We start from the raw sequence: 103,015 nt of genomic DNA, 5'->3' as shown, positions 1-103,015 counted from the left end.
GTGCTGGGGATCAAACACAGGACCTGTGTTTGTGCATGCTAGGAAAGCGCTTTACCACTAGCTATACTCACAGCCTCCTCCTTAATTTTACCCATGCCACAAATCACAGTCACATGTCCCCAGCCACCCTAGGTCACAAACTGAGAAGGCAAAAGGCAGGGTCCTGAAGCCTTACCTCAGAAACTGCCTAGTCCATGCCCCCAGCCCCATCATTCCTGGTACCAACACCAATTGCCCACAGGCTGTCTCCCAAAGAGATGTGTTGGAGTCCTAACCCATGGTAACTGTGTCTATGACCTTTTTTGGAAAATGGGGTCTTTGCAGATATAATCCAATTACAATGAGCTGACTAGATTAGGTCCACTCTAACCCACTATGTCTAGCATCCTTATAAAAAAAGGGGCAGGCTAGTGGGTAGCTCATGGTAGAGCACTTGCCTAGCTTACACAAGGCCCTGGATTTGATCCCCAGCATAGGAAAAAAAAAAAAAAAAAAAAAAAAAAAAAAAGGAGGGGATGCCATATGAAGACAGCCATTCAAAAAAAAAAAAAAAAAAAAAAACACCATGTGGTAGCGGAGGCAGACACAGACGAGTCTACAAGCCAAGGAACACCAAAGGGTTACGGGCCACACCAGAAGCTAAGAAAGGAATGGAACAGATTCTCTCCTCCAGCCTTCAGAGACAGCATGGCCCTGCCAACACCTTCATTCTGGATTTCTAGCCTCCAGAACTGAGAGCAAGTTACTCTGTTTGCAGTCACCCAGTGTTATGGCAGGCCCAGGAAACGAATCTCCTGGCTCTGTTTATTTAGCAAATGAATACACTGATCCTTTCCCTTCACCCCCTCCACCCTTTATGAGGGAAAGGGGAGATAGGCCTACCCCTCACACTGGAAGGGCTCAGGGCCAGAGCACACACATCCCCTAACCTACCCTTCTTCTATTCCCACCTGCCCCACTGTGACCTGTATAGTGAGGGACCCACATGCCCATATGTGGATAGCCCAAGCCAAGGTCCATGCTCTTTCCAACTCCCCAGCCTTTGGCCCTATAAGACAGTTCTTCCTCTGGGCTGGGGACATAGTTAAGCAATGGAGTGTCCCTGGGTTCAATTTCCAATACCCCCTCCCCCACAAAAATAAAACAAGTTAACAGTCCTAATTATTAAGAATCATAAAGTTGGATGAGCTAGGGTGGAAATCAATGGTAGAGCACTTGACTAGCATGCACAAAGCCCTTGGTTTGATCCTTAACACCACAAAATAAATAAAAATAAAGCAAAAATCACAAAGTTGTAAAAACAGTCTCCTCCTTTTCAAAAATCATGTTCATTTCCTCTCCACAAACCAGGCCTATCCACAAAACCTTGAAACAACAATGTAACCCATGAAGCTAGCTTTGACTCCTCAGAGCAGTGGATAAATATCATAATTTTTCTGCCAGAATACTGAGGTGAATGACCTTGAAGTCCTGTTTATTCATAAATGTCCTTATCCAGTGATAACATTAACTTTTCTATTAACCAAAGTTCCTCCTAAAAAGGGAACAATTTCAGAGGGAAAAAAAAGGGGGGGAAATATGACAAAAATATGCACAGCCATGCACAGTGTTATACCGCTGTAATCCCAAAAATTTGGGAGGTGGCTAAAGCAGGAAGATCACATTTGAGGTCAGGCTGGGCAACTTAGTAAGACCACGTCTCAAAATCAAAAATAAAAAGGGTTGGAGAAGTAGCTCAGTGACAGAGCATACAGCATTTGCCTAGCACGCAGGCAAGTGCATTACAAGTTCACTGATCCCCAGCATTACAAAAATAAAGATCTGCATGATTTGACTTGTTTTGTTTGTTTGTTTTGGTGGAGCTGGGGATCAACCCAGGGCTTCCTGCAGGCTACTACTGAGACACAGCCAGTCTCTTCTTTTATAATTGAAAATAAAAGAAAAAGTAGTGCTATTATTGTTTGGTAGCAGGACAGCAGTATTATGTTCATCAATATTTGTATTTGCATTGTAGGAATCTTGTAATGGTGATACCCCGTCTCCACAGGATGCCAGCTTCAAGACTTGTCCTGCCAGAAATCTGACTTTTCACAGACTAGCAAATGGCCAGGAACTTCTCACAGCCTGTTCAGGGTTTCCATGATAATCTGAAGACATTCTTTATTATTATTATTATTATTATTATTATTATTATTATTATTAAAGTTTTAGTTGTAGTTGGACACAATACCTTTTTTTATTTATTTATTTTTATGTGGTGCTGAGGATTGAACCCAGGGCGCCTCACACGTGGTACGCAAGTATTCTACTGCAGAGCCATAACCCAGGCTCCCCAGAGCCTCACACGTGGTACGCAAGTATTCTACTGCAGAGCCATAACCCAGGCTCCCCAGGCTCCATGGTTCTTTTTAACCATGACACAAAACTTAGAAGTTACAGAAGGCTGATGCATTTAAACACTAATTTTGATTTCTCAATCAAAAGACCAGTGACAAAGGGGTTATAAAATTTTGATCTAGGATCTGGGGATATATATAGCTCAGTTGGTGGACTGCTTGCCTCGAATGCATAAGGCCCTGGGTTCAGTCCCCAACACCACCAAAAATAAAAAATTTGATCTAGGGGCTCAAAGTATATAGTACAGTAGTAGAACACATGTTAGCATGTGAAAGGCATGGGGCTGCATCCCAAGCACAAAAATAAATTAAAATTAAGATTCTAGATAGCTAGCTATATTGGCATATGTATCAAGGCAAGAAAAAATTTTGTTAAAGTGAAGCAGACCAGGTACTCCCACCCAAAATATTCTTGCAATATTTTGCTTCTCTTCTTATCAGAAAGATTTTACAAAGGGTGTTAACAGCTTCTTCTGTCTTGTAAATGCCCAGTTTGGAGACAAAACTTGTGAAACCTCTGTCTAGCCTAAGAATGTGGGACAAAGAGTAATTGTTATGTACCTACCCACTGACATGTAACCATCCCACTGAGTATAAACCTAAAAGAATTTCCAGACTCAGGGACCAGAGATTTTTAAGCATTAGCACCCTCTGCACCACTGAAGCTACATAAACCTGCTTCCTGAAAATTCCTCAGGTATTCGGCCTCATCTTTCCTATACCGAAAGCACAAAAAGTTTATGTTCCCCCTCCTGCCAGCAATTGAACCCAGTGGTGCTTAACCACTGAGCCACATCCCCAGCCCTTTTCGTTTTTTATTTTGAGACAGAGTCTTGATAAGTTGTTTAGAGCCTCACTAAGTTGCTGAGGGGGGCTCTGAACTTGTGATCAATCCTTCTGCCTCAGCCTTCTGAGTCACTGGGATTACAGGCTTACATCACCACGCCCAGCCACAAAAAGTTATTCTAAAGTCATAAAAAGATGGACACAAATGAGAATAGTATTTTACAGGAAAAAAAAAACAGAAACGACTTATAAAAATGTAAATTATCTAGCAACAAAGGTGTAGCTCAGCAGTATAGTACATGTTTAGCATGTGAGATACCCTGGGTTCAATCCACAGCTTAAAGAGAGACAGAGAGAGCAAAACAGACAGACAGACACAGAGAGAGTAAGGAAGAAAAAAGAAAAATATTATTCAGCACCCATGAGAATTAAAGAAACTTAAATTAGACACCATTTCTGCCTTTTGAATTATGCAAAAAAAAAAAAGGTTTGCTAAAATAGTCTTGGCAAGCATTTTTTTTTTAAAGAGAGAGTGATAGAGGGAGAGAGAGAGAGAATTTTTAATATTTATTTTTTAGTTATCGGCGGACACAACATTGTGGTTTGTATGTGGTGCTGAGGATCGAACCCGGGCCCACGCATGCCAGACGAGCGCGCTACCGCTTGAGCCACATCCCCAGCCCAAGCATTTGAGATAATATTAAAACAACTGTAAATCTTTAAATGACAATTTAATAATATTGCACATACCAAAATTATCAGTGTTATGGATTTTTTAACATGGACAGACTTACAAAAGTACCAAAGATAACCACACATACATGTGTGTGAGCAAACACACACATAAAAAAATAAAAACCAAAAGTTGATCATGATGGAACATGCCTTGTAATCCCAGCTACAAAGGCTGAGGCAGGAGGACCACAAGTTCAATGCTGCCCTGGGTCAACTGACATGACCTGACTCAAAATAAAAAAACAGGGCTGGGGATATAGCTCAGTTGGTAGAGTACTTGCCTCACATGCACAAAACCCTGGGTTTAATCCCCAGCACTATAAAAATAAAAATTTTAAAATTTTAAAAAAAGGATTTTAAAAATATAATTTTTTAAAATGTAAAAAAAAAAAAAAAAAGCTGGAGATGTAACTTAGTAGTACAGCACTTCCCTAGCATGCTTGAGGTCCTGGGTTTAATTTCTAGCACAGTTAAAAAAAATGCACAATTTTTATTGCACCATCATTAAAATAGTGAAAACACTAAAAGAAAACAAAGGTCTATCAGCAGGAGTGGTTAAATGTCCTAAGATACATTGATGAGTAGAAATAAATTTTCAAAGTAGTTTTTTAAAAAAAAATTTTTAGATATACATGGCAGTATAGTGTATTTTGACATCTCATACATATATGGAGTACAACTTCCCATTCTTGTGGTTGTACATCATGTGGAGTTACACTGGTATATTCATACATGAACCTAGGAAAGTTATGATTCATTCTACTGTCTTTCCTATTCCCATTCCCACTCCCTTCCCTTCATTCTCATTTGTCTAATCCAATGAACTTCTATTCGTCCCTCCTTCCACTCCCCCCCCCCTCACTTATTGTGTGTTAGCATCCACATATCAGAGAGAACATTTACCTTTGGCTTTTTAGGACTGGCTTATTTCACTTGGCTTGATAGTTTCCAGTTCCATCCACTTACCAGCAAATGCCATAATTTCATTCTTTATGGCTGAGTAATATTCTATCGTGTATATGTACCACATTTTCTTTATCCATTCATCTGTTGAAGGGTACCTAGTTTGGTTCCATAGCTTAGCTATTGTGAATTGAGCAGCTAGAAACATTGATGTGGGGGGGGCTGGGGTTGTGGCTCAGTGGTAGAATAGTCTCCTCGCACATGTGAGACTCTGGGTTCGATCCTCAGCACCACATAAAAATAAATAAGTGAAATAAAGGTAATTGTGTCCAACTAAAAAAATAAATATTAAAAAAAAAACATTGATGTGGCTACATCACTGTAGTATGGCCAAAGCAGTTTGCATTTAATGCATATTTAAATATACAAACACAGTATGTTTGTATATTACATAAATAAATTCCAAAAAACTTAATATTTATTTTGAGACATTCTCACTAAATTGCTGAGGCTGGCCTTGAATTTATAATCTTCCTGTCTCAGCATCCCAAGTGGCTGGGATTACAGATGTGTGATACTGCCCCCAGCTGCTTTATACATTTTTTGCGGGAGAAAGGGCGCTGGGGATGAAACCCAGAGCCTCATGTTTGCTGGGCAAGCACTCTACCCACATCCTCAGCCTATGCTTTTATATTCATATGTTCTATCTGAACATCTTTTTTAATATTATCATGTTATGCTAATAAGTTTTAAATTCTAAAGCCAGAATTTGTAGCTTAAAGAGGTACTTTCTGAAGTACCAAGCTGAGAGGTTCTAGCTAAGTTGCCCAGGCTTAGTGTTAAATCTACAGTACCACATACCTCAAGCTCTTGATCCTCAGGCCTCAGCCTCCTGAGTGGCCTGGCCCAAGGCCTTTGACAGAGCTATTGGGGAATGGCCAAGTGGGATCCTGAAGAATGGAATCTTCCTCAGATTCAACTGCTGGGGACACACCTTACTGCAGGAAGCTGAAAGCTTAGAAAGACAATTCGCAGTCTGGGTGTTTTAGTGAGACCCTATCTCAAAAATTTTAAAAAGGAGTTGGGCACAGTGGCACACACCTGTAATCCCAGCAGCTTGGGAGGCTGAGACAGGAGGATGGCAAGTTCAAAGATAGCCTCAGCCTCAACGAGGCACTAAGAAACTCAGTGAGACCCTGTATTTAAATAAAATACAAAATAGGGCTGGGATGGGGCTCACTGCCCGAGTGCCCCTGAGTTCAATTCCCAGTACCCCCCCAAAAAAAAATTTTTTAAAGGGCTAGGGGTATAGCTCAGTGGTGTACCCTGGGTTAAATCTACAGAACCACATACACATAGAAAATGCCTCAGACTTCACTCCTGAGAAGCCTCTACTTACTAAGGAAGCCAGACTGGGATGGAGGTTACCATCAATCATTGTGACTAATACCTGTCATGAATAGCCTACAAAAGAATTATAACAAATTTCCAATAAATTACAAAAATTAAACAGTGTCTTTTCTATTTGACTTCAGCTCCTAGAGTTGCATCTACTGTGATTTGAAAATAAAATTCAACTGGGCTAGGGTTGTGGCTCAGTGGCAGAGAGCTTGCCTGGCATGTGTGAAGCACTGGGTTTAATCCTCAGCATCACATAGAAAAATAAATAAAATAAAGTTATCTACAACTAAAAATATATATTTTTTAAAAAGCCAATTAACCCTAATATACTCACTAGATTAGCCAAAATGACCACTGACAACACAAAATGCTGCAGAGAACACAGAGCAAAAGGAACTGTCATTCGTTGGTGGGGATTTTTTTTTTTTTTTGTGCCAAGGATTGAACCCAGGTGTGCTTAACCATTAAAACCATATCCCCGAGCTGGGGATGTGGCTCAAGCGGTAGCGCGCTCGCCTGGCATGCGTGCGGCCCGGATTCGATCCTCAGTACCACATACAAACAAAGATGTTGTGTCCGCCGAAAACTAAAAAATAAATATTGGAATTCTCTCTCTCTCTCTCTCTCTCTCTCTCTCCCTCCCTCCCTCCCTCTCTCTCTCTCTCTCTCTTTAAAAAAAAAAAAAACATATCCCAATTCTTTTAAATATTTTATTTAGAGACAGAGTCTTGCTAAGTTGCTTCAGGGCCTTACTAAGTTGCTGAGGCTGGCTTTGAACTAGGACTACAGGTGAGAACTACTGTGCCTGACACAATTGGTGATTTCTCTTTTGGAGGGGTTCCAGGGATTGAACTAAGGGACACTCAATCACTAAGCCACATCCCCAACTCTATTTTGTATTTTATTAGAGACAGGGTCTCACTGAGTTACTTATTGCCTTGCTTTTTGCAGAGGATGGTTTTGAAACTGTGATCATCCTGCCTCGGCCTCCCAAATTGCTGGATTAGAGATGTGCACCACCAATACCGGCAATTGGCAATTTCTTAACCAAACATACTCTGACCATAAATCTATCAACTGTATTCCTTTTTACTCAAAGGAGTTAAAAACTTATAGTAACACAAAAATCTACACATATTTATAGTAGTTTTACTTTTGAAGGGGAGGGGCAGAAACATAAATATTAAACCCAGGGGTGATCTATCATTAAGTCACATTCACTACCATTTTTGTGTTTTATTTTGAGACAGGGTCTTACTAAGTTGCTTAGAGTCTCGCTAAATTGCTGAGGCTGGCTTCAAATCTGTGAACCTCCTGTCTCAGTCTCCCAAATCACTGGGATTACAGGCATGGGTCATTGTGTCTTGCCCTTTTTAAAATTTTATTTTGAGACAGGGTTTCACCAAATTCCCTAGGTTGGTCTTGAACTGGTGCTTTTCCTGCCACAGCTTCTACAGTTGCTGGGATTATAGGTGTGTGCCACCATACCTGGATCCTCCCTACTTCTTTTATTTCACTCTTTGGTGTGTAAGTATGGTGCTGGGGATTGAACCCAGAGCCTTGTGCATATTAAGCAAGTGCTCCACCACTGAGCCCCATCCCCAGCCCCATCCCTCATTCTTTTAAGCAGAAGACCTTAGTCCTTCTAGGCCTACCTTACTTTGAACACTGAAGCCCAGAAGGGTTAAATGATTTGCTCAAAGTCACTGGTCATTTAGCGTTCAGGAGTAGGATCCTTCAGGCACTGTGTTCTCATGCACTCTACACTGCTTCAAGTAAGCTCTAGTGGCCATTCTCTTAACATTAATACAATCACATAAACCTCCTTGGATCTGATACAGATCTCTTGAGTTCAGCTTCGGAAATAAAGAGTTTGGGTTTTGGATGATGTAGATGTATTTGTTCTTGGTACTTCATTGTCTTGTGGCTCAAAAAGCTGACACTTGGGACCTGGTCCAGGCTGAGTTTCCTAAACTTCCCCCATCAAGATTTCATGTCTTTTGAGCCAAATGCCAAATCACAAGATATGAGCAAAGTTGAAGGGGCTTGAAGGCAAGCAGACCTGGGTTCAAATCCAGCTTTACATAGATGAAAATACATTTCCCACTCATCTTTTTTTAAATATTTTTTAGTTGTACATGAACACAATATCTTTATTTATTTATTTTTATGTGGTGTTGAGGATCGAACCCAGTGCCTCACATGTGTGAGGCAAGTGCTCCACCACTGAGCTACAGCCCCAGCTCTCCCACTCATCTTGAGGAGCCTCAAGAGGATGGTATTTTGATTATGAGCACTGAATCAGATATTACACATAATGTGCTGGTACATAAATGTTAATTCTCTTCTTCCTTCCATATAGGATCTGAGGGACCTTCACAACTGAGTCCTTGGTGAGGTCAGTCAAACACATTTGCTTGAATTAGGTTTCTGGGGATGAACTTCTACATCATTCTGCTAAACAGAGTTCACCATGCTTCATGCACACATGTGGCGGCTCTTCTCTCTGTGACCCGGCACATTACCATCCCTCCTGTACAGCTGGAACACCACTCAGAGATAAAAACAGAAAACCACTCTGCAGAGTCCTGTCAGCTGAACACTCAGAAGCCACAGGGCTGCCTTCACAGGACTCACAGGCTACATGGGAAAGGCTTCCCAGTGGCACCAGAACTGTAATTACAACATGGAAGAAGAGCCAGTTGTGGTGGTACTCACCTATAATCCCAGCCACTCTGGAGGCTGAGGCAGGAAGGTCCCAAGTTCAAGGCCAGCCTGGGTAACTTAGCAAGACCCTGTCTCAAAATAAAAATATAAAAAGGGTGGGGATGTGACTTGGTGCTAGAGCACCCCTGGGTTCAATCTCCAGTATGGGGAAGGAGGAAGAAAAAAAGGATAGAAGAGGAGGAAAAAGAAGGATGAGGAAAATTTGGGATGGGAAATGGTACTACAACAAGGTTTTCCACAGTAAAGCAAAAGCTGACAGTAACCACGGGTTACCAAACATATGAAGAGGTCATCTTTCCTCAAGAAATTCCAAAAGGCAAACATTCAAAAGATTTATTTTGTTGTTACATCGTGAATACAAACTTTATTTATTTCCAAATTGCCTTTTACTACTTAAATATGTTCATTGATGTCATATTTTTTTTATCTGTAAAAATTATTTGGGGATCTAAAATTGTATGGATTGCATAATTTTTCTTATTAAAATAACAAAAATTTTGAACCCAGAGGTGCTTAACCACTGAGCCAAATCCCCCAGTCCTTTTTATTTTTTTTATTTTGAGACAGGGTCTTGCTAAATTGCTTAGGGCCTGACTAAGCTGCTGAGGCAGGCTTTGAATTTGTGATCCTCTGCCTCATCCACCCAAGATGCTGGGATTACAGGCATGCACCACTGCACCCAGCAAGACAACAATTTTTTTAATTCCTTTTTTTTTTCTTTCTTTCCTATTTTTTTGGAGGGGTGTGCATTTGGTGAACAGAGGGATTTGTTGTTATATATTCATACATGCACACAATATAACAATATAAAAATAACACTTAAAAAAAACCTTTCTAGGAGTGATGGGAATTGAACCCAGGGCTTCATTGCATGTGCTCTACCACTGAGCTACCTCCCAGCCTTTTTTTCCACAGCAGTAGTGGGGGTTGAACCCAGGGGTGCACTGAGCTACATCCCCAACACTTTTTATTTTTCTATGAGACAGGGTCTTACCTTAGTTGCCAGGCTGGAATTTCACCTCCTGACTCAGCCTCCTGAGTAGCTGGTTATAGGCATGTGCCATCATGCCTGGCTGCCAATTTTCTTTCTTTTTTTTTTTTCTTTTTTGGTACCAGGGATTGAACCCAGAGGTCCATAACCACTGAGCCACATCCCTAGCCCTCTCATTTTTTATTTTCAGACAGGGTCTTGCTAAATTGCTTAGGCCCTCACAAAATTGCTAAGGTAACTTGAAACAGGGTTTCTAGAAGAAAGGAGGATCCAGGTATGGTGGCACACACCTATAATCCCAGCAACTGTAGAGGCTGTGGCAGGAAGAGCACCAGTTCAAGACCAGCCTGGGGAATTTGGTGAAACCCTGTCTCAAAACAGGCCTCAAACTTGAAACCCTTCTGCCTCAGCTTCCCAAGCCACTGGGATTACAAGAATTACCAAGCCTAGCTTCTGCCAATTTGTTTTTGATTTAATAACTTTGAACTTGGTTCCAGGGTTAAAAGGTCAATATAGCAGGCTTGAAACCACACAATCAAAGGCACTTAATTTGTATCAGTTATCCGACTAACATTCCTCCTACTGTTTATGGAGGAGCACACCGGTTAATCCCTGCAACTCTGGTGACTTGAGGCAGGAGGATGGCAAGTTGGAGGCCAGAGTGGCCAACTCTGTCTCAAAATAAAAAATATAAAGGGCTGGTTTAATGGTAGAGTACCTCAGGGTTCAATACCCAGTACCAAAAACAAATGAATATATATATATATATATATATATATATATATATATATATATATATATTTATGTGTATATATATATTTATTTATGTGTATATATATTCCACCACATATTGGAAAAGACAAATAAGAATACCAAGGTCAACGGAAATCTAGGCCTGTTCATAACTCTGTGTCAACTGTCCACTAATCTACAGAACTTCCAACTGACCAATTACTCAGAGCTCTTCCTTACCCTCACCCCAAATCTCTTTCCCCTGCAGGGTTCACGGCAACACTCAGCTGTGTTCACATGCCCTAAGAAATAGGGGGTAAGAATTACGGGGAGGACCTGGGTATGCGACTCAATGGTAGAGAGTTCGCCTGGCACATGTGAGGCCCTGGGTTAGAGCCTCAGCTCCATATAAAAATAAATAAAATAAAGGTACTGGGTCCAACTAAACTAAAAAATAAAATAATAATTAAAAAAAAAGAATTAGGGGGAATATAAAAGGTTAGGGAAAGCTTGTGGGCGGTGAGAGGGGACTGACATTGCTGATAAAGTGATCAGGGGAACCTCCTCCATGGGTAACATTTGGGCCGATTCCCCAGGAAGCGGTCCACGGGCAATTTGGGGAGAAGCGTCCAGATGAAGGCGTTCAGTTAATGGGGTTGTCCCTAGCTCTGTATGTTTGTTTCATAGCTGCACAACGGCGTCCAGGAAAAAGAAAACAAAGGATGAGAAATTATGCAAGAAAAAAGTATCAAAAAATTTTTAAAAAATTATGCAATAACAGAATAAAGCTTTAGCGGTATCCGGCTTTACCTTAACTTGTGGACACACCCCTCCAGGGCCAGCTCGGGAACCGCATTGCCCATCTGAGGAAAGACGTTCTAGGTATTGGAATCACATCGAGTATAGACTTCCCCGTCGCAGACTCCGCTCTTTAGGCAAGGATCCTGCCCGCAACACGTGCTCACGCCCTCACCAAGCATAGGTGCCTCCACTAACAGTTCCCAAAGCCTGCGACGCCCATCCCTTAAACAAACACAAGTGGGCGTCCTATGCTCTCTTCTTTCCTCTGGGCCCCGCCCTAGAGAGAGGTTCTCTTGGCCCTGCCCCTAATCTGATCAGTCAAGAGTGGTCCCGCCCCTAGACCTAAGACCCCGCCCCCTCTTTATGATTGGCCTGAATCGGAGACCTCATTTTCTAATTGGTGGTAGTGTGCGCATGGCTAGATGACCCGGAAGTAATTCCAGAGACGGCGGGCCGCGTGGATTCATCTTTGGGTCTGGGTTGCTGCGGCTGCCGGGATGACCAAAATAAAGGCAGACCCCGATGGACCCGAGACTCCGGCGGAAGCGTGCTGCGGAGAGCGCACTTACCATGAGCTGCTGGTCAATCTGAACCCTATCGCGCAGCCTCTGGCTTCTCGCAGACTCACGCGGAAGCTCTATAAATGCATCAAGAAAGGTATAGTCGGCGCCGGCGTGACCCGGGTAGGGGGCGCGGGCGGCGGGACGCGGCATTCAACTGATTCTTCTGTCGTTGCAGCGGTGAAGCAGAAGCAAATTCGGCGCGGGGTTAAGGAGGTTCAGAAGTTTGTCAACAAAGGCGAGAAAGGGTAAGAACCCTCCTTCAGCCCAATTTTGCATATCTAATTGAATGCCTGCTACTACTGATAGCAGGTATTCGGTATAGGTAGGGTTAACTCTGACCCAGCCACATAAACAGTCAAGCAATAAATGAACTCCCTTCAACACGGATACCGAGCCATCACTTGAAAGGTCATAGTGAATTCCAGAAGGAAGTCAGAGCTCTTAGGACCCCTGGCTTCATTCATTAATTAGACTGAGTCTACTGGTTTTCAAGTACTGTGTTGTGGAAAGACAATGACATGGGTCATAAAATCACACACAAAAATAATTACAAGTTGGGATAATAGTTATTGAGGAAAATGCAAGCTGCAATTAGAATGACTTCATTATCCTACTTATTTCTTTTCTGGCGTTTATCAGAATCTGAAGCACACTTATATTTTTATTCCCTGTATTTCCCACTCAGGCCAGACAGTACCTTGAGAACAGGGCCTTTTACTGGTTTATGTAAATAAGTCTCTGGTTCACTGTAGGTGCTCAAAAGATAATGTTGGTTTCCATGGTAGAGCACTTGCCTTAGCATTTGTGAGACCCTGGATTTGATCCCCAGCACTGCAAAGAGAATGTGTGTGATGGGATTTGATGCTCACTGGAGAATCTGACCTAGTTGTTCATGTGGGGATGCATGAGGGAAAGCTTCCCTGAGCAGGCCCATTTGTGCTGAGATCTAACACAGGATTGATTTGGGGAAGCAGGGTCCTGACAGCTGAAAGTGTGGATCCCAGGGCAAGAGTGTAGTGCTGAACCTCCTCATGGTGCCTTGTGAGTTATGTAAGTTTACTTTTTTTTCTTAGAACTTTGGGTGGCCATTTAAGGTTAAAGGCAGGAAGGGAAAAAACTATGTTTACACCTTAAGGTTTTTCTAGCAATTGAAGAAAGGATTAAGAGGCAAGATATGGGAAAATCCAGTAGGCGACAACTGTTGTCCAGAAGTGATGGGGGAAGATAGGTTTGAGAGCACATTCAGATAGGGAGACTAAAGAGGTATGGATGGTTTCATTCCCAGCCAAATGGATAGAGGGCTCATTTTCTGAGGTTGTAAACAGTGGAGGACCAGGTTTGTGTGAAAAGATCATAAGTTTGGTTTTAGGCAACTTTTTGAGATGCCTCGGAGACACACTGCCCTCCATCCCCAGCTTAACTGCCCAACAGGGATATGGCTATATGTGTTTGGAGCATGGAAGAAAGAAGGCCAAGCTGGAGGGAATAGATATGGGAGTGAGTAGTGCACTTGACACAAGGGCAGTGGATTGAGTCATCCAGGGAGAAGATACTGAGAGAAGGCAGCCACAGACCAGGCTATGAGGAACACCAACAGTTAAAGGCTGCTTAAAGAAGAGCCTGGAACTAGTGCAGTAATTCATGCCTATAATCCCAGCAGCTCATGAGGCTGAGGCAGGAGGATTGCAAGTTCAAAGCAAACCTCAGCAACTTAGCAAGACCTTGTCTCTTAGAAAAAAAAAAAAATTAAAATGGCTGGGGATATGACTCTGTGGTTACACAACCCTGGGTTCAATCCCTGGTACTAAAAAAAAGCCAAGCCTGCAGCTGGGCAGGGTAGGGCTGAGGCAAGAAGATTCCAAGTTTGAGGCCAGCTTCAGCAACTTAGCAAGATCCCATTCCAAAAATAAAATTAAAAAGGCTAGAGATGTATCTCAGAAGTAAAGTGCCCCTGGGTTTGATACCCAGTACCAATAATAATAAGAAGAGACTGCAGAACATACAATGCAGGAGGCAAAAAGGAAACTAGAGGTGTGGAAGCAGAACTTTTTTTTTTTTTTTTTTTTTTTTTGGTGGTGGTGCTAGGGATTAAACCCAAGGCCTTATGCATACAAGGCAAGCACTTGACCAACTGAGCTATATCCCCAGCCCTGTAAGCAGGATTTTGTTTTTTGTTGTTTTTTTAATACTTATTTAGTTGTAGATGAACACACAGTATCTATTCATTTTTATGTGGTGCTGAGGATTGAACCCAGTCCCTCACACATGTGAGGCAAGCACTTTACCACTGAGCTATATCCCCAGCCCTGGAAGCAGGACTTTGAATCAAGGGTTCCTACATCTGCCTGTCACTCACCCTTGGGAGAATACTCTTCCTTCTGTGTCTTCAGGCTTTCTCAGGCCCTTGCCCCAAGCCCTAATACCTTGGTAGCTAGAACCATAGTAGAGCATTCTCTGGCAAACTTTTCCCTTTTGGGACAGAGCTCGTGCTTCTTAGCCTGTCTTTAAAGGACTATAAGTGGGACCCCTGCTGATCTCTTCAGCTTTGTTTTCTACTGTCTTCCCTATCCCAAGATTACAAAGACATCTCAGGCTCCCCACAACCAGCCTCTATATATCTGGTATTGGTCTGATTCCCTCAGTCTTACACTTTCCACACCTCCTACCCCTCCACTGGCTACGTGACATTATTCAGCTGTCCATTCAAGTGTCTCTTGCTAGCCTCAGAATTGAATTCTTATTCTTTGGCATTTCTGCAGTACTTCATCTATCCCAGCACTGTACTATTTATCATACTTGGTGGCATTTACATGCTTTCAAGAAGTAGAGTTCACTTCCCCATATGAATGCCTCTGTCCAACAACTTTGCACTCCCTTCAGAATTTAGCAGGCCCACATCAGTAACTGTAGATTCCTTGGGGGTGGCACATCTTATTCACCTCTCTATTCCCAAGGCCTAGCCAGATGTGGAACTTAGGACTGAAAGAAAGAAGGGAGCAAGTTAGAAATGATGGTTCTCTCATTTCAGGATCATGGTTTTGGCAGGAGATACGTTACCAATTGAGGTGTACTGCCATCTCCCAGTTATGTGTGAAGACCGGAATCTGCCCTATGTCTATATCCCCTCTAAGACGGTAAGGAGCATCACCACACACACACACCTTGGACAGCCCTGGGGAGGGGTTCCAGAATGCAGTCTGCAGCAGCAGGCCGAATGGGAAAGAACTCATATCCTTAAGCATTACGACAGGTTTTGGTGCCTTCTTGGTCCGTTGCTTCTTAGTTGTGGGACAGATAAGTTACATTTCTACACTTGTTTTTTTGAGACAGGACCACCTTACATTATATACGCTGACCCAGAACTCCTGGGCTCAAGCAATCCTCCTGCTTCAGCCTCCCATGTAGCTGAGACTATAGATGTGTGCCACCATGCCTGGAGGGTTTCCTCTGTCCATGAGAATGAAAACAGATGTACATGAAAGTGCTCATAAACTTTTAAGATGCTGCATCCATGTTAGTTATGTTAGGTGGATTCATGCTCAGAGTAGGTGTTTTTGGAACCTGTATCTATCCTTGTCCTTCCATAGCAGGATGAGGTATAGGGCATAGGATGTGGGAGGTGGCAGAGACTTAGCACAGGCCCCACCCTGCCTATGAGGACAGCACCTGCAAGGCTGGAGCCCTTTTACAGTAGCCATGTGGGAATGTAGGCCCAGTATTGCTGGACCAGGGCTTGAAAGTTTGCTTGGGATTAAATGATGGCAGCCAATTCAAAGAAAATGTTTGTTTCACCAGTACTAGGGATTGAACCCAAGGCCTGATGCATGCTAGGCAAGTACTCCACCACTGGGCTATACCCTCAGTCCTTTATTTATTTTATGGTAGTGGGAATTAAGACCAGGGACACTATCACTGAGCTACATCCTCAGCCATTTATTTTTTAAGGCAGGATCTCAGTAAGTCACCCAGGCTGACCTCGATCTTGCAATCCTCCTGCCTCAGCCTAAACCTCAAGAGTAGCTGGATTACAGGTGTGCACCACCACTGCACCTGGCTGGAAATGTTTTTAAAAACAATGTGTACTCAGTAGAACAGAGCTGTGGGCCAGATTAGGCTAGTTGGTCATATAGTTGTGACTCTGGCATAGGGGTTATATAGGCTTTTTTCCAAACCACCTCACTTTTCCTCTTCTTTAAAGGACTTGGGTGCAGCTGCTGGCTCCAAGCGCCCCACCTGTGTGATAATGGTCAAGCCCCACGAGGAATACCAAGAAGCCTATGATGAATGCTTGGAGGAAGTGCAGGCCCTGCCACCTCCCTTGTGAAGGACTTGGACAGCAGCCTAGTCACCTGTTCCAGAAGCTGTTGAACTGGTACCAGGATGATTGCCCATCCTCATAGCATCTTCCAATTCCATGAGGATTCTTCCCAGCTAGCTCCAACAGCTGTTTGTTGAAGGTAGAGCCAGCATCTTTCAGTTCCACTTCCTGTTGAGCTTCAATGAAGAGAGTTCCAAGAATATGGAGTGGGAGAAGTAAATGCTAAGACTAAAATGTGATGAGTCTGTGGGTGGTTTTTTTTTTTTTTTTTTTTTTTTTAAAAGCATCAGCAGCTGGTGTAGCCAAGGAGTTGGCAGGCAGGAAAGAGTGGAAGCATCCCTTCTCACCAGAGAACCCAAAGAATGTTCAGTGCTAATGCTTGGTCACTCAGGGCCCATGCTTGGGTTTAAGCTAAGAAATGATTTTTTGGAGGGTGAGGGGTAGTAAGGGAGATTGAACTCAGCAGTGCTTTATCATTGAACCATATCCTGAGCCCCTTTATTGACATAGGGTCTAAGTTGCTGAAGCTGATCTCAAACTTGTAATCCTTTGCCTAAGACTCCTGAGTAGTTGAGAAGCTGAGATTACAAGCATGCACCACAGTGCCCAGCTTGAGAACTGATTTTCCTGTGTACTCCAGAACTTTCAACTCTCATTTTCAGGAGAAGTGTAGGCTTTGAGATGAGGCAACAGGGCCTGCAGCCACTACATAAGAGACAGTCCCATTCCTCTTTTCTTCCAGGAGCTTTAAAAACCATTGTGGACCCTGGGCACTGTGATGTATACCTGTAATCCCAGCAACTCAGGAGGCTGAGACAAGAGGATCAAAAGTTCAGTTCCAGCCTCAGCAACTTAGTAGGGAAAAAAAAGAAACGTGGAAAACTTACTGGGAAAAAACTCAAAACAGTAAATTTTTTTTCCTTATACTAGGGATTAAACCCGGGAACAGTCTACCACTAAGTCACATCCCCAGTCCTTTTTATTTTTTGAGACAGGGTCTTGCTAAGTTGCTGAGGCTGGCCTAGAACTTGGAATCCTCCTGCCTCAGCCTTCCAAGTCACTGGATTACAGACATGCCCCACAGCACCTGGCTAGTAGATTTAATATAGGAATATGAAGCTAAATACAAACCCAGGCCTTTCTCCTTAACATAATGGCCTTTGCAAACACTGTATACCTGAGGTCCCTCCCTGCCTTATAAACTCCCTCACCACAGGATTTAGTACCCATAGCAACCAGTCTTCAGCCTCCCTGGGGTAATCTGCAAAGAGTTTATGCTTGGGTCAAGAGCTGTTGAAAATCTTAAATCCTTTCATCTTAAATCCTCTTACAGTGATTTCTAATAAGATTTTATACACATATATATAAAAGCACCTTGCCCAGGGTTGCACATCTCCCACATTTTCCCCCCAGGCAGACTTTCCAGATGATCTGGCTAACCATGGTTCTGTTAGCAGCCACCAGGCCATGCCAGTATGTATGGTGCAGCGGGCACATAATTGTCAGTGAAGCTCCAGGCTGGCTAGAAGTAAGGAGAAGAGCTGTGAATATATTTGCTCAAAGTTATAAAACAACAGCATTCAGTTCTAACTTGGACTACTTACAACGGGGAATGGATATACAGTTGAGGCTATACAGTGGGAGGAGCTGGCCACAGCTGGATCTAGGCTGAGAGGCAGAGGTGGATACAGCCTTCACATGGCAGTAAAAGCCATGGCTGAGGATGGGGTGGAAGATTGTTGCTGATGTCAAGACCTTTGCTACTCTGTCAGTTGCTAAGTGGGGCAAATGTAAACAGCAAGAGTACAGAGGCCAGCATTTCCCTTTCCTTATAGCCAAGGAGGTAGCTGCCCAGTCTAGCTCTTAACCTCTTTTCTTGGCCTCTGCCAAAAGCTTGGACAGGCTCCACCCTATGGTAGTGTTCCTCAGCCAGTTCCTCTGAAATGAATTCCAATCCACTAAAGCCACTCATCCATCCACCCCTAGACAGACTGAGGCTCATGGGAGAAAACCCCTTCCAACAAAGTTCCTTCCAGGCAGCAATCAGAATATGATGCGTTTCCCGTCTGCTGGGTTCTGCTCCATGGGACAATAAGGACATTTCAGCCTGCAAAGGGAGAACCAAGACCATCTCAGGGGTGGCCAGCAGAGCAGCCTGGTCAAGATAGAATTAGGCGGGGGGACTTACTTTCCTCCATTAATGAGCTTGTTTAGTGCGTCTCGGGAAATGACATGGCCACAGATGAGCTTGATGGGAGGGTTGGAATCTGATGTCTGCTGGCGGAGGATGGGGCAAGCAAACACCGAGTGGTACCAGCACTTCATGCCTAGTTCAATCTCAATCTGGAGAGGGTGACAAAGGATTGAGTTCCATTTTCTGTCCTGGCTGTATTCCCTGGTGCCTGCCTTGTGCTAACGCCTCCCCCTACCAGGCCTCACCGGCAACTCATCCTTGTGACTCCAGACCCCAGTGCACTGCCTCTGCTCAATCACAGCTTTGATGTTCATCAGCACGGGCAGCGCCACACAGCCAGAGGCAAAGCTGCAGAACAAAGAGCAGGGGCTGGAGTAGCTCAGACCACAGAGACCTGGATGACAGACAAAAGGACTGGTGCAGCATGTCTTTGGCAAGGGACTTGAGACAGGATTAAAAAGTAGCGAGAGATGAAATCAGTCCTTGAAAATCCCTCAGTGGCTCATAAAATGCTATATATGTAGACAGGTATGTCTAACTCTAGAGAGTCATTCTAATGTACCCCAAAGTTTGAGAACCTATAAGAAAGACAAAGAGAAGCTCCAGAGCAGATATCTGCTCATCCAAACCAATGAAAAATGGTATGCTGGTCATGGTGGTGCACACCTGTAATCCCAGCAACTCGGGAGGCTGAGACAGGAGGATCAAAAGTTGGAGGCCAGCCTGGGCAACTTAGCGAGATCCTGTCTCAAAATAAAAAATAAAAATGACTGGGGATGAAGCTCAGTGGTAGAGCACCCCTGAGTTCAATCCCCAGTAAACACACACTAAAAAAATTCCATGGTGTGACTTGGAGGACAGTGGTCAATTTGGAAGGGCCCCAGCCCATTTACAGGGTCTATCCTACTGTCTTGTCACAGTATACTAGTAGGATAGTGGCTATAATCTAGGATACTGAAAAATGAGAAAGGGGGATTCAGTTCTCAAAAATCATCGCATGGGTGATAGGGAGCTCACTGGTTGGGAACTTGGATGATGAATTCTAGAAATGCATAGGGTAGTGTTGTACAGCACAGAGCCTGTCAAAAGGCCAGTGGTGTTCTTGCCAGGAAATAATAATCCAAATCCATGGTAACAAAGTAGATGAAATTGGAGTCAGTCTTCCACATTGGGGAACAGTATAAAACTCCATAACCAGTCTAAATAAAATGCAATGTGAAGCTGGGGCAGTAGGGTACACACCTGTAATCCCAGCTACTCAGGAGGCTAAGGCAGGAGGATCACAAGCTGGAGTTAGCCTCAGCAACTTAGTGAGACCCTATCTCAAAATTTAAATCTTAAAAGGACTAGGGATTTATTCAGCTCAGTGGTAAAGCACCCCTGAGTTCAATCCTCAGTGAAAAAAAAAAAATTTTTTTTTTTTTTAATTAAAATAAAAAGAGCTGGGGCTGGGATTGTGGCTCAGCGGTAGAGAGCTCGCCTAGCACAGGCGGGACCCGGGTTCCATCCTCAGCACCACATAAAAATAAAAAGGCATTGTGTTGTGTCCATCTACACCTAAAATATTAATAAATAAATAAATAAAAATAAAATAAAAAGAGCTGAGTAGAAAACCCCTAGGTTGAATCCCCAGTACTGCAAAAAAAAAAAAAAAAAAAAAAAAAAAAAACAATGTGACAGCTGTCCACTGTGGTGGAGTATAGCTCTGGGGTCAGTCCAAGTGTCCTTTATTCTGTGAGGCATGCTAATTCCATGGTGAACTGCCACTTCCTCATCTGTAAAATGAGGATAACAGTACCTCCAATTCCCAGAGTTATTGTGAAGCTGGGATAGAAGGATATTACTGTGACGGAGACTTCTAAGCAACAGCTCTAAATTCACATTACTCCACCACACAAGTCTCCCCTGAGGGAAGTGGCTATTTGAGAGAAGAAACAAAAAGGTCACAGGGCTGCACAAAGGCATGGATTTGTCTTCATTGGGAGGGTCTTGCCATAATCTAGGAGAGATGTGCAGGCAAGGCAGGGCCCTCTATTTTAACTATAAAAACGGGGAATTTCTGCCTCAAAGGATGATTCGGTGAAAACACCAAGAAGCATCCCAGTAGGTGGCAGTGCCTTGGCAAAATCATGTTTCCCTCTAAGCCCTCCCCCTTATGCTGCCCTCCCAGGCTGGGTCATACCTGACACTGAGTGGGGACTCCACAGAGAGCCCCAGCAGGGAACAAGCATCCCGGGTAAAGGTCTCACAGATCTCTGCCCAGTGGCTGCTGTCCAGGAGGTGGCAGTAGGGCGACTTCTCCAAACCCAGCCGCAGGTACACAAGGCTGCCCATCATCACCTGAATCTCTACAAGGCAACCAAGCAGCAGTTCAGAGGATGCAGGGGCTCCAGATCCATCCTGGGGGGGAGGGCAGCAGGACTGAGAAGCACAATTCTGTGAGCTCCACTGAACACTGCAGCTCCCTGGCCCCTTGACAGACTGAGCAGGAACTGAAACACCCTCAGGCAGCTCCCTGGCCCCTTGACAGACTGAGCAGGAACTGAAACACCCTCAGGCAAAACTGATTCTAAAACCAGCTGGAAGGGGAGGTCTGGGCTACTGCCATAAATCAAGAACAGGTGTTGCCAACATGGAATCAGGAGGAAGTCCCTTTCCAATCCTCTTTCCATCCTTCTGTTTGCATCAAAAGCAAGTCTCCACTTAGCACAAAATGTCTCCACTCACCAACTCTAATCTCCCTTTTTAACAAAAGCAGATCCCATGTTTGACACTGTCAGGAGGCAGCAGTATCTAACAAAAATTTAAAATCATTGCTTGTGGGCTGGGGATGTACTCAGTGGTAGAGTGCTTGCCTAGCATGTGTGTGACCCTGGGTTCATCCCTGGTGGAGGAGTATGGGTCATTCAAAGGCAAGACTCAAAGGACAGGCTTGGAAATGCAAATATGAAGGAAGGGGACTCAGGAAGAACATGCCAGAGAAGATGCTCAGGTGAGTCTTATTAAACAGGGCCCTTCTAGGTAGGTAGAAACATATGAGGCAGAGGAAGCAGCATGAGGGCATGGCATGCTCTGGGTATAGGTATGGCACACAGCAGGCACTGGAGACTTGATGTGTCTGAGATGACAGTATAAAGATTTCGCAGATGTGGATGAAGAAGAGCACTGAGTGTGGAGCTTACCTCAGAGGCAATAAGGGGTCAAAGAGAGTTTTTCAGGTTGGGGAGAGGCATCTGGGTGTCAGAACCCAATGTGGGCACAGGGACTGGCAAACTGACACATCAGCTGGACCCCAGCAGCACCACCCTCAGTGCCTGGGCACATACCCCGCTGGTGGAGTCGAGCAAAAGGCTGAAAGTGCCGGGCATAACTGAGGGCCTCCAGCTGCTTCTCAGGGCCGCCTGCAAGGAGACGGATGAAGTGCAGTCGGTGCAGCTTGAACTCCAGGGAACTGTTGAGCTCCAGCAGGCGCTGCCTATGAGAAACGGCCCATCTGGGAAGAAAGGAGCCATGTTGGTGAGGGCTAAAAAGCGGGCTCTGGCACAGCCAGAATCTGAGAGAAGGGATCCAAAAGAGTGTGAGGCCCTTGAGACAGGGCTGGAAGCATGTCAAGCACATCTGGGTGAAATGAAGACCACAGACAAGTTCTGCCCCTGAGAGGCTATGACGAGTGCTACTAGCCCACCCATGGTCCTCCTTACTCAAGTGCAGGCCCCAGGTCTTGTTCGTGCAGAGCTTCCAGGATTCGATTCAACTCCAAGAAGGGCTGCTTGAAATCCAAGTCCACATTCAGTGTTGATTCCTGTGGGGGAGAAAGAGAGATCTCACCACTGGAAGACAGAGTTTCCAAAAGTCTGTTAGACACATAATAAAACTTGATCTGCCAAAAACAGACTGAAGTGAGGCAGAGTTTGCAAGGCGAGCCATGGTCTCCTGCCAGCCACATAGGTCCCTCTTATTCCCATTTCATTTCTAAGGAGGTCGAGTGCCACGGCTGACCTCCCAGAGTGCAGAGTGCAGACCACAAACTATATCCCACCATTGGGGTACTGAGAACAGTCCTCAGGCCTGACATTGATGAGCTTGGTGAGAAAATTCCTTTTCAATCCTCCTAATTACATTAAGGCAAAGACTCCTTTTCTTCCATTGCCAATGTGTCTTTAATGCCTAACAAGTGCTACTTTATCATTTCACTAATCCCCTTTTTAATAAGGGGATATCAGGCTTCAACTTAGCAACCTGGCTACTGTAGAAATCAGTAACTTTGCTTTTTATCATATATCTTTTTAGAGCAACCTTCTATTTTATGGAAGGGAAATGATTTCTAAAATACATGTATTTAAACAATGGCAGGGATTTAACAGGAAGAAAATGATCAGATAAAAAGCAGAATGAGTAGGTACCCTCAGCACCTTCCCAGCCCACCTGATTCCTGGCACAGTCATTACCTGGCACAGCTCCTCAGCAACACTGAGCATGCCCTGCTGGTACAAGTGCTCCACAATGGCCAGCTGCAGAATCTGCTGCTGCTTCTCCCGTGAGTCCCATACCGCGTCGGAGACTACACCACATATCTCAGAGTCAAAGTTCTGACAAGGAGAGATAGGGCCCAATAACTTCAGTGCCCACAATTGCTCTCCTGCCAAGCTCCAGGATATTCCCACCCCTAGTCCTCGGGCTGCCCACATGCTCACCCTGTCAATGGCTTTGCCCACTCGGGACACGCTGCTGTGAATGTCCTTATGGTCTGAAGCCAGTTTCTGGACAGTGTCTTTGATCTTCCGGCAGCACTGGGACATCACCAGGGAGAGGGTAGCTGAGAGAGGGGTCCCTTGGAGTGCTTCAGAGAAACAGTGGAGCAAGTCAGGACACAGAGGATCCATTTCTGCTTCCTCTATTCTAAATGCGGGCCTGGTAATAAAGTGCTTGCCTAGCATGCATGAGGCCTGGATTTGCTCCCCAGCACCACCAAAAAAAAAAAAAAAAAAGTAGCTGAGGAAGTAGTTCATTGCTAAATGCCGGCCTGGCAGCCTGAACTCCACAGTGAAATATCTAGCTTCTATTTCAGATCCTGCCACTTTTTAACTTGGAACTGGTCAAGTGGGAGAAGCCAATTTATCCCTTGTGCTTTCATTCCTTCATCTATAAAAACTATAGATTGCTATAAATTGAAGACAATTTGGCATTTACTGTGAGTTAACTGTTTTAGCTCATGTACTGCATTCATACACAGAATTATATGTTTGTCAAGTTAAACACTGACCCACTCTATACCAGTAATTCCACTTCCAAGAGAAATAAAAGTGATGGCCACCCAAAATCTTATATGTGAATAAGAAATAACCCAAATGTTTATCAACTAATGGATAAATAAAATGTGGCCTATCCATACAATCAATATTATTTAGCCATAAAAAGGAATAAAGCTAGGCATGGTGGTAGTCCCTGCTACTTGAGAGGCGGGAGGATCACGGGAGTCTACAAGTTTGAGACCAGCCTGAGCAACACAGCAAGATCCTGTATCAAAAAGAAATAATGTCCTGGTACATGCTACAACATGGAAGAATCTTGAAAACATTATGTTATTGAAAGAAGTCAGAAACAAAAGGCCACATATTGTATGAATCTATATATATGAAGTGTCCAGAATAGGTAGATCTATACAGACAAAGTAGATAAGCAATTGCCAGGGTGTTAGTGGGAGGAATGGACAGACTATTAATGGGTTGGGTATCTTTTGGGGGTGATAAAAATGTTCTAAAATTAGATAGTAGTAATGATTGTTCAACTTTGTAAATATTCTAAAAAAACACTGAATTGTATACTCAAAAAGAGTGAGCTTAATGATATATGAATTGTAGCTCAAAAGAGAGATAGGTTGGGGATGTAGCTCAGTGGTAAAGTGCTTGCCTAACATGCACGAGGTCTTGGGTTTGATCACTAGCACCATGAGAAAAAGAATAAAGGGCTGGGGATGTGGCTCAAGTGGTAGCGCGCTCGCCTGGCATGCGTGCGGCCCGGGTTCGATCCTCAGCACCACATACAAAGATGTTGTGTCCGCCGATAACTAAAAAATAAAAATATTAAAAAGAAAATCTCTCCCTCTCTCTCTCTCTCACTCTCTCTAAAAAAAAAAAAAAAGAATAAAGAGCCGGGTACGATGGCACATGCCTGTAATCCCAGTGGCATGGGAGGCTGAAATAGGAGGATCGCAAGTTCAAAGCCAGCCTCAACCTCAGTGAGGCACTAAACAACTTAGTGAGACCCTGTCTCTAAATAAAATATGCAAAAGAGCTGGGGGTGTGGATCAGTGGTTGAGCACCCCTGAGTTCAATCCCTGGTACCCAAATTAAAAAGAAAGAAAGAAGGGGACCAAAAAAAAAAATAAACACAACAGAATAATTTCAGGTAAATTAATAATTTTGGTTGGGCTTTTTGAAAGAGCTCAGAGAATGCCATTACACCCATTTGAAGAGGCCTAGGGGTATATGTATCAATGTCCTAATCATCCTTCCCGGACCACGTCACCAAGACCAAGTAGCCCTAGATCTCCCCCATCCACAGGAAGTCTGGTATGGGGATCTCTCAGGGGTGGACACCCACCTGCATTGGCCAGCTCAGCCCGCAGCTGGCCCACATAGTGTAGCAGCTCCTCCAGGCTCTGCTCACAGTGCTGCCCATAGGTCAGGAACTTCTGCAGGACTTTGTCCAGCTCTCTCTCCACACATGCACATTGCTCCATGACAGCCTCTGCCTGAGGAATGTCAACTGGGTCAAGCCCGAAATGGACCAGGGTGACACAGTAGGGGAGCTCCCAGACCATTTATTCAGATCCCTCTCACCATTCCCATATCATATATCAATATTCAGAAATCCCCTACATTGCTAGGTATGGTGGCACATGCTTTGTTACAAAACATGAACCAAAAACAAAGTATTAAAAAAAAAAACCTTGATCCTGTCCTTATATAAGTCTGGTATCCTCCCACAGGTACCTGGGTGGATGGATGGGAAGCTGTGGACCAAATCTGTTTTGTTAAGCAGGGGATTCCTTTTTTTTTTTTTTTTTTTGGTACTAGGGATTGTACCAGGAGCACTTTACTACTAAGCTATATCCCAGTCCTTTATTATTTTTTATTTTGAGAGAGGGTCTCACTAAGTTGCTCAGGGCCCCACTAAGTTGCTGAGGCTCGCCTTGAACTTGTGATCCTCCTGCCTCAGTATTCTGAGTCACAGATATTACAGGTGTGTACCTCCATACCCAGTTTGTTCAGTTTTTAGTTTGGTTTTACTTTTTTGATACTAGGGTTCATAACCACTGAACTACATCCCAGATCTTTTTATTTTTATTTTGAGACAGAGTCTCACTAAGGTTCTGAGTGTCTCCCTAAATTGGTGAGTTTGGCCTGGAACTTGTGCTCTTCCTGCCTCAGCCTCCTGAGTAACTGGGATTACAGGGAATGCACCACCACATCCAGCTCATTTCCCTTTTAAATCAGGACACAGAGCAGGTCTCACACAATCCTTAGTAGGCTATACAGTCTAACTAGAAACCCATACACTGCACAGGGTCATATCTCATGTATTTCTTATATTCCTTATTGCCACCTCTTACAGTTTGTGAAATTGGTTATCCATATACTACAGTGATACAAACCATCAAGGCAATCCTTGAATGGATAATATTTGGAAATATAGCTTAGAGAATAACTGCCAACCATGTTGGTCTGATGGGCCTGGCCTTTCCCTCTAGTGTCAGCCAACCCCCACTGCTAGCTCATGGATAGGCACCTTGTGCCCAACCAACCAGAACCCTCATTCTCACAGCCCGACGCCCTGATACATGTTGCTTCCCCCTGGTCTGCTCTCTGGCCCATCTTTCTCCAGTTTGTCAGATGTCACAGGAAGCTAGCCCCCTTCTTAAACCCTTCTCACTCTAGGTCACTGTTCCCCACCATTTTAGAGCAGGCTTTGACACTGAACACACAATCTTCAAAATGTTGGTAACAGAATTAATTTCCCTCCTCATATATCTATAGGACTTGAAATGAGGGGACTGTTTACACATCTCTCTAAAATGGTCAAATCTAGCCAGTTGTCATTCTCTTAAGGAGTACAGGTGCACACCTGTAATCCCAGCAACTTGGGAGGTAAGGCAGGAGGATGGCAAGTTCAAGGCCAGCTTGGGCAACTTAGTGAGACCCCCATCTCAAAATAAAACATAAAGAGGACTGGGGGTGGGCTGGGGATGTGGCTCAAGTGGTAGCGCGCTTGCCTGGCATGCGTGCGGCCCGGGTTCGATCCTCAGCACTGCATACAAACAGGGATGTTGTGTCCGCCGAAAACTAGAAAATAAATATAAAAAATTCTCTCTCTCTCAAAAAAAAAAAAAAAAAAAGAGAGGACTCGGGGTATATTTCAGTAGTGGAGTCCCCCTGGGTTCAACCACCAGTACCCACCCCACCACAGACACACCAAAAAGAGGTACAGAGTAACATCATAAAGAAAATCCTATGTCCAAGATGAACATCAGAATCTTCCCACTTTCACCAGACTCTTCCCCATTTCCAGCAAAACCACCAGTCCTGGCCTCATCACCTCAGTCCCATTCTATAACCCTATCTCCCTAGACACAGGGAACAAGTAACAAGGAAATGGCACCTGGGGCCTTGGGATATGTTTAACCTTCTCTCCTTATAGCTGATGCTATCAAACACACTAAAATTTGTAACCATGGTGTCCAGAAGAAATGCCACCCCACCCCAAAGAAATACACTATAACTGGATATGTGCCAGTGTGGGCAAAAGGTAACATAGACTCCCATATAAAATGAAATGAAAATTTTATTGCTATTATTAATAGCTAACATTTCATAAGAGCTTATTATGTACCAGGCATTGCTGTAATGACTTCACATGCATTAACTCATTCATTTAATTCTCACAAAAACACTATGAGGTATGTACAGTTATTAGACCCACTTTGCAGATGAGAATATGAGACACAGAAAGATTAAATAAGTTGCCCAAGGTCACACCATCTGGGAAGCGGAGGAGTGGGAAATGAAGCCAGGCGGTCTGGCTCTAGGCTCCAGAGCCCGTCCCTGAAATACTTCATATTACAAGTATGGCCAGAACCAGCTTAACAGGTCACTATTTTACTAGGAAAGGAAAGCAGCAAATACTTGTGGTTGGAATCAATGTATAGTAATCATTAATGATAACAAGAAACAGAAAGTTAACCACAGAGCCTGTGAGAACCATCTTCTGGGGAAGATGGCAAGACAAAAGAATGTTTGCCAAGTGTCTGGGAACCAGAGTCCCAATTTACCAAAAATAAACATGTCTCAAAAAGGTCAGGACCTTACCAAGGTCAAAAGGTCTGGTCCTGTTGGATATCGAGTGACATGAGGACCATGAAAACCCAAAGCAGCATCTTGAGACTTCATTAAAAAGTTGACGAAGGAGTCAGGGATGGTGGCACAATTTATAATCCAAAGGATTCACGAGGCTGATGCAGGAGGATCACCAGCAACATCAGTCTTGAAAACTTAGTAAGACCCTGTCTTAAAATAAAAAACAAGGCCAAGGCAGGAGGATCACAAGTTCAAGGCCAGCCTCAGCAACTTAGCAAGACTCTTATCTCAAAATAAAATAAAAAAGGACTGGGGATGTGGCTCAGTGGCTAGGCACCCCCAGGTTCAAGCCCCAGGCATGGGGAAGGAGTGTTGAGGAAGGAGATGGGCATAGGCTTTTCATCCCAGCATTGTTTGTTGTAGCAAAGACTAGGAGAAAAACCTAGGGGCCTCATCACTAGAAGAATCAGTAAGTAAGTAAAAAAGTGGGGGTGCACCTATGGAAATCTGTGTGGCACTTAGAAACTGTATTCTAGATATATCCACAGCCACATCAGGAAGATCCCAAAGCATGGTCATGAGGTACGGGAAATAAAATGAAGTCCAGGTGTTTTAAATAAAAACTTAAAACATATGCATACAACTAAGGCAAATAAAAGATATACACCAAATAAAAGGATAAACAGTGTCACGCAGTATCTGTAGGGGATTGGATTTTCCTAGAATACTATGGGTGCTCAAGTTCCTAATACAAAATGGCATAATTGGGCTGGAGTCATGGCTCAGTGGTAGAGCACTTGCCTAGCATGTGTGAGGCACTGGGTTCAAAATAAATAAATAAAATAAAGGTATTGTGTCCACCTACAACCAAAAAAAAAAAAAAAAATTTTTTTTTTTAAATGGCACAGGAGGGGCTGGGGTTGTGGCTCAGCGGTAGAGCACTTGCCTTGCATATGCAGGACCCTGGGTTTGCTCCTCAGCACCACATAAAAATAAACAAATAAAATAAAGGTATTGTGTCCAACTATAACTAAAAAATAAATATTTTTTAAAAAATGGCATAGGGGCTGGAGTTGTAGCTCAGCAGTAGAGTGCTTGCCTCGTATGTGTGAGGCACTGTATTTGATTCCCAGCACCACATATAGATAAGCAAATAAAAGTCCATCAAGGACTAAAAAATAAAGAAATAATGATGTAATATTTGACATTACCTACACATTCTCCCCTATGCCCTGAGCATGCTAAACACATACTCTACCACCGAGTTACATCCCCAGCAGCCCCTTTCCTATACTTTAAATCATCTCTAGACTACTTATAATACCTAATACAATGTAAATGCTATAAAAATAATTGTTACACTGTAGGAAATAATGGCAAGAAAAAACAGACTATACATCTTCAGTGCAGACACAATCTTTTTTCTGCATATTTCTGATCCGTGATCTCTTGAATCCACAGATGAGAACCCATGGATGTGGAGGGCTGACTATACACCAAACACATCAGAGTGGCTTCCTATAGTGGGGAGAAAGGGAGGGATGGAGATAATAAGGGGATACATACATAAATGCAAACAAGAAAAAGGCCCTTCCAGGTGTGGTGGAGCATGACTGTAATCCCAGCAACTTTAGAGGCTGAAGCAGGCCAGTCTGGGCAACTTAGTGAGTTGGGTTTTTTTTGTTTTGTTTTGTTTTTAAGAAAAGGCTAGGAATGTAGTTTAGCAGCAGAACACTTGCCTAGCATGTGCAAGGCCCTGGGTTCAATCCCCTATACAAGAAGAGAAAAAAGGAAAGGGACCTGCATGGACCAATTAAATATACTGTGAACTGAAATGTGTTATTAACTCAATAAAAAAAAATTTTTGAAAAGAGGTGCTGGAGTGTTCCTCAGTATTAGAGTACTTGCCTAGCATGTGCAAGGCCCTGGGTTGGATCCCCTGTACAGTAATCAATCAATCAATCAATCAATCAATCAAATTCAATTCAATTAAAAATAAAAGAGTCAGGAAACCAGGACTCCCTGCAGGTATTCAATCCAAAGAGCCCAAGAGGCTAATTCAGTCCATTTGGAACAAACCATGCTGCTTAAATCAATCCATCATCTTCACCAAACACAAGAATGTGTGTATTTGTCTTTGACAAACTGCATGATTAATATAAATGCCAATGCCTGGAATTTCACATCCACTGATCCTAAGCCTCCCTCCCCAAGACCTCAGTGTATAGAAATTATCCACCAGGGTGATCGTTCCAAAACACACATCTGATCCTGTCACCCCTTTGCTCAATACTGCCATGGCTTGATACACAAGCCCTTTGCAATTATGTATTCACTTCCTTTGCACAAGCTGTTCCTATTCTAGAGAATCTTATGTATTTCTTTTTTGCATGGAGAATATGAGCTAATTATCAGCTCCCCATGAAACCCTCAATGACCTCTCCCTACCTCCTTTTCTACTTCACAAGCCTGTCCAGGGGCATCTGCACCACACACATCTGAGTCTCTACTGTGACACAGTAACTATCTGTTCATACATCTATCTCCCTGCACTGGACTATGAGCTCTCAAAGACTAACATTAGTCCCATCTTCTCCCTTCCTTCAGTGCCCAGTCCATGGCCTGGTTCATGAATGAGTGCTCAGTAAGTACTTGCTGATTAAATGGTGCATCTGCCAGACATGGTAGTTCTTACCTATAATCCCAGAGACTCAGAAGGCTGAGGCAGAGGATCACAAGTTCAAGGCTAGCCTCAGCAATTTAATGAGGCCCTGAGCAACTGGGCTCAGTGGCGAAGTATCCCTGGATTCAATCCCCAGTACCAAAATAATTAATTAAAATAAATAGTGCATCCATTCCCTAATCTTTGACCTAGAGAGCTTGAGCTCAAACCTGTAGGTATGAACAGAAAGACACATGAGGGAAGTATTAAATCTTCACTTAGACAGGCATGGGAGTTTTGCCCCTAGTTTTAAGCATCCCAAAACAAGAGGGCTCCTGGGGAGGGAAGAAGGGAAATTTGTGCCAATCATAGACTAGTCCCTTTTGCCTTTTATCTCCATTGCCTCCATTGACCTAATTATTGTACTTTTACAGTCGCCATCCTTATATCTTTTCCACCTTACATAACATTCCTCTGCTCAAAACCAATAGATTTTTCCACTGTACATGGAATAAAATCCTCTCCCTCTATTTGGCCTACAAGATTCTACATGAACAATCCCACACCCCACCCAACTACCTTTCCAACTTCATCAACCCACTACTCTTCCCCTCACATGCTTCATTCTAGCCACATTAGCCTTCTGTTTTGTTGTTGTTGTTGTTGTTTCACTACATCCAATTTATTTCTGCCTCAGGGCCTTTGTACTGATTCTTCCCTCAGCCTGGATCACTTTCCCATCTCTTCCCACGGCTGGCTCTTTTTTATTCAGATCTCAACACAAATGCCATCTTTTCTGAAAGGCTTTCCTAGACCACAGTATATAATGCTGACCCCTCTGCCTCAACCTCACACCAGTCACCCTATTATATGGCCCTGTTCCTTTTCTTCATTGCACATCGCTATCTGAAGTTTCAAATCTCTCTTCTCACTGACCAAAACTGGAAGGAGGAAAAAGCCCACCATTTTGCCTAAGCAGCAAGACCCTACTGAGATTACATCTGCATTAACGTGCAAATAACTGGCAAACTCCCATTTATCCTTCAAAAGACCCGGTTCAAATGCCCTGCCGGGGGACCCCTCCTCCCGCAGCTGTTTACCTCCGACCCAGGGGGTCGCACTAGGATGGGACCCAGCGACTCCACCCCTTGAGGAAGCTCTACGAGGATGGGGAGTCCTATGATTCTGTGGGACTCCAGCTCCCGGGCCGGGGCCAAAGACTGCAAAGAGAACAAGCCAGAGGATGAATTGGCCTCCCTGGCCCTGAGCCTGGGAGGCCGTCCGTCCTGCGCTCGCCCCGCCGCCGCACCCCTCGCCGCCCCCCACGCCTCCGCCAGCGGCCCTGGGCCCGCACCTCCGGGCCCGCAAGCCCCAGGGCACTCACCTAGTCCTGCAGCCGGGGCCCGGCTTCCGGCGCCGCTGTCATCGGAACCGGAAATCGCGACGGTTGCACCCAGTGTCTGGACTCGCCCATGCGCGGTTTCGCAGGGGGGGGGGATGGCCGGCTAATTCGCCTGCGGCAGGTCTTCTCTTCCCTCCCGCGCCGAAAGTGGAGGCGCCCACAGGAGCCGACAGCTAGTCGCAGACCCTGTGTCGCGCCCTGGCAACCCGCTCCCAGACTCCTAGTTCCTCGGACAAGGCCCCAACCTCCCAGATAGCCGGAAGGAATCAGACCGAACCACTGACTCGCCCGCGGGGGTGTGCGGGGCTGGCGGCCCACAGGGTAGAGGTGCACCTTGGTTCCTGCGCTGCGGGATTCGGCTCAGAAGCCCCAAACCGCGCAAAAAAAAATGCCTGCCTCCTTTCTGTCACCTGTAATTCAAAGTAAATAGAGCGCTGGGGGTGTGGCATGGGCAAGGCCTGCAGTTCCGCCCCCAGAACCACAAGTAGTAGTAGTACTAGTAATAATAATAATAATAATAATAATTACAATAATAATAATAAAATATCTCTAAACAGCACTATGTATGTAAGGGATCCAGCAGTCAGGCTTTTTTCGTCGTGCTTTTTTTTGTGTGTGTGATAACAAGTAATGTTTAAAAGAAAACTCCTTGCTGGTTTGTTGTTTTGGTAGTGGAATCTGAACCCAGGGGCACCCTACCACAGAGCTACATCCCCCTTAGCTTAGGCCTAAATTGCTGAGATTGGCTAGGAACTAGCAATCCTCCTGCCTCAGCCTCCTGAGTTGCTGGGATTACAGACAGGCACTACCACACCAGGCTTCTATTTTTTATTTTGAGGGAGGGTCTGCTGAGTAGTCCAGGCTGGCCTCTGACTTTTCATCCGCCTTTTTCAGCCTTCTGAGTAACTGCTGTACTCCTAGACCCTAAACCCATACTTAATCTGCCCACAGGATAGTCGATTTGAGAATGGAATTATGCGGACAGGAAAGATGGTACAGCATGTGCCCTCCTGCCCTCCATGGGTTGCCCTTCTTACAGTAAGGGTGACACATCTGTCCTAAGCAGGAAGGGTGTATCTGAAAGGAAAAAGAAGATGGTGACTCCAAACCCAGGCCAGAACTGAATTTACCAGGCCCTCTTCTTCTGAAGGGAAGGGCTAGAGAACTCCCACCCTCTCCTCAGACCTCAAAGACTTAAACAAAAAATAGCCCCACAATAAAGTTTCAATCGCTGTTTTCCTGGGTCTCTGTTTCCCTGATTTACTGCTCCCTTTTATGGTTGATTTCACTCCAGGTCATTCGGGCTGCAACCCTTCACACCTCCTCTTCTTCCCTGCCCCCACCCCTTGCACAATCTTGTTTTGATTTGTTTTCTTAATAAAGCACATCACTTGCACAATCTGGCTTTGTTTTCTTTACAACCTTCACTTGAAATTATGTTTACTTGTTGATCTATCTTCCGGCCCTTAACCCTGCCTCCCCTACATTTTAAGATTAAAAGCTCCATTGGGACCTGGACTTTGTGTTCATCATTGCTAGAAACCAGTAGGTGCATAAAGATGCTGGGAGGAAGCGGATATTCTCATATGAAAGAAGAAACCCTAGCTCAAAAACCTTCAGAAGCACGGCAGGTGAGGAGCCAGTCAGTTCAGAGAGGGACCCTATGCCTTTGGGGGCGTCAGATGGAGCATCTTGGAGGTGCCTGGCGGTGCACTCACTCGGATCCTGGGTGGTCCTGGCCCCACACGCGGAAGAGGCGGGGGCGAAGAGTTGAATGAACCGTGCTTGGGGCCAAGGAAGCCAGGAGGCCTCTAAGCTGAGCAGGAGCTGACAGGACCTCACAGGCTTTGGAGACCGCCCCAGGGCTTCCCTACTTCCTCTCTGGAGCCCTGGCCGCCTTCCCTACAGAGCAGGCACTGTGGGCAAAGTTGGGAAGAACCTTGAAAACACCGCTCACATCAAGCGGTTTAACCTTTGCTGTCTTGTCTTCCCCAATATGTGATTTTCCTTGTGTTCAGACTTGTTAATTTCACTGTGCACCAACTTTTACTGCAAAGTTGATTTTATCATTCTTTCCTAGTTGGGGTTGTATATATTTGGTTTTTGTTGAGGGGATGGGGTTGCTTCCAAACAAGTTGCTTCATTAGCTCCTCTCCATTAATTCAGCAAAGTTTGTTGAACTTTCTGCCAATTTCCTAGGATTTGATTTTTAAAATTTAACTCCTAAAATAATAACCCAAAGTCTATTTTATCTCAAAAGGGATGCTGCGAAGTATGATCCCCATGCACAATTTTGTAGTTAACCCAGGGCTCCCTATTAAATATTCCTTCCTTACTCTCTCCTTTGCAATCTCTTTATCATATTTTTTTTCTACAAAATGGAATCTATTTCTGGTTCCTCATCCTATTTATTTTTATACCAATATCCTATTGTTTTTCTTGCTACTTTGTTCTGATACCATATATTAGATAGGTGGGCTTAAGCATCTCTCACAAAAAGAAAAAAAAAATTATTGACAAAGCAGTTCAGTAGTTACCAGGGGTTGGAGGTAGGGGAGAAATTGACCAGAAAGGAGCAGAAAGGAGAATTTTGAGGGGTGATGTAATAATTATATGTCTTGATTATATGGTTGTTTATACAACTCTGCATTTGTCAAAACTCTCCAAACTGTACCCTAAAAAGGAAGAATTTTCCTGTGTGCAAATTATACCTTAGTAGGTTGGGGGTGTAACTCAGTGGCAAAGTACTTGCCTAGCATGTGTGAGGTCCTGGGTTCATTCCCCAGCACAGGAGGGGGAGTATAGAGGGGTGTAGAACATGCACACTTGGAAATGCAGCTTTCTTTGCACTTAGTCCTAGAAGGCAGAGATAGAAAAAGATGGGATCTCCTATGGCTGGTGGAGGTGGGGCAGTGGTGGGCGATGCAGCCACTGCCTTTGGCTCCACTATGAAATCCAGGAATAACCAAGCCCAACCAAGGGGAGCCATAGCTGCCTTTCTGGCCTCCCCAGCCAGACTCAAGACCCACCTAAGTCCTCACCTCTTCCTTCCACCCTCCAGGTGGCTCCAAAACAGTGCCTTGTCTTCTCTCCCTGATCTGTCCCTCCTTGCAAGTCCTAAATTCAAGCCAGAACCACCTACCTAGTTTGCAGGGCACAGAGCAAAATGAAAATGTGAGGCCTTTTGTTCAAACATTCTTAAGAAGTTCAAGATGGGGGCTGGGGATGTGGCTCAGGCGGTAGCGCGCTCGCCTGGCATGCGTGCGGCCCGGGTTCGATCCTCAGCACCACATACCAACAAAGATGTTGTGTCCACCAAAAACTAAAAAATAAATCTCTCTCTCTCTCTCTCTCTCTCTCTCTCTCTCTCTCTCTCTCTAAAAAAAAATAAGTATTTATTTATTTTTTTTTTTAGTTCTCGGCGGACACAACATCTTTGTTGGTATGTGGTGCTGAGGATCAAACCCACGCCCCGCGCATGCCAGGCCAGCGCGCTACCGCTTGAGCCACATCCCCAGCCCTAAATAAATATTTAAAAAAGTTCTCTCTCTCTCTCTCTCTCTCTCTCTCTCTCTCTCCTCTCTCACTCTCTCTTTAAAAAAAAAAAAAAAAGAAGTTCAAGATGGCAACAGCAGAGCATAACACCAAGTGTAGGGGCCCTGGGTGCTGCACAGGTCTTACACACAGAAAACTGGTCCTGGTTTTAGCCCTTTCCTTTGACTGCTCAGGGAATCCTGCACCAGCTTACCAGACTGACCAGGATCTGCTTTGCTTCCCATTCTCCTTGTTCCCCTCCTAAAATTCCACACAAGACCCTCTCTGGAACCTGCCCCAAACTTCCATATATCCTATGTCATCGCCTACAGAGGCCTGCACCCTCTTTGCAGAAAGGTTCCCTAAAATCTACATCCCTCCAGTCTCAGAGAAATGTATTTTTCATGCTCCCTTTTTCCATGTTTGGCTCACTTGTTTGATGACAGTGGAGGCCCCTGTTGTCCTCTGTCAGTGTATCTGAGCTCTTTTGAATTCTCCTCTGTCTTCTTCATCTCCTGTCTGGACCTGGTCACTATCTGGAACGACCTTCAACAGTATGGACACACACTGTCTCCCTCCTCTACACACAAATGTCAAAAGGGCAGGGAACTTTGTTAGTATGGCTTACTCACCTGAGAATGACATCTGGCCCAGAGGGAGGCCCTCAAACACCCCTATAGAATGAATAGTAACTAGCTCTGGAACTCCATGCTTGACATAGACTTGGCACAGAACAGATATCCACAATTAGCTCAGAGTTAGAGCCTTCCCTATCTTCCCCACTCTCTTACCTCAAAGCCTTCCTACTCAGGGGAGGGCTCTGGTCACCCTGCTTCTACATCTCTCCAAGTGCCTTTTGGGGCTGGAACCAGAGTGGGCTTGGCAGGGGGAATGGAAGACACTGATCTGCTCTGGCAATACCCTCAGCTCATTGGAGACAGAGAAAAACCAAGAAATATAGCAGCTTGCAAAGAGCTGATGGAGAGACATATGGACGTGTAAGTCCTGCAGAGGAGGTGGGTAGTCCAGGAAGGACTTCCTTGAGAAAGCAAGACCTGAGCACTTCCTGCCTTCTGTGTGCAATGATGGACACCAGGAGGCAGCCCAGGAAGACAGCTGATTCTCTGCCTCCCTGGCCAGGTCCAGGACTTATTCAAACCCTCACTTCTTTCTCCCACCCTCCAGGTAGCTCCAAAATGGTGCCCTGCCTCCCCTCCCTGTGTCTGTCCCTCCTTGCAAGTCTTTCAGTCCAGGATCACCTGCAGAATGAGGTAGAATGTCCAGAGGGCTAAGTCAAACTGTGGAGTTCACTGAGGTTGGAAGGGGCATTGCTATCAGTGATCCTGGAGACCAGAGTCAGAGACCTTCCGTGAGGGGTTAGGGGCCCAGAGAGCTGCTAGAAAGTGTAATACTTAAGTGAGGATCAGAGGCAGAGAGCACAGTGCAGATCTGGCTGCCTGGGTCAGATCTGCTGGGGAAGGGGATTCCAGGGGAAAGCTGAGCCTGAGAGCAGCTGAGGGCCCAGCCAGAAGTAGAAGGGAGGGGCTTCCCCAAAGCAGTAGCCACAACAGTGACAATGTGGCCCCAGTGATCAGCTGGCCCCAGAGCCTCTCAGCCTGCCTGGGGACCAGGGAACTGGTTTGCCCAGCACGGATGAACTAACCGGTATCTGGTTTTGAGACACCCCAGCTTTAGCTCTCTGGCACCCTCCCCCTTCTTCTGGGCCTGGCCTTGGTTTCTGGCACTGCTGCCAAGTTTTGGTACCGCCCACCCACTCCCCACTGGCTGTACTAGCCGGCCCAGCTCCCTAATTACTGGGTGGAGAGCTGTTCTGCAGAGCTGGTATACCAAAAGGTGGGCCCCAGCCACTCTGGGACACGTGGGCACCCAGCCTAACCAGCTCCTGGTCACAGGGAGGAAGTAATCTAGGCTTCAAGCCAACATGCAGGTCCAGGAAGTGGGAAAACCTCCAGGGGTCCATTGGCCCAGAGATCTGGGTTTAGAGGGGCCTATGAAATAGGAATACCCTAAGATCTGTGGGGACTGGCCTGCCTAACCCAGATACTTCACATTTCCCTCCTCAGGCATTAGACCTGAGCTCTGGAGTGGACCTAAATGGGTCTTAGTTAGGCTCAGGGCTCCGTCCTGGACACAGGATTGACCCAGGCCTGGCCAGTGGAGCTGATTCCTGGCAGAGGGAGAGCCAGGAAGCAGCTTTCCCAGCCTCCAATTCAGGAGCTGGCTTTTGGAGGCCAGGTGCCCCAAACACACCTCCTTGGGCACATCCACCACCCACAAACACATCTGCCATTCACAGGGCCATAAACACAGCACCCCCAGACAAGTCACACACTACACTCATGGCCCCAAAAAAGGCGGGGCCCATCAACTCATGTGCCACAATTCCCAAGGAGGCTGGGATGTAGTCCACACTCCAGCAAACTCTACAACCAGGATCCACCTACTGGGCCTGATGGCGGGGGGTGGGGGGGGGCATGTCAGGAATAGCCTGGGAAGACCAGGGGTCAGCCAAAGGGAGCAGCCTGGGTTTCTACATGCAGTACTTTTTATTTGGGGGCAGGAGGAGTACTGTGATTTGAACCCAAGTGTGCTTAATCACTGAGCCACATCCCCAGCCCTTTTATTTTTTGAGACAGCTTAGGGCCTCACCAAATTGCTACAGTTGGCTTTGAACTTGTGATCCTCTTGCCTCACCCTTCTGAGCCACAGGGATTAGAGGTGTACACCACCATGTCTGCCAAATGGAGTACTTCTAAGAGGTTCCCTGAGTGGCCCTACATGAACAAGGATTGGAGGGCAGATGACTGTGTGCTAGCTACCCTTAAGCAGGAAGCACATCAAATTCACCCTGTGGCCCCAAGCTCAAGGGTCCAACCAGAGAAACAGTAAGCACTAGATGCATGGTAGCCACTCCAATGATACATGTGTAATAAGCTGAGCTTCTCTCAAAAGATAGGGAAGACTCCACTTGCACCAGGTCACCATCTGGAGGGGAGCAAAGTCCCAAGACTGCTGAGGGACTGGGGTAGCTGTGGGTTTTCGAGAACCTGAGACCATCAGCAGGAGTGCAAGAGGACTGACAGTGGTGGGAAGTGTGGGGATGCTTCTTCAAGAAAGAACTTTCCAGAATACAAATTAGATCAAATCTCACTCCTACCTAAAAATACCCAATAGCCTTCCATTGCTTATGGGGAAATGTTCCATTCCTTCCAGTAAGATCCTTTACCAAATAACCCACAAGCTTTCCCTGCCAAGCTTCTCTGCACCTTCCTAAACCTCCCCCTCACCCACCCATGAAGAGAGAGGCACACCACAGCTGGACAGAAAGATAGGAGGTGGGCTCCAGAAGAGGTAGAGCTCACAGGAGCTTTTGGATGCCCCCACAGGATGCTGTCTTAGGCTGGCCCCAATCCAGCAGAGGCCTGGGCAACCAGGGCCCAGACTTTCCACCAAAAGGAACATTTCATATCCTTGAAATGCCTTTTGACTCGCCCTTTTGTTTTTTTGTAGTTCCCTAGTATTGTTCCTTCTGAAAAATCCACTGGTGCTGAAGAAAGGAATTTCAGCCCACACAGCAGCTAAGGAACTGTGTGGTACTGGAGCAAGGAAATAGGATGCCTCCACTCTCCAACACATATGATCAGCAGCTTCACAGACAGGCACAGGGCACACCTCCCAATGACCATGACCATGAAAGGAGCTACAGGCCAGGTCAACTCCCAACCCTGACTATCCACAAAACTGGACTCTGGTAAGGGCAGGCTCAATATATCACCCAGGGCCTCCTCAAGGAAAAGATGGTTTTATTCTGGAGGAGGCCAATGTTTCCATCCCAGCCTCCTTCCATTAAGGAAGGCCTCAGCCCAGCTCTCTAGCCACCCTCCCTTACACCTGCCCTTCCCTATCAGTGCCTCTGGATTCTCTAACCTCCTTCATTGGGCCACACCCACTCCAGGGAGCAGGGCTGGGCCCTGCCTGGGTGCTTCTCTGCCAGAAGGGTCTAGCCCTGGCTCTGTAGCCAGCACCTTATCCTGCCCATCGCCCCCCCCATCCTTCCTCTTGGGGGCCTCCCATCCCTGGGTGGGCCTCTGCACATTCTGCCCCAGACCAGTAAAAGGGAGGGGTCAGCTGTCTCAGGGCATCTTGGACAGTGCATCTGCTGTCAGCTTGCTCTGCTGTCCTCAGATCTTGGAGGACTCAAGTCGAGGACTCCAGGGCGTGGGGGGCTCCCGTAGTGCCCGTAGCTCCTGCTCCAGTGCCTGATTGCGACGGTACATGTCCATGTAGCCCCCCTGGATCTCCCGCTGGTAGCGCAGCACCCGCTCCTTCTCTTCCTGCCAAGTCCTCCGTTCCTGCTCAAAACGCAGTGCCTGCTCCTGGCCCCGGAGCCGTTCTTGCAGTAGCTCTGCGCGCAGCTGTTCAGCACCACCTCCAGCCTCACTACCTCCAGCCTCCCCCAGCAGCCCTCTGCTCTTGCAGTCATCAGTTTCACAGCTGCCTGGGGCTTCCTCCCGAGGAGCCTGTTCCTGTAAGCTGCGCACAGTCTCACGCAACCTGGCCAGCTCTGCGTCCTGAGCCTGGGCTTGTGCCCGGAAGCCCCGAAGTTGCGTCTTCAGACTAAATATCTCAGCCAGTTTCTGTGCCAGCTCTGCCTGGGCTTCCCGCAGTTGCTGCTTCAAGAGACTAATCTCTGCGGTCTTCTGGCACACCTGGGAGATGGGGGGACACAGGATGAACAAGGGCCAAGCAAAGCAGCTTGGGGCCTCCTTGAAGACCCAGATGCTCCAAGGTGTGGGGAGCTGGTTGAGGGAGGGGAAATGGAGAATGGGACCAGGGCAGTGGGGATGGGTGTTTCTGAGTCCCTGACGGTCTCTCACCTCCCATCGGGCTTCCTCCTCTGGCCGGCTGCTGGAGTCGGCCTCTGGAACTGGACCTGGGGGACGAGGCTCAGAGGTCAGGCCCTGTTGAGCCCGGAGCTCCTTGCGAAGCCGTCGCTGTTCCTGCTGAGCCATGAACAACTGCAGCTGGAGGTTGCGCTCGCTGCGCTCAGCTTTCTGAGCCACCTCATGCAGCCGCTCCACGTACAAGCGCTTCAACTCAGATAACCACAACCGCTGGCGCTCCTCTAGCACCTGTCAAGAGAAAGAGGTTCACAGTAGGGTTGACCAACCATGCCTAGATTTCCACAAGGTTCCGCCCCTTGGATGCAATCCACCTGTGCTCCCATAGCTCACCACCACCCTAACACTTCCTCCACCAATAACTCCTTGGGCAGTTATTGGAAGACAGAAGCCAAGACATCTCCACTCCCTCTTTTTTTGAGACAGGGTCTTACTGCTTTGGCCACGCAGGCTGGCCCTGAACTCAAGATCCTTCTGCCTCATCCCCCCAAATACCTGGGACTACAGGTGTATGCTACCACACCCAGTGTTTCCCAGAGACATGTGGGTGAACCATCTGGGGTCCCTCAGTCTGGCTCATACACCAATGCCAAGGGACAGAATAGGACCCTAGGATGGGGCTCACTTACCTGTGTGAAGGGGTTGGAGCCATCCTGGTCTCCAAGGTCCCTCTTGAGATCCTCACAGGTCTCAGGCAGCAGGGCTACCACCTCCTCTGCAGTGGAGCAGGAGAATTCGTAGGGGGGCGGTGGCTCAGGCAGGCAGCTCAGCACAGCCAATGGCCCAGCCTCCTTGGGGCTCCTTGAGGCCCGGTCCAGGGAGCCTCCAAGGTGGTTAATGTGGCCTAGGGAGGAGCTGAAGGGGCTGGGACCTGTGCCAGGACTGCGGCCAAAACTGCCCCCACTGGAGGAATCAGACAAGCTGGGCTCAGGCTCAGGGCCACCCTCATCCAGGCTGAGGGCATGCAACAGTTGTGCACGAGCCTGGCTGGCCCTGGGCCCTGGACTCAGGGGTGGGTGGCAGGCCAGCGTGTGCAGACTACCATTGCTGCGCCACAGCTTCTGACCCTTGTGGGCAGCCAGGCTCTGCATGGAGAGGAAGCCTTTCCCGGTACCTGCTGTAGGCTTGAACACTGATGGGCGGATGCGGCACTGCCAAAAAGAGAGGGCAGGTGTGAGGGAGGTCTGTGAGTATGGTAAACTCTGCTCTACCCTCCTGATGCTCCTGCAGCCCCTGGGAATCCTCTGTGAGAACATGGGGCACATGCCACCAGGAGGAATTAACCAAGGCTCAAGCCAGTCTACGGCAGGCTTTCCACATCTTAGCCCATCCAACCTTCATCCCATCCTAGCAACTGGGTCTCCAAGGAGGCCCCAAGATGCCCATCTCCAACTTCCCTGTGCCACATAAAGGACATCAGCAGAGACACACCTTGTCAAAGCGACCCCGCTCAGGCAGTGAAGTCTTGCTAAAATCACCAGCCCGAGGATGTTCCCGGTAATAGAGGGTAGCGTAGTCAGCAGGCTCATTCCGAGGTGCCCGCTTGGTGGTCTTGCCATCCTTCTTGGGGAGGTGCAGATAGCTAAGGAACTCACGCTGGCCCAAACCTTTCCGGAGGAGTCCATCAGGTTGGCGAGAGCCTCGAGACCCAGCAAGTGCTGCCCGAAGCTCTTCAGGGGAGAAGTCCTGACGTTCCAACAGGCTGCCCACGCTGCCCATGGCAATGCCAGCAGGGCCTGGGGCTGTGGCCATGAAGTTTCAACAGGGCACAGGCAGCTGCTTCGGGGAATCAGGAGGTTCCATTAGGGGCAGGTGAGCACTCACTGCCCAAATCCCCAGATTCCCTAAAACCAGGCACTTGTCATCTGCCAGCTCTTCTACCTGCCCAGGCCCAAGAGAGGCAGATGTGGGTAGGAATCAGAGACAATGTCAGGACATGACTCCCAAACTGGCAAGAGAAAGGGGTTCAGGTCCCAAAGCCTCCTGCTCATCTAACATTCAGTTGGAACACCAAAGGGACAGCTCCAGTAGCATCCTGTGTGCAATGTGGAAGCATGATAAGTGGGTATGGTGGGAGGAAGACCTCAAGCAGTAGGACAAGGGCCCACCTCTCGAGACCAGGCCAGCAAAGAGCTAATAAAGGATGGACTCAGGCTGTCTGACCCTGACCTTGCTAACTCTTCTGCCAAGGTCCTGACCAAATTTGTTGAATGGGGAGGAAGCATAGCGAACCAGTCCAGAAGGACTCTATATTCCTTCCAATTCCCAGATGAACTCTTTTTTTTTTTTTAAAGAGAGAGAGAGAGAATTTTTAATATTTATTTTTTAGTTGGCGGACACAACATCTTTGTTGGTATGTGGTGCTGGAGGATCGAATCTGGGCCGCACGCATGCCAGGCGAGCACGCTACCGCTTGAGCCACATCCTCAGCCCTCTTTTTTTTTTTTTTTTTTTTGGCGGGGGGGGGGGGCAGGGGGAGCTACTGGGGATTGAACTCAGGAGCACTCAACCAATGAGCCACATCCCCAGCCCTATTTTGTATTTTATTTAGAAACAGGGTCTCACTGAGTTGCCTGGCACCTTGCTTTTGCTGAGGCTGGCTTTGAACCCACAATCCTCCTGTCTCAGCTTTACAAACTGCTGGGATTACAGGCATGCACCACCACTCCCAGCCCCAGATGGACTCTTTATTTCTTCTCCTTCCCTTGAGATAACCTGTCCAGCCTCTCTTCCAGTAAAGGGTCAGAGCTCCCTCAGGGAAACATCTGGCATGGGTGGGGTTGGGGGCTACAGTGGGAGGGATACAAACAGGAAGGGCCCACAGGGAGGAAGGATGACGATACACACAGGAAGGGCCTAAGGGAGAAACAATGGTTGAGTTTTCCGGAACAGGTGTTCAGGTCTGGGCAGTGGTGGGAGGCAGAGGGAAGGGGCGGCTGGACCCCTGCTATGCCTTGTGTGCTGCTGCTATTACACCAAAGCCCACCACAAGGCCAAACAGGTTCCATATCCTGACCCAGAGCAGAACCAACTGGTGTGTGACCTTGGCCATGCCCCTAACCTCTATAAGCCTTGGTTTCATGCATATGTACAATGGCAATGATAGCTCTTATCACAGAGGGATGCTGGAAGGATAGGGTGAGATAACATGACAAAGCACCCTGTCCAGGGCCTGGCCCGCAGCCAGGGTCAACACAGGCTGGCTAAAGCAGAGCTTAGTCACACACAAACACTGCCAAATGACCAGGCTTATTCCCACCTGTGCTGGGCCTGATACACTGGAGGGTGAAATGGGTGGGTACCTAGGGTCCCCAATGGAACATGTGCTCAGCCCAATGCCCACCCTAACGCAGATACAAATGACTTGTGTGAATGCCTCCTTTTCTGCCTCCTACCCTATTGTCCCTTCTCCCATTCCAGAACAGATGCCCAGCAGGCAGGCTGCAGCTGAAAGTCCCCCACCACCCATCCAATATACTTCCGGGACACCCACTCCTACCCCAAAACAATGGTCCTTAGGAGGCTCCATCTTCCTTAACCATTTCCAGGTTTTGTGTTTGTGGAAGACAAAGCTCTCTGAGAGGGAGAAGGAGGGCGGGCCCTGTCCCCTACCCCCACTCCACAGCTCTCAACCACACCCTGGGCAAAAATAATCTTCTCAGTCTTCTTTTCCCAGACCCCAGCCCTGAGGTGGGGGACAAGACTGAGTCAGTACACCCCAGCCCCAGGAGATTCATCCAGCTAAGGAATCACAGGTGCTGGGCTTCTTCAGTGATAAGGCACTTCCTGTGACATAGTTAATGTCCTTTTCTAAAGGTAGGGTCCCTGGAGCTCAGTAAAGTGAAGTGACTTGTCCAAGATCACAGAGCTACTGGGGTGAGGATGCCTGAGATTCCAACTCCATGACTACCTAATGTCTACTAGGGACCCAGAATGTCACCCACAGCCAAAAGAACTGAAAGTGAGTCATCTTGCCTCCCCATCTGACAGCCCCTTGCTACAACACCTCTGCCCAGGAAGACAGTACTCTATTTAAAGGTGCTCTGATCTGTCACTCCTTCTCAGAGAAAGGACAGCAAAGAAACTGATCTCCAGCTGCCCCTCCTTTTCTCTCTCTGTGGGACCCTAGGCACTAATACATGTCCCTTTGACATGCCTCAGTTTCCACATCTTGCCCTGCCTTCCTACTAGGGTTACCATGGCAGTCAATGTCAAATGGAAGTGAAAGGATCTTGTGAACAAATTGTTAAGTCCTGTGTGACTGGGGGATTGGGATATTGGCAGTGAAGCCAAATACACCCACCTCACCCCAAACCCATACCACCAAGCCTTCCCCTGGCAATGCTCACTTCTGTCCTCAGGGATAAATAACTGACACGCTGACACTATGTGTCCCAGCAAGGGTCTCAGGTCCAGAGGAGCAGCTGTAGCCGTGGACCATAACAATGCCTATGAACACACAGGGAACACAATGTCCCCACTCAGCATGGAGAAACCTATGGTACAGGACACAGGACAGCCACAGTATCATGCACAAGGTCACCACATAGCACTGAGCACCTTCAAGGACACAGACATAACAGAGGAACACCCCAGCATGAAGACTGAGGGATCCTCCTCGCACCTGGCTAGGAATGTGTATGCACATGTTGGTGTGCTGATGCTGAATGGGGAGTGTGAGGCCAGCTATTAGAAGCAGTACAGAGATTGAAGGGCACAAAGAGTGCCCTTCCCTTTGTCTTTCCTTAAGCCCCCACCCTCCACTGTCCATTCCTCCTGGGTAACATCTCTAGCTATATTCTCAGCTTCCACAGCAGGGTTGAATCCCTTGCTTCAAGAAGGCTCCATTCTGCCTAGGTCTCAATCTCGCTTTTCCTAAAGGATCCATCCCACCTCCACACCCTCCCCCAAACACACAGACATTCCTCCCTAGCGTTGCTTGGAAGCCCGGGGGAATGTCTGCTCAGGTCAGGGCTGTGAGGCGGGGCTGGAGAGGATTTGGTGAAGGAGGAGGGCTGGAGAGACAGCAAGTACCATGCAGTCTCCCTGGGACTTAGGCACAGAAAGACAAGAGAGCAGAAGTGCCTGAGCTTCTGTGCCTGCCCAGATCTCTGCACAGAGCTAAAAAACCACCACCATCCAACTGGCTGGGTTTAGGCTAGGTCATTAGAGGGACAACTTTCACAGGCCCCAGATGGCTCCAGAAGGGACTTTTCACTCCTGTTCCCCTCCCACTTTACCCCCAAGATTAGCAGATGGCATGGACAGCCCTGAACATAGAGGCACAGCTCTTTTGAACCAACCCTTGGTAGAACAGTGCTGCCCTGGCCACCAAGCAAAGGAAGAGAGGACATGCAGTGGGACATTCCAGCTCCAGACCCCGAGGACTAGCCCTTCTTCGAAATGCACATACTAGGGGAGTACTGACATCCCTCACTTCGGAAGAGGAAACTGAGGCCCAGAAGGTGAAATAATGTGTCTAAGGTCATGATCAGCTGCATAGGAGAAAGTGCACAGGCTTCCCAGATTCTCTGACTCCATGCACATCCCAACCCCCATATGGGTGAGTCCTGCCAGCTTTGGCTTGGGTTAGGCCTTCCAGAGCCCTGGCCCCAGGGGAGGGTCCCACCACCTGCTGGAGGATCAGCCAGGCTGAGGGGTGTGTCTGCAGCTGCCCCAAAGGAATGAGACTGGAATGTCCCAGCTCCAAAAGAGGGGGCAGTGTGTGATGGGGCCTGGAGAGGGAATGGGAGAGGCTGGCATACTCAATCCCCATGAGACACTTGAAGAGGCGCAGCCTGGCAGCTGACCTCTGCAAGCAACTAACCTGTGCAGTCATTCACAGGTGCACAGCTCACTACAGTTTTTTTCAGCCCTTCCACTTTGTTATCTCATGTCATCTTCACAACAGCTAGTGGAGGCAGGCAGGGCAGTGATGACCCTATCTGGACTTTACAGCCTAGAAAGAAGAAATTAATTGCCCCAAATCCCACAGTGAGAGGCAATCTCAATTCTCTGGGCAAAGCCTTCTGTACTGCATCAGGCTGTCTCAGCCAGGGGTCACCTTCTATGGACATTGCCGTATTATGTAGACTGCCCAGCCCCCCACCCCCCCACCCCCCCACCCCGCCTGTTTCTCCCAAGGGCATCTGCCATCAGGCTAGTTTGGATGGAAGTCCCTTTGGCCTGGGATCCCTCCTGCCTGGCCCTGAGGGTCAGGAAGAAATAGTGGAAGTGTGGCTGGCATGAGGACTCTAAGCTCTGGAAGCTGCTAGAGGCGGTGGCGGCATTCATTCAGTCTCGCACTTAACACACCCACACGCAGCCAGTAGGCAAAGGAGTCCTGCCTGGGAGGGCACTGGAAAGAGGGTGCTCACAGAGCTCAGAATGGTCTCCTGCCTCTGCTCCTGCCCCAGGACAGCCAGGCCCAATCTCTTCCTATGGGCTGGGGGTAAGGGTGTCTCAGTTCTCCTTCCGGATATATCTAGAGCCCTAATTTCCACCTGGTCCTAGACTGGCCCTCGCTTTGATCAAAGGCTCTGGCCCGGAATGGTACAGTGTCCAAATCGCCAAGACCCAGGAATGTTCCCTATCCTCAAGTCCGCAGCTGTCGCCGGGACCGGGCAAGGGACTAGGGGGAGAAAGGAGGAATACTGGGGGCGGGGCGGGTGAGAGGGGAAGGCGGAGAAGAGGAGGTTGACATCCCCCACAGAACTGTTCCCGGGAAGGCAGTGGAGAAGGAAAGGAATCCCCAGAACCACTGGAAGTCCTCGAGCTACCTAGGAGGCGAGGTGGGGGGACGCTCCTCTTTCCTCCTGCTTCTCGGGGCCTGACGCGAGTCGCTGGGCAAGGGGGCGGAGGCCGAGGTCAGACTTCTTCGCCAAGGGCGCCTGCCCCACCCAGCGGTGGCGCAGGGGTCCTGGGCGATGTTCCAAGAAAAGCGCGTTTACAGGGGTTGCAGAGAAGAGCGCAACCTGCCGCCTGCCTCTCCAGCGCAACCCGGCGCCCAGGAGCTGAAGACACCTGGGCGCCACCGCACGCTGCCATCCCCGCCCATTTTTCAGACGGGAGCTTCGGCCAGCTAGGGGTTGCAATGTGGCCAAGAACACCCGAAAAGCGAGAACTCGGCGACCCTCCCTGCCCCGCGCGTCCATCCTCCGGCCCCTAGCGAGCCCCACTTACCATGCTGGCGCAGCGCTCGCCGCCCGCCGCTCCGCGCCCGGGTGCGCCGCTGTTCCTTTGGGCGGATTTGAACCCTCCTCCGAAGCGCCGATTCCAGCAGAGATTGCGAGTCGGGCCGGAGCGGCCGTGAGGCAGGCACCTAGAAAACGCGGGCGGCGGGCGGGCGGACAGGCGCCGGAGCCGGATTGGCGAGGAAGGGACGCGATCGGCGGCACTCTCTCGCCTGCCCTGGAGGAGGAGGGAAAACCCGGCCTGACTCACCGGCGCGCGGCAAGCCCTGAGCCCGGCCCCGGCCCCGGCCCCGGCCCCCGGATGTGGGGGGCGGGGACGGGGGGACAGCGCCCGCCCACCGGTAATCCAACCTGAGCCCCGCCCCAAGTCGGGGCGCACAGACCAGTACTGATCTGCTGGGGCCTAGGGTCCCTTAGCTGCTGTGCACCGTTCGGCTGCCACCTCTGGCCGCGCCGGCTCGGACCCGGGTGGGTTCGAAGCTTCAAACACCGCCGAGGCCCCAGAAGTCTCCTGGCCAGCTCGCCCGCTCCTCCTCCTCCAGTTCCTCCTGTCCTCACCCGCCTTTCTCTCTCTTGCCAGAACTAAACAGCTTCGGAAGAGGCTCGTTGGGTCCATCACCTCTCTGATCCTTGCCGCCTCCTATCAGGTAAGCACTATTTTCATTTTTTGAGGCTGAGCCAAAATACTACTCTGAAAGGTAAAGAGATTTGCTCGACGCCTTCAGCTAGTTCTCAGCAGCTGATTTGGGCGGGGGAGGTGGGTTTTGTTTTAATGTAGGGATAGCAAATTCAGATGCCTTCAGGGGCCATATAATGTAAATGAGTCCAACCGGGCTGGGTGAAAGACGACAAAAATAGGTGGAAACAGAGACAGAGATGGATACCCAAAGGCATTCAGATTCAAGAGTTGAAACACCATATCGTCCTCAAAAAGTTAAACACGGAGTTACCATGTGCCCCAGCAATTCCATTCCTAAGTATATGCCCCAAAGAATTAAAAGCAGGTACTCATACTCTGGTTTTCATAACAGTACTGTGCACAATAGCCAAAAGGTGGAACATCCTGAGTTGTCACGCTGATGAGGATAGCAAAATGTGTTCTATCCATACAATGGAATATTATTCAACCATGAAAAGAAATGGAATGCTGATTCATGCTACAACATGGACGGATTTCCAAAATATTATGCTAAGTGAAAGACACCAGATACAAAATGCCAAGTGTGGTATGATTCTACTTAACATGAACTAGGTAAGTCCACTCAGAAAGCAGATTAGAGCCAGAAGCTGTGGGAGGGAGAAGTGAGGAGGCATTGCTTAATGGGTATGGGGTTTCATTTTGGAAGAGGAAGTAGCCTGGTTTACAGAATATTCAGGGAAAAGAATTGGGCCAAGGAGGGCTGGGACAGCAGGGAGAGGACTGGATGGTGGACACACATGAGATGACTTGAAAGAAGAATTGACTTGTCAGGGCCGGGGTTATGGCTCAGTGGTAGAGTGCTTGCCATACATGTGTGAAGCACTGGGTTCAATTCTCGGTGCCACATATAAATAAATGAATAAAACAAAAAGAATGATTTGTCTTAGCAAGATATTCCCTGAAGATGAGAGGGAGAGGAAACTGAAAACTCAAGAAACAGGTGTTACAAGCCCACTCCCTCCCCTCCTCTAACCGCTTTCTAGGGTTAGGAATACAGTGATATATCCAAGATCTTCTGACACCCCTGTCCCCCCTCCTACCCTCTTTCCATGTTCTTTCCCTGCGCCAGGTGGCCAGGGGGAAGCAGGGAGGAGATGGTCAAGTATTAAGTATCTCAGAACATCCCAGCAGGAGGAAAAAAATCAAAACACCTCCCCTGGAGCTCAGCAACATCAAAGACTAAGTGGGCAGGGGAGAGGGGCCAGAGAGGTCTGATTGAAGAAACACCAAGAAAGTGACTGAGCCTGGCAGGTGGCACATGCCTATAACACCAGCAACTCAAGGGCTGAGGCAGGAGAACCATCAAGTTTGAGACCAGCCTGGGCTACTTAGACTCTGTCCCAAATAAAAAGGATTGGAGGGGCTGGGGATGTGGCTCAAGTGGTATGCGTGCGGCCCGGGTTCGATCCTCAGCACCACATACAAACAAAGATGTTGTGTCCGCCGGAAAACTCAAGAAAAAAAAAAATTAAAATTCTCTCTCTCTCTCTCTCTCTTTAAAAAAAAAAAAAAAGGATTGGAGGGACTGGGGTTATGGCTCAGGGGTAACACCACATATAAATAAATAAAATAAATAAAGAATGTTAAAAACATCTTTAATTTTAAAAAAAAGGATTGGGGACATAGCTCAGTGGTAGAGCACCCCTGGGTTCAATCCCTAGAACTGGGAGGGAAAAAAATAGGTGCTGAACACCCAGAGAAGGCAGCTACAGGTAGCAGGCAGGGGTGCAGAGCTGGGGGACAGAGGGAGAGAACAGCCTGGCTCTGTCTGTCTAATAGGTGTCATTCAAGGAAGCAAAGATCAGGCCCCTTGGCCCCTCCAGGCCTGGATCAGGTGGCCTGTCTTTCCACATCCTGCACAGGATCTGGGCCCCAGGCTGTTCAGAGCACACTCCCTTCCAGAGGCTGGGGAGGTGGCCTGGTACAAACTCCTTCCTACCAGGCTCCTCCTGAGCCCTTTGAGGTTGTTTTCCCTGGTCAGCTGAATGGGAAGTAGCAAAGCAGAGGGGTCCAGCTGTCCCAGGGGATATGCAGCTTCAGTTCCAGCCCACAAAGAGCCACCAATTTCCTTTTCCATGGCCTTAGCACCCTGTGCCTTCCTCTGCATGGTCCCAAGCATGAAGCATAGGGCATCATATTGAACTTTTGGGTGTCCTCAGTCCATTCTCCAGTGGAAAACCTGAGGCCCCCAAATGCATCTAGGAGCAGAGTTGGGTCTGGAAACTGGGTCTGCCTTTCTGAGGCCTTGGAGAGAAGAAGGTGGACTGGACAGAGGTGGGAAGTCTGAGTCCAACAGAAACCAGGCCTCTGTCCTCCCTCCCCAGACTTCCCTGGACAGTATGGGAAAGGCCAGAATTATGGCAGGGAGTTGGCAGGAGGTGAGGTTGGGAAAGGCATGTATTCATTGAACTTCATTCACCCTTCTGGGTGTGCAGGGCAGACACCCCAGCCTGGGGCCACTTGCCCCCAGACTTGACTTTCTTAAGGAGTTGGCTGGAAGGCACATTGACCAGATGTCTAGGGTGAGGCACTTAGGGTACCAGGCCAGGGGAAGTGAAACCCAGCTCCCTGGATCTGCCCACTGCCTAAATTGGCTAACCTTGGATTGAACCTCAATTTCCTCATCTCTTCAAGGAGATCATAGCTTGGGAGGATTAAGTCAACTAGTGTCTATCTAAAAAGCACACCTCACAGTGCCTGGCAGATGGGTTAGTCCCTGGGAAGGTTTGTCAGAAGGACAGGGAGCCTGTCTTGAAGGAAGAGTATGTGCTGGGGCTGGGGATGTGGCTCAAGCGGTAGCGAGCTCGCCTCGCATGCGTGAGGCCCGGGTTCGATCCTCAGCACCACATACCAACAAAGATGTTGTGTCCGCCGAGAACTAAAAAATAAATATTAAAAATTCTCTCTCTCTCTCTCTCTCTCTCTCTCTCTCTCTCTCTCTCTCTCTCTCTCCCCTCTCTCACTCTCTCTTTAAAAAAAAAAAAAAAAGAGTATGTGCTGTGTACATTCAGCATGCACTGTCATCATCATGTATCTGTCACCTGGTCCAGGTAGTTCATTCACTCATGTTGCCTGCAAGTAGCCAGGACCATACAATCCTGGGGCACATGGTGAGGAGAAATTTCTCTCATCTCTCTGGTTCTACCACCTCTGGCCTCATTACCTTTCTCCTTAACTATTGCAACAGTCCTTCTGAGCTCCCCACCACCCAGCTACCTCCCACTCTGCCCCAGAGGGAGCCCATGAGCCCACACACTCTGTCCCCACTCTCTTCTCCCTGAAAGTTAGAGTCCCAATTTCAAGACTGGTCCTGTGACTCCTTCAGCCAGTGCTATTGCCCCCGCACACCTCTGTTCTGGGAACTGCCGCCATGTCATCAATTGTAAATGACTGATTGTTGGAACTGTCGTGGCACCCCCTTTCTCCACAGAAAAGTCTTAACTGGGCTTCTCCAGAAATCTTTACCATGGCTGTGTTTAGGACTGTCAGCAAAAGAGTCTACAGAAGAGTTCAATGTAGATAAACTTCCAGTTTTCGTGTTGCCCTGTTTTACTTGGCCACTGGCTGGGAAGAAATCAGCACTCCAGGTGCTGGACACCCCTTACTAGTTTTTCATAAACACGTATCCATAGTTTGTAGAAATGTGTAAACAAGGCCTCTGGCCTTGAGCTGGGGCTTCACAGAGATGTCTACATTTTTCAGATAAGCTCTATTGGGCTCCATGGTAACAGCTGGCAGGGGGAGGAAAGAAAGGGGAGAAGAAGCTCTCCCCTTCTCAGGTGTTGTCCTCGAAGGGTTAACATGCCCAGAACAGTGAAAAAACTACTTTCATGTGAACTTCTGCAGACTGTGAACTTATTTTTTTTTAAGAGAGAGAGAGAGAGAGAGAGAGAGAATTTTTTTAAGAGAGAGAGAGAGAGAATTTTAATTTTTATTCTTTAGTTTTTTGGCAGACACAACATCTTTGTTTGTATGTGGTGCTGAGGATCGAACCCGGGCCTCACTCATGCCAGGCGAGTGCGCTACCACTTGAGCCACATCCCCAGCCCCGACTGTGAACTTCTAATCCCCTCCTTACATGCTGGGTATAAAATTCTGAAACTCCCTGAACTCGGGATTCAGAGGATTGACTGATTACAGCAAAAGCTGTGCCCTCTGAACCTGGCTGCAGCCAAATAAAACTGTTTCCTGCTGTCTTCAGAGCCTTGCCTCATCTGTTCCTACAACAGAACAATCCATTAAGAGCACCCACTGTCCTTAAGGCCTGTCCTCCCACCCTCAAGGCAAAATTAATCACCCTTTCTACCACACAGCTCCTCCCCTTACCTTCTTATGGCTGGAGTCACCCCCCACCAGGAGCCCCAAGCCCTTATTCCTTTCCATAGCTCAGGATCTATGTAAGGTGCAATTCTCTGACCCTTTTTGGAGCCTCACATTATGTAGGACTTCCACGTATACATAGTTAAATATGTTTTTTCTCCTGTTAATCTGTTTTTTTTTTTTTTTTTTTTTTTGCGGGGGTGGGGGAGATGTGGGGTTTGAATTCGGGGCACTCGACCCCTGAGCCACATCCTCACTTCCATTTTGTATTTTATTTAGAGACAGGATGTCACTGAGTTGCTTAACTGCCTTGCTTTTGCTGAGGCTGGCTCTGAGTTCACGATCCTTCTGCCGCAGCTCCTGAGCCTCTGGGATGACAGGCATGCGCCACTGTGCCCGGCTGTCCTGTTAATCTGTCAATTTAATTTGTAGACCACCAAAGAACCTAAGAGGGTAAAGGGAAGCCATTTTTTTCCTCCCCTACTCTTCCAGGACCTAAGAGTTGGCCATGCTCATCTCCAATCTACCATCTATCTGCCAAAAGCAACTTCATGGCTGTTTTCTATCAGTAGGAAGAAAATGAAATAAGGTATCTCTTGTGCTAAATTCTGGGTTCAGCAGGGCCCAGTGACATACACCTATAATCCCAATGGCTTGAAAGATTTGAGGCAGGAGGATTGGGTTCAAAGCCAGCCTCAGCAAAAGCAAGGCACTAAACTCAGATTCTGTCTCTAAATAAAGTACAAAATAGACTGGGGATGTGGCTTAGTGGTCAAGTGCCCCTGAGTTCAATCTCCATTAGCCCCCCAAGAAACCCCTAAATTCTGGGTTCATCACTTTCTGGTGACCTTTCTGAGCCCTAGATTCTTGGATTGGTACAACAGGACAAATCACTAGGATTAAATGTCATAACTCAGGTGAAGGAAACACACTGGATACATGGACTTGATAGCTATGTGTGCTCTACCCTCCCACTGCCCTCCCTTCACTCCTTGCTCTCCCTTGCCCTCTCATCCCCCAGAGCTGGGCCAGGCCCCCAGACTGAATGGAGTAGAGCTGGATGTTGCTGGAGAGGCATTTTCAGATCAGCAAAGAGCAAACTAACAGATATGCCTGGTGTCCATCCTCGCTCCTGACACTCACTCCAAAATGCTCTGAGCCTGTGTCACAGAGATGGCTGTTAAAGTTAAGCAGTAGGACCCTGTACCTAGGCAGGGGCTCTTCCCCTGGTCACCCTCACACCTGGGGTGAAAGTGGACTCCAGGACTTGGAGTCTTCCCTGAGTCACCAGAACTGAGGAGGGGCCTTTGTTCACCGTCAGCTCTCCCTCCCCAGGTGACCTGGGGCAGCCCCAGGCAGGCAGAAGGGGTGGAAACTGGGAGCTGCCAGAACTTGCTTAAGTGCCTTCCCTAGGGCAGGGAGCTCAGAGGAGCCAGCCAGGACTCCAGGGTAAAGTACACCGGAAGTCCAAGCAGCCCAGCTGGCCTACTACTGCGTTTCCAGAAACCTGGACCAGCAACTCCACAGCCAAGTCCAAGGTCTGCAGTCACCCCAGGTGGAAACAGATTACTTTGCGGCAGAACTCTGGAGACATGGATTCCAGTATCTCTGTTGTAGTGATTTATTATGGGGGTCGGGGTGAGGTGTAGTGGGACACCGTGGTGGCAGAAGTCGGGAAGTCACCACAAAACTGTACAAATGCAAGATGAAAAGAGCTCTACAGATTGCTTACATGATAGTGTGAATGTACTTAACACTATTGTACACTTAAAAATGGTTACGATGGTAGATTTTATATTTTGTGAGTCTTGCAACAAATAATGTTTCAAAAAGAAAGAAGAAATATGTTCAATACAGTGAGTTTGGGTTCTCATATTTGGTGGTGTTAAAAGGTGTTGGTAGGGCTCCGGTTGTAGCTTAGGGGTAGAGCACTTCCCTCACATGTGTGAGCCACTGGGTTCGATCCTCGGCACCACATAAAATATAAATAAATAAATAAAGTTATAAAATATATATATATTATATATATATATATATATATATATATATATATATATATATATATATATAATTAAAAAAATAAACAAAGTATTGGTAGAGCCAGGTGGTGTGGTGATACACACCTCTAATCCTCAGCAACTCAGGAGGCTAAAGCAGGAGGATAACAAGTTCAAGGCCAACCTAAGCAACTTAGCAAGAACTTGTCTCAAAATAAAAAATAAAAAAGGTTTGGGGATGATAACTTACTCGTTTATTTATTTAATGGTGCTTTACCACCAGGCTCCATCTGCAGCCACTTTTATATTTTTAAATTTTGGGACAGGTTCTCACTTATTGCCCAGGCTGGCCTTGAACTTATGTTTCTCCTGCTTCAGCCTCCCATCACTGGGATTACAGGTGTGCTCCTCCATGCCCAGTGCCTCTGGGTTGTTTCAACTTTTTTTTTTTTTTTTTTTTAGTGCTGTGGATGGAACAGGTGATCTACCACTGATCTATACCCCCAGCTCTCCTGCGTTATTTTAAAGTAAATTCCCTACATTATAATATTTCATCCACAAATATATCAGGGTAGACAAACATTTGAAATTGTAAATTGTACAAATAATAATAATAATAATTGTGCATACTTTGCATTTATTTTAGAATGGGGAATTTCTTTTTTTTATAATTATTTTTCAGTTTTCGGCAGACACAACATCTTTATTTTATTTTATGTGGTGCTGAGGATCGAACCCAGCATCCCACGCATGCCAGGCGAGCACGCTACCGCTTGAGCCACATCCCCAGCCCTAGAATGGGGAATTTCATAGATGAGATTGCATAAAGGAAAGCTGAGTGCTAAAGATGTGCAAGGTCCGGGCTGGGGCTGGAGATCAGCGGTAGTGTACTTGCCTGGCACCACATATAAATAAATAAAGGTCTATCAACAACTAAAAGAAAATGTTAAAAAAAAAAAAGATGTTCAGGGTTCACTGGTATGGCCCCTAGAATCAGGCAGTGTCAGCTTTGCCCTTTACCATTGCAGTGGCCACCTGCCTGCTGGTACTCTCCTCCTGAAAGAGAATCAAAGACCTCACCTGTATTCTTTTCCTTTGAGGGAAAGCTTTGAAGTTACTTTAGGAACTCCCACATGTATGAAAAAGATGTTCTAAGACACCAGAGTTTTCTGCCATAGTACCCAAAGAATGTAGCCCTTCCTACCCTGGACCCTGGCTCTAAGAAGTCCACAGCCCTTGCAAATCCTCTGAAAATTCAGCCATCTCTCTTGTATATATTCTACCAAAGCAGAAGTTTCTCTGTGCCTCTTCTCTATTCCACTTCCTTCCTCCAGTGAGTAGATGTGACTGACACAGCCCGCCTACCTGGCTTCCATCCCAAACCTGCAGCCAGGCCGCGTGACAGCAGTTGCTTGTGCCCAGACATTCATGCAGCCTCACCCAGGAGAGACAGACTGGCACTCACACACCCTCACCTGCCTGGTGCTGCTACACCCCCGCCCCTCCTCTCCTCCAAACCTACCAGGGCAGCAGTTTTCCCCACCCCTGCTTGTTCTGCCTCCTCCTGAGCCAGGCCATAAACAGAACCTCATGTGGTCCTTGAGATCTTGGAGAATGTGTTTGTGACACCCTTGGCAGGTCCAGTAGGCAAAGGACTGTATGTGTAGCTTAGAAAGGCCACAGAATGCAGGCCCCAGAGCAATCTCTTACCAATCTCTGTCCATCTCTGGGGACTTACCAGACTGTTGGAGACGAAGAGGACACATGGCCAGGCATAGTAGCACATGCCTATAATCCCAGCAACTCAGGAGGCTGAGGCAGGAGGATCGCAAATTGAAAACCAGGTTCAGCAACCTAGTGAGGCCCTAGGAACTTAGCAAGACCCTGTCTCAAAAACAAAAAAAGGGGGGGCTGGGGATGTGGCTCAAGCGGTAGCGCGCTCGCCTGGCATGCGTGCGGCCCGGGTTCGATCCTCAGCACCACATATCAACAAAGATGTTGTGTCTGCCGAGAACTAGAAATAAATATTGAAAATTCTCTCCCTCTCTCTCTCTCTCTCTCTCTCTCTCTCCCCCCTCTCTCACTCTCTCTTTAAAAAAAAAAAAAAAAGGGGCTGGAGATGTGGCTCAACGGTAGCACGCTCGCTCGCCTGGTATGCGTGCGGCTCGGGTTCGATCCTCAGCACCACATACCAACAAAGATGTTGTGTCCGCCGATAACTAAAAAATAAAATATTAAAATTCTAAAAAAAAAAAAAAAGGCTGGGGATGTGAGTCAGTGGTTAAGTACTCCTGGGTTCAGTCCCCAGGAGTGAATAAAAGAGGGTGCCTGAAAGGACAGAGACCATCATCCTTGGATTAGACCACCAACAGGCACTGGCAGCAAGTTTTACACAAATGTATAGAACAATATAGACTTGACAACTTCCCAGAAAGGAGCTCCAGATCTATTAGCTGCCAGAGAAGCCCCCCGCCCCCCGCTGGGCAGAAGTAGCCCTTAGACCAATATCTTGTTCAACCACTGGCCACCAGAGAAAGTATGACCTTGGTGTGAAAACTGAGTTGTAAACAGCTGGGTGCTATCAGCCAGCCACATTCCTTTCATCTGGGCGGAGCCCTTCCTTGATAGAGCACATCACTTTGCCCCACCCATCACACCAGGCCAGGCTGTGTACCAGGTGCCCTGGGCTGCAACCTACTCCTAAATAATTGGGTGTTAGTGAAATTCTGGACTGTGAGACCAGTGGACCTACATTAACATTCATTCCTGGCCCTTATCAGCTTGGGTGGCCTTTAATCTGCCCTTGGCTTTGATTCTCTTATTTGTGGAAGGAGGGTGATGATGATGCAGGACCAGAAAAGTGTGGTACTTTTCCTCCTCCACCATAAGGGTCATTGCTGATACTCCTGTAAGTAAAGGTTAATAAGAAAGAGGTTGGGGCTGGGGATGTGGCTCAAGTGGTAGCGCGCTCACCTGGCATGCGTGCGGCCGGGGTTCGACCCTCAGCACCACATACAAACAAAGATGTTGTGTCCACCAAAAACTGAAAAATAAATATTAAATAATTCTCTCTCGGGGCTGGGGATGTGGCTCAAGCGGTAGCGCGCTCGCCTGGCATGCGTGCGGCCCGGGTTCCATCCTCAGCACCACATACCAACAAAGATGTTGTGTCCGCCAAAAACCAAAATAAATAAATATTTAAAAAAAAATAATAATTCTCTCTCCTCTCTCTCTCTCTCTCTAAAAAAAAAAGAAAGAGGTGCAACAAATTAATTTAATCAAAGTTTTATGTGACAAAGGAGCCTTCAGAAATAAAGACACCAGGAGCTGGTACTGTAGCTCAATGGTAGAGCACTTGCCTCACACTTCGGGTGAGGCAGTGGGTTCGATCCTCGGCACCACATAAAAATAAATAAATAAAGATATTGTGTCCATCTACAACTAAAAATAAAGAAAGAAACACACCAAGCTGGGCATGGTGGCTCATGCCTGTAATCGCAGTAGCTTGGGAGGCTGAGACAGGAGGATCATGAGTTCAAAGTCAGCCTCAGCAAAAAGCACAGTGCTATGAAACTCAGTGAGATCCTGCCTCTAAATAAAATGCAAAATAGGGCTGGGGATGTAGCTCAGTGGTCAAGTGCCCCTGAGTTTAATCCCAGATACACACATACACACACACACACACACACACACACACACACACATATATAAATTATTAACTGTAATGGAATATTACTCAGCAATAAAAGAGAATAAAATCATGGCATTTGCAGGTAAATGGATGGAGTTAGAGGAGATAATGCTAAGTGAAGTTAGCCAATCCCAAAAAAAACAAATGCCAAATGTTTTCTCTGATATAAGGAGGCTGATTCATAGTGGGGTAGGGAGAGGGAGCATGGGAGGAATAGATGAACTCTAGATAGGGCAGAGGGGTGGGAGGAGAAGGGAGGGGGCATAGAGTTAGAAATGATGGTGGAATGTGATGATCATTATTATCCAAAGTACATGTATGAAGACACGAATGGTGTGAATATACTTTGTATACAACTAGAGATATGAAAAATTGTGCTCTATATGTGTAATAAGAATTGTAATGCATTCTGCTGTCATATATAAATAAAAAGGTAATTAATTAATTAATTAACTTTGATCATGCAGTGCAAGAGATCATGAAAACTTATTCGTGCAGTCTAAATGAAACTTCATTTCCAGTCTTACCTTTTTTGTGTTCACTCTTTTGGTGCTGTAATAACAATAGGACAAAGGAAAACTTGTACCTGCATCAGTTCATACACTTATAAGACTCTAATGGGTAGTGATGGCTAAATTCACCTTCTTTTAAATTTTTTTTTTTTTAGTTTTAGGTGAACACAATATCTTTATTTTATTTTTACGTGGTGCTGAGGATCGAACTCAGTGCCTCACGTGTGCTAGGCGAGCGCACTACCTCTGAGCCACAACCCCAGCCCCTGAATTCACTTTCTTAAAGGTTGTACCAATTTACATTCCCACCAGCTATGCAAAAGGAAGTGTTTGTGGGAACTTGTCCTGGGGGCTGATTATAAGGATGTATTCAGTTTGTGATAATTCATTGAGCCATATGTTTATGTATATTTATGCTTGGGCACTTTTCTGTATGTTATACATCAATATAAGTTTTTTAAAAACTCAATAAAAATCTAAAATTACAAAATCATTGGCAAAAGAGTAGAATATATGTATATTTGTTAATATGCAGTATTATTTAGACACAAAACATAATGAAATCTTGTCATTTGTGGCAACATGGATGAGCTTGGAGGACATCATGTTAAGTGAAATAAGTAAGGCATAGAAAGACAAATACTGCATGTTCTCCCTTATGTGGAAGCTAAAAACATTGATCTCATACAATGAACAGTAGAGTAGTAATTACCAAAGACTAGAGAGGGTGTGAACAGGGTGTATAGTTGGATTGGAATATTTTTTTTGGAACCAGGGATTGAACCCAGGTGTGCTTAACCACTGAATCACATCCCCAACCCTTTTTATTTTTTATTTTGAGACAAGGTCTTGCTAAGTTGCTGAGGCTGGCTTTGAACTTGTGATCCTCCTGCCTCAGCCTCCCAAGCCTGCTGGGATTACAGGGATGCGCCACTATACCCATCTTGGATAGGAATATTCTAATATTTTCTAGCACAGTAGAATTACTCTGTTTGACAACATTAATTTGCATATTTCAAAGTTTTTGTTTTATTTTTGACATGAGATGTTGATCACACTGACCTCAAACTCCAGGTCTCCAAAGCAATCCACCTGCCTCAGCCTCCCAAGTAGCTGGGACTACAGATGTATTTCACCACACCTGGCTTAATATTTTGAAATAGCTAGTAGAGAGGATTTTAAGTGTTCCCAAGACAAAGAAATTATGAATATTCAAAGTGATGGATATACCAGTCACCCGGATCATTATTCACTGTACACATGATTGATATGCACAATTTATATTTATATGTACAATTAAAAAGGACACTCAATTTTTGGGGGAGGGGTACTGGGATTGAACTCAGGGGCACTCAACCACTGAGCCACATCCCCAGTCCTATTTTGTATTTTATTTGGAGACAGGGTCTCACTGAGTTACTTAGTGCCTCACTTTTGCTGAGGCTGGCTTTGAACTCACAATCTTCATGCCTCCACCTCCCTCCCGAGCTGCTAGAATTATAGGCATGTGCCATCACACCTGGCCAAACTCAATTTTTTAAAGAAATCAAAAACAACCAAATCGGGGCTGGGGATGTGGCTCAAGCAGTAGCGGCCCAGGTTCGATCCTCAGCACCACATACAAACAAAGATGTTGTGTCCGCCAAAAACTAAAAAATAAATATTAAAATTCTCTCTCTCTTTCCCCGCCCCCCCGCATCTCTCACTCTCTCTTTAAAAAAAAAAAAAACAAATCTTGGTTGGGGGGAGGAAAACATGGGGAGGAAGGGACAAATCCGTCTATCCACAGCTTAGGTGTCCCTGAGGACTGCCACTCCAGCCTGGCTGAGAGAGGCTGTCTCAGATGAAAGATTCTCATGCTGAGAGGGTGAGCCCAGGGCAGGGCAGCCCCACCTGGGGAAAGGGGCTCCTCTGTCATTACTTTGCTGCTGTTTGTGGTTCTGCCTTCTCATGCCTTGACAAGCATCCTAGTAACATGTCATTTATCAAACCCCTGAGGAGGGGCCCCTGAGTGCAGGAGAAGACACTTAGGGAGAGCAGTGCTTCTAATCCATATAGACCTTACTGGTCCACCTGCTGTCCTGGCAGGGAACCCAGAGATCATCTGCAGGAACTTGGAGGTTCAGTCTGCCCAGCCGGTCCAGACTGGTTCCTTCCAAGTGTTACCAATAAATTACACTGGCTTGGGCCACTCCCCAACATAAGAAATGACAGTTGTCATGTTTTGACTGTGGTTTGTCCGCCCTGCTTCCAAACTCACACAGGAGCTTAATCCCCACAGTCTTATTTAGTTAATGATATTAAGAGGGTAGAAACTTGATTTGTCTATGCTATTTAGAAATGGGGCTTTTGGAGGTGATTAAATTAAATTAGGTGATTAAGGTGAGGCCCCATGATTGAATCCTGGTAACTTTCTTTCTTTTTTTCTTTCTTTCTTTCTTTATTCATTTTGGTACTGGGTATTGAACCCAGGGGCAATTTACCACCAAGTTATATCCTCAGTCATTTTTATTTTTTGAGACAGGGTCTTGTCAAGTTGTTGAGGGTCTCACTAAGTCGTTGAGGCTAGCCTCAAACTTGCCTTCCTCCTGCCTCATCTTCACTGGGTTTACAAGTGAGTGACTGGAATTACTGTCCTGCTTCTGGTGGCTTTATAAGTAAAGAGTCCATAAATACAGAAACAGGCTCTCCCAGAAGTAACCAAGCGGGGGAATTCTAATAAGAATTTGCACAATGTTGTCTGGACTTCCAGAAATGCCAAAAACTGTGAGCTAAATAAACCTCTTTGAAGTAACCTACCTCAGGTATTTTGTCATAGTAATGAAAAGTTGACTAATATATCAGTCTTTTCCAAGTTGCTCTCTGTTCTTTCCCAGTACCTTGCCCTTGTCCTTCCTGAAGTCAGTCATAGCTGGACAGTTTAGTTAGAGTTCCCTGAATCTGAGGAGAATTTCAGTGCCTGGTTTCCACTTTGAGTCCTGAAAGAAAATATAGGTATGTATTGGAACCAAAGTTATGGGGTGAGAATATTGAGTGGGATGGGGACTCTTAAATTAGTTTGTTCTGCGTTCACATCCCAGCTGTGGAATTTATATATAGCATGTGATCCTTGGCCTCAGTTTACTCACCTCTAAAATGAGGTGATGAGTTCTCTTATGGCTTGGATGTGAAGTGTTTCCCAGAAGCTCACATGTGAGACAATGCCAGGAGGTTTCAGAAGAGAAATAACTGGGTTGAGAGTCTTAACCCAAGCAGTGAATGAATCCCCTGATAGGGATTAACTGAGTGGTAACTGAAGGTGGGTAGGGTGTGGCTGGAGGAGGTGGGCATTGGGGGCATATATTTTGTATCTGGAGAGTGGGGTCTCTCTTTGCTTTCTGATCATCACGTGAGCCACTTCCCTCTGCCACACATCCACCATGATGTTCTGCCTCACCTGGAGCCCTGAGGAACAGAGCCGACTATGTATGGAGTGAGACCTCTGAAACCATGAGCCCCCAAATAAACTTTTCCCTCTCTGCAATTGTTCTGATCAGGTCTTTTAGTTGAGCAGCAAAAAAGCTTATTAACACAAGTTCTAACTCACAGGGTTATGAGGAATCCATGAAACGTGTGTGTGTGTGTGTGTGTGTGTGTGTGTGTGTGTGTGTGTGTGGAGACCAACAGTGCCAGAACTCAACAGGTTCTTGATGGCCTGGGATGAGACAGGATGGTGGTTACAGGTGATGGCAATGATACTGTTCCAGCCACAAATGGTAGGGAGGTGAGAGAAAGACTGAGATGTGTGTAGATCATAAATGGTGATTTGTTTAAAATCTGTTTTCTGGCTGACCCTTCTGATAATTCAAGTCTTCAAGCTAGAAGAGGCTCTGAAATTAAAATAGGCCAGGACAGTGAGGGGACTAGAAAGTGTCCCATGAGAAAAGAGAAAGGGAGCTAGAGCCATGCGGGCAGCGGAAGAGGCCGTGTGGGGGTGGAAGTGAGGGACATGACTCCTGCCTCCAGGTGTCTAGACAGATGGGAGCCAACCTGTGAGCCACATGAGAACACATCCAGGGCAATGGAAGCTACAGGGAAGCCCATTTGTTCCCTCTCCAAAGCTGTTCAGCAGAACAGACTAAAACTCAATACTGAATTTCACTGTATCTGTCCCCTGGGGAAGCGAGTTCACTTTCTTAGTCAACAAAGGCAACCTGTTGGCCATCCCCACTTGGTTGTTCACTAAGCTTCTTAACTTAATAAGTCTTAAACAGAATGCTCACCATCCCCCGTCAAACCTGAACGTCCTTGTTGATGACATGCTGTCATTGTCCACGACACCCACACACAGGAGCAGTATCACTTTCTTTCCTTACTTCATCTGGTACCCTTCCCATATAATCCATTAGCAAGTTCTGTAGATCCATGTCCAACTATGGCTTACATCCACCAACTTCTTTACACCTCTGCAGTCCCAGTATATTCCACCACCCTCCTACAACAACCAGCTTACTTGCCCAGTGCAACGGCACTTGCCAGTAATGATTCTCAGCGACTCTGGAGGCTGAGGTAGGAGGATCTGACACTTGAGACCAGCCTCAACAACTTAGGGAGATCCTGTTTCAAAATTAAAAAAAAAAAAAAAGTTGAGCATGTGGTTTAGTGATACAACTCCTGGGGTCAATCCCTAGACTCAAAAAAAAAAAAAAAAAAAAGGACCAGTTAACTTGCCCCCTTGCTTATTACCCTCCACTCTTTAGTCCATTTTCTACAGGGAAGCCAAGGTGTCTCTAAAACTTGAATCCAATCATGTTTATTTTCTTTTTACGACCTTCAACTGGCTTGCTTTCTCAGTATTTTAACATGGGGGCATACAGAAAATTTCCCTTATTTATGTTTTAAGACCGTGTTAATAGGTGACTACAAATTTAGAAATGCTACATCTTAGCAACTAGAACATCTATTATTATGACCTGCTTTGTCTCCTGTGTGTGTGTGTGTGTGTGTGTGTGTTTAACTTATTAAAGTTCTTTCTGTCTGATAATTAGCTATAAAAGTATTAATTTGTCTAACGGTTAATGTCTATGTGGTACATTATTTCACATCTTTTTTCTTTCTTTCTTTTTTTTTTTTTTTTGGTACTGAGGATTGAACCTGGGGTGCTTAACCACTGAAGTACATCCACAGCCTGTTTTATTTTTGAGTTTGAGACTTACAGTCTTGCCAAGTTACTAAGGCTGACCTCAAGCTTACAAATCCTCCTGGGCTGGGGATGTAGATCAATGGTGGAGTGCTTGCCTAACATGTGTGTAGGCCCAGGGTTCAAGTCCCAGCACCACAAAACAAAAACAAAAACAAAACTTACAATCCTCCTGCCTCATCCTCCCAAGCTGCTGGGATTACAGGTATGTGCCACACATACCTGGCTCTATTTCACATCCTTTTAACTTTTGCCATTCCTTGTCTTATCTGTCTTTTATCTTTATTTATTTATCACAGTACTGGAGATTTAACCCAGGTGTACTCTACCACGGAGCTCTATCCCCAGCCCTTTTTGTTTTTATTTTGAGATAGAGTCTTGCTGAGTTGTCCAAGCTGGGTTCAAACTTGCGATTCTCCTGCCTCAACCTCCCAAGTAGTTGAGATTACAGGAATGCGCCACTGCACCTGGCTTTTTTTTGGACAGTAATTGCCTCTAGTACATTTAAGCTATGTTCTACCTATCTGCTGGCTGATTGAGGAATCAGACATACTCCAATTCTGTGAATCTGTCAGGTTTTGTGTTGCTCATGTAACATCCTAAGTTTCCTTGGCTTGGAACAACCGTTTATCTCAGGCCCACTTTTCATGTCTTGTGCCGGTGGCTGCGGCTCCTACCTGGGACAGTCTCCTGGCAGAAGGGAAAAAGGAGCTGTGATGATTCTTAAAACTTTTGGCAGCAGACATCACTTACCCTCACATGTCATTAGCCAAGTCTGATGTCAGCAGAGTGGGATCAGGTTTTTCTTTGTTGTTGTTGTTTTTTTTTTTTTTGTTTTGTTTTTTTTTTAAGAGAGAGAGGAGGGAGAGAGAGAGAGAGAGAATTTTCAATATTTATTTTTTAGTTTTCGGTGGACACAACATCTTTGTTGGTATGTGGTGCTGAGGATCGAACCCAGGCCGCACGAATGCCAGGCGAGTGCGCTACCGCTTGAGCCACATCCCCAGCCTGGGGATCAGGTTTTGCAGATCTAAGTTATGTCCCACAGGCATTGACACCAAATAATTGGGAACAATAATACAACCTACCACACTATGGTCCTTTGAAGAGTTCTGTATCATTTTTTACAGTACTCGGGAAATTATGAACCATTTTAGTTTTTTCAAACAAAAGGGATATCCACACAGTGGGTTGTTTATCCGGATGCTAGAAGGCTGAAAAATCCAGAGAGGGTGCTGAAGTTACCCATATATTAGTAATTACAGGAAACAGCTGCCACCCCTAGGCTTGGGAGGATGAAAGGGAAGAACTAAGGCTAACAGGACCTAAGATCTTGGAGGAGGACCCGAGCTGGGGCTGGACCATAAGTGAGTCCCTACCAGCGTGGAAAACCTTGTCAGGCTGGTGCTGGGAGAACTGAAAGAAGCTGGAGACTCTTGAAGTGAAGCCAACAGGATGTAGAGACAGGAAGGAATCCCTTTCTCCTGCCAGTTGATCTCCCTTTCATGCCTCCAGTGAGCAGAACCTAACAGGAAGTCAGCTGGCAAGGGGTTCTGGGAAAGGTGGTCTGCAGACCCTAGCCCCTGCAGCACTGAGCAGATTGCAGGAGCCTGGGCTGAGAGATAAGAAGTAAATAACCAGCTTTACAATCTATTGTTTTCCTCTGTCTGCTTTGGTAAGATTGTTCTTTTTGTCTTTGATTTTTCTACATTTTCACCATGATGGTGTATTTCTTTTCTTTTATTTGGAGAAATTTGAGTTCTCAAATCTATAAGATCAATATCTTCCAACCATTCTGGAAAATTCTCAACCATTTTCTTTTAGACTATTGCCTTTGTTCTCATCTCTCTCCTCTTCTTCTGGAACTGCAATTTACACATATATAAACTTGGGGCTAGGATTGTGGCTCAGCGGTAGAGCGCTTGCCTACCAAGCAGTGGGACCCAGGTTTGATCCTCAGCATCACATAAAAATAAAGGCATTGTGTTATGTCCATCTACACCTAAAAATAAATATTTTTTAAAAAACCAAACATATGTAAACTCTTCTTATTATGGCTTCTAGATCTGTAAACTTTTCTTTTGCAGACCTCATCCTTTTGTCTTTCCATACTTCTTTCTGGATCATTTCTTCTGACCCACCTTCCACTTCTCCAATTCATTCTTTAGCCATGTTGTTAAACCTGCCAGCTGGGGTGGCACACACCTGTGATCCCATCAACTCAGGATGCCAAGGCATGAAGATTGCAAGTTGGAGGCCAGCCTGGGAAATGAAGCAAGTCTCTGTATCAAAATAAAAAATAAAAAGGGCTCAGGATGTAGCTCAGTGGTAGAGCACCCCTGGGTTCTACCCCCAGTACCTCAACAACAACCAAATCTATTAAATGAATCCACTGGGTTTATGATTCTAGCTTGTTTGATTGATTGTTGTACTGAGGAGTGAACCCAGAAGTGCTCTACCTCTGAGCTACATCCCCAGCACACCCCATCTTTTCTTTTCTTTTTTTTTAAATTTTGACACAGGGTCCATAAAATTCTTCAGGCTGGCCTGAATTTGTTATCCTTCTGCCTCTACTTTCCGAATAGCTGGGATTTTAGGAGTGCATGACCATGCCCGGCTTTAGTTAGAATTTTTATAGACTTCCTATTTATTCCCTTTTCACACATGCTATATAATTTTATGGAGTCTCCAGTTCCCTGTTGAATCTTTCAATTTTGACATTGAATCCAGGGATGCTTAATCACTGAGCCACATCCCCATCTTATTATTTTATTTTGAGACAGGGTCTAACTGAGTTGCTTAAGGCCTCACTAAGTTGGTGAAGCTGGCTTTGAACTCATGATCCTCCTGCCTCAGCCTCCTGAGCCACTGGATTACAGGCATGCTGGCACTAGCCCTCGTTTCTTGAACACTGTAAGTATGATTTTTCTTATACCCTGGAGTTCCTCTGGCTCTATTATGGCTGACTGATATTTCTGGTGGTTTTTTTTTTTTTTTTTTTTTTAAAGAGAATTTTTAATATTTATTTTTTAGTTCTCAGCGGACACAACATCTTTGTTGGTATGTGGTGCTGAGGATCGAACCCGGGCCGCACGCATGCCAGGCGAGCGCGCTACCGCTTGAGCCACATCCCCAGCCCCATTTCTGGTGGTTTTAACTGAAGGAATCTTATTACCTTATGTGTCTGGTTATTTTTTTTTGTGTGTGTGTGTTAAATATTGTGATATTATTTGTAGAAATAATTTGAAACAGGGTGATTTTGTTGTTCACTGAAGAGAATTTTTTTTTATTTCACTTTCCAGGCGCCTGGAGGGATTAACAAACTGAGATCATCTTGGTTCATACTTAGGGCATGATGTTTTCTGGAGCACCTGGATGACTCAAAGCCTTGACTACAGCTCAGCTAAGGACTAGTTTATTTTCAGTTCACTTTCACTCCTGGGGCACAATCATTTGGGAGCTGAGTCTAGTGTGGGAGTTGGCTTATCAGTCCCCAACTCTCTGCAGACCTGGACTCTTAATTTTTTTTTTTTTTTAAAAGAAAGAGTGAGAGAGGAGAGAGAGAGAATTTTTTAATATTTATTTTTTAGTTCTCGGCGGACACAACATCTTTGTTGGTATGTGGTGCTGAGGATCGAACCCGTGCCGCACGCATGCCAGGCGAGCGCGCTACCGCTTGAGCCACATCCCCAGCCCCTGGACTCTTAATTTTTGTCTCTAGTCATATAAAGCCACCAAAAGTGATCTTGGCCTGTTCTTCACTTCTTTGTAGTTGCAAAAGCTTCCAGGCTCATCTCTTTGGAATTCTGTCTTCCCATGGACCTTAGCATAATAATTCCTCTCTAGGTTGGCACTTTGACTTCATTTGTCTTTTTTTTAATATATTTTTTTTTAGTTGTAGATGGACACAATGCCTTTATTTTATTTTTTTATGTGGTGCTGAGGATCAAACCCAGTATCCACCATATGTGAGGTAAGCACTCTACCACTGAGCTACAACTCCAGCCCCTTCATTTGTCTTTTTCTTTTTTTGTGCTGGGATTGAACCCAGGAGCTCTTTATCCCTGAGCTACATCACCATTCCTTTTTTATATTTCATTTTGAGACAGAGTTTGCTAAATTGCCCAGACTGGCCTCAAACTTGCAATCCTTCTGCCTCAGCCTCCCAAGTTGCTAGATTTACAATTGTCTGCTATCACACCCAACTTGAATAAAATATTTTAATTAGAACTTTTGCCAATATTTATTTTTTTGTCAATAAAGCACTTTTGAAATAAGTTGCATAAAGGCAAATTAATTTCATCATAAAAATTTAAATATAGCATTGTCAAATCATTTATCTTTGTATATTTTTGTGTTTAAATTTTATTTTGCCAAACTTATTCCCCTAGATATCACTTTTCAACTTTAATTTTATTCAATCTAATATTTATTTATTTAATTTATTTAGGTGTGCTGGGGGTGGAACCCAGGGCCTTTGCATGTTGAGCAAGCCCTCCACCACTGAGCCACACCCCCAGCCCTCAATCTTTTAAACAAAATGGATTTTTTTTGTTGCTGTTTGAGTACCAGGGATTGAACTCAGGGGCACTCATCCACAGAGTCACATCACCAGCCCTATTTTGTATTTTATTAGAGATAGGGTCTCACTGAGCTGCTAAATACCTCATAGTTGCTGAGGCTGGCTTTGAACTCACAATCCTCCTATCTCAGTCCCCCAAACTGCTGGAATTACAGTCGTATGCAGCTTTTTTCTTTTCTTTTTTTTTTTTTATTTATTCCTTTTAGTTATACCTGACAGTAGAATATATTTTGACATATCATGTATACATGAAGTATAACTTCCCATTCTTGTGGTTGTACATGATGTGCAGTTATACCAGTCATGTGTTCATATATGAACATAGGAAAGTCATGTCCGATTTATTCTACTGTCTTTCCCATTCCCATCCTCCCTCCTTGCCCCTCCCAATGGATTTCTTTATTAATCAGTTTTCATTTCCTTTTTTTTAATTTTCTTTTTTTTTTTTTTAGCTTTAGGTGGACACAATATCTTTATTTTATTTGTATAGTGGTGCTGAGAATTGAACCCAGTGCCTCATGCATGCTAGGCGAGCGCGCTACCACTCATTTCCTTTTTATTTTTATTTTTTATTTTTAAAAGAGAGAGTGAGAGAGGGAGAGAGAGAAAGAGAGAGAGAGAATTTTAATATTTATTTTTTAGTTCTCCGCGGACACAACATCTTTGTTGGTATGTGGTGCTGAGAATCGAACCCGGGCCGCACGCATGCCAGGCGAGCGCGCTACCGCTTGAGCCACATCCCCAGCCCTCATTTCCTTTTTAAAAAATATTTTTATAAGTGGACATAATACCTTCATTTCATTTATTTTTATGTGGTGTTGAGGATCAAACCCAGTGCCTCATGTGTGCTAGGCAAGCGCTCTGCCACTGAGCTACAGCCCCAGCCCAGTGTTCATTTCCTTTGCAGCCATGATTTTTATCAAGCCCAATCTCCTAGATCACGTTTTGCAGACCTAAATTTTGTCAAGAGGATTTGGCTTTTTTGGCACTTTTAAGGCAATTGAGATTTTTACCTCGTGCAGATTCTGCTATGGTTGTTTTTACTTTGAGGTGTTGGGGTGAGCATTTTTATGCATTTCTTGGGGAATTCAGGAGAAATTTTTGAGCCAGTTTGTGAATAAGACAGAAATGAAGAGAGAGGAAGAAAAGAGTAGCTGAGGAACAACAGGTATTGGGGTGGGGCGGAAAGGTAACCAGGAGAAAGGAGAAGGGAGAGAGATGGAGGGGGCAGGCATGAGAGAGTGAATACAGCAGGTCAGTGTATCTTGGGAGTTAAAACGGGGTAAAACAAAAGGTCAGGGCTGGAAGGTTTGCCAGATATGAAACAGGTAAAGGAGAATGAGGAGCCGGTAACACCCTAGGAAGTAGCAGGCAGAAAAGGAGGAAATAGGTGTGAACTCCCGCGGGAGTCCACCGGCTCACCCTATCCATCCTGCAACCTCAGCTTCCTCCTGGTGGGCGGTTCCAGATGAGACCTCAGATGGGTCTCCACCACGTGCTGCTGCACCATCCTGGTTGTTGTAGAGGTGTTGCCGTCCTTGTTCCCAAAGCCAACCCAATGATGAGCACACAGTTTTGAGAAAAAAGGGAAAAGAAGGTTTATTGCTTTGCTAGTTAAGGAGAAACACAGGGGTCACCTGTGTCCCAGAAGCTGTGGTTCTGCCCATTAGCAGGAATAGGGGGATTTTAAAGAGGTGACTTAAAGGCTACATTCCACCTGTTCTCTGTGGAAGTTGTAATTCACTTGTGAATTTGGGACAGTCATTTCTGAGACCTTCTGGAGCCATCCCCAAAGTCTGGATGACTTCCTTCCTTTGGTGGGTGTGTACTGGGGACAGATAACTCTGCCTAGGATGAGGAAGAAAGGTAATCCTGTTTCCCCTGAGATTAGGGAGGGGAGAGATTAGGTAGGAGCAGGGGGAGAGGAAGAGAAAGAAACTTGTGCATTTTAAAAGTAAGTTGCAGTGGCAGAGCAGCACTCTACAGAGGCAGAGGACTGAGAAAATGTGGGGTCGTGAAACTTGGCTGTGCTAGAGAGAAGAAGCCCCAAAAAAGGACAGGAACCAATCTTGCTCCTGTCCAGGTTCCCCGGGTCTCCTGCTTGTCCTTGAGTCCAGCCTGAGGGTCACCCTACAGAGAATGAACTAGGGGTTGGAAGCAGGGTGGAGACCTATATGATTCACCTGGATCTTTTGTCCTGGATGGCTGCACCTGTCTGGGTCAGGCTTTATAGAGAGCCAAGCTGACCTGACAGCTACCCTGGAGAGGCGTTGCTGCCCTGCCCTGCCCTGCCCTGCCCTCCATCCCACTCCCGAGGTTTATGAACCCCCCACTGCCCACCTTTTCAGTTCTGTGTCAAGTGGTCTCAATTTCATGGCCACATCATTTCTACATTGGGGTGGCCAGATTTAACAAATGCAAATACCAGACAAATACAAATTGCATTTTCAAATAAACAATCCCCCTCCCTGGCCCATACCAGAGATTGAACCCAGGGGTGCTCTACCACTGAGATATACCCCCAGCCCTTTACTTTTTGAGGCAGGGTCTCAGCTAAATTGCTCAGCCTGGCCTTGAATTTGGGATCCTCCAGCCTCTCAAGTCATTAGCATTACAGGTATTGGGAACCTCACTCAGCCTCCAATTATTATTTCTTTTCTTTCTCTTTCTCTCTTTCTCTTTCTTTCTTTCTTTCTTTCTTTCTTTTTTCTTTTCTTTTCTTTCTTTCTTTCTTTCGTGGTTTTTTGAACCCAGGGCTCCTTTACCACGGAGCTACATCCCCAACACTTTAATTTTTTTTCCTTTCTTTTATTTTCTTTGGTGGGGGGGTAACAGGGATTGAACCCAGGGTGCTTAACCACTGAGCCACATTCCCCAGCCCTTTTTTATGTTTTATTTAGAGACAGGGTCTCACTGACTTGCTTAGCACCCCACTTTTGCTGAGACTGGCTTTGAACATGTGATCATCTTGCCTCAGCCTCCCAAGATGCTGGGGTTACAGGCATGTGCCACTGCGTCCGGCTGATTTTTCTTATTTTGAGTCAGGGTCTCACTCAGTTGCCCAGGCTGGCTTCCAACTCGTGATCCGCCTGCTTCAGCTTCCTGAGTTGCTGGGATTACAGGTGTGTGACACCATGTTCAGCCTCTGATTATTTTTTTAAATATTTTAAAATTATAGATGAACACAATACCTTTATTTTATTTGTTTATTTTTATGGGGTACTGGGGATCAAACCCAGTGCCTCTCGCATGCTAGGCAAGTGCTCTACCACTGAGCCACAACTCCGACCCATGATTATTTTTTAATACTGCTTAAATACTGTGTAATAGTGTTTAAGTAATGTTTAATGCTGAAAAATTTTGTTGTTTACCTGAAATTCCAATTTAACTGGACGTTGCCTGTTTTGTCTGGCAATCTTACTCCTCCCTGCTCTCCCCTCCTTTTCATTCCCACCCATCCTCAGGCTCACCTGTGAAACTGCAGCCCCCTCCCTGGGGTCTGGCTGCTCCTGCTCTGGCCCTTCCCAGGCCATTTTCCTCATCAGTCACCAGCGTTATCATCAACCTAATGCACATCTCTGATTTGGCCTCCAGCAGGTGCAAACTGAAGACTAGAATACATATTTATTTGATGGAGGTGTTTTTACTAAGGAAATATAACTATAAAGACTGAATTTTGGGCTTTTCTATAAAACATCATGAAGCCAAGTATGGTGGTACATGCGTGTAATCCCAGTGACTCAGGAAGCTGAGGTGGGAGGGTGGCAAATTCAAGGCCAGCCTCAGCAATTTAATGAGGACTTAAGCAACTTAGTGAGATCCTGTCTTAAAATGAAAAATAAAAAGGTCTGGGGATATAGTTCAGTGGTAAAGCAACCTGGGTAAACCTCCCTCCCCCCCAAAAAATGGACTAGAGTTGTGGTTCAGTGATAAAAGCATCCCTGGGATCAATTCCTAGCACCAATCAAAACTAAACAAAACAAAAACAAACAAACAAACAAACAACAACAAAAAAAAAACAATCTGAAGCTATGGCTGCTCTAAGCCTAATCTACCACTTAATCTACCCACCATCTCTCTGTCTACCGGGCCTCATGCATCTACCAAAACCTGTCCTTGCTGAGTAAGAGCTTCTGACACCTGACTGGCTGAGGTCAGAGTCCCCACCTTGACATTCAAGGCTTTTCCTGCTCAGGTCACACCTCCTCTCTGCCACTTTCTCTCCCCATTCCTTTCCTTTTGTCACCTTTTCTCCAAGCTCAGGGGCCACTGAATGGCTTCTTAGCAAATCTCATGGATCTGGCCTCTCTGTCTCTGCAATAGCCAGCCTCTCTGCTTCCTCTGCCCATGTGTTAGCCAGCTTTCTGTTGCTGTGACAAAATACCTGAGATAATCAACTTAAAAGGAGGAAAGGTTTATTTGGGCTCATGGTTTCAGAGGTTTCAGTCCATGATTGTTTGGTCCTATTGCTAGAGGCAGTACATCATGGTGGAATTATGTGGTAGAGGAGGAATCTTCACCACATGACATCTGGGAAGCAAAGAGAGACAGAGAGATGAGGGATCAGGGTTCCAATATCCCCTTCTAGACTATGTCCTCAATCACCTAACTTCTTCCTACTAGGTTCAGTCTTCTAAATGCTCCACCACCTCCCAAAAGCTCCATGGGCTGAGGACCAAGCATTTAATACAGAGGCCTTTGGAGGACATCCCATACCCAAACTATAGCAGCCCAAGCAGGTGAGTCTCCTTCCTGTGGTCACAGCTGACTCATTCATCCAGGACCAGGGCACATGTACATCCTCCAGGACACCCTTTCTCATATCTCCCTAACGGAAATATGCTACCTGCTTCCCTACTCTGGCAAACCACAAAACCATTTCTGTTCCTTACCAGCTTTTCTCAGAACACAAGCACACACACACACCACGGCTGAGCGTCTGCTGGGTAGATGCTGGAGAAACAGGAAAATGACCTTTGGGAGACCTCAGGTGAGTGTAAAAAGTGTGTCATGGGGATGAGGGGCCCTGACCTGGGCTGCTGAGGACAGGTTCCCCAGCAGGGTTTTAGATGAGATCAGATGCATTTAGGGTGGAATGGCTGTAGACTCCCAGCAGGGGTTTAGGACACACTGTTACAAAATATGGCTGCTTGGCATTTGAGAAAAGGACACAGGCAGGAAGGCATCTCTGACTTTCTCCCATCTTTTTCCGCAAAGAAGCCACCAAAGAATTTTCTGACTTTCCTTGTAAGTAGGTCATAATGAGATAGGAATTTAGGATAAAGAGAGAGAGAAATACTGACTCTTAAAGGAAATGCCCACGAGCCATTGAGATGAGGAAAACACAGTTGTAAATCTTGAGCATCATGCCCTTTTTGGCCCGTGCCCTTGTCAAAGGAGGGAAATACTCAAGCACAGGAAAACATCGGGAAATTGTGCAGCTCCACCCTGGATCCACCTCCAGTCCAGCCCCTGAAACAGCATTTCTATAAATATTAGACCCCAAGCCCAAGTCAGGGCTGCTTCTCACTCGAGACAGCCAGCGTTCTCCCTTGAATGTGTATCTACCTTCCTAAATGAACCTCACCTCTGTCTATGCCTTTCTCTGGCTCATGCTGAAATTCTTTTCTGTCACATATGCCAAGAACCCAGCTGGTCCTGAATTAAACTCCCCCTCTCCTCTGGGAACCCCATGGACCCTTCTCCAGAGATGTCTCTTCTCCTGTGATCATAAGACCCCCATTGCAGAGGGGCCTCCCTACACCTGGAAAATAGGAATGCCCATATTTCTGAAGACAGGAACCCAGAGAAGAACCTGAACAAATCCTGGACCCCAGCTTATTGCCATTAGATCACACCTTATTATCTTCCAATCACATTTCTCCACAACTGACCAGTCCTTCCTCCTTAGCATTCTTCTTCAGAAATATACCGGCTACTTGCAGAACTTTTCTCCTTCACTAGAAACTTAGCATAAGAAGGCACAGGGTCTTCATTTCAAATTCTCTCTTTGCCTTCTGTTTAGGGGGCCTCAGCTTGAACCTTGAGGTGGGTACAGAAAAGACACCACCTTTTCTCCCCTACGTTTTCCAGTGGGGAAGACTTTCTGTTGCCTCTAACTTAGAAGAGGAGTTTTCAGACTGAAAAATCAACCAAAGGCATCTAGTGTGTTGGGAGGTGACTCACCAGGAGCCCAAGGGAGCCTTCATTCCTGACAAAACAGGGAAGGGGCTGAAAGGGTGCAGAGCCAACTCAAACTTTTATAAAGGCCAAGATTGAACCCAGGGACACTCTACCACTGACCCACTTCCCCAGCTCTTTTTATTTTTATTTTTTTATTTTGAGACAGGGTGTCACTAAGTTGTTGAGGCCAGCCTTGAATTTGTAATCCTCCTGCCTCAGCCTCATAAGTCTCTGGGATTTCGGGCATGTGTGACTGTTCCCAGCTGAAGCCTATATTTTTACTAGACTGTAAGACCCATGAAGGCAGGGATTTGGGTCTGTTTTGTTTCCAGAATACACCTGGTATTAACTGACTAAGCGATGTTATGAGGTATATCAATGAATTAGAGAATGAAGTGTTACAGGAAGGTGGGTCAATCAGGCAACAGGGAGAGGGAATGGACAGAGTAGGGAAGGAATTCTGAGGGCGTGGCAAGGGCGAGAAGGGTCCACCTGCAATGAAGTGGCTGGGCGCAAAGCCCAAAGGGAACCAGTGTAAGTAGACACTACAAACATACTCCACTACCTTTACTTTTAGGGTTAGGACTTCATCTTTGCAGTAACTGTATGATGATGCCTGGCATAGAATTATCTGTTGAACATTCAGTGAATGTATATTCTAGATCTAATCAAAGATAGAAGCACTGGCCCTTGACTCCAGCAAGATAGTGGCTTCCCTGGAATTTCCTCCAGTGATAACTGTCATCATTCTTTTTCTTAAAGCCTCTCTTCCCAGTTTACTTAGAGCTTTTGCAGACATTGCCTCATCTGATCCTTATCACAACCCTGAGAAGTGGGACTCATTAGCTTCATTTTACAGATGTGGAAGCAGAGGCCAATAGAGGTTATGTGACTTCACCAGAATAAAACACAGTGAGAAAGAACTGAGACCTAGTGTTGCCAGAAGCTTAGTCCTTGTCCCTGATGCCAATCCAATAATGAGGACATGGTTTTGAGAAAAAGGAAAAAGAACATTTATTGCTTTGCCTCTGTCCTAGAGGCTGTGATTCTGCCCATTAGTAGGAACAGGGGGCTTTTAAAGAGGTGACTCAGAGGGTTCATTCCACCTGTTCTCTGCTGGAGTTGTAATTCACTTGTGAATTTGGGAGGCAGTTATTTCTGAGATCTTCTGGTGACATCCCCAAAGTCTGGATGACTTCCTTCCTTTAGTGGGTGTATACTTGGGGACAGATAACACTGCCTAGGATACAGAAGAAAGTTAATCCTGTTTCTCCTGAGATTAGGGAGGAGAGACATTAGGTAGGAGCAGGGGGAGAGGAAAAGAAAGAAACTTGTCCATTTTAAAAATAAGTTGCAGGGCTGTATGATGCCTGGCATAGAATTATTTTTGAACATTCAGTGAATGAATATTCTAGGTCTAATCAAAGATAGATGCACTGGCCCTTGACTCCAGCGAACTAGTGGAGTCTACTCAGCAGTAGAGTGCTTGCCTAGCATTGTGAGGCCCTGGGTTCGATCCTCAGCACCAAGTAAAAATAAATAAAATAAAGGTATTGTGTCCAACTACAATTAAAAAAAAATAAGTTGCAGTGGCAGAGCAGCAAGGGCTATAGTCAAAGCATAAAGTGGGTCACTGTTATACAAGCCTCAAAGGTCCCCACATCCAGGATCCTTTTTGCTTTATCATTTTTTAGGAAAGATATGATTAGCAAGTGGTAAAGAGAGCACAAGACGACATGTAGGTTCACTGCTATGTGGGGTATCAGTAGTTATAATGATAATAATTGTTAACACACTTCATGTGTGTTAGGTTCCTTTGTGTTAAGTTCTGTTCCAAGCATTCCAAGCACTTGATATGTCACCCCATTTATGCCTCTACTACTTTTTTTTGAGGGGGGATTGGGGATTGAACCCTGTGATTAATCACTGAGCCATATCCACAGTCCTTTTTATTTTTTGAGATGGGGTCTTACTAAATTGCTTAGGTCCTGACCAAATTGCTGAATTTGGCCTTGAACTTGAGATTCTCCTGCATCAGCCTTCAGAGACACAGGGATTATAGGCATGTGCACCAGGCTCTGCCCAGCTTTATTTTATTTTTTTTGAGACAGGGTCTTATTACTTTGCCGAGGCTGGTTTTGAACTTGTGTTTCTCCTGCCTCAGCCTCTCGAGTCACTAGGATAACAGGAGTATGCCTAAAATTTAAAGGGCTAAAATGGAGAAGGAATGAAGGTCTGTTCCGTAACACCCTCTCCACATCCATGTACATTCTCAGAGGTATAAACTAGGTGCATTAAAAACGCTTGGGGGCCCTGTTCAGTGGTGCACGCCTGTGATCCCAGCTGCACTAGAGGCTGAGGCAAGAGGCAAGTTCAAAGCCAGCCTCCTCAATGGCGAGGGTTTAAGCAACTCAGTGAGCTCCTGTTTCTAAATAAAATACAAAATGGGGCTGGGGATGTGGCTCAGTGGTTGAGTGCCCCTGAGTTCAGTCCCTGATGCCCATCCCCTTCAAAAAAAATGAAAACAGGGCTGGGGATGTGGCTCAAGCGGTAGCGCACTCGCCTGGCATGCGTGCGGCCCGGGTTCGATCCTCAGCACCACATACCAACAAAGATGTTGTGTCCGCCGAGAACTAAAAAATAAATAAATAAATAAATATTAAAATTCTCTCTCTCTCTCTCTCTCTCTCTCTCTCTCAAAAATAATAAATTAATGTTTAAAAAAAAAAGGAAAACAAACAAATAAACAAAAAAGGACTTTTGAGTCAGACCCATCAAGTCTTTTAAGCTTTCATGCCTCTATGTCTTCCTTGGGGAGAATATTCCAAACAATGTTGTTAGGAGAATTGGTGCTTTGTAAGTAGTAGCTGGATGAAGGTGAGCACCCCCACTCCTGAGAGGCCTCAAAGTGTCTGCATGGACTGAGGCTCAAAGCCTGGCTTCTGGTCCTGCCCTGGTGGCTAGAAGTTTGAGGTCCCATTTCCATCTGTAAGAGGGAGAGGCATGTTCCAGGGGCCCTGATGGCCCCACCTGATACTAGACAAGCACCTGTATGGCTGAAGACTCTGTCCAAGAGGCACAGGTTGGAGTCCTGAAAAGCGGGCCTAGGAGAGCTCCTGGTGCTTCTGATGTAGGGATTTAGGATAAAGAGACAAAAATACTGAATCTTAAAGGAAATGCCAACAACCCATTGAGATGCAGAAAACACAGTTGTAAACCTTGCCCATGCCCTTGTAAAATGAAGGAAATACGCAAGTGTAGGGAAAACTGGCATGAAACTGTGCAGCTCCACCCTGGATTCACCTCCAGTCCAGCCCCTGATGCAGCTCTTCTGTAAATACCGGACCCCTGGCCCAAGGCAGGGCTTCTCACCCTTGAGATAGCCCACATTTTCCCTTGAATGTGTATCTACCTTCCTAAATAAACCTCTGTCTGATGTTTTGGATGGTTGATGCTGAAATTCTGTTCTGTCACATATGCCAAGAACCCTGCTGGTCCTGAATTAAGAGTTCATCCTCTCCTCTGGGAATTCCTTGGACTAGTCTCAGGAGACATCCCTTCTCCCTTGACACATAAAAGATGGAAAAAGAAGAGAACCTCTCTGAGTTTACCTTCTGATATAGTTTGGAATTTTTTTTTTTCCTTTCTGTGCTGGGGATCTAACCCAGGACCTTGAGCATGCTAGGCAAGTGCTCTACCACTGACCTACATACAGCCCAATATGGGTTTTGTTTTGTTTTTTGTACTAGGGGTGCAAAAACAACTGAGCCTCACCCCAGCACCCTCCCCCACTTGCCCCATTTTTATTTTGAGACAGAATATTGCTAAATTGCTTAGGGCCTCGGTTGCCAAGGCTGGCTTTGAACTTGTGATCCTCTTGCCTCAGCCTCTTAAGACACTGGGATGATTACAGGCATGTGCATCTACACCTGGATTAATTCACACTTTATCATAGAGGTATGTATGTATGTATAGGGAAAAAAAACCACAGGATATGTAGGGCTCATTACTATCTACATTTTCAGGCATCTTCTAGAATTCTTGGAACATGTTATCCACAAATAAGGGAGTCTCTTCTAATTTTGAATTCACTTCTCTGCCTTTACACCATTAAGGAGATTTGGTGGGGGGGGGGGTGCTTCTGTGTGTTGAACCTGGAATCTGGGGGCATGCTAGGGAAGCACTGTGCTACTGAGCTACACTCAGCTCCAAAAGGACATTTGTAAGGTTAAAAGATACCTGCCCAGGGCTGGGGTTGTGGCTCAGAGGTAGAGTGCTTGCCTAGCATGCTTGAGGCACTGGGTTCGATCCTCAGCACCACATAAATATAAAATAAAGATACTGTGTCCACCTATAACTAAAAAATAAATATTTAACAAATAAAAGATACCTCCAAGAAGCCCTGACCTTTGCATTGTAGGTTTTTTTAGACATAATATGGTGGTGTAACAAATCTGAAACAGTTGTGTGTGCAGTGTAGGAAGCATGTATTTTTATAATTTTAAAGAAAATTGTTACTTGCTTAAGGTACTAAGGTAGTTTATAGCAAAGCAAACATTTTAATAAGCAGATACACAGCAAATAACACCTCAGCATTTGGGACTCAAATGGGCTATGAAAACCGCTGCTACCTCACACCCAAGCCTGTTGTGGTTTACTGAGTGGATGGCACCCCCTACAGGAAAATACTTGCCCCAGAGCAGACTTTTATTTATTTATTTTTTTTTGTACTGGGGATTGAACCCAGGGCCTCACTCACACAAGCTGGTCAAGCATATTCTTATCACTGAGCTACACCCTCAACCCTCAGATCAAACCTTTTCATAGCATGTGCATTACAAATTACAGTTATAGGACCAAAAACTGGATCCTCCTCCCCAGTGTTTTTTTCATTTGCTTGTTTTTGGGGGTCTGGGGACCAAACCCAAGGCCTCACAATATGCTAGGTAAGCACTCTACCTCTGAACTATTCCCCTAGCTTCCCTATCTCCTGTTCTAATGGAGGAGATATCTACAATCATAGAGTCCATGTCTGATTTGGTGTTATGGTTTCTATAGACAGACAGAATAAGGTTGGAGTCCTGGTGTTACCCTTTAATCTCCCAAAGATATCTTAACCTGATAGTGTCATGACTCCATCACGTGGAATAAATGAAGAGGTAATTCTCAGGCCGGGTGCAGTGGAGCACACCTGTAATCCCAGGGGCTTGGGAGGCTGAGGCAGTGCCGCAGTCTGGCACAAAGTCACGAGCCACTCAAGCAGGAACACACTTTATTTTTGAAAATGCCGCCAATACCCCATACACATCCGGGAAGAAGCCGATCCACCCACGCAGTCCTCTCCCGGAACCCCAGAACAAGTTCCTCCCCCGGAATTCCCTCCTACTATACTTCCCCAACCAATGGGAACTCTCCAGGAGTCCCGTAGCAGGCCGAGGTGAACAGCAGGAGTCCAATATCCATATGAATGCAAATCTTAACATAATCATATCATCTCAATGGCTAGCTGGCATCACCTTTCAACCAAAAGTGCCATGCATCATATTACTTGGCTGTGGCTCTTAGCAAGGCAGGAGGATCATGAGTGCAAAGCCAGCCTCAGCAAAAAGCAAGGTGCTAAGCAACTCAGTGAGACCCTGTCTCTAAATAAAATACAAAAAAAGGGAGGCTCTTTTGTGGCTCAGTGGTCAAGTGCCTCTGAGTTCAATCCCTAGTACAAAAAAAAAAAAAAAAAAAAAAAAAAGGTAGCTCTCTGGATGGTGAGCAGGGTGCAGTCAGATATGGGAAGAGGCTGTCCCAACATGACCAAGAGAGGGAAGTCTGGGAGACTAGGGAGGGCTGCACATCAGAGAAAGCCATATGTGTGGGGGCAGGCCCTCTTCTCTGGACTCCTAGGTTAACTGTGTGATCATCAAGCAAGGTAGGTCTGATTCCCAGGCTGTGGCTGAAGAATGTTAAGCAGTTCAGTGACTTGAGTGTCTGAAGCTACTCAAGGGTCAAGGCAGGCCACATCTGTCTGATTCTGTCTTGTGGTTTATCCTGCCGGCTCTTTGTGGTTTGTACAGAGGGATTTCAGCTGGGCTAGGCAGAAGGAGGATAGAACCTACCAAATCTGTTTCTCTACTATGGGCCATTCTCTTTCCTTTCTTTACCAGGTCTCAACATCCTGTCTGGGAAAAAGGGACTTGGGTGGCTTTCTGGGATGACTTGGCAGCCTCCCAGTCCACCCACTGTGGACCCTCCACCTCTTTCACCCAGGGACATTTTTTTTTTTTAAAGTGAGAGAGAGAGAGAGAGAGAAAGAGAGAGAGAGAGAATTTTAATATTTATTTTTTTTTTAGTTATCGGCGGACACAACATCTTTGTTGGTATGTGGTGCTGAGGATCGAACCCAGGCCGCACGCGTGCCAGGCAAGCGCGCTACCGCTTGAGCCACATCCCCAGCCCTCACCCAGGGACATTTTTGAGCAGTTAGATAACAGAGATGGTACTGGGCCAGTCCCAGGGTTGGCACATGGTGTGTGCACATCTCACATCTGGGCCACCAAAGACTCTTGTCCAGAGTCTTGTCTTTTTAGCTCAGTGACAGCAACTCTGCACCAAGATGCTGACCCTAAGTGGCCTTTGAACTTGAGTCCTGCTTAACTGTGGTTCTTGCAAATGAAAAGTCTAAATTTTTGTTTTGTTTTTGCTACTGGCTGCTTGGAATTGCCACCTCACACACACATTTCTTATGTCTTTCTTTTTTCTGTGTGTGTGCGTGTGTGCACACGTGTGTACATTTGTATGTGTATATAACTGGGGATTGAACCCAGGGCCTTACACATGCTAAGCAAATGCTCTACCACTCATCAACATCGCCAGTCCTTTTTGAATTTTATTTCAGACAGGATCTTGGCCTTGAACGTGGAATTCTCCTGCCTTGCTTCCTGAGAAGCTGGGATTCCAGCCATGTGCCACCACACCTGGTTTCTATTTTCCTCTTGACGTTTGCATTTATGGGATATCAGAAAACCTATCGGTAGCTGAGATAGTGAAGAATAAGGCTCCTTTGACTTCCTTTTTGGTGTTTGCACTTTTGATATAAAATAATGCACCTGCTGGAGCCTGCCTACGCATGTCCTAGAGCCTCTGGAAGCTAGGACTGGTGGTGGCTGCTCAGGTCAGGATGAGGACCTGGTGTGGCTTTTCTGGGATGGCCACCTTGCAGCTTCCTGAGCCAGGTTGTAGGTGAGCATGCTGCGGAAGGCCTGGGAAAATTCTGAGTGCTTTGGCGGTTTCAGCACCTGAACCATGAACTGGAGAGTGAACTTCCTGACAGAGAAGCTGGCCCACCAATGACCCAGGTCAGCCTCAGGGAGACCCAGGTGCTGGGGGATGGTTTCCCCCAGAATACTTGGCACTTCCTCAGGAGCTGTAGCTGGCAGGGGAACCCAAGTGGCACAGGTGGTAGCTGAGGATGGCCACAGGGGACCCTCTGGAGGGGACGGCTTCCAAACTCTTGCTTGAGTGTTAGTGGAAACCTCGGCTGTGGGTCTCACGGGTGTGACCTTCCCAGACAGTGGACAGCGTCTGAGGTGATAATCTCTCTTCTCCAAGTGACACTCGTCTTGGGTCTCACATTGTGATGGTGACTCAGGAGTTCCATAGAGCTTCTTGTTTTCCCCTCTTACATGCACTTTTCTAAAGTCGGGAGATTTGGCTGTGTTAAGTTCCTAAGGCAGATATATGGGGTAGTATGGGGTTAATTGCTTTGCCTTTTCCATCTTCCCTTTTATCGAGAATGCGTTGCTCTTGAGGGAATCCTCCAGGAGCAAAGCAAAGAGCACAGGTAGACAATTTCAGCCATATGATGGTAAATTTCAGTTGTTAACTTCACTGAATTGAGGGTTGGCTGGAAAATTGGTAAAATATACTTCCAGATGTGTTGTGTCTATGAGGGTGTTTTCAGAAATGATTGGCATATGGGTCAGTGAACTTGGAAAGACCTTCCCTGAATGTGGGTGGCAAAATCTAATAGGCCGGGGGACAGAAAGAAAACAGAAAAAAACAGAAGGGGGACACTGGAATACTGGAGTTCACATGCTCAACTCTTCTTTTTTTTTAGTTGTAGATGGATGGAGCTGAGGATCAAAACCAGTGCCTCAAAAGTGCTAGGCAAGCACTTTGCCACTGAGCTACAGCCCCAGCCCTTCAACCCTTCTGGAACGAGTACATTTTCTGCTGTTGCTCTCACCTTGGACATCAGACTCCAGATTCTTCAGCCTTTGAACACGGGCTTGCACCAGAGACTCCACAGAGTGTCCCAGGACTCCAGGTGTGGACTGGGACTGCATCATTGGTCCCTCTTATTCTGAGGCTTCCACTTTCTTGGATTGGTTTCCCCAGCTTTCCAGCCTACAGATGACCACTATGGGACTATTCAGCCTCTGATCATGTGAGCAATCTAATAAATCCACCTCTAAGACACAGCATGGTGGCACATACCTATAGTGCCAACTACTTAGGAGTCTGAGATAGGAGGATCACTTGAGGCCAGTCTGGGCAACATAGCAAGGTACTGTCTCAAAAAAAAAAAATCACCCCATCTTATAATTATATGTAATCTGTTGGTTCTGTTCCCCAGAGAACCATGATTAATACAAAACACTAGGAAGTAGATCCTGTCCTTGCTCTCAGAAGTCATCTAGGATGGGTCCTTAGCAGGAAGACATGCCTCGGAAGAGTGGCAGAGGGTAAATGATGACAAGTCCTTTGCCCTTAAACTGGCCTAGCCTTTGAGACCACCAGTGTTTTCAAGACACATTGGCTGAAATTCATAGATAACATTTTCTCTCACAATCTATGTGTTATTTAAAAATTGAGTCAAACCTATTTCTTTTTCTTTCTGTCTTTCTTTTTTTTTTTAGAGAATTTTTAATATTTATTTTTTTTAGTTCTCGGCGGACACAACATCTTTGTTGGTATGTGGTGCTGAGGATCGAACCCGGGCCGCACGCATGCCAGGGGAGCGCACTACCACTTGAACCACATCCCCAGCCTTCTTTCTTTCTTTCTTTTTTTTTTTTTTTGAGATTCCTAGACAGGGCTCCAAGCTATCCTCCTGCCTCAGCTTCCCAAGTAGCTGATGCTGCAAGTGCAGACCACAACCTTGGCTTCAAATCTGTCTTATCAAATTACATTATGAAATATTTATCATTACTCTTATGTCATCTTATAAAATGTTCAATATTTTCTATTTATTATAACAAAGAATATGCCAATTCCAGATTAATGTTTTTAGTAGTAAATACCTCAATAAATGATGCTCTCTATATTTAAGAAGTATTTATAGCTATTCATTCAAATACAAAGTTTTAAAAAGGGCTGGTTGTGTAGTTCAGTCATAGAACATCCCTGTGTTCAATCCCCAATATGGCAAAATAAGCAAAATAAGCAAATAACCATCTTGCTGCTTGAGGTGGGTGCTGGTGTTCTCTCTTTGAGATAAAGAAAAGAGGCTTTGTATGGTAAGTCAGTTTCCCAAGGATATGAGAGATTTTTTTCAGAACTGGGACTTGCTGCACTGGTCTTGCTTGAAAGGTTGAAGCTACATGAGCTAGAAAAGCTAGACTTCCTCTATTATGTTGGGAAAACAACCTGTGGGATTGTTACTTCTGGGATTCCTGAGATATATATGGTGATCTGTTTGATGGTGTCCCTGGGTTCCTTAGACTCTGTTCACTTTTCTTCAATTGTTTTTCTTTCTGTTCCTCATACACAATAGTTTGTATTCAAACTATTCAAATTCATATATTCTTTCCTCTGCTAATTTAAATGCTCCTTTGAATTCTTTGAAATCTTTTCTGGCAGTTTTCATTTCAGTTAGTGCACTTTTCAGTTCTGGAATTTCTTTTGTTTTCCTTTTTGGTTTTCTCTTTTTTGATATTTCCATTTTGTTTGTATATAATTTTCTTGACTTTCTCCTTTAGTTCCTCCTTCTTCCCAGGGGTGCTTTACCACTGAGTCACATTCCCAAACCTTTTTTTTTAATCTTGGGGCAGGAACTCACTAAGTTGCTTAGGGCCCTCTAAATCACTGAGGCTGGTCTCAAACTTGTAATCCTCCTGCCTTAGCTTTCAAGTCACTGGGATTATAAGGTTGTACCACTGCACTTCACTTCTCCTTTATTCTTTTTTTTATTTTTTATTTTATTTTATTTATTTATTTATTTATTTTTGGTTTTCGGCAGACACAACATCTTTGTAAGTGGTGCTGAGGATCGAACCCAGGCTGCACGCATGCCAGGAGAGCGCGCTACCGCTTGAGCCACAACCCCAGCCCCTCCCTTATTCTTTTTTTTTGTTGTTGTTGTTGTTACCAGGGATTGAACCCAGGGGCATTAACCACTGAGCCACATCCTCAGCTCTTTTTATATTTTATTTCAAGACAGATTTTCATTAAGTTGCTTAGTACCTTGATAAGTTGCTGAGGCTGGCTTTGAACTTGTGATCCTCTTGCCTCAGCCTCCCAAGTCACTAGGATTATAAGCATGCACCACTGCACCCAGCTCCTGTAGTTCTTTAAGCATATTTAAGACAGTTGTATTGCCTGGCATGGTGGCACATGCCTGTAATCCTACCTCTGTACTTGGGAGACTGAGGCAGAGGGTTTGCAAGTTCGAGGCCAGCTGGGCAACTTAGCAAGATCCTATCTTAAAATAAAGGGCTGTGGGCATAGTTCAGTGGTATGGCACCTCTGGGTCCAATTCCTAGTAATGCAGAAATAAAGAATTGTAATAAATAAATAAAGCTCTTGTTTAGTAAATCTGCCATCAGGTCTCTTTCAGGGCCAGTTTCTGTTGGTTTACCTTTTCTTTAGGGCTCACCAAACTTTACTATTTTTTGTATGCCTTGTGATTTTATTGTCAAAAACTAGATTTTTTTTCTAATAATGTGGAAATTTTGGAAAAAATACCCCCCTCCTTCCTCACAGTTTGCTGTTTTCTGATTTCATTTTTTTTTCTTTTCTTCTGTTTTTTTTTTTTCTTAGTTAAAAAAATTCTTAAAGAAATGGGGTCAGCCTGGGCTGACCCCAAACTCCTGGGCTCAAGGTTTTTGTCTTAGGTTTTTGTTTTCTTTTTATTCTAATAGGCTGTTTCTGGGCCAGCAATCAGCCTGACATATAACATTAAGGTCTTCTCAGATCTTTTCTGAGCCTGTGTCTTTCCCTGGTCATGCATAATGAATCTAATTACCCCACATACGCAGTTGTTTTTGAACATTCTAGTCTTCACTGTCTGGTCTCAAACGGGGGAAAAGAGGAAAATAAAGGGGGGACAAAAGGCCCTGACGTTTTAATTCCCTTGGAAGTCACTTTAGCAGAGGGGTAGGTAGCTTCAATAATGGTGAGCAAATGGCAGTGGCTACTCTCTTTGTCTACCCTTCTGTGATCAGCAGCAGCAATCAGAGCACAGATCCCCAGGATTTGCCAGACAGGGTCCTTTTTGCCCACCCTGGCTCCACAGGAACACCTGCATGGCTGAGCATCACAGGGATGAGGAACGGGGAACTGCTTCTGGATTAAGAGCTAAAATTGACCAAAATTAGCCACATCTGGTCATCTGAACTTCCCCCTGGGAGTTGGAAGCCTTCAAAAGAATCTAGAGTTTCAAAACTCTGGCAGAGGGATTCTGCCAATGCAGTTGTTGTCTAGATGCAGGAGACAGATTCCTTGTGCTTCCTTCCATCCTTCCAGCATCCTTTATCCCCATTCTCTTTTTTTTTTTTTTCCTTTTTTCTTTTTTTGGTATTGGGGCTGGAACCCAAGGCCTAGTGTTTATTACACAAGTGCTATGCTCCAATCCCCAACTTTTTGTATTATTTTTATATTTGGTATTGGGAATTGAACCCAGGGGTGCTTAACCACTGAGCCACATCCCCAGCCACCCCTCCCCCCTGGCTTTTTTTCTTTTTTAAAAATTTTTTTAAATTATCAATGGACCTTTATTTTATTTATTGATATGCAGTGCTGAGAATCAAACCCAGTGCCTCACACATGCTAGGTTGTGACTCTACCACTGAGCCACAACCCCAGCCCTCCGTAGCCCTTTTTTATATTTTATTTTGAGATAGGGTCTCACTAAGTTACTTAGAGCCTCCCTAAGTTTCTGAGGCTGGCTTTCAACCAACAGTCTTTCTAACTCACCCTCCCAAGCTGCCGGAATTACAGGCATGTGCCAGCCCCAATTTTTTATTTTGAAAAATTTCAACAAGTTTTATTTATTTATTTGGAACTAGAGATTGAATTCAGGGGCACTCAACCATTGTTGAGTTTTATTTTATATTTAGAGACAGGGTCTCACTGAATTGCTTAGTGACTCGCTGAGTTGCTGAGGCTGGCTTTGAACCCGTGATCCTCCCATCTCAGCCTCCGGGGCTGCTGGGATTATAGGGGTGTGTCACCACACCCAGCTTGAGTAAGTTTCATTAAAAAAAAAAAAAAGAAAGAAAGAAATTATCTGGAAGATATGAAAGATGCTCATATATTAACATGTTTTGGGAGGAAGCTTTGTCACTAAAGAGACAAATGTTTAATTCTCAATACAGACTGACCTAGTTCAAAGTTTGGAGGTGATCAACTTTTTCTCCTATGATGGTATGGACTGGGTGGCAAATCTGTGTTTTAGAAACTTCTTTTGGGGGTACATGTGTGGTACTGAGGATTGAACTCAGGGGCACTCAACCACCAAGCTGTATCCCTAGACCTTTTTCTTGTTTTTGTTTTCTGTGGGAGGCCAACCTTATGGGCGACTGAGTTACACTCCCCAGCTGGGTGCTGAGGTGCTCAGTCACAGAAATGGGTGTGTCTTGCTACAGCCCCACGGTGAAGCTATGCTCACCTGTTCCTTTGTAATATAACCCCTTGCCCTGTTTAGGATAGAATCTTCCATGGAAGTGCCTTGTGTGTGTCCCCTTCTCTTACTGTACCCTTGGGTGTGGCCTACCCAGGTGTCAGTCAACCTGCTGACAGTGGACATCATGAAGATACTCAGCCCCCTGAAACCTGACCCCTTGCCTCATTTGAATAGCTTCTTTTTTTTTTTCAAAGAGAGAGTGAGAGAGGAGAGAGAGAGAATTTTTAATATTTATTTTTTAGTTCTCCACGGACACAACATCTTTGTTGGTATGTGGTGCTGAGGATCGAACCCGGGCCGCACACATGCCAGGCGAGCGCGCTACCGCTTGAGCCACATCCCCAGCCCTTGAATAGCTTCTTCTCAATAAAAGGGGTCAGCGCTTGCTCTTGCTCTCTCTCTCTTTCTGCGGGCCCTTAAGGTCAGAGGAGCCGTCACAGCAACCCCAAAGAAAAAGGTCTTTGTGTCTCTTGTGTGGTTATTTCGTGCAGCCCAGTTAGCCCAGTTTAACTAGAGTGACCCCTGAGCCTTTTAGTCTCAAGAACAGAAACACGGCAGTTTTCATTTTGAAACAATGTCTTGCTAAATTGCTTGGGACCTCACTGAGTTGCTGAGGTTGATCCTCCTGCCTCAGCCTCCCAAGTTGCTATGATTACAGCCATGAGCCTCCACGCCCAGCCCCAATTTATTTTTTATTTTAAGATGTGATCTTGCTAAATTGGCCAGGCTGACCTTGATTTGCCTCTTTTGCCTCAGCCTCTCTAGTAGCTGGGATTATAGGCATGCACCACTGCTCCCAGCCTCATCCTGCCACTTCTAGAACAAGACATTTCTTTGTCCGCATTTGCTTGAGGCAGGTGTGAGTGGGAGAGGAACAAGAATGACCACGAGTCCTCACACAGACCACCAGATCTCCTTCCACATCCCTGAAGGAAGGAGAGTCCCCCGGGTGACAGATGGGTGTGGCCAGGCTCTTCTGTTCTTAGATCCTAGCTTCTTCTGAAGGGTCATCAGGCTGTGCCAGAAAGGACAGAATGATTAAGTTTGGTGTATTTCAAAAGGAACTGCCCCAACATTTCAGGAGGCTGAAAGGGAGAGTGGCCCAGCTTCTTGTGTTAATCATCCTGGGAATGAGGACAGGGATGTAGATCCCTTGAGAGACAGATGCTGGAGCCAGTTCAGTCTACACTCCTGTTCCAGCAATCCCTTAGGGATTGGTGAAGGACTGATTGAAGCAGATACTGCATGTGGAACCATCATCTGCTGGAAGCTCGTGCTGGCTGGTGACATAATCCCCTATAGGAGTGTGTGTGGCCTTACATGGCAGAGCTGGGCAGCCATGGTCTGATTTATGAACAAAAGCATGTTTTGGGCAGTAGCAAGACAGGAGAATTCTAGCACCCCGTGGCAGGTGGAAGGGTTGTATATGCTAAGCTAGACAAAGGTAGGCTATGGCCGATGGGAATGCACCTGGACTTTCTCAAAACTATTACTGTGGCCTGGAGATGTAACTCTGGTAGAGTGCTTGTCTAGGATGAAAGAGGCCCCGAATTCACCAGAAAATAAACAACAGCAACACAACCAAACTGCCTGGGCATCAGTGGCTGGCTGGCACAATACACTTGGATCTTTTCTTTCTCTCTTTGTCTTTTTTTTTTTAATGCCAGGGTCACCAGGTTGGCAAAATGGTGGTTATGACCAACATGGTTATAGTCATGGTCAAGTTAGATACCTGCACAGGCAAACCATTATCACACCCTGGTGTCCTTTAATACCCAATCATTCATAATTCAATTTCCTGATATTATTATTATTTTTACTACTACTTTGGGACCAGGATTGAACCTGAGGGGTGGTCAACCACAGAGCTACATTCCCAGCCCTTTTTAAAAATATATGTATTTAGAGATAGCGTCTCACTATGTTACTTAGGGCCTCACTAAGTTGTTGTGGCTGGTTTTGAACTTGTGATCCTCCTGCCTCAACCTCCCAAACCACTGGGATTACAGGTGTGTGCCACTGCATCCGGCACATGAATATGTTTTTATAGTTGATTGGTTCAAATCAGGTTCCACCTGAAGTGAACACATCGAACTGGTGGATGAGTCTCTTTGGTCCCTCTCAATTGTCTGTGACCTTCTCAAGCCTGTGTGAGCCTGGAAGTTCGGGGATGATACAGAAGGGAGAGAGGGCTCCCCTGCACTACAGTGTAATATTGGACTCCCAGCAGGTGGTACTGGAGTTCTTCTGATGTAGTTTGAAAATAGTTCATTTAAAAAACAAAAGAATTCCATTCCTTACATCCTGAGTATAGATAATCTCATTTGGTCCTTAGGATAACCCCAGGAAGTAGCAATTATACCCATCTTACAGATGAAGAAACCGAGTCTGAGGGAGGCTTTCCAAATAAGTACAAGTCAGGATTTCACTTACCTCATTTCACCCACATCTGTTTCTCCTCTGGAATTTCTGTTGACTCAGGACAAGCAGCAGTACCAAATGCCACCACCAACAAAACCAACAGAGCTCTCTTGCTGACAGATCCCATTCAGGGGACTTTTGAGAGTGAAAAGAGGGCTACATTTGACGGTGTTGAGACAACAGGAGTAAACTGCACACACCAGGTGTCACAGAGCAGTGATGAGTAGCATTTTCTCTAACTGCTTCAGATATCCACAGCCCTCTTTATTTCTGTATGGGTTCATCTTGACATGATTGCAGCCATCTTGAGCCATAACCACATGGCTGTCCCCAAAGAAACTCTAGTTGGTTTTTGCTGAATAGTTTTCCAGCCAATTAAAAATAGACAAAGCCAATGGAGTGTCATTTAGAGCTTTACAACTGGACCCTGGCACCAGGAATGTGCCTGACTTTGATATCAACTTAGGATAAACCAAGTACATTCTGTCTGGGATGAAGTCACTTTTTGTCTTAATATATATGCCCCTCTTCCTGACTCAAATTGTTGGACTCCAACTAGTCTTGCTGCTGCCCAGGATCATGTTTCTGTCAGTAAGTCTCCCAATAAATTGTACTCTGTGTAATTCTGGTCTGTCTTCTTCTTTATTTTGAGATAGGGTCTCTCTAAATCAGGCTGACCTTGAACTTGTGATCATCCTATCTCAGCCTCCCAAGTAGCTGTGATTATAGGTATATGCCCTGGCACCCAGCTCCCAAACCAGTTTTTGAGGTTTTATTGTCCTTTCCACACCCACCCCTCAAGGCTGACACCCCATTTCCAGGCCAGTCTGGGTTTAATTACAGCAACAGAAATGCCACGAGCTAGGAGATTATTGGAATTCAACCTCATGTACTTGTGGAAGGAGCTTGAGAAGTAAAGGTCCGAAATGAGGAGTTTGAGGATCAGAAGTACACCAACTGGGCTGGGGATGTGACTCAAGTGGTAGCGCGCTTGCCTGGCACACGCAGGGTGCTGGGTTCGATCCTCAGCACCACATAAAAATAAAATAAAGATGTTGTTTCCAACGAAAACTAAAAAAAAAAAAATATTAAAGTACACCAACCCACCAGTCTGGGAAGCTGAAGTGGGGTATGCAGGGAGAGCTGGTGTCTCTGTGTGATCACAGCCAAGCATTTGGTGAAAGACCAGAAGCTGTCTGTAAAAGGGAAATTGGATATGGAACAGAAGAGAATGAGGACAAACTCACTGGCATTTAACCATGAAGATCTTCACAGTCTAATGGCTACAGTTCCTTGTCTTGTTATTATATGCAAGTTCCTCTATTGACCAACTGGAGGAGATTATGGGGATTGTACTTGACAACAGTGATTCAGCACAAAGAGAAGCTTCCCCTCACCAGGAGAAGTGACATATACCTGCCATTCTAGCTGCTTGAGGGGATAAGGCAGGAGAATGGCAAGTTCAAGGCCACCCTGAGCAGTTTAGGGAGACCCTGTCTCAAAATAAAAAAGAAAATGGGCTGAGGGTATAGGTCACTGGTTGGGCACTTCCTATTAGAAAAATAGGAACTGTTATGTCAGACCTCCTCCAGCCACAATTAATTATAACCCCTTAAAGGAACTGTTGTTTCAAGACCATATCACAACTCTCTCATGACCATCACTGAAACCATATCACGGCCATCCCTTGTGACTAAGTCATCACAACCCTCACAATGAGAACCTGCTGAGGGTTATACTAAGGCCAACAGACTATTTAAGAGGGTATAAGAAACTAAGGTAAGAACAAAGGGACCTAATCCCTAAAGCCCAGACTCTCTAAGAGCTGTGCTGTCCTCTCTCAGAGCTGCTCTGCCCCATTAGGTCCCTATACTGTGCATCTTTATCTCACTCCAATAAACTCCTGCCTGTTACTCTACAAATTGCTTGAAATCCTCCACGTGTGGGCTGGGGATGTGGCTCAAGCGGTATCGTGCTTGCCTGGCACGCGTGTGGCCCAGGATCGATCCTCAGCACCACATACCAACAAAGATGTTGTGTCCGCCGAAAACTAAAAAATAAATATTAATAATTTTCTGAAAGGGCTGGGGATGTGGCTCAAGCGGTAGCGCGCTCGCCTGGCATGCGTGCGGCCCGGGTTCGATCCTCAGCACCACATACCAACAAAGATGTTGTGTCCGCCGAGAACTAAAAAATAAATATTAAAAATTCTCCCTCTCTCTCTCTCCCTCCTCTCTCACTCTCTCTTTAAAAAAAAAAAAAAATAATAATTTTCTGAAAGAAAGAAAGAAAAAGAAGGAAGGAAGGAAGAAATCCTCCATGTGGGGCTGTCTTCCTTCTGGAGATACTCTATATTCTCCCTTGAATGGGTATTCCCTGTGTTTTACTCTTTCTCTCTCGAGATTGCCCCTACTTTCCCTCGACCTAAATAAACCAGTCTATGCCTTTGGAGATAAAGAAGAAAAATCCTTTTGGGGGAATTGCAAGAGTTTGACTCTGTGAACACCCCACCCCCACCCCCTGCCCTGTGGTCACTTTGGCTTCTGAAGGTCTCCTCTATAGTATATAGTACTGAAAGAAACTTTCCTTTATCCAACTACATAATTACTTTGAAGCTTTCACTTTTTACATTTAGAACTCTGGTCTATAAATTTTTTTTTTTGGGGGGGAGTTACTGGGGATTGAGCTTAGGGTCCTTCAGCCACTGAGCCACATCCCCAGCCCTATGTTGTATTTTATTTAGAGACAGGGTCTCATTGAATTTCTTAGCGCCTCACTTTTGCTGAGGCTGGCTTTGAACTTGTGATCCTCCTGCCTCTGCCTTCGAAGCCAGCTAGGATTACAGATGTGCACGACACCCAGCTTATAAATATTTTATCTTTTCCCAAATAACTACCATTCACTAAAATTTAAGTATTTCCCTACTGACTTAAGATGCACCTTTATGATATACTAAATTTGCATATGCATCTTGTTTATTTCTAAATTTCTTGTCCTACTCAGAACAAAGGAAGAACCACATGATCATCTCAACAGATTGTGGCAGGGCAGGAGAGGATTTGACAAAACCCAATATTCTTGCTGGGTGCAGTAGCACACGTCTTTAATTGTAGCTACTCAGGAGGCTGAGGCAGGAGGATTGAAAGTCTGAGGCCAGCCTCAACAATTCAGTGAGACCCTATCTCAAAATAAAATTTTAAAAAAGGATGCAGGTGGGGTAGTTCAGTGATAGAGCACACCTAGGTTCAATCCCCAGGGTCCCCCAACCACATAACCAACTTTTTCATGATTTAAAAAAAAAAAAAACCACCGTGCAAAATACAAATAGGAAGCCGGGAGCAGTGGCACACACCTAAAATACCAGTGGTTTGGGAGGCTGAGGCCAAAGTATCACCAGTTCAAAGCCAGCCTCAGCAATGGCAAGGCACTAAGCAACTCAGTGAGACCCTGTCTTTAAATAAACTACAAAAAAAAAAAAAAAATAGGGCTGGTAGTGTGGCTCAGTGGTCAAGTGCCCCTGAGTTCAATCCCTAGTACCAAAAAAAAAAAAAAAAAAAAAAAAAAAAGAGCAAATTCTTCATCTGATATAGTACATCATCAACAACAAAAAACCCACAGGTTAACATTATACTTAGTGGTAAAAGAAAAAAGCTTTCCTCCTAAATTCAGGAACACAGCAGAGAGTGCCTGCTCTTGCCACTTCTCCCCCACCTCATATTGTTGCATTATGGGTGTACACAGAAGTGGGATTTGTGTGATGTATCCGAACAGGCATACACTATAGCAATACAATTTGTACAATATCATTAAAAATATGGCACTAGAAAGGCAATTTGTAAATCAATGGAAATGTAACTGATGTGACACAGCAATCTGTATACGGGGTAAAAATGGGAGTTCATAACCCACTTGAATCAATCTGTGAAACATGGTATATTAAGAACTATGTAATGTTTTGAACAACCAACAATAAAATAATTTAAAAAAATATGGAACATTTCATAAATTTGCATGTCATCCTTGCACAAGGACCATCTAATCTATTGTTTCAATTTTAGTCTAAGTAAGTCGCTTACCACTCCTTCTACCCCCATCTCCCCAGCATCGGGGATTAGATCTGGGATGCTCTTAACACTGAACTACATTCCTAGCCCTTTTATAGTTTTTATTTATTTATTTATTGTGCAGGGATTGAACTCAGGGCCTTGTGCATGGGAGGCATGCACTCTACCAACTGAGCTAGGGTCTTGCTAAGTTGTCCAGGTTGGCCTTGAACTTCTGATTCTTCTGCCTCAGTCTGCCAAGTCATTAGGATTACAGGTGTGTGCCAGTATGCCTGGCTCTTGCCACTCCTATTCAGCATTGTACCAGAAAGTTTAGCTAGGGTAATAAGATATTAATATGAAATTTAAAAATCAGTCATATTGAGTAGAAGAATTAAAACTACCTCTATTTGAAGAGGACATGATTTTTTGGGGGGTGGGGGGTTCCAGGGATTGAACTCAGGGGCACTCAACCAATGAACCACCTCCCCAGCCCTATTTTGTATTTTATTAGAGACAGGGTCTCACTGAGTTGCTTAGTGCCTCCTGTTGCCTAGGCTGGCTTTGAACTCAAAAACCTCGTGTCTCTGGGGCTGGGGATGTGGCTCAAGCGGTAGCTCGCCTAGCATGCGTGCGGCCCGGGTTCGATCCTCAGCACCACATACCAACAAAGATGTTGTGTCTGCCGAGAACTAAAAAATAAATATTAAAAAAAAAGAAAAGAAAACTTTATTAAAAAAAAAAAAAAAAAAAAAAAAAACCTCGTGTCTCAGCCTCCAGAGCTGCTGGGATTACAGGTGTGCATCACGACACCTGGCAGGATATGATCTTGTATATTAAAACAACAACAACAACAACAACTATAGAACCCAATTAAAAAACTATTAAAACTGATAAATAAGATTACAGGAAAAAAAATCAATATAAAAAATCAATTGGATTTCTATACACTAGCAATTAACAGTGCAAAAATGATTAAAAAAAAACAAGTCCACTTAGAATAAAAATAATAAAATCTTAAGAACTTAATAAAAGAAGTACAAGATGTAGAACATCAAAACCAACAAAACATTATTGAAAGAAATTAAAGCTCTAAATAATGGAAAACCATTCTGTGTTCATGGATCTTTAATGTTATTAAGATGGTAATACTCTTCATATCGACCTACAGATTCAATGTAATCTTTGTCAAAATCCCATCTAGTTTATTTGCTCAGTTTTGACAAGCTAATCCTGATATTCAGTGGAAATTCAAGGAACCAAGAATAACAAACATATTTAATAAGAACAAAGTTTGAGGGGGATAGTAGGGGATAGGAAAGGTAGCAGAATACAACAATTACTAATAGGGCATTATGTAAAATTGTGGATGTGTAACTGATGTGATTCTGCAATCTGCATTTGGGGTAAAATTGGGGGTTCATAACCCACTTCATTCTAATGTATGAAATATGATATGTCAAGAGCTTTGTAATGTTGTGAACAACCAATAAAAAAAAAGGAAAAAAAAAGAAAAAAAAAAAACAAAGTTTGAAGCCCCACACACTATGATTTCCAAGTTTGCTGTAAAATTACAGTAGTGAATATAAATGTGATTTTGGTAGAAGGTCAGCCATGGAGATAAATGAAATAAAATAGAGTCCATAGAAAAATCCATACATTTCTGACCAACTGATTTTTAAACTTTTTTTTAAATTGTGGTAAGGTAAGGTACATATAACATAAAAATTTACCATCATTTTCCCCCTTTTTTATAATGAGGATTGAATCAGGGGAGTTTAACTACAGAGCCACACCTCCAGTTCTTTCATTCATTCATTTTTAAATCTTGAGACAAGTTCTCACTAAATTGCTGAGGCTGGCTTTGAACCTGCAATTTCTCCTCAGTCTCCTGAGCCTCTGGGATTACAGGGATGCACTACTGTGCCCAGCTTTTTAAAAAAACAATTATTTTGGGGGATGGGTACCAGGGATTGAACTCAAAGGCACTTGACCACAAAGCCAAATCCCCAGCCCTATTTTGTATTTTATTTAGAGACAGAGTCTCACTGAGTTGTTTAGTGCTTTGCTTTTGCTGAGGCTGCTTTTGAACTGGTGATTCTCTGGTGTTAGCCTCTCGCCACCATGCCAGGCCAATTTCCATATTTTTTTTTAACATTTTTTTTTTTTTTTTAGGTGTAGATGGACACAATACAATGCCTTTTCACAATGCCTTTACTTTTATGTGGTGCTGAGGATCAGAACCCCCCCCACCCCACCCCAGGCAAGCGCTCTACCTGAGCCACAATCCCAGCCCAATTTCCATAATTCTTTAAAAAAGAATTTCTGTTTTGCAGTGCTAGGGACTGAACCAGGACCAAGGGCATGCTTGGGAAGCACTCTTAACACTGAGCTGCATCCCCAGCCCAGGTAAAACTGGAACTCTACACACACTAAACAATAATTTGCCATTCTCCTTTTCCTACAGTCTCTGGCAATTTATTAAGTAGAACTTTGCAGTATTTGTCTTTTTCTTAATATAGTTATTTTTAGTTGGACACAATACCTTTGTTTACTTTTATGTGGTGCTGAGGATGGAACCCAGGGCCTGGCACGTGCCAGGCGAGCGCTTTACCGCTGAGCCACAACCCCAGCCCAGTATTTGTCTTTTTTGTGACCACTGTTCACTCCGGCCTGATATCTTCAAAGTTCATCAATGCTGTAGCATATTGCAGAGTTTCCTTCCTTTTAAAGGCTGAATAATATTCCATTATATGTATATACCACATTTTGCTTATCTCCCATTGACAGGCATTTGGGTTAATTCCACGTTCTAGCTACTTTAAATAATGCTATGAACATGGGTATACAAATGTCTCTTGGGCACCATACATTCAGGAATTCTTTGGGTCATATACCCAGAAGCAGAATTGCTGATCATTGATAATTCCAATCCTGACACTAAGAAGCCCAAAGGCTCGCGACCTGGCCTTTCCCCACTGGCAGCAGCTAAGGCTATTGGCTCCGTCCTTCTCACCATCCACCAGGAGCGGCAGCGACCTTGGGGGTGAAGAGGGAGGTGCCGCGACTCCAAGCCACCTCTTCCAGGTCGATCTGCTGCGCTGGCGCCCGTGGCCGCCCACGGAGCATGCGCCCTGCTCGAATAGGCCGCGCACTCAGCTCTGGCTGCCATCTTGAGTGAGGGCAGGGTCGGATGCTGGGTCCTTCCCGGCTTTGGCTGAGTCTCACTTTACCCCTTATCCGCGAACGGATCCTTTCTGTGTTCACTCGGAGGTGAATAGAATTGGCACCCTGATTGACAGGAAAAAGATGCCAGTGAGAAGCGGGTTCATTTTGTATTTTGCCAGGAAGTAAAATGGAGGCTGTTGCGACAAGGCGGTTGTCTCCAGACCTGCCTTCTCGCTCAGAGCCCGGGAAAATACACAATTCGAGAGAGACGCTTCCGGGAGCTTTGCGCCGGGGCTTGTTCTTGGTGCCGATTCCCATCCGCAGCTGCACTTTTTCCCAGTGCACGCCTGGTTGTTCCTAGGGTTTCTTCACGTATTTTTGTTTCAAAGGAAACTTTCCTATTGAAGCTTGCGTGCCTATTCTATCTAAATTGCTAACACTCCCTAGTGCCCTTCTCCATCTTACTTTCTTCTTCGTGCTTATAACCATTTCACCTGCTAAATATACTAGTTTTCTCTGTTTCTCGTCAACTGGAACGCAAGCTCCATGAAGGCAAGCACTGTTTTGTCCACTGCTGCAGTTCCTAAAACAATGGGGCCTCACAATGGAACCATGTAATGGGCTAAAGAAAAATCTTTCCAGCACAAGTTAAATTCTTTCCCCAGTCTTAGATTTGTTTCCTTTCCTTTCTTCTTGCCTGATTAAACTGCAAAGTGCTTCACTACTCCCAAGTCCCATCCCATGGGAAAGGTCATACCTGAATTGATGAGAGAACAGCACGTAGCAAAAATTGGCCATAACAAAAGCCGAACATGGATCAACAGGGTTTTTTGGATCATTTGTTTTCTTTTAGGTTCTCAGGGTCTGGAAACTCACTGACCTTCACAAAAATAAGATAAACAACTCTGCTGATCATCCGTCTGGGACCTGTGCTCCTTCCCTTGCAAAAAATCATGGGAAAAGTTCACTCCTTCCCTTGCAAAAAATCATGGGAAAAGTTTGATGTAGGGACTGAGGAAATAGTTCAGTTGGTAGAGTGCTTGCCTAGCATGCACAAAGTCCTGGGTTCAATCACCAGCAAAACACACACACACACAGTAAGGCCTAGCCCCCAGCTGGTAGGCTTAACAGGAGGTGGTGGAAACTTCTGGAGGTGGGTCACAGGGGGTTGTGTGTCCTGGACTCCCTTCTCTCCCTTTCACTCCTCTGCATCCCCTTTTCCTCTCCGGCTCCCCACCACGATGTCCTTTTTCAACAAAGGCCCAAAGGGAAGGGCCAAGTGATCACGGACTGAAACCATGAGCCAAAATACATCTTTCCTTCTTTTAAGTTGTTTATGTCACAATGATGAAAAGCTAACAGATGGTGAAGCAGCCTACTGGGCTCCCTACAAAGAAACCCTGACATCAGGAAGCTAGGAAGCACAGTGGTTGAGCATTTATCTAGTGTGCCTGATTCCTGGGTTCCGTTTCTCAGCATGGAAACATTGCGTTTATATAAGGAAAGAAGTGGAGAAAAAGAAGACCTTTTTTGGATTCAGCAACAGAAGGAGCTCAACAAAGAATATAATGACGGAGCCAGGTATAGTGAAACACGACTGTAATTGTAGTTACTTTGGGAAGCTGAAGCAGGAGGATCGGAAGTTCAAGTTCTTGGCCAGTCCCAGCAACTTAGTGAGACCTTGTCTCAAAATTTGAAAAATGGCTAGGGATGGAATTTAGCGGTAGAACATCTCTGGGTTCAATCCCAGTATAGGGGCTGTGTGTGTGTGTGTGTGTGTGTGTGTGTGTGTACAAATGTCACCCTTGATTGAAAGTTAAATCCTAGTTAATTTTAAAGTATTAATGCTTGAATTGTCTTTAGTTGATAATTTCTAAAATATTGGAAAAGTTTCCCCTGTGTATCTGCACAAACCTAGATCTCCGAACTCCAGATGGTGCCTTAAGAAAAATTTGTAGGGCCAGGTATGGTGGTGCAGGACTCTAGTCTCGCCTAATGGGGAGGCTGAGGTGGGAGAATTTTGTGAGCTTACAAATTCAAGACCAGCTTGGGCCGCATAGTCTTAATTCTCAAGGAAAGAAAAAAAAAAAACAGACATTAAGAATAATTTACACATATTGCACCACATTTTTTCACAGATTAGATGTATTGATGCACTGTTTCAGGCAATATTGTTTTGCATGTTCCCTTACATATAACAGTCAGAATTACAACAAATCTCATCCTTCTAAATGATTTAGTTTGGTATCACCATGGAGAAACAAAATTGGAAGAAGTGCTAGTTATGATACCAATTAATTCTAACCAAAATTTAAGAAAGAGTCTCCATTTATGAGAATGAAATCATGTACCATATCATGATAAAAAGCTAACACAGATGGTGTGCTGGTGTAAATTAGCATTGTCACAATTATGTACTTGGAACCAAATAATTTTATTCATTTATTTTTTTAGTGACCACTTAAAATTTAACATAATTATTACCAAGAAGGAAAAAACTGCCCGATGTGGTGGCACATGCCTGTAATCCCAGCAACTCCGGAGGCTGAGGCACAGAGGATTGCAAATTCAAGTCTCAACAACTCAGTGAGACCCTGTCCTAAAATAAAAACTAAAAATGGATGAGGACATGACTCAGTGGTAAAGATCCCCTGGGTTCAATCCTTGGTACAAAAAAAAAAAAAAGGAAAAAGAAACTATTGGCATAAAATGTTTTGTGAAAAACTGTGAAACCTTAGAATTTCCAATACTGGGAGATGAGTACTTATTAAATAGCTAATTATGGGCTATTAGTCAAACATTAACAATGATAAATCAACATGTATAATATATAAAGCAAAATCAAACCTTCACTATGATTTATGTGTGTACATAATTCATATGCACACGAACAAGGAAAGGAGGAACACTTGAAAAGCAAGTTCTTGTGATTGTGGATGGACTTTCTAGTTTTACCAATATATTGGTTGTTCATTTCATCAGTCATTTTCACCAGCTACTTAGCTAGTTGTAAATGTTAAACTCAGGGGGCTGGGGATGAAGCTCAGTGGTAAGGCATATGCTTAGCATGTGTGAGGCCCTGGTTCCATGCCTCCTTTTCCCCCAAAAAATAGTGTTAAAAGTTTCAAGACAGGTTCTGTGGCTTGAGTAGCTTGTGCAACACAGTAAGATCCCTTCAGAAAAATAATTCTCAACTAATTCAGAATCATACCAGTTATCTCTATTTTAAATTTAAAAATTTAGGGAGTAGTGTTTTTCTTCAATCCCTAGGTTGCAAACCTTCAAACTAGCATTAATTATTTTAAAAGTTTCTTTGTACTGTTTAAGTGAATATCTGAAATGAGAAAGGTTTATTTTTAAGTACTTTTTAAAAAACAGATACAACTTTTTTTATACCTTTATTTATTCATTTTTATGTGGTGCCAAGGATAAAATCCAGTGTCTTGCACATGCTAGGCAAGTGCTCTATCACTGAGCCACAACACCCCCCCACCCCCACCACCCGGTGAGAAAGGTTTAATTATAAGAAATTCATATTCGCAGCTGGGGCTGGGGCTGGGGCTGTAGCTCAGTGGCAGAGCACTTTCCTAGCATGTGTGAGACACTGGGCTTGATCCTTGGCAATACATAAAAATGAATAAATAAAATAAATATACGCTGTCCATCTATAACCACAAAAAACAAATTAAAAAAATAATTCCAGACATTAAAAAAAAAAAAGAAACAAAAGAAATTTGTATTCAGAGAGGTCCAGTCTCCTCTTGTCGGTAATCAGTGTCTGAAGGAAATAATCACAACCTGGATGAAAATATAAGCTCATAAATATGCACGTTACAATATGCATTCCCCCTTTACTTTGGCTCTGGGGATTAAACCCAGGGGTGCTTTACACACTAAGCCACATCTCCAGTCCTTTTTATTTTTTGAGTCTTGCTAAATTGCTAAGCCTGGTCTGGAACTTGTGATCTTCCTGTCTCAGCCTCTTGAGTTGCTGGGATTTATTTATAGATGTGCACCACCACATCCAGCTACATCTCCTTTTTAACCTCTCCCCCACCCTTTTTGGAACTGGGGATCAAACCCAGGACTTTGCCACTGAACTATATCCCAGCCCAAAATCCCCTTATTTTTGACAGGCGTAGAGGTGCACACCTGTAATCCCAGGGGCTCTAGAGGCTGAGACAAAAGGATCCCAAGTTCAAGGACAGCCTCAGCAATTAGTGAACCCCCTAAGCAACTTAGTGAGAGCATCTCAAAATAAAAAACAAAAAGGGCTGGGGATGTAGCACAGTGGTAAAGCAACGTTGGGTTAAAGCTCCTGTACCAAAAGTAAACAAAAGACAAAATCCCCTTATTTTTGGTGCTGGGCTTTGAACCTAGAAGCTCCCATGTGCTAGGGAAGTGCTCTACCACTGAGCTACACACCCATGGTTGCTCTTTTCCTTTAAAAACAGATTTGATTCCAGGGTAAACGAGATTTGTGGGTTTGGGAGCCTACAAAAACCAGATGTGTTTTGGTTCCTTAAATAGATGTGTTGATGTATGATCACTCATTTAGTCAGGTAAGAGTTTAAAGTATCCAGATTTCATATTCCATGCTTATTTATTTTGAAGGACTATTTTTCTGTAGTTCACTGATTATCCTGGTACTTCCCAGTGATTCTTTGATAAAGAATGTCATGTGATTGGTCTTCCTGGCACTAATGTGTAATTCATTAATAAATGTGTATACTTTTTATTCTTGCAGTAATTTCTATCTCTACCACCATAGGCTTTCCATGGGCAAACCCAGCCTTTTAAAATTATTGTTTTTAAATGTACCACTTTGCTTTAAGTCTAGCGCTGAGGTATCCAAACTTGCTATACATTTAAAGAAAACTTTCTTTTACAGTTAAGTGTTAAAACTTGGCATTTCCAATGTATTACATATTTTCATTTAAACCTAGCACTTTCTTTTTTTTTTTTTTTTGGTACTGGAGATTTAATTCAGGAGTTCTTAACCATTGAGTGACATCACCAGCCTCCCCCCTTTTTTTGAGACAGGGTCTTGCTAAGTTGCTTAGGACCTCCCCTAAATTGCAGAGACTGGCTTTGAACTTGTGATCCTCCTGTCTCAGCCTCCAAAATCGCTGAGATTACAGACATGTGCCACCACACTTGGCTAAACCTAGCACTTTCTAGAGAGGCTAATAATAATAATTTCACATAAACTGCAGATACAAATCTTAAACAGATTTCGCATAAAAAATTAAGTGAGCTGGGCATGGTGGCACATGCATATATAATCCCAGTGACTCAGAAGGCTGAGGCAGGAGGGTCTAAATTTCAAGGCAACTTCATCAGACCCTATATCAAAATAAAAAAATAAAAAGGGCTAGGGATGTAGTTTAGTATGAAGTGCTCTCTAGGATCAATCCCCAATGCAAAAAAAGAATTAGTGAAAACAAATGTCAAATAAGAATTCTGGGGGTAAAAAAATAGAAGCAAATATTTAAAAGCAAATGGCTGGAAATTTTCTCAAATTAAAAACAGACAAGGAACTTCAGATTCAAGTTTGTTCTGAATAACAAACAGGATAAATAATAAGCCCAGAATAATAAACCTATAGAACGTTAAGGATAAAACTCCTAATAGCTAACAGATAAGATTATCAGTTATCTTCTTTTCAGGAATAGAAGGGCCCACAAGACAATGAAGCAATATGTTGA

General features: G+C 45.2%; 3 protein-coding genes and 1 long non-coding RNA gene across 9 annotated transcripts; 2 read left to right on the top strand and 2 right to left on the bottom strand.

Moving 5' to 3' along the window:
- Positions 1-11,907: 11,907 nt before the first annotated feature.
- On the top strand, positions 11,908-16,592 carry NHP2 (NHP2 ribonucleoprotein). The gene is made up of 4 exons (XM_081297512.1): positions 11,908-12,129; positions 12,211-12,280; positions 15,064-15,169; positions 16,234-16,592. The coding sequence occupies exons 1-4, from the start codon at positions 11,970-11,972 to the stop codon at positions 16,357-16,359; spliced, it is 462 nt and encodes a 153-aa protein (XP_081153638.1). The 5' UTR covers positions 11,908-11,969; the 3' UTR covers positions 16,360-16,592.
- A 1,290-nt stretch (positions 16,593-17,882) lies between these two features.
- Positions 17,883-28,113, bottom strand: RMND5B (required for meiotic nuclear division 5 homolog B). 2 transcript variants are annotated; one of them, XM_081297475.1, is made up of 10 exons: positions 27,916-28,112; positions 25,151-25,301; positions 23,242-23,387; positions 22,996-23,136; positions 22,249-22,349; positions 21,874-22,040; positions 20,730-20,895; positions 18,793-18,895; positions 18,542-18,696; positions 17,883-18,460 (listed from the first exon to the last, which is right to left on the bottom strand). In XM_081297475.1, exons 1-10 carry the CDS (start codon positions 27,994-27,996, stop codon positions 18,397-18,399), a joined length of 1,275 nt encoding a protein of 424 aa, XP_081153601.1. In that variant the 5' UTR covers positions 27,997-28,112; the 3' UTR covers positions 17,883-18,396. The 2 variants fall into 2 exon arrangements, with proteins under 2 accessions (XP_081153601.1, XP_081153602.1); XM_081297476.1 differs by lacking the exon at positions 17,883-18,460 and having other exon boundaries at positions 18,558-18,696; positions 18,793-18,941; positions 27,916-28,113.
- Positions 28,114-39,307: 11,194 nt separating this feature from the next.
- Positions 39,308-48,076, bottom strand: N4BP3 (NEDD4 binding protein 3). Of its 5 annotated transcripts, none has more exons than XM_081297361.1 (6): positions 48,000-48,076; positions 47,606-47,833; positions 41,855-42,199; positions 41,053-41,574; positions 40,400-40,654; positions 39,308-40,231 (listed from the first exon to the last, which is right to left on the bottom strand). In XM_081297361.1, the coding sequence occupies exons 3-6, from the start codon at positions 42,173-42,175 to the stop codon at positions 39,704-39,706; spliced, it is 1,626 nt and encodes a 541-aa protein (XP_081153487.1). In that variant the 5' UTR covers positions 42,176-42,199; positions 47,606-47,833; positions 48,000-48,076; the 3' UTR covers positions 39,308-39,703. The 5 variants fall into 5 exon arrangements, with proteins under 5 accessions (XP_081153487.1, XP_081153488.1, XP_081153490.1 ...); XM_081297362.1 differs by lacking the exon at positions 48,000-48,076 and adding an exon at positions 47,968-47,982; XM_081297364.1 differs by lacking the exon at positions 48,000-48,076 and adding an exon at positions 46,251-46,382 and having other exon boundaries at positions 47,606-47,945.
- A 73-nt stretch (positions 48,077-48,149) lies between these two features.
- LOC308650946 lies at positions 48,150-83,681 on the top strand. Its single transcript, XR_014022444.1, has 3 exons — positions 48,150-48,263; positions 73,221-73,336; positions 82,888-83,681. It is a non-coding gene; the product is annotated as an uncharacterized lncRNA (long non-coding RNA).
- Positions 83,682-103,015: the final 19,334 nt, after the last annotated feature.

This window comes from Spermophilus citellus (genome assembly GCF_964194105.1).
Source record: "Spermophilus citellus genome assembly, chromosome: 1".
Lineage (NCBI taxonomy): Eukaryota > Metazoa > Chordata > Mammalia > Rodentia > Sciuridae > Spermophilus > Spermophilus citellus.
The sequence above is the reverse complement of the archived record's forward strand: the minus strand, read 5'-3'. Positions and strand labels throughout refer to the sequence as shown.

Coding starts and splice junctions, on each gene's coding strand:
- NHP2 (XM_081297512.1), top strand. CDS start 11,970: ATGACCAAAATAAAGGCAGACCCCGATGGACCCGAGACTCCGGCGGAA. Junction 12,130..12,210: donor CTATAAATGCATCAAGAAAG/GTATAGTCGGCG, acceptor CTGTCGTTGCAG/CGGTGAAGCAGAAGCAAATT. Junction 12,281..15,063: donor GTCAACAAAGGCGAGAAAGG/GTAAGAACCCTC, acceptor CTCTCATTTCAG/GATCATGGTTTTGGCAGGAG.
- RMND5B (XM_081297475.1), bottom strand. CDS start 27,996: ATGAAGTCTCAAGATGCTGCTTTGGGTTTTCATGGTCCTCATGTCACT. Junction 18,697..18,792: donor GTCACAAGGATGAGTTGCCG/GTGAGGCCTGGT, acceptor CACCCTCTCCAG/ATTGAGATTGAACTAGGCAT. Junction 18,461..18,541: donor AAGCTCATTAATGGAGGAAA/GTAAGTCCCCCC, acceptor CTCCCTTTGCAG/GCTGAAATGTCCTTATTGTC.
- N4BP3 (XM_081297361.1), bottom strand. CDS start 42,175: ATGGCCACAGCCCCAGGCCCTGCTGGCATTGCCATGGGCAGCGTGGGC. Junction 41,575..41,854: donor AGCGGGGTCGCTTTGACAAG/GTGTGTCTCTGC, acceptor TCTTTTTGGCAG/TGCCGCATCCGCCCATCAGT. Junction 40,655..41,052: donor GCTCCAACCCCTTCACACAG/GTAAGTGAGCCC, acceptor TTCTCTTGACAG/GTGCTAGAGGAGCGCCAGCG.